Source organism: Battus philenor, unplaced genomic scaffold, assembly GCF_028537555.1.
Source record: "Battus philenor isolate CCGP_79_NKW_IND1 unplaced genomic scaffold, ilBatPhil1.0.hap1 SCAF_18, whole genome shotgun sequence".
Taxonomy (NCBI): Eukaryota; Metazoa; Arthropoda; class Insecta; order Lepidoptera; family Papilionidae; genus Battus; species Battus philenor.
The window spans coordinates 4,164,358-4,281,562 of record NW_027181680.1 but is presented as its reverse complement, the minus strand read 5'-3'; the positions used below and the strand labels follow the sequence as shown (position 1 = coordinate 4,281,562).

At 32.5% G+C, this 117,205-nt stretch overlaps 1 protein-coding gene across 1 annotated transcript; it reads left to right on the top strand.

Annotated features, from left to right (window-relative positions):
* Nucleotides 1-14,708: 14,708 nt before the first annotated feature.
* On the top strand, nt 14,709-85,564 carry Fbxl7 (F-box and leucine-rich repeat protein 7). The gene is made up of 8 exons (XM_068763648.1): nt 14,709-15,110; nt 71,085-71,309; nt 72,555-72,746; nt 77,786-77,930; nt 79,586-79,771; nt 82,243-82,388; nt 83,526-83,699; nt 85,167-85,564. Exons 2-8 carry the CDS (start codon nt 71,094-71,096, stop codon nt 85,377-85,379), a joined length of 1,272 nt encoding a protein of 423 aa, XP_068619749.1. The 5' UTR covers nt 14,709-15,110; nt 71,085-71,093; the 3' UTR covers nt 85,380-85,564.
* Nucleotides 85,565-117,205: the final 31,641 nt, after the last annotated feature.

The following is a 117,205-nucleotide window of genomic DNA, read 5'->3' as shown; positions in this document are numbered from 1 at the left end:
TAACGTATTCAATCGGATTTTTGACGGTCTTTTTTCGGACAGATATTTTTTATCATATAAATAAAATAAAATTTATTAGATTAATTGTATGATATCTCAGTAAACATTTGACAAGAAAATGTTAACAATTTCTATAAAGTCTATAATACGTTTCTAAGTATCTTTAACAGAAGAATAAGCCGCTATAAGGAACAATGAGAGTTATTTAATGGCAAGTGAATTAACTTCAATCACTAGGTCAATGTTTAGTGAGGAAAAATTCTCTTTTAGATTTCTCTACACACTGAGCTGTAGAGCATATATCCTTAAAATGTTCTGTTGAGCGCTATTAACCGTATCTATTGCCTATTGTTTGTTTAAAAGAATTTAAACCGTGAATTAACTGAAGTCTTTAATTTAATCAATGTGACAGTAATGGCTGTAGCATCTAAAGACACGTTCGAGACTGACTAGCTAAGATTTAGGTTTGAATCCAATACAGTAAATAACCGTAGATTTATTACTCCTGGCTATATGGAATGTAGAAAAAATGGATAAAAAAATGTTCAATGCAATTACAATAATGTACGAGAACCTTGTTAAAACGGATAGTTTGTCAATCCTGTGGATACATTAATTTAAATTTATCGTAGCCATTTAAATTCCTATTTTTTTTAAAACATCTCTATTGTCTATATTAGTTTTTTTATCTGTACCTAATCTTTATCTTTACTTAATCTTTCTGTATTGTCTATAATATAATAGTATAAAATGTTATATTATCAAATTCACTGTAAAAAATTGCCTGTGTTAAGTGTAATGTTTTTCATAAGCAATAAGGTTTATTTTTTTATAGCACCAGAATTACTAAATAGTGCAAATAAAAAAAAATAGAATTACAGTTTTTTTATTGTTGATATTATTAATTTACATTTATTTATTGCCATGATTTTATTTTTAATTGTTTAGTGTTGACATTTGACATGTCCCTGATTGCCATGGATTTGAATATAATTTAATTTTTAAAGTAATGATTCTGCTTCTATATGTATATCTGTCCATAAACAATTTAAGTGAATTAAAAAAAAGCAATAGTAAAAAATAAATAATATCTTTTTTTTATCGATGATAAATTTATTCCTCTTTACGTTAGTTAAGTAAGAGAGTTACCACGAGAGCTTCTGTTTTGGTTAATATCTGTCATAGATGCGTAGTATATTTCAATTCGTTGATGCCTGAGTCGAATGTATTATACGAAGAGCAGTTACTATATTAAATTATTAGCTGTTCCACACCTGTTTTGCGAACACAATTAACGTCCCTTAAACTTAACTTTTTTCGTAAAATCCTTCTCAGCTAACCTCCCTCGATGAAAACAATATTCCTACAAAATTTTAAGCCTCATAATTTTTCTTTTGGTTCCAGAGCTTCCCGATAAGATAGTTCACTGGTGAAAATCTCTTATTAATTCTTATCTTACAGGTTGATAAGCTATAAATGTAAAATATTTAAAGGGATGATTGAATAGCTATTTATCAGCAAAAAGTGTTAAATCTTTTACACTAACTTCTAATCATGTTGTAACGATACAACACTTTTAACTTCTATATCACACTGATATCCTTTCGGAATATTTTTTATATCCCCAATATATATCTGGTAGTATTATTAATTATCAACATTAAGTTACAGCGAATATTGTGTTTCAAAAAGTATGATAATCTACCATTAACTGTCATCGCAAGTAATTTAATCTGCACACTTCGATATTATTTATAATCTATGCAACAATGTAAAGCACACTTTATATTATCGAATTGCTCCTGTTCTAAGTTATCAGCGAGTAGCGACCGGGTGCATAGCTCCAACCTCCCAGACCGGTCCGGTTATGCAACGAGACAATTTCATAAGACAAAACTCGGCCCGGCCGCAATGATTTTTGTAATCCTATTGTCTCGGCGAAAGTAAAATCTAGCTAAGTTATTCACTAGCTAGTTCACTTTGTACTACGTTGTTGTATTTAAAGTTCATTTTGATAAATACACTGCTCAGTTTTTTTAACAGTTAAAAAAAACTAAACAATAATTGAGATAAAATCTCTTTTTTATCTATTGACAAATACACATTAGAAAAATAGAAACTGTGTATCTGCTATAGAATATGATAACATGAAATCGTATACAATAATAGCTTAATCTCTGTCAATTAATATGTGGTATGCCCCATCGAAAAATCATTGCTTTTAAAAATAAAGCACAACGTCATTGTAGTAATAAATAATTAAATTTATTAATGTTCACCATTGGTTTCTGTAGAATTTGTACTGCTAGAAGTTATGTCCGTCTGTCTAATAAAAAATATATTTTCCAGAGTGATCACTTTACACAGGATGACTATAAATAGGTGTAAATACTTTAAAGCTTTAGCTATTAATAATGTAATAAGCTATTTATTAACTTTTTTAAGGCCTTTATGCCTATAATTAATCACTCTGTACAATATACGGCGCTTTTTGTAGAGAATTTTTAATTATTGGAGAGGTACTTTGTATTTTTCCTTTTTATAAGAATTATCTCCCATAACTTTTTATTAATAAGTACGATCATTAGTAATATAATAAATGCTTATAAAGTCCAAACTATTCTCTATTTAAAACTTCGTAAGTTTTACTGATCACAAGACCAGACAAATCTCGTAAAATATTTTTCTCAGAAACAATTTTTTTGTTACTCTCTCGATATTAAAATTATTTATAATTCAATAAGATATTATTAGATTCTATTTAGCATGTTTGTAATTAAAGTGAGTTTCGGATTTCGGAGAATTCGGATAGGGTCGTTTTTGTAAAGCGTTTCCTTTGTCTATCGCTATTTCAAAGTGGAGCACTGTACGATAGAGACAACAATCCATCTATGCAATATGTCTTATTCTTCAGTACGATGTGCCAAATAAAATGCTTCGTATTATATTTTGCAATATATATATCTTATAATGTAAAGCTGTGTCAATACATATTGTAGCTAAAATACATAAATTCGCCTTATTTAAATCATAAATTAAAAGACGAATACAGCGAAAAGAGTATTTTAAGCATCAATAAATGTTCCAAAAAAAAAAAACAAATGAGGTAATATATTATGTAGTTGTTATAGTTGTAACTAAAACGATGTACCACGCTTTAGAAATGAGAGGTGAGTTCGTGCAAAAAAGAGCAGGAGTGCTGTCTCTTCAAGAGTTTAAGTGAGGAGCAGCCAAAACTCCCTCGTCTCTCCGCGCTCATACCTAAGGCAAGGTAGAGCGGTTCCCGTAGTACTACAGATAAATTATTTTATGTTTATTTTCTGTTGTTCTTGGAATTTGCTGCTCTCCTTAGCATGTACAAACTTTTATGTTAGGACAGGAAATCAAAATCCACTAATAAAATGCCTCATGCAGAAATGAATTAATAGAACTTTGAGTATTTATTTATTTAATAAAACTTTTTTGTACACCATAGACAGTAAATAGAGGATAAAAAGTAACAGTTCATATGGTATAAGAGGCGGTCTTATCGCTTGAGGTGATTTCTACCAGGAAACCTTTGGATAGAGATGAGAGACATGAAGGATAGGGCAGTTTAGCGTGTAGGTACATACAAATACATACATACAAGAACACTTGTATGAACATATATATATATTTTGAGAGATGCTACACAATATCCTATTTTAGAGGCCAAGGAAGTATAATTATTTTCTATCTGTGTTGTAGCATTGAATTGAACAAATAAGTGAAGTAATTTGCAAGTGATTTGCTTAAGACATTGTTCAGCCAGTACTTTAAACTAATGCATAGAAACACGACATAAATCTACCCAGTCATTGTAACGCGCGTTTGATACTAACTGGTTGTTAAATCGCGTCGCTTTGTTTCTGCTTCACAGACTATAAATAAACATGTGTTTGTTTAGGGCCTATGGTAATTATAGATAAGCAAACGGTGCCTTGTTAGGGCCGAAGTACACGGCGTGTTTTTTTTAAGTGGGTTCCTTTGGATAGTTTCGACGGGATCCGTGGAAAACTAACAAAAACACCGGTATTGTGAAATAATAGAGAATTTCTGTTAGTAAATATATTTTGTATTTCATACCTACAAAGGCTACATCTTTCAAAGTAATTTTTTTAGAAAAAATATTCTAATTCAAAATTTCAACAGACATGTTGTTGAATTTTTACAGTAATACGATAACGATTGAGGGCTATGGTGTAAGCTATCAAAGGATTTCGTCTGATGCAAATTTTGGCAAGAATCAAAATTCTTTAACACCTGGCTGACACTGCGAATTTTAATTGATAAAAATATATATATATTTATTTTTATTACTATAATAATGATATGTTTAATCCCTGTATCAAAGGCAATACGTATGTTTTAGTATATTTAGTACATAAGAATCAATGACTTGCATGAAGATAAGAAAATTTACATAGATTGATCAGCTCGCCATAATTTCCATTTCTTGATCATAGTTTGTATTACTTCGTATTGCAATATTTAAATATTAACCTAATATTTACTAAACCGATGGACGAACTCTGTATGACACCCGTCACGACCAGGGTCTCATAGTGACGGAAGCACTAAGCAAGGCAGGCTAAGGCAGGTAAGATACCTGTGGAGATTACTCGTTGAATCCACGAACTTCAGCAACGAGGATAAAGGATCATAAAGAAGAATAAATCAAAGACTACTTATTTACTGAACTTAAAAATATTTGCATTTAATATTAACATGCATATTTCTTTATTTTATTTTAATTTTTGAAAGACCTCCTAAAAAGATTAAACAGTAAATAGTTAAAGATTTAAATTATTTTTAATGTAATCAGGCGTTATTTTGCGGAAGTCCATCGTAAGTTAAAAAAGGACTGATATTTAGCCACTTCTCTGAGCCACTTCACAGAGTTTCTTTCTCTCTGTGTTTGGCACTAATCGGTGTAACATAACTCCTGAAGATGCCCCGTGGAGGGGTAATACACATGGTGAGTGATTTTGCGGTGGTAGTTGAGTAATTCGCATTGTTTGCCGCATGCGCATTCGTCAGCGGGCTAGCGGGCGGTGCACTTTGTTGCACGACTGCCACTGCATGTGCGGAAGTGGCTAAATATTGGTCCTTTTCTTACTTAGATTTAAATTAATAATACGGTACGAAAAAATCAATGTCTTAAACCTGGAAAGACAAGGCAGGCATTGCATAATAAAATCATTCGTCGGAAAATGAATCATGTTGAGTTATTACAAATCATGAAGCATTAAATAATTGAATACAAAGAAAATAACAATTCTTTGTCAAAAACTATACAAGACTAATACTACTCCCCAATCTTTTCTTATTCCCCGATACTTCCTATAACAAGTTTTAAGTTTTAGTAAAGAATTACTGAAGGTTATTGCCTTCCTATATATACAGGCTCATTGGTTATAGGTATATGTTTTAAAGTAGTAAAGAAACGTCCTTGTTAAGGTCGCTGGAGTAAGCCGGACGCAGGCCGCTTATCATTCTTTTCTTAAATCTCTTAGGAAGGCCTATTTCACGCAGTGGTAGTCTTATGGCTGAAATGATAATCATGATAATATCTTTGTTTATTTATATATGACCCAATCTTGTTATGTTGTAATTCTGAATTTATTCAAAGGTCATTATGATTTTATTTCATCGTATATATTTTAGTTTAGTAGGCGCGTCAGTATCCGTTACACATCATTTAATACCTCTTTATTAGTATTAGTAAAGACTCTATAGAATTCCAAATCTGTTCAATCTACTTAAAGGTTATCTGTAAGTAATCTAAGAGTCCGTCAAAACCCAATTTGAAAGTAAGTACGTTTGTAGCTTTGCTACCAAAAACCAGGTTTAGCAATAGTGAACGTCAGTCACAAAAAAGTTAGCTAATTGTACTTCTGCTATTGTATCTTATCTGTTATTATATCTTCTGTTATTATTATTTTCAATGTTACAGGGTTCAGATGGTTTAGCATGGTTATGAAGCCACCGATCAAGGCTTCGACTGCCATTCAAGACGCGTCTACCATTCTACGTCAAAGATAGCCAAAAGAACCGAACTGCGATTTGGTCGGTTGCTATTGTCTGACAAAGAATAGCATGACTTCGGAAATGTTTCTTTTTATGTTTATACGTTTATATAAAGGTACTATGAAGTATTTAACTTTTATATCTTATGATGCAATAACTTTTGATGGAATTTTTTAAATATATGTAGATAACAGAAATTTATATCTATGGTACCGACTATGTTAAGTTAAGAACTACGGGTTATTGATTAGCTATGAAAACTTTTAAATGGCCTACATAAATATATTATGTATTAAATATTTTTTTCTGTTGTTATTATTTAGTCTAGATGTGACTTTTTCGAAAATAGTAAATAAATAATTCAAAAGAATAAAACTTATGTTTTACTAAACATCAAAACAGCATATTTTGTAATTTGTACTGTATAGAACCGTAATGTAACATTGACGTGAAGTGTCGGCTCATCGATCCCGCTCATCGTTTCCCACTGCATTAATGACAAGGTGTAAACTTCCAACTTTTTGTAATTGCGCAAGCATTGGTCTTCACTGTTTAACTTGACCATGATTAGTCGTTTGTATAATTTCGAAATGTAAATATGCAACGGTATCTTAGTGTAAATAATGCTTTACACTTCGCTGTCGTCGTATACCGTTCGAGTTGGATCTTTGGTATTTGACATCTCTCTGACTGCACATTAATGAGCCCGCAATGTTTATCGACTAGTTACTTGAATAGCACCTGGCTCGTTCATTCATGAATACTTCGCCTTCGTCGCGTTGACGTGGCCGCACTCCTGTGACGAGTTTATTAACCACTTCGCAATTGCCTTTGAATATTTTACATTTGTTAATTGTTGCTTGATTGTTTACTATTTTGTTTTCAATTAACATGACATTGCATTGCTTTAGAGTTAATATGCATAGACATTGAAATGAATATTAAAGATTATCAAATTGGCACCTGAATAATATGTATAGACATTGAAATGAATATTAAAGATTGTGAAATTGTCACCTTAAACCTGTTATATTTTTTCTAGATTGATAATAAAATTGCAGTAATATCTTCCGTTTTATTTTTCTAGCCTTTACGCTTTCCGAAGTAGTATATTACTACCATAACTGTTGAACAAAAAAAATCATGTGCACTTACGCCGCGAACATTATTGGCGGAGATGTAACAAAGCACCCGATACTCCTTGGTATTGGAACAGATGTAAAAGTTCTGATAATCTGATAATAGCAACCGACAGAGCAGAGGTTGTAGCTTTAATTCAGAATGTTGAACGCATTTCGAGCGCCAGCTTAAACTGAGGTTTCTCCAAAGCTTTTGCGGTGAATTGAGTTACCAAAAGGAGCATCCTTATAAGCGACTAAAAATTTTTTATTGAAATTTTCAACTTTTATTTCTAAACCTTGACGAGTATATATAGAAATGTATATTTCTACTACATTTATTCTGGATGTTGCTTAAAGAATTTGCTTATTTTAGTCATATTCTGTTACTATCAAAGAGTAATGATCTAAGCTAGTCTTATTCATAAATTTAATGACTGTGCTATAGTTTGGGATAAGACATTTTACCACTCCACTCCAGCTCGGTAAAACTGAATGTCACTTGAAAAACTGCTTTTATCATGAACAAAAAGGTGATCTATTTGGAACACATAATAGCAAAAATTTATTTATTTAGTTTTTGCCTAATGGCTTATTCAGACCGCATAGATGATATTGAGACCTGGTACTAAAGGAAAACGTTGCTAGTTTTATGGACAGCATGCTGATGATAACGATGACGATTCCAATCTGATTTGGAATCATATATAAATTGCCTGCACCGAGTTTTTCGACCACATAGAAAAGACGAATGTAACTAATGGTAACTAGAAAAGTCGAGGGAAAATATCCAAGAGTGTATAATCTCAAATGAAAAAAAAATGTGTACAAAGTAAGTAATTTCTTTTCGAGATTAAGTAGTATATCTTACTTTAGTATCTTTAAAAAGTTAAATACACGTATGTAATGTATCGAATATCTGTAACATTAACCGGTAGAATACACAATTAAGTTAAATAAAATTACCATCACGAAATTTAATACAGATTAAGTATAATAGTCCTTTGTGATTCGTGGGAAAAGTCGTTTAGTATACGCCATATATTAGAGTTCAACGCGCGTGTAAGCCCCTTTGCGCTCCATGCAGTAAATTAGCGTTAAATGATGGCTCAATTTTACCACAAATTTTAATTTACTTTTTTTTTATTCCGAATCAATGTGTTAAATATTTATTTTATCATTTTCATACAGTCGTACATCTTATGAAGTCTCATCATCGTTACTGTTATCATCATTTTAGTTTTAAACAATAAAATTTCTAAAAAGCTCTCCAAAAAAATTTATCACAAAATTTGGTTTAATTTCGATCTTTGATAGAATAGTTTTTTTGTAGTTTATTTATTCTATTTATATACCAATTGGCAAACTTTTAACGCAAAAATAAAACGTCACTGTGTCTCTACATAACAATCTCGAGGAAAAGAGATTTTTATTTATCACAATAATTTTTTATTTGTTATACAATATCATACAATCGGTAGCCCAACTTCCTGCTCCCCCTTGCGTCGTATTTGTCACTACCGAGGAACGGGATCTTTTTCGGAAAGTTTGAGGCGTACTATTTTAAAAAATCTGTGCCGGTTTTAGGCAGTGTGATATGCTTTAGCTAATTTGGCAGCGAACATGGTTCGGACCTAATAGGACTGGTGCATGGGGCTGCGACCTAGTAGTTGTCATTTATCTAACTTTCCCACCTTCCACTTTATTTGATATATAATAATAGTGCGAGGATCAACGAAATAGTAAAAGGTCATGGGAAATCGTTGTATGCAGGCTGCTCAAGTTGACCGTCTTCTTCAGAGATGTTTCTGCGTTACAGTGAGTATCTATCGGCTGATATGATGATGAATATCACACATTAACCCTGGATTGAGAGATTGCAAGCATACTTTAACAAAGAGATCACTCCAAACCTGTGTACTCAGTCATCTATATTTCATAATTCAATGGCTTTGTTCAATGAATTTTATGACTAGCAGGTGTTACCCGTGCCAGGAGTAAAACACACCTAAGCTACGGCAAGCTTCGTGACCCCTTGCACCCTCACTGCCATTAAACGCATGCGCGGTGGGTTACCGCGAAATCATACTAAGAATATACATATATAATACAAATATGTGCTCAACTACTTCATTTTCTCCAAATGAATTTAGGTATCTGAATTAGAATCTATTTAAATTTATTTCGAGAAAAAGGAAACGTTCCATATATTTTTAAGTTACGATCTAAAATTGCTGCTGCATATCAGATAACGCAAGTTTGCTCCGATAAGATATTAATTAGAGACACTTTTAAATATAGAAACTGGTCCACTAGAGCAAAGCTCGTACAAAAAGCGCCAGCATACCGATAGCACATACAAATAGTCGAGTGTTCCGAGATAAAATCTCAATAACTAATTGAATTTAAACATATCTATCGGGCGAGTTATCTTCGTGCGCCGCGGAGTTATGTATCGACGTCGGATGCCGCCCGATAATCGAGGACGGGGGAATGTTTTAATTAGGTTAATGATTGAATCCCAACCCTCGCCGCGCTGCGATACGACACGTCCGACGCGGCCCGTGGGCGCCTTTACATCCTCACGACATCTTAACGGTATTCGTACGACTTTCCCGAGCTCTTATCGAACATAAATTACAGTCTTATCAATGAGCCCGGACTCAATCTTTTATTCATAAAGTGTTTTTATAAAAATGTTTTGACATGTCATATATACTACTGTACGTTGGTGCACCTGACGTGTAGCTATGATATTATAATGTTGTTTAATAAAGTTCTTATTTATTGAAACTGTAGAGTAATTTATAATATTTAAGTAATAATTTCAAGTAAACTCGATTTTTTATATTAGTATAGTTGGTATTTAGAATAAATAATTGTAAAATCTTTTCCAATTAATCGATTTATCTGTATCTATATATATAAATGTGTTTACAACTATGTACATATATATGTACATTTATATTATAATCTGTGCCTATTCCCGTTGGTCATCTTTTTATATATAGTTCATTACACGGTTTGTTGTGAACTTCGTGCGCTTGACAGTTTGCTTTGAACTTCACGCGTGTGCAAGTTAACGCGTTGCTAATTTGTCATTTAATAACTGAACAAAATTAATTAATCTATTTAATCTTTAATTATTTAATAAAGTGATCACTCTGAAATACGTAACATTATTTTAATGTTAATCTATGGAAAATACATACATAACATAACACCATAAAAGGTCAATAACGACAGTACAGTACAACTAGAAAACATTTGAAGTTTAAATACTTCTTATTAAGTAGCCAATGCATTGTTGATTTTTTACTTATATTACTAATGTTAATGACAGTGACAGACGATATAATCTCGTTGGTCCGGAAATAGTGTATGTATCGCCACATGCCATAACCGATCAAGAAAAACATGAGAGGGAGTCTAAAGTCCTATCTGTTATTTGAATTTGATGTTTGGTTATATTTTCAATTTGTTTTCATTTGATCCGTTTCGCCTTTATAATATTACGTTCAGTACGATACACTACAGTGTGCATTTTCGTGCACAATATAGTGTACGCGAAAGTGTTGGTCACTCATAAGGTGTGTAAGCGTTGAGACGCACACGAGATCTTTGAGAAATATTTCTACTTGTCGTCTCGTTTACCTCTCCTGTTCAACTCCTCACATATATCTGGAGGTAACTAGTACTTGGGTGCACATTATATTTATCTCCGTAGGCATGTCAACGGCAGGTAAGTAAGACAAACGTAAAGCTTGTTCTGAAATACCTCGTGTACGTCTTATCAATCGTATAGTCCCTGCTTCGCTGCTGACATAACTCAGCAGGTGACTAGTCAGGTAAGGAAGGTAGACAAATGTCTAGCGGCCTATTCTCAAATATTCCGTGTGCGTCTTAGCAATCGTACCTTCTCCGACTCGCCCCTTACCTCCCCAAGGGTTAACTAGCATTTCGCACACTAAAGATATCTTTTTAACGATTATTAATTTATTTACCTTTTACAATTTAGCCTTAATTGAATATCAAATTCTTGAATTTTCAAATTCAACAATTCTTTTAAATAAAACTTACTATGGATTTCATCTCTTGTTGATGTCAAGATAAGTCTACCAATCGTTAAAAAATTATATATTCAATAAACATTGAAATATCCTGGAAGCGAATAAGTTATTGCCAAGTTATGTTATCTTCTATGAAGATACAGTTTCGTAATGATTAGCATACAAACGTTTTTTGATATTTTTATAAAATCTAACAATTAAAAGTTTCTGAACACTTATAACAATTACTATAATTGGCGTGTTTGTGAATAACAGCAGCAAATGTCTTTATGAATTTCGATGCGTTTAGGTGTGGTAGAAGAACACTTTGAATTGCAGCCGGCGTACCTTGCCATCTCACGTTCATCGCGATAAATAAACATCCATCACGATCGTCAGTCGTCGGGCATTCCGTCATTATCGGTGTTGCATTCGCACGATTTCGTTTTACCTATCGATGGTGTGAGGTGTAATCTTGCCGCCACGTGAAACCCGTAAGCGACCCATATCGTGCACGTCCCGCGGCCGTTAACTTGTGTTGTAATGAGTAATCTCACTGGAGCGCTGTACGGCGGATGTTCTTTCGGCACCGGCTTCTTTGCAATTTTTATGGCTATTTGCGCCACTTTCGTAAGTGGCCGATAACCTTTAAAACCCGATCACGTTTAGTTTGAAATAAAAATAGCGATTAGGCGGTTTGAATTATTGGCTCCGTGGAATTTGCTTACAGGATTTTGTTGAGCAATTAAATTAAATCAGAAAAGGCTTTTAATTGTTGAAGAATTTCTACTGATAAAGTTTGGTTTATTCCTAATTAAAAAAATTGAAAATTCTTAATTTGTTACACGATTAATTAACAATCATCATCATTATCGTCATCATCAGCATATCGATCGATAGCTCTCTGCCGCAAAGCATAGGCCTCTCCTAATCATTGCCACAGCAGTCTTACTGAACGGAACGGAACGGAACGGAAGTTCACTATTGTCGGTACTAGTGGAGGGCTTATCCACGGCGTATTTATTGGCATGTGGTCACCATCGGAGAACTTTACGGCCGCAAATGCGGTCGCTAGCTCGACCAATATACCTTGCCCATTGCCACTCCAGACGAGCAATTCTTCGTGCCAAGTCCGTGCCAAGAGTGGTTTTTCTGCTGATTACCTCATTTTTGATTCGATCTAGCTGCGAAGGTTATAGCCCACTAGATAGCTCCCTGGGTAACCTTGAGCTATCACATATATAGGTCTATCGGCAACGACCACGTAAATAGATGAATATTTAAATTGAATATTACATAAAACTTAGATTTAGGAGCATTCGTAGCTAATTTTTATTCATTTATAGCGTCTCGTCGGCGTTGTGAATAAAAAGTCAAAGCTAATGACAAAACCACGACGTGAAGCATTAGTTCGGCTCACTTTTTGCATTCCGAACGTAAAATCCATCCACCATCACAGTCTATGGGAAAGTTATTCCTGGAATGAACGATAAGAGAGTACTTCCTCCGATAGCGCCATCTCTTGCTCTCCACGCGAACTTCGTGTTACAGAAAGAGATGCACTGATTTGAGGAATGTCCCATACCTTACCATTTTATTATTCATCGAAAGTTTAAACGAGGTCCATTGCGCTTTACTTTTTCTGAAATTATGTTATTCGTGAAAAATTACTGCAAATTACCGCTGACAAATATTTTACAAACATATGAATGTAGAGAATGTTGTTTTAGTAATGTCTCGTTTTTCTTTATGAACTTTACGAAGTATTTTTTTTTCGGGTTACTTTTGTAGGTAACCAGTTTGACTTTATAAATATTTGAATACATTATTAAAACATGTTCCGAATGGCCGGGCGCCGTGTTTTAATGGTTCGAATAAAAAAAGGTTTGACAATTATGTATATTGTTACGCTAGTGTTTTTATTTAAATCATCCGTTTAGTAAATTACAGTGTTTCTGTAGGACAAGCTCATACTGGTCAGATGTCCACTATTATATAACTCGGCTGGTTCAAGTTGATCGCCCCTGTTTTGTAACACTTGATAAAAACTAGTATGAATCTACTTTATTATGACATGCTCTAATTAAAAGTAAAAATGTTAAAAAAATTACATAAATAAAAATCTATTAATTATAATAATATGACTGCTAAATAAATATTGTAAAAAATAATAACTAAATTAACATTATCCCTTAAAAAATGTCTACATATTTTTTAAATATACATCTAATTCAGTGAAAACGTTGTTAACACATTTTACTGGGAAAAAATTCAGCAAAGGTTTTAATGAATTTAAATTTATAATAAACATTCAGTTATATATGTAATCATTTATTAGCAAAAAGCTTCAAAGTTTTTATATCTATAACTAATCATTCTTTATTATATATGTTCGGTTGGATATTTACCACGTGACTTCAGGTACATGAGATTCTGAATTCGGACTATAAAGAAACATTTCTGTTAAAAGTACATTAAAAAAATCGGCGATTTAAGAGGATTTCTTAAAGCTAAAAATGCTACTGTAAATAAATAATTTATGTGAGTGAATTGTAAATATTAAAAAATATGTTGAATAAAATAAATATAAAAATTATTATGAAAACAATTTGAACGTAAATCAATAAATAAACGTTCCAAATAAAAATGCTTCAATGTTGTTAGGTTGATATCTCTAATTGTTATAAATTTATTACCAGTATTATAGTTCATCCAATCATCCTATTATTCTTATATAACAAACGAAATGGTAACATCGTTAACCCGAACGCGAGAAAATGAACATTAGACTTCTACAGAAATTTTAGACGGCAAACTTCTTTTTAAATAAGTCGGTTTTTACGTATACGGCCGTAATTTTGATCGTTAATAATGTCTGAGTAAAGCCACTTCAAGTTCTGCAAATTCAAGAAGCGCTTATAAAAGTATATGCATCTCTTTTAACTGTACTATAAGAAATTTATTAGAGAAGGATGAAAGATACGCGTCTCGCTAGCGGGACATCGACCAGCAGCTTTCAGAAAAAACTTGGCTTTGAACCAAAAGCATTGCAGCTCGAAAAATAAATTAATAAATTTTTATAACACTTTGTCAAACTTACATAATTTTATTAAAACATTGTTAATGATGTTTTAAGAGTAAACACTAAATATTTAAACTATTTGAAATAAATATTCATATTAAAAGCTAATTATTTAGTAAATATTTAGATTATATCTCATGTCATTAGAATTAAGAACAAGTTTTTACGTGTATTTCATATGAACTTCAAAATAAGATACTGCCTTATTTAGATTTACGAGTTACAACACATCGGCACTGAGGTTACTTGCCCTGTGGACATCGACAAAAACCGTGCAGCCTGCGTCCTACTTTGTGTGTGTAAAGCTCGTAAGCTCCGACGCACACATGCGCACGTGCATACCGACCGCGCGGGCGCAAGAGAAACTGTGCGTTTTGCATTCAAGTTTCAGTTGTAAAGCAACTTTAAGGGTCATCAAACGCTTTATAGCGATACTCCATAACTTACGCGTCAAATACATATTGATTTGTGTATCAAAGTGTCTATACGGATTACTAAATAGTGTTCAAAAAGTGTTTACTTCAATATAACGGCGACTAAACAATTTCGAAGTGGTCCACCCGAGTTGTCACTGTGCCTACGTACTTTGTCATACATCGGTATTGACGTGTAAATTCTGGTTAAGTTATAAAAATAAGGTCTCATCGGGCTTGTGTTGATTTAAGTGAAACTATGGCTGGTCCGTGAGGTGTGGTTATTTTACCGGTTGATAATTCAGTGTTGGATATGGAAGAAATGTTTAGGAGGTGAAAAATGTGGAAAAATATCTTCTACGTGAAATCTGTTAGGAAAAAGCGGAGCGTCAAATAGGTAAGTTACTCGAATGTTATGTGGTTTGAAAGTAGAACCAATAAATTACTTCATTCGTAATTATAGGTTGCTATTGCATATTTATTGTAATTTTTTTTATTTCAAAATCGAAAGATTTGCATTTAATTGTATAGAGAGCAGACAAGTGAAATATCGAGTGGCCTGATCACGCCTATTAACCTAACCACTTGCCGATATCCACATTTCAAACCACCATGCCTTCATGGTAGCCTATATTGAATGATATAATCTAAATAGACATAACTAATTACGCATATATCTTTATTATTGTACATTAGATAAAAACTTTCATAAGTTAGCTATTTGTTACTTCAAATTCATAATATTTTTAATTTTCTCATATTTCCTAACTCATTTGTTACCGTTTCATAATATTTTTTGTCTAAGATCGTGCACTAGCAAATATTTTATAACATATATTTAGAAGTGAATAACGTGTCATAAATCAGGACAAATTTCTAAGTGAAAGCCCCTTACAATTGTAAATCTGAAATAACATTTAAAGTTGATAAAGCGATGTTCTGTCTATACTTAGTTTGATTATACAATAGGTATTTATGGTCGTACATGGTTGGAAGATGTTACCGGAGAGCCAATATAAATTGTATATCAATCGGTTTAACTATAAGAAGAATTACGACAATACATGATCGATGTATATACGAGTGATTTATTATAAGTGTAAATGAAATAGCTCGTTAATGACACACTACACAAACGTCAAAGGTTTTAGAAATTATAGATAGCGTTATTATAATACAGTTGCGATGGACCATATAAAAAGGTTCAATGTCACTCAAAGAGTAATGGAGAGAGCTATGCTCGGAGTTTCGTTGCGACATCGTATCAGATATGAGGAGATCTGCACAAGAATCAAGGTTACCGATATAGCTAGAAGAATTACTGGTTTAAAGTGACAGTAGGCGGGGTACATCACTCGTACAATCAATGGCCGTTGGGGTGGAAAGATTCTCGTGTGGCGACCACGAACAGGTACCAGCGGCGTGGGTAAGCCCCACTAGGTGTACAGATGACATGGTTAGGGACTTGGGAAGAAGCTGGATGAGTGACGAACTTTGGGGGAGACCTATGCTTCTCAGTTGCCGTGTATCATTTGAAAAAAAGAAGGAAGAAATATAGTAAGTAAAAGCCATTTCAAAATTGGGATTACTACATATTAAAATTAACTATTATTTACTATGTGTCTCTGCAGACTGTAATGGAAAAAGTTATCTTTTGCTTTATTTGCCTTTAGCGTTCCAAGAGAAAAAAATATTATACTTCAGAGTGATTATTTTAAAACTTTGATTGGAAATCGGTGAAAAAGCTTTAAAGTTTTTTTGCTGACAAACGAGCTCTACATTCACCTCTTTAAAGCAATACACATATACGAAATGACACCATATAAAACTGTCGATGTACAACAGGTTAGCAGAAATTAAAGATAACCTAAACTTTTTTCAGCCTTCATAAAATTAGTAACCCTTGTTGTGGTCTTTCTACGCCTTGCAATATGTATACTATCTCAGAGTCACTATGTATCAAATTTAAACGTTTTTAAAGCAAGAAACTTACATAGTTTCTTACTGATAGCATAGCAGTCAAGAATTGAGCAGTGGTAGTCCAAGGTAGAAAAGAATGACTTGCGATCGTAGGTCGCGGGTTCGATTCTCTGGAAACAATCTTACATATTATAATTCACACTTTGTCCGTTAATTAAATAGGATTGCCACTACTTACATACAAGTTTCCATAAGATGGGTAGCGGCGTCCTCTACCTACAATATCGTGAACTTGAATAAAAATCTAAATAAATATAGTATAGTTAAAACTGATGTGCCAAATCAATCGCCTGAGCTATATAACCTTTAGTATTGTACAAGGGCTAATACGCATTCAGAAACTTTCGCTTTCAAACATTTATGTAGATCGCTGGACCGCAAATATCATCTAACTTTACATAGATAGTATTTCCTTTTCACATTAATTTAAAATGCGCCCTGATATCTCTTATAGATAAAAACGTGGGTAAAGATTTATGAATGTTAACGAAGTGAAAGTTTGGGCGATAGAAATTACAAATTGGTATCATTAATTTATAAAATCTGTTAAAGAAGTAGCCGACTCACTTTCGTGGTCATTGTTATATATTTTAAAAATGCGCCGTTATATACACATATCGAGTTAGTTTTTCTTTTTATATTTAAAAAACCTTTCATTATTTTCACTTACAAGCGACCACGGTAACTATACGGCTGAGCTGATCTGAAACAGTCACATTACTAAAAATTAATCTGATTCTAGAAGTTAATTTCATATTGCCGAGAACATGATGAAAACAAGACTTGTTTAAACCGTTAAAAAGGTAAATATTAACAAATACATTGCATTTTAGACTTTTTGTTTACTTTTATTGAAATAACAAATTAATTATCTATATAAAGGAGCTAAAAAGCAGGTAACACAGTAATCAATACGAAAAAATTATATTTTCAAAGTTGATGCCACAAACACTCAACGACTGCCTGTGGATTGTTTTTTCCGACATTATAAATTTTCTATCACACGAACCTTCTGAAGAGTATTAGAATACATAAAAAATTAAATAATAATCGATATATAACATAAGCGATCGAAAAAAAAACTCGAAATCGGTATATAATATAATCGATATATAAATAATCGATAATCGTAATCAAATTATGGTGCGACTTAGATAAACAGCTATTTAAAATATATATGTTTCGTATAGCAACACAATATAGTTTTTAATGTATCTAAAGAGAAAATGTTCGAATACGATGTTGCGTCTTAAATCAGCCTCACCTGCGTTATGGCTCCCTGCTGCTCTATTGACCAGTCCCCCGCATTCTTGCTTCGGCTATCTATATAAATCTATCCCTAAATTTTAATGGCCGATGTACAGTTTTGTGAATGGTGTTCTTTATTTTGTCAGTATAACTCGATACAAAACATAGTTATATTTTTTAATTAATTTTAATTAGGCATGCCAACAGCAAAACCTAATATATGTTGACAAAAGTTATGTAAGACATTGTAAAAATATAAATATGTTTACATATTATAAGCGTACGCAGCTCTAGCAGTAGTTAATAAAAAAGATCAAAAGAAAAATAATATTGATATAGCTCTGAATAATAATGAAAAAAGTTAAAAATAATCGACGTGTAACCTATATAGGTTGCTTTCAACTGGTTCTATTGGAAATCGTCTCCCCCTGGAGATTATGTCCAGGTGTGGTCATTTTTTGGCTGAAATAATGATGATGTATATTGTATATATATTATGCATAAGAGCTTTCCGCTGTGTTGATTCATCACGATATCTTTAGAACCATAAGTTTAGAGACTTGAAACTTTGTAAAAATATTCTTTTTATCATACAACAATCCGCTAAGAATTTTTACAAAATTCCTTACGGAATAGGGTTGGGCACAGGTTCATATAAAATGTATATTTAAAACTCCTAAAAGTACAAAATTGGCCAGATATTTTATCATAAAAATGAACAAGAAAAGTTTTGTTAAAATTTTTTAAAGTTTTGTTAAAATTACATCCACATAGGGCAGTTAGGGCCACGCGAAGGGAAAGACAGACAATTAGTAATAAACAAGATCATGTAAGGTCATGTAAGGAGTGTTACAGTAAATCATAGGTTATTTGATTTGTGAAAAACATTTTGTCCTTGAAAACAAACTCTTGCGAAGTCTTCAGAGATGTCCAACTTGGACACAATATCGCATTATCCTAAAAATTTTCAGAGTTACATGGCGATATGAGCTTAATATTTATTTTGCTGCTAAACCAATTCATATAAAATTTGTAATCGAAGTAAAAATTCTCTAAAAATACACGATTTTTAGAATACACGATCCTAAATACTAAAAATCGAGAATTTAGTCGACGATTATCATTTTCGAGTTCATTGTTAAATCTTTCACATGCATGTTAAAAGATAACTATTGAAGAGATGTCGTACCTTGACTAAATTATGATTATAACAGGTATTTATTGGTAATTAGATAATAGGTATAGTATTTATTATGTATATATAGTTATAAGAATTTTATATGCTTTGTGGTTTTTTATACAACGACATTCACACCTGCCTACTTATTATCTCTCCAATAATCTAGATTGACTGGTAGAGAATGCCTATAAGGCATTATGTTCGCCATTACACAACGTGTAAAAAGTGTAAATAAATAAACATAAATAAATAAGTAACACTACAGAAGGGTACAGACGAGGAATAAGTACATATGTTAAATGTTAAAAACAATTTTTAACATCCGTTTACAATATGTGAGAATTCAATCATTAGTTGCATCATCATTAACATTATTTTATACACTTGAAGCGGAGGACTGCTTCATGATATTTTTAATAGAATTTTAATAATTGAGCTTTATTGTTTAATCGTATAGGCATCAAATACACGGTCTAATTTTATTCGTAAAATATGTTCAATATTCAATTCGTTTATTCCAGTAGGATAAGTGTTAAAGAAGTGTCAAAATATTGTTAATTTCAAAACAGATGATTGGATAATTTGTATAACGGTAATATAATATCTTTACGTAGATATTAAGGTTTTAATGGATGTCGATGTACATTAAATATTCGATGAGTAATAATAATCATAATCATTTATTTTTTAAAACATAGGTTTATTTTATTGATATTACTACTACTATTAATTGACAAAACTTTTTAAAACGCCCTAAAGAATTTATCACTATAATCAATTTTCTACGGAAATAAATAGTTGCGTATTCCACATGTACAAAGAAAAGAAATTAAGTCTCAGTATATTAGGGAAACCAAAAATTCAGTAAATTAGACAAACCTATAATTTAGTAAATTAGGGAAACTTATAATTCTAGGCCTATATTAAAATAAATTCGTTTTACTATTTGAATTGATTAATTATACTGTTGTTTTTCTTAATGATTTAAGAAAATTACCATAATCCCTTACTGTGGTTCCAACAAAATATTTCAAGACATGAAATATAAACAAGTATTACATAGTTAATTATAGAATAATAATTACCCAATAACTTTTTTAATTAGATTGAGGTTTGTAGGTAAATAAATTTAAAGTTGTGGAGTTATTTTTTTATTTTTTTTTATTTAGTGCATGTTGCCTGTTATTGTAATTGCGATCTGTCTTGTATTTTTATTGCTTTTTATATGCATATAATATTGTAAATTTCGTTAGCATAGTTAAAAAAGAAAGCTTTATATAAAGCTCCTTAATTGAACACGGTTTATGATTATATATGATAGGCGATTATAGGTATATCGGAATATCGGCTTATCTTAAGATATGTCGCATCTTGAAGAACACAAGCCTTCAAAGTGGACACTTATAAGGTGGTTGTTAATAACAGACAACTGTCCAAGCAATGCGCGTAGAGAATGCTATAAGAAATTGGCTTCACCTGTTACTTGAAAATAGTTCGTGTACACCAGAAACTGGTTAACAATAACCACTCTGAAATATCTTCACGCGATAGACGAAAGCCAACGCTTGTCGGGCGAGATTCCAAAGCTTCTGTAAAGAATCCCGCTGTTCGACTCCAGTCTCTTACCTTTGAGATACTGATAGTATGCATCTAAATAAGGTTAGATCATACGATCAACTATAAAATGGAGAGTTTTTAGAGTTCTATCTGATGTTAGATAGTGATAAAATATTCATTGGTTAAAACACATCAGTCTGTTAATAGAATATGTATTTTTCATTAAAAGGAACTAATGTCGTGAATCACTGAATTATCTGTTCTACTCCTTATCTGGAACTTGAAAAAATATCTCATTACAGTGTAAAGGATTTTTAAGCGATTATAAACCACGGGATAAATTGCAGTTGAATTTTAATTGTACCATTTGAAATGCATTTGCTTCTGTTTTTTCAAATAAATAAATAAATTACAAAAAAGTACACCTGTGTAGGCTCTTTTCAAATTAAGGCAAATTTTGGAACTTTAAGTTAATATATATATATGTATATAAGAGTTCAACTTAATTATAATTTAGGCATTATAAGAAGTCCCTATGCTAACAGGTCTATGCTTGTAGTTTCGCTGCGTGATCGAATACAAAATAAGGATATCCGCACAAAAACCAAGAACACCAATTTTGCTTAAAAAAACTTCTCGTCTCAAGTGGCCACGGGCGGGGTACACTGTTCGTGCAACGAATTGCCGAATCGAATTGGAGCCGAAAGGTTGTCGATGTTCTAGGTGGACTGATGACAAAGTTAAAGTCGTTTGATGCGAGCAGCGCAAGACTGGTTATTGTGGCGATGTTTGAGGCCTCTGCCTTGCAGTGGGCGTCTATCGGCTGAACAGATGAAGAAAAAGAATATTTGATATGTATATAGCGTAAAATATTATGTTTATTAACATACCCGAGTACTAGCTATATCTGCACCACCTTAGTTTGATTGATAGGTGCCAATAAGCTATGTGTTGTAAGCTATGTGTGTGCTATTATATAATGTGTATAAAGAATATATGAATAAATATAAGCATGTAGTACTCGTACGTATTGATTTTTAATTCTTTATTTACTTAATTCTAAAACAGTGTATTTAATAAGAGCAAAGTTAGTTGAGGAAATGAATTGTATAGCTTTACCTTTCTCATTATCGCCTATTTATTCCGTAATAAATGAGTGGCAAAACAATTGTAATGAGACAAGACAGCGGCTGGAACACTCGACAAACTGGTTCATATATGCAATGCGAGACCCGCATGGAAACAGCTTGCATAGGATTTTGTACAAACGGACGTTTTTAATACAGTGAATAGGATAGTTAGAGACGAATAATAGGGTATTAAATTATAAGTGACAAGTAGTTAAGATATATTTATAAAATTGAACTTCATCGTTATCATTTCAGTTAAAGCATGTTCACTGCTAGTCTGGGTTGGATGCAGCTTGTTGGATACAATGGCTTCTTCCAAAAATCTTAACAAGGTCGACTTTCCACCTTTTTGGCGATCGTCTTTTGCTATGCTCTTCGGTCTTAATTTCAAAACCTTTAGGCTTCAGCAGCCATCTGTTCTTCGCGTTATGTCCTGACCACTACTGCCTCAACTTACCGATTTGCTTAATTGTAATTTACCATGGACGATATTAATACCGAAAGCATTTTCTACCAGTTAACTATCCTGGGGCGCAAAAATAAAGTGATATACCCTATCGAAACATTTATGGTTTTGGTGATAACATATAACGTAATAGTAGTACCATCTTCTAAATACAAATTAGTATATATTATTATTATTTATATGTATATTTATTATTCCTGCAGGCTTTGTTCTGCCAGCACTTATCGGCCTCTTTCATTCTAATAGAATAAATTAGTGTAAAATATTTCAGAGTGATCACTTTATAGTGTTAATAAAGCTTTTCTTTTACTAATAAGTTATATCTAATTAGTTTAATTTTTAATTTGTAACTAATAACGCTACATGTATAATAAAATCAGTTTACAATTATTATCATATAATATAATTTATTGACACTACCGGTAAAAAATATGTACTCGCTTAAACAGAAACAACACGCTTGACTTATAATATTTTTTACATAACTTTTTTGTTCTATGAAATTGTCGACTATTACGGACATGTTTTAATTTGCAAGTTTTAAATGTACTACACGTGTAACATGATTTTTTTAATCTATGTACCTAGAAGGCATTAATATTACAACGTACAAGCTTTGGTTTTATGTAATACAAATAATAAATAACATAAATTATGTAATTATATTTAAAAATTTAAATTCCAACCGCGACATTTGTGTTTTAGATAAAAGCACAGGATATAAATAATGAAGAATATATATATTCAAAATAGATCTTAATTAATGTCAGTAGGAAAGTTATCTAACACAATGAGATAATACTGACAATATTATAGTTTTATATTATTTTAGAATTACCACTATGATTTATGAACTTTAAAATTAGCTTTTACGCTGATTTAGGCCGCTTACAACCGATTCTATTGTAAGGCTATGGGTTAAGCGTTTTCCTGCAGAAATCCTTTGGTTGATGCTGATGGATATTATTTAAAATCGTAATATTCTTAAGGTAAATATTATAACGATTTCAATGTAGTTCTTTATTAACGTGCACGGTTTTTTTCAAAGGCGTGAAATATTGATTCATTGATTAAAATGTTAGTTTGCAGTGTACTTTAATTTTCGTACTAATTTTTTTAGATTAAAATTCTTTTTCTTAAATATTTTGCATCTACAACATGTTTTATACTGCGGCGTGGTTAAGCCTCCCTGACCGACGACATACTTATGTTGGTGAAGAGTCCCAGGATGCAGGCAGGGCAGGACCGGCCATTGTTGTGATCTTTGTGGGAGGCCATGCCTTGCAGTTGCATCTACCTGATTATATGATGATAATGATACAATATGGTAACTGTAATTATTTAAGGATTTGTAAATATTGAAAGCAGTGCAAGTCCACATATCTTACGGATTTTCACACGGTACTCTAGGGAAAGTATTTAGCTTGTAAAAACAAGTTTGGTATACTTGAAACATGACATTCCGTTTAAAAATATCTGCCGCGGATAAGATATTGAAAACAGCTTTCTAATGCGGCCATTTACTTTTATCTTGTTTCTGAAACAATAAAATCTAAGTCCAGTCCCACTTCGTGTCTCCATTATAACGAAACAGCACTGGAGTGAATGCCTATTGCAGATTAAAATGAACTAGATTACATGTAAATGCACCGCACCTTTATCACGGCTTAGTATCTGAAACAGTTTCCTTCACGATACGGCCGGCAATTAAACATCACATTGATAGGTTACCGACATAAATTGCACTGTCTTAGATAGAAGATCGATACACTGGATCGTTGATAAGAAGCGATTACATATAATTAATAATATAATTTTTGTTGTTACTAGAAAATAACGAACCTATACCTTGGAGATTCGAGATTCGAGTTACCCTGCGAGGAATGCTTTGGCATAGTAGTAACATACGCATGTATTTTCAGTAAGAAGTCCAGGTGCCGCTGCTGTGTGATCAAATAATATGCTATTATTTTTCCTTTTACTAGGAAATGGGGTTTATTAAGGCAACGTGTTTCTCGTTTGAGTCGTAGCTGTCCGCTGAACATTCATGTCTTAGATTCCCATTAGGATCAGTAGGCAGTAGTGGCTGGCATCCACTGTCACCCGGCGCCCTTGACGTGAAACAAAGATATTAATGTTAAATGACAAACGCTTTTTAAACTTGAACGTAGTAATGTATTATATAAAAGAGATAAATTTCATTGTCTCTTGGTTGTTTTAAAGCGTTACTTGGTGCTTTCAATCTTAATGAATGTTAAAATATTTTGCGATGGTTATAAAAATAAACATTTTTTAAAGAATAAGCTTGTAAAAATTTTTGTAATATACCACTGATTATGTAAAAGAAATTGTGGAATCCGATAAAACCAATTGTACTTCTATGTTGCTATGGTATTGTTTCTATTTTATATTTATAAGATGATGTTTAAATATACAAAAGTATGTTATTACTGTTATCATCTGTACGACGAATATAATCGAATAATTTTATTTGTTTATTGTAAATAACGAGGTTCATTGTCTCGGAAAGTCGCTGTTTGCGGGCAGCGTAAGACTGATAGATATTTGAGGGAGACCTAAGCAGTGATTTCAGTGAGCTACTATCAATTGACATGAGAATGATGACAATGAAATGGTGGCAAACTACAATTACGTCTAGTAGAAATAATTTCATATTATTTAGCTATATAAACATAGAGAATATTAAATGGAAATTAAATCAGAAGATATTTCTATTTGAAAGTTAATTAGCAATAATTATTTCTACTCTACTTTCAGAACATATTTACTGTCTTATCTAAGAAGAACAACTCAACTACTATCTAACGACTTCTCTGCCAAGTGGTACGGAAAGTTAAGCTTATAATTACTAGGTATTGCTATAAGATATAACTATAAGTATTTAGCATCATTTTTCGATGAAGCGAGGTTATAAGCGGAGTTTACTTACATTAAACAAATTGTTCCCAAAGTGGCACAGGCTCCAGAGGTACACATGAGATTAACAGGGGTCTTTGTCGACGAAAAAATCAGGGGTTCGCAATTCGTAAGCCACGAAAATGTATCTCCTTATCATAGTGACGAACTTAAGTGTTAATTGCATTTCACCTATCAATACAGTCATATAATGTTTTAAGAAATTCTGTAACTGATACTTGGATATATGGTAGATGGAATCACTTTTTTGATGGTTCAACTTTACTTTTTTGATGTTCACTCATATTACTATCGATTATTTAATTAACGAATCAATTACACTTTTCTATTATTATTAAATTATCTAATCTTCACATTTTTTGTCGAATTTTGCAAAAATTGCACAAATTTAAATATATTGGAATCAAATTAATTCATCTTGAATCCATCTTTTTCCTTGTCTTTGACCTCTCGGAAAATTGCGACGATGTTAGTACAAAACCAAATTAGACAGTTCTGTATCCAGATCTCATACCGGCTTCAACTATATACTTGGAATACTGTCACGTATATGTTGTATACCAGGTTTTCGTTGTTAATCTTCTTCCAACTCTTCTTCCACTGTTACGCTTTTCGAAGTGCTGGTAATGATAGCTATAGATACAGAATGAGTAATATTGAGATTATTTTTGTTCATTAATGTTCGATAAATAAACTAGAACCTCAATATAATTATGCAGTTCGTGTATCGATTTAGTAATGATTTAAACAAAAACAAAACGTAACAAAAATAGATTATATATAAACTTGATATAACAAATAAATTAAAGCAGGTGTATTAGTAATTATTTTTTATAAAAAGTTTCGTTATAAAAATCTTCATAAAAGACACCTATTTCAAATATTGCGTCATAAAGTATAGTAAGAGATATAATTAATTGCCTTGATATTAAATATTTCTTTACAAATAAAATAATTTCCTCATAATCTTACTTAAAAAGGTACTCTTTTGAAAAAACAGCACGGCTTAAACAATTTAAAATTATAATCGGTTATTAAAAGCTATGTTGAAAATATATGTCATGATAATTTACTTCTAAATTAATCAACGTTACCATATTTGGTTAGAATATATGATCCCTTATTCGTTAAGAACAAATTGCACAATTCCTTATACTTTCACATGGTTATGTCACAGTGATTTGTACCGTGGGACCTTATAGATTGTTTTATTGCGTAACACTGAAATGCCAGCCATAAAACCTTCTCACAGGAAGGCTGCAGTCTGTCTAGGAAATACTACGTGAACTAAATATTTTATAGAAGGCAACTGTCCCTAATTCCAATATTTGTCTGTAATAATCAATATAAACAATCGAACAAGAGTTTGTTTAATAATAAATACGACGGAACTGAAGGATTAGTTTCATGCCCAACCTAGGTGTAATGTAATACCATATGTTTTTTTATTTTTAAATATGAAATTAAGCGTATAATTTTAGAATTAATAGAGAAATATTTCTCTATTTCCCTCCCCAAAATTAAAAACATCTTTATTCAAGTAGGCATTTGCATGTGCTTTTGTATTATCGATTATTTTAACATTATAAGAAGTAAGCTATCACGAGCACGGAACGCTGAACTGTTAAGAAGAGCCGGTCAAAATTATACGCTTAATTTCATATTTAAAAATAAAAAAAAGGAACGTACTTTGTACACAGATATACTCTTTGAAAATATATATAATAATTTGTATTATAAATTGAATAAAAAGATTTTATACAAACGTAATTGATCATTGCTCTGATCTTTGCGACACAGGTCTGCGAGTGTTGTGCAAAGAGAGAGAAATTCTGAGCAAAGTAAATAAAAGGATACATCGTAATCATACATCGAATATAGAATTACAAACACTTCGATGTATCTTGTAAACAAAAATATAAAGTAACCCCGTTAAATGACGCATATTGAGAATAAAATTAAAACAACGATGTTCATTCGATACAAGTTGTCAGGTGACGTCATCAAAAAAATATTTGTGCATTGTACTGGGAAGCATTCGAATGTAAAATTGGTGGAGCGAATTTTTTGAGGTTCGTAAAGTTTCATTGTTATATGAATACTCTGAAATATGTACGGGTAAAGAAGCTATACGAAATTCTTAGAAAATTTTCGATGCTCATTGTTTGAAAGTTATAAAAATATGTATGCAATTGTTTTTATTTTCGAGTGGTATATTTTTTTACAATTTATTTTTAATTAGAAACGACTAAAAAAATACTGGCAGTAAATTCCGATCATAGTCATTATCATATCAGACGTAGGATGACCACGACGGACATAGATCTCTTCTACAGATTTCGAATAGGACTGGTTGAAAGCGTACTGCGTCCTGTGTATTCCAATGCCCTTAACAAGGTCGTCTGTCGACCTTGTGGATGAATGTTTTGCACTGCATTTGGCGACCCATGGTCTCTACTCAAAAACCGTAAGGTCCCAACGGCCAGTGACGATTACGGCACGGCTGGGGAAGACGGTTTCGATTTCCAGGATACAATCGTAAATAATTCGCATTTGTGCATTAATTTTATAGGCTTGCCATTGCTCACAAATATCGCGTCTCTGCGTACCGTAATATTACACTGCGATCTCTAACTCAAGCTTGGCGATTATAGTATATTCCGCATAGATATCTTTGGGGAGGCTTTGCAGTGGGCATCTATGGTCTGAAATGACGATGTTTATTATTTATGTAGCCATTACAATTAAATTGCGCAAGTATATAAGCTTTAGAAAGATAAAATCCGTCACAATTATGTGCATGCTCTGTGTGTGTGCTCGTAATCATAGAGATTGATTGTTAATGTGTATACATAATCCAGTAGTTATGCTATTTTTAACTCTTTGAAAACTAACACAGAACACATTTATGTATATTCATTGGTTGGTCAAATTCCACCCATACATAATTACAGAAATGTATTTATTATTAAAATATAAATAGTGCATGAAAATGATTAATTTTGAATCTATTATTTTTTAATAATATGTAGTTTTTATTTAAAACTAACCATCTTAACCGGTTTCAAATAAATAAAATTTATTTATATTACTTCATTGATTTAATAAAATTAACTTTTCTGTTACGCATGGTCCGATTTCTCTCATACATTCTCATACGTCTTTGGTTTAGAAATATATATAAATATATTTGGAAATTTTTTTTAACTGTTTCTCTTGCAATTTTTCTGTTATATCTCTCCATAAGAGTGTTTCGCGTGGCACAACGTGAATAAGCCGCTGAATTGGTCCCGACGTTCTCCAGTTTGGGGCTTATCAACAGATTTGGCGATTTAATATTTAATAACATTTTAATATTTTTAAGCGTAAAAACTTTACCAAAAGATAAATTGTGATCATACTTAACATTCATTAAGATTACGAAGGCGTTTAATTTGATTGTCGTTACATTATGAACGCTCGCAAAAAACGCCTCACTTGATATAAACTTGAATGCAATAAATCCTTCAACACCCCAGTGTGTCCAGTAGTTACAGATGAATGTTCTTGTCAAGCTACCGTTCCTAATGCAGCTCACTTCTCCGTATGACCACAGCGTGCAGTCCCGACGCCGATGGGAATAAATTAAGCATACGGTATATCGCTATCTCCGCATATACATTATCGATTCAACTCGCGTGCCAAAACCCATCCTTCGTCTAACCTATTATTTCGCAACTCACGCCATTGTGTTCGATTTCGTGGGAACGGGAAACCGTCGGACCTCTGCATCGATACGAAACAGACGTTTCTTTCTACTCTACGTCGGATTTGAATCAGATATCCTCATTTGGATAGTTCACGGACGCTTCTTATTAGACTTTTGGATATGAATAATCTATTTTAGATCGACAAGAGATAAGATTGTATTATAAAATCTTTCTCATCGGATTTAAATACTAACAACCGCTGTTAGTCTATTTTTTGATTATATCCCTTTAATATCCATTCTTTTATACTGTTTTATTACGAATGATAAAATAGTTTTTAGGAATTTTCAAGATGGTCGAATTACGTTGGATGCGTGTATCTTCTTGTCGGTTCTATTGACAGTTTATAGGAAAGTCGTTTGTTCAGCTGTGGACGTATTAAGGCTGAATTGATATTATGGTGGTGACGAAATGTACAATAATATATAATCTTTTGTAAAAATACATAATCTAGTCGATCTTTTAATTAGAATGTTTTTAGGTTTTTTTTACCGGCTGACGATGATGAACTTTTGCCGAGGAATTTTAACTATTAATTAAAATCTGTATCGCTAAGTTGGCGGATATCCTAATTAAACTAATTAATTATAAAATATCAATATGTTTTTAGATCTTTACATCACTATCCATAAATTTACATCGTAAATAATTTGATAGTACAGCATGTTTCAGTGTCCATGCAAAAACACGTTTTCTAAATCCGCCACATTATACGTGGCATTATGGAGTCAGTAGAGACAGGATGGCTTCTAACATTTAGTTTATATCACAGTTATGTTCGGCCGTTCGCGGCTTCGGATCTCCGGAACAGGTAAATATGGAAATGAGGCAGCGAATACTCGATTTGTTAGCTTTTCGTGATTATATCTTCAGATTGGTCGCACATCCGCCGCCGGCGTTCTGCGGCCCTGGTACACTTCGATCGTTTGTATCGGAGCTGTAATATAATTCAAAGCTATTGCAAGATAACCAGTTTGTTCTAATATTCATAGACGGTTACATTGACTAAGCAACCTGTACATTGCCTGCTCGCTTATAAAAGAAGTCATGTTGAATTTTAAAAACGACCAATTAAATAATCGGAACGAATGTTTATGATTGTTATGTATTGTTACGTATGCTATCTTAGATTTATAGTGAAAAATAGACTGGATCGTAACGTCCGGTATATTTTAATTTAGAAGAATATTAGAAAAAAACTTACACTACCTCTACATTGAAAGTACCTACCAGTCCATTGTTTGACTAAGTAGTTATTTTTTTTATGTATATATTCAAATACGGAAACAGCCAGGAATTGGCGGTAAGAATAAATGTAAAATGTAAAAATGATAATAAATGAAACCTGCTATTTGGCGGCATTAACAAGTGGCTTCAATAATAGGAAACATAGAAATGAATGTATAAATTTTAAATCAGTGAAGATGTACTCAATTATGTATAGAGATAGTACGCAGTGTCCGATGTTATTACGTTTATTTTATCATAAAATAAATATGTAACTCCCATAGTGTAACTAAAAGTATAAATACCTTTCATTAAACAAAAAAAAAATATCTTTTTTATTTTCGTTTTCATAAAATTAGTGTTTTTATTCTGTGCACGTATTCTAAGGTTTCTGTTAAAAGCATTAAGAGACAAATTTATTTGCTAATAAGCTAAGCAGCTGACTCATCCTTGCATCTTGAGAGCACTTGCTCGCCTCAGTAGCTGCGGTGTCCATTTACCTCTGTGGTCAATGTGTAATTAGAGGTGTTGGATGTATGTGTTTCGCGTTAATATTTGCTTTAACCGCGGTGAGCTTAAATGGTTTCGCTGTTCAATGTACTTAACTATTATTTCTTGCATTATCAGACGTAGATGTGTTTATAAAGCGGATGTAGATTCAAAAAAGTTTTACATTTTTTAATCTATCCAAAATATTTTAGCCAACAGACAGAGACAGGTAGTCTCATAGTTAATCCTGTAAGAATTGCTTTTTGTAAGCACATGTAAAAAGGTGCTACAAATTTTATATTTATTATAACAAAAATTCATTAAAAGTTAATAATTAAGTACATATTTATGTATGTATGTATAAATAAAACAATCGTTTGGCCTATATTCTCTAGAGATTTTCATTATTTATTCTAATATAACAACTAACGCGGCCATTTTGTTCGTTCGGTTAGTTCTATCGAAACGTGCTTCCTTGACCTTCAAACCATTTAAAAACAAAGGCTATTTTAAATAATTTTATGGAAAGTATATGACAGCATCCGAAAAGAAAAATTCGAAAGTATTTGACTCCAGTGATATTTAATAAAATTTATTTCTTACGAAATGATGCCTAAGTGTTAAAACAAAAGAAAAACCTTAAGAGACCTTTTTATTACAACTTATTGTTTTTAAACAAATTAAAATTATTATTTATAATATAACAAAAATGTAGAGTAACACATAATTATATTTTACTTCTAATAATTATAGTTTATAAGAGTGTCAATTTTCGCTAACAAACTCTTTGTATAATTTGTCGATATTGTACTTATTTCTTGTCAAATGAAGATTTGGAAAAAATACATGAATTTTTTATTTCACATCTATTTATATGGTATTATAGTGCACGAGGTGCCATACAAAAATAGATATTCATTCAGAATTTTTAATATTTGTAGTGGTTTGTATTCATTAAATAAAATTAGAAATTAGTTTATGATTATTGATATATTGCCATAATTAAAACGTATTAATGTTTCACATTTTTAACTAACTAAATGATATACAGTTAATTGATAAATTCCAATTGTAATAGTGCATACTATTACGGTTCGTAAATCTAAATAATAAAATGACTCACGCACAGTTCAATTGCTTTCCTACAACGTGATTTATGAACGTACAATCAATGTAATTGTCCGTAAGGTCTCAACACTGTGTCGCCTACATGGAAATCTTGAGTAATAGTTGACCTTATCGTTAATTAATAGGCAGATTGGGTGTTTGATAGACGAGAAATACCTTTAACATGAGTAGTGTAATTGTGATATTCCCACGCATTAATTTTCGACATCTCAGATTACTAAAGCGTTTCGAAACCACCACAAACGTGGCTTTAAATTGTAGTCATGTACCGTCAACTCGGAATACAACATCACACTTATGTATTGAATATGCAAAACTGAGATTTAAATGTAAATTTATCATCGTTTTATACTATGAGCCAACTATGTAAGCTCCGAAATCAGGGTGTAAACCTCCTATGAAACGTTTAAACTGCTAACCCTTGTACATATTTTGCAATGAAACTTTCTCTTTATTAAAAGAAACAGTGGGGAATGACTCTTGTAAATCGAGTTCGATTCCCGGGATACAATGTTATATTTAATTTATATTTTGTATGTTAATTAGTTATATAGGATTGCTATTGCTCACAAACAAGTTTCCAGAGGATGAGCAGCTGCGTCCTCTGCGTATCATAATACCACACTGCGATCGTCAATTCGCCTGGTAAACGTGACGATTATGGTGTAACTTCATAGAAATGGCATTCTGTGGGCGTTTATACACTTTTATTTTTCCATCTCTCAAAATTATTCATTACACCGAGATTATAGAACCGCAAATTTTAATTTATTAAAAGTAAATTAGAGAGGTCATTTAATAAAAATATATAAGGGCGAAGACTAAGACAGAAACGCGAATATAGTACTCAATCTTTCGATTAGATACATAGGTAGACAGATTTATGTTGTTCGCTACCATAGAAGACCAGATGCGGAATTGCGTCAAACTTATCTAGAATGCGAATTTTCGAACTGTAAATCAAGCGAGAAACATAAAAGTGTCCACTCTAATACCGTTTACGGTTTGATAGGTGAAGGAACTTTTAACAGTGACGGCGAGCAAGAAACGTTCGCCTGGGAAACTTGTCGGAAAGTTTACGAGCGCGTTTGTTACCACATACTTTAAAACGACTTCCAAATTTTACGACAATGTCAATTTAATCGGCGTCTTTTACGTCCTTTCGATTATTGCTTTCGGATTGTGCTCATAAATAATGGAATTTGTGGTGTGGAAAGTATGTTCCGGCGTAAATCACTATTCCTGTTTCGGTCTGAGGCGAAAATAAAGCACGCCTCCATATAAATACAATTCACGTTCGCAACTTGGGCAATTGACAACAAGATGAATTACATCGAATGCTCTTTTGTTATTAATGTCATTTGTTTCTTCATTTTGACATTTTAAATTTGATGTTTAATTGCAATATATATTTCGGTGACGCTTTTTTAGGTTGAATAAAGGTTGATGTGAATTAAGAAAAGCGGACCAAGGAATGATTCTTATTGTACACATTCACCTTAAAACTGGAGGTGATATTTATTAGTTGAAATATTTTCTATTTTATTTAGGGTAATACAATAACAAATAGAAGGTTATTAAATTATCTTTGTTAATTTATACTAGATGTATATTACACCTTCTTCCGAATCTAACATAGTATATTCTTCTTTTCATGTCCAAAGCGTTCTATTTTAGAATAAACGTCCTCTCGGAATTAGAGAGTCTACAAACCGTTACATTTTTATAAATATGAGTCCGCCTACTGGTGGAAGAATCGATGTAATTTCTCTCTGTGTATTATATTATTGTATGATTTAGTATGTGTTTATTAGTAATTATATGATACATCATATATACACATTTACCTACTTGTTATCTTCTATCATCACTCCTAATTTGACGGTTTGATAATGCCTACAAAGTGTTAAGTTTGCACTGTGTAAAAATAGTAAATAAATAAATAATGGTATTTCTAACTTTGATTGTAGTTCCGATCTAGCTTCTGGCGCAGTTCGATAAGGGCCCAGGAGTGGATTAATTTACTGATACGACGTATAAGGCATACAACCGGTAAACCTTAGATACCAAATAGCTTCTCTATCTACCTTCGTAAATCGTTCTGCGAAATTTTAATCTCGGACGATCGTTGATGCATTGTATATGGACAGGATATTAGTTACCGTCGCCATTTTCTTCGGAATGTGACCCCATGGGTCGTGTACCAGGTCTTTCTTGTTAATTTAGTGCCCGACGTGTTCTTGGCTGGGACGCTCGTTCATACTCTCTTAACTCATTGTGTTCCCTAATATGGCAGGCTTGTGATGTAGCGGATTAATTACAGAACTTACTTTTTAAATTAAATTGACTTGATATTTCATATTTTTAATTAAGTTTCAATAATTAGTTTAGATAATTTAAACCATGATTTGATTCGATTTTTATAATAGAATAATAAGAATGCGGCGACGTTTTATTTCTGTAAAGGATATAATTTGATATAAAAATTTGCAATTATAAACATACGGATATAATTAATTATTTATTGAATTAAAAAAAATCGCTTATTAATGCAAGAATCTTTGTGCACCAAATTATTTTATAAAAGCTGGAAAGTTCTCGATGTATATCCCCAATACAGGTAGAATAGATGGCTGACAATGTAGACTGTCTCTTCTTATTAATACAAAAAATTTCTTCAGTTATCAATATTATTTCTGCCGCAGGATGCCCTCTGTTGAAAGTGGATCGCCAGCCAGTGGAGTTTATGCTTGCCGGTCAGAGGCTTCCCTTTTAGAATATTTAGGCGCTATCGGCTATTTGTTTTAAACGCTTTGTGACCTGCCCACTGACACCAATTATCCGCTGGGATTAGGTTGGTTACTTTTGTTGTGTACCGATTTCCTCATTTCTCACCCGATATCGTAGAGATCGACTGTCGGGGTCGTAAGATTCTCCAGTAGCGACCATGAACTGCGTCTACCAGATGTGGCTTGAGACTTTGACTATGACTATTTTGTCCCCTAACAGGTGGTCTGACGAAATAGTAGAAGTTTGAATATGGGCAACGCAAGGCTCGTGATCGTGGTGAACTTTGGGAGAGGCTCTTGATATGTAGTGGGCATCTATCAGCTGACATGACGATGAATATATTAGAGAAATTCCGAGCATAGCTTTCTCCATAGCTCGTTGAGCAACTTTCAGCTTACCAATGAAACCCGAAACATGATCGATTAATTATAACGGTAAAGTCAATTTTAAAAACTAAATGTTAAGAGCATTTTGGACAATTTTTTTTAACATTAACTTATGACAAACATGAACTATTAAAATATGGTTAATGGTTTTATAATTGCGTTTACATTAAACGTCCGGAACAACTATCAATTTTAACAGCGTACGTGTCAACAATATGACGTAAATGTTGATAATTTAATTACAGAGCCGCATGCTCGGTGCTCGGTCAAGCTAATTGCGCGTATTAAATCTCCGATACCACTCCGCTTCCATATCAATGGAACATCTCGCTAAATATGTTGGTGAGATGTATTAAGAATATCTTTATCGATATTTTCTGACTCCTATAGTACACATGAAGGCAAAGAAAAAAATTATAGGAGTATATATCTATAGTTAATACGCGTTAATTAAATAGCGACCCATAGTGGTCGTGTACAACTACGTTTCTTGACCAAGTAATAAATAAAAATGTAAATATATTTCAATACAGGCCCACTAAGTGAACTGGTGACAGTAAGAGTTGAGGGAAGTCGCTTGGTGCAGGACAGGTCATCGTAACGATCTTTGGGAAAGACCTATGCCTCATAGTGGTCGTCTATCGATCATCTGTTTGAACCGATGACGATGACACTGAAATATAAGAGACGCGTCACTACTCTCCGAAGGAAAAACTTTAGCTTTCTTTCGTCGTTTTCTAATTCACTATGACCTATTTTAAATTGGTTAATAGACGTGGCTTAGTTGACAACAATGAGTCATTGTATTTTTTACCAAAATGTGTTTAATTTTTACACTTTCCCAAAGATTGTGCCTAGAAAAATTGATCACCGAGAGAATTTAATTTGTAGAATTACATAACGGTGAAACACTCTAATGACAGTGAATCTTGTGTAGAGAAGATTCCTCCCAAAACCAACAACGATATATTTTAAAAAGACTACTTCGTGTAACCGCTCTGAAATATGTATATATGTACATAGAGCATTTCCAGAGTAGCCAAGCATTTAGTGCGCTTTCCTAAAAGCCTTGATATAGTATTGGGAGCTTTGACTTGAGCTTTTTCGCAGGATTGAGAGACCGCCATGTTCTAAGGATGCTTTAGTAGATCCTCAATGAAGTGATTGAATCCAAATGTCCCTAGAAGGAATCTCAGTTTGGGCTACATCAATACACATATTACATTCCTTTCCGGGAGTGTCCGAGTAGGTGGAACCAAGGTTTGATCGCTTGCTGTTATATATGCTAGTAATATCTGCAAAAGGAACACAGTAAAGCTTATATATTATAGTCTAGCGATAGAAATGGGAGTTTCAGTGAGACTTATTGTGTGACAAGAGACCGCCCACGTGTACAGTTTAATTAAAATTTCCAAATAGCTTCCGCATGGATTGTGAATTGACAGACAACAATTAGCATTCCTAGTTAGATAGCATCTACACCCATGTTCAATGCAATAGTTATTAAAAAGAAACATTAACACACACCAGCTACATCTCACTATACATCTGTTATGTATAGATAAATATATTAATAACCTTTTGTGTTATTTAAATGGTATTACTGAAAAAGTATTTAATTTTTAGAAACCTCCGTTGTCGAAATAGGTGTAATATGAACATTAATTTTGAATGGTTCTAAATAATAGACAATTTTACATATAATCTATACTAGCTAAATTCGAAAGCCATGTTCACATTGACCATTTGATGCATCTTTCTTATTTTCTGTGATTTAATTAGTCAATGGGCAAACCTGAACTATAATTATGAGTTACTATTTTTTAATACTCATTAAATATAGATATGATTTACCATTATATTAACATAAATATTATTGAAGTAATTTAAGAATAAAGTAGATATAAATGCTTTGGAAGTAACATTTCTTATGCCGCGCATTTAGATGATGTCATAACTTTAAAGGTGAGTGGGAAGAATCTGAGAATAAGCTACGGTTATTGAAACTCCACTCTATACGATAGGTAATGCTCGTACAGGCAGTGACCATAGATTAAAAATGAATGCCATATTTTTCATGTTTATGTTAACATAAATGATGATTGGTGTTAGGTCTAAAAGCTTTAAAATTGTGAATATGTTCATATGCGGTCAATTAAAAAAAATAATAATAAAAAATGACATAATTATTGTTTCATCTGTCCCTGGAGAATTTGTACTGCCAGAAGTTATTGGCCTGTCGAATTCTAACAGAAAAGTTTAATTAATGTAATATATTTGAGATTCATACACAGTGATGGTAAATAGACGTAAAAGATTTAAATCTTTTTGGCAGCGAAATGACCTATATATGACGAATATATATTTGTCTGAATATATACTGTATCTATAACTAATTATTCTGTGGTAATGAAAAGATAATAAATATTTTTCAAGGTGAAATGGTAAAGAATGCAATGAACTTGCATTTAATTAATGCTAATGTAATTCATCGTAAAATAATAAATATATTTTAACAAATATCGTTACTCTCACGCATGCACTGGCTGCTAGCGACGATGCGCCGTTGGACCCATATTATAAGACGTTAATTTTTTTTTTTTTTTGCACCCAGTTTCGCCGCGGGAAAATCGGAGACTGGGATAGTAGGAGCGATAAAATGTAACAGATCCCGCGTTAATATACAACCAACACAAAACTTTGTAAATAAAACTTCATCTGCTATAAATTTAACACTAAATCGATTTAAATAATTTGTATTTTTACGAATATATTTATTTCTTCAAATTTACGTGTTGAATATTTTATACATTCGAATACATTAAGATATTATTAAGAAACAAACTATAGCTAATTAGTCTCATTATTAATTCATATTCCAAAATAGCAGATTCGTATTTTTTACCAACGTTCAAGCTAAGCAAGCTTTAAATTTGTTATTATTATTCTATTGGCACTTTAAATTAAACAGATTAGTGTTGTATTACATAATAAATTTTGAATGATATATTTACGAAATTCTCATATTGACTAAACTGGTTCCTTTTTTAAAAAAAATATTCCAGCGAATGACTCATTCATTATAATTATGGTATAATAAATGGCACATTAGTTATGTGTAATATGATAACATTTTGGATAATATATTTAAGGAATGTAAGAACATTTGGTACATATATACATAGATACAGTCCTATATAATTCACACTTCGTGAATTAACTGTATAATATTGTCACTGCTTACAAACAAGTTTCCGAACGATGTGCAGCAGCGTCTTCTGTGTGACAATACCACACTGCGTGCGAAAACGCCCGTAAAGCGTGGCGAATTTAGTGGGAAACATTATAGTGGGAAAAGCCTATGCCTTTTAGTGGGCATGTAGATCGTAGAAGGTAAATAACAGATATAGCCTAATAGATTGGCAAGTTGATGTGGTAGTACACAGGCCACATAGTGAGCAGAATAGACACTCGTGAAACGCAGCGTATGAAGTATGACCGTTGTAGGTTGTCATAAGACGCTTGATGTGATTCTATCTAGCAGTTATCACCCTACAGCTGAAACGATAATGATGAAGAGTTATGTGTTTATTATTATACCCATAAGATTATTTTATTGACGTTCCTAATCCTGCAGAATAGGGTCAAGGTTTGTCTTTTAGTTCTCAATATGGTCTGGCCAAGAGAGTAATTTTACCTTAAAGACTTTGAAGTAAAAGATATAAATCTATGTCCTATCTCCCAGATTTATGTTAACAGTTGTCACTGAACAGCTGAAACGATGTTGATGACGAGTGACGTGTTTATTATTACACCCATAAGATTATTTTACTGACGTTCCTGCTCCTCCAGAATAAAGCCAAAGTTTGTCTTTCAGTTCTCAATACGGCCTGGCGAAGTCATTTTATCTTAAAGTCACTAAAGTAAGCGAGGTAGAAGAAAAAACATTTCGTTTCGATTGGCTATCTTTATGCACATTTTAGCGCTCCCGCGGTATGTAGATACATCGGTTCGGACGATTAAGGACGACCACGATTTTCCTTTTTTGCGTAGCAGCCGATACTACAGCATGTTTATTGCGGATCGTTCTACGAATATTATTACTAACCCTCGCTCACCTACTGCAGCGATGCGAGCGTCTTCTTTTATTTTTGACTTTGGAATATGAAGTTATGTCGACGACATTGTAGATGTTCGAACAAAACGTTTTACGGCTATGCATTGAGCTGTTATATTGATAAATGTTATAGCACATATCGGTGGAGTGAATATGTGCTTCGTCACAGCTTATAAATTACTATATATTTCAATTAAGTAGTGAGAAAAAAACGCGATAATTCTAACTTTTTTTAAATAATATCTAACTTTTTCCTCACAACTTCACATAAGGGCAAAACCGGCAACTACTTTGCCTTTGTGTAGTCAAAAAAGAATACCAATAAATAGATAATCGTAAATACTTATTATGGATGTGTTATATAATTTTAATTTTAATTTTATTTAATTAAATTTTATTTATTTTAAATTGTGTATCTATTCTTATATAAAAAACTTAAATATCATGTTTTGAAAAAATACAGCGTTCCGAAATGTATTAAATTTATCATGCTTTGTTTATTAATATTTTCAAACATGGTAAAATCATAATCCGCGTCAAAGTTTCAACTTAATAGGTTATTAGCTTTAAGATTAAGCACGATTTGAACCACACCAGCTTAATGAATGACGTAATGTTATCGTATTCTTAAGAAAGTCAATCCACTTATTTTTACAAAAAGTGGAACATATAATTGTTGTCACTACTTAATTTTGCTATCAAACCTATTATAAATATTAATAGTTGAATTGTATGGCTCACGGATTGTAACGGATGAAGAAGTAAAAACAAAAGACAAAGAATTTCCATAGGACAGCATATGATACATTTAAAATAAATTATACTAAGAAACTACGTCCGTAATTCGCAAGGTGGACGAACGACTTTGTTAAGCTTGTTGGAACACGTTGGGTGTTAGCCGCTTCTCACTGCTTCTATTGGAAATCTCATGAGGAGGTTTGCGCCCAGTAGTGGAAGTCGTATGGGTGTGTAATGATAATGATGACGATAAAGATATTAGAGCTTCTAATTAAGAATTACTTTTTAATTTATTTGTATTAAGATTACAGACAAATACTAGATGTTAATGTTCTTCTTCCCAGACATGCATTCTTATTAGAGTGGTTGCAGTTTGTTCCGATGCCCCCGCTGCACTTGCTGCCCCATCATACAGCTCAGTAATTGGTGGAGTGAGAATATTCATTAATTGAGTTTTTAGTGGCATATTTAACAAGACTTGTCCATCTTGTACATTTTGGTACAGTAGATATAAAAATATATTAGTATTAAAGTTACAAAATTTATAATAATTTTTTTTATTACTGTTGTTTTGGATGTGAAAGAGTAAACGTTTATACGCTTCTCTTATTTTTGATGGGATAAAAAAAATAGCAAAAGGCATGGTGATAAAAATAACATGTCATTTCTTTGATGCAATTCAAACAACTTTGTAAAATTTTAATAAGCAAATCGTTGCGTTCCTAAGCAACTTCTACATGATAAACATAAGTTTTTATTGTCTTATGAAGAGATAAAGTCAGTTATTTCCCATTCCCAACACCAGGGGACTAAATTCTATTATAAAAAGCAAACAGGTACAGGTGAGCGTTGATATGGAAATGGCGCATGGTGGCCGTCGACACGGATTGTGAAGTTATTAAAATGGAAATTGAATGGAATAGCTTCTCTATACGATGTTTTCTAACGTTGGCATTCATATTTTGCATTATAACGTTGGCATCTTGACGGTTTTAATATTACGGTTAAATACACGTTATATGGAAATTAAATCCCGCGGTATGAGTTCCCTTATACAGGTTTATTGGTCTTAAGTATAAATGGAGTGAATGTTTAGGTCATTTGCTATCAATTAGTGTATAGTACATACTATCAATAAAGAAATGTTTTCAGAAATAATAAATTATGTAAGTAAGAAAAATTTTTACTCTATTGCATTCCAAAAAAAATATATATTACTTTGGTTTGATTTACAGGGTGATTGATAAGATTGATTACAGGGTGATTGGCTCCCTTTTATAACTATAAACAATCAACCCTGTATTGGACATAAACAACTACTGTTTTAATATTGTAGCGATATGACGATAAAGATCTCTACTTGAAAATTAGTGAATATAGTGTTTGATTTGTTACGGCGGAAACTAGATCCAGATATTGGGATAGATTCGTTTTTGTAAAGTAATATCTTAATCTGACGTAATCAACAAGCTGTCGGAGTTTGCGATAAAGAAAATGCTCTCTGAAACTGAATTCATTCAATATGTGCCATAAGTCTTACTTTTCTTTGAAAAATTAATTGCCGGGTAGCAAATATTAAAACGTGGATAGAGGGTTTTCAACTTACAAAATCATCGCCATAAAATGTGAGATGGAAAATCTAAAGCATTAATATTAGTTACAGTAATGCTCTTTATATATCTTTTAATTTATATTCGAACACACGTATAAGGAAATATGAATTAATAGTGTTTCATTGAGTCCAATTAAATACAATATACCACAGCGAACATTCTCACACATGAACGCACCGTTTCATATGAACCGCAAAATCAAACCAGCCTCTTGTAATTGGGGCAAGAATGTCACGTCATGCGTCACGTTCCTTTTACAGCTTATATTGCTCGTAAATTTAAAGGTACATACTCTTACAGTCGTAATTCCTAACGGCTTATGTCAAGAGGCCTTATAGTGCTGTAAAATCAATCCACGTTTGGATATAAAAATTTACTTAAACACACCAAGCTTTGCTTGACTAATTAATAGAAAACGAGTTAGAAAAATTAGAATTCGTGTCATAAGCACTTTTATCGTACAAAGTGAACACTATGAAAACATAGTACTCCAATAATAAAAGAGTTATAACAAATGAAAGTTTTTAAAATTTGTTACTGGTTTATATCGCTAGTTTAATGTTTTTTTGTAACTTTTATGTTATTTCGACTGTAGAGTCAACATTATATCATCGTTAGCGGCGCATCAAAAGGGGAATTTCACTAAAATAGAATTCTTTATTTACGTCGATTTAAATTCTGGCGAAGCTCAAACGATACGTAATAAATAGGATTGTAAAAGGGTGCATACAGAAATACATTCATTTCAATACATATATTATGTATTACAACAAAATTCTTAACCAGTAATTCTAAGTTAAATATGAGATTATTCTTTATGCCAAATGCCCTCTATGATAAACACATAGAATGCGCACACACGTTCAGTAAGTGGTCTAAGGTAAATTAATTAAATTAATAATAAAAATAAATTAATTAATGAAAACAACGTTTGAGTTCCGCCACCAATTATTATAATAGTTGGCCATCGCAAGGAATAAAATAATTAAAAAAAAAAAACAATTATCCTCCTTAACACCACTAGGTTAGTCAACGTTGACTTAATAAAGTAATATATAAGTAGGCTAATAATACTGTTACACTTTAATAAGGTTAACAACAGTTTATAGTATAAACAAAAAAGAAAATGTCTGTCGAAAATAAAAAAAAGAGATATAACATTAGGTTGACTAGTATTGAATGCCTAAAGGCATTAAGTCCGCTTTTGTAAAAAGGGTAAATAAATAAATAACAGGTTTTTGTCGATTATTAGCCGGAGTTTTCAGGTCGGTGAAAAAGAAGGTTATAAACACTCGAACCCAAACACAGATGCACGCGTACAATCTAAACACTCTATATAACTAGTAGTAACTGATTGGATCTGCCTCCATAACTTCAGTCAAACTCTTAAGTTTAATATACATTTGAATCAGGTCTCTAGTTATTGACTAACAGTTAGAACGGATAGCATAATTTGCTAAATTTCAGGACTTTCCGGGGATTAGCGATTATATGGTTACCATAACATAGCGTAGGTCAGTCCAGTAGCCATTTGGAATAGGTGTTATTAAGATAATAAGTGGGTTGTTCAAATTGGCAATCGGAGTGTCTATAGAATGGAAGTCGGTATTTTATACCCATATTTAAGTCTTTTACAGGTGTATTATTTATTAAGACTCGTGTTTGTAGATGCAATCAATTTATTATTAATTTTTATTAGAAACTTTAATTTTTTACATACAGATATTTTTGGGGAAGGTCTATGCTTTGCAGTTGGGGTTTAAGGGCGTCAAATGCACAAAATTTTAAACATTTTATTTTTAGAAAATTTAAGGTACTGTTTGTGTAATTTAAACTCTTAAAACAGAGCATTTAATAAGTTATTAGAAACCTTATAAAAAACTGGTTGAAGTATACTTAGTTTCATCTTTGATTTTCTCGTACTTCTTTATTTAATTTGCTTCTAATAGTATGTCTCAGTTCTATTGGGTCAATTACCTATAAACATATAATGAAGAACTACGAATAAACAATTGATTTGGAATTAGGTATTATTAAATATACAGAGTGTTTAATTAATATATGGTGCACCCCCTCCGTAAATGGTTTCAGAAATAATGAATAACGTAATGATAGCATAGTAAGAAAAAGATATTCCAAAATTAATATCACTGATTTGTTTCCTATCTATGGTAGTAAAGTTATTGACTCGCATTACAATATAGTAAGCAAGCAAGCAAATAAGATATAAATTCACTCCTTCAAAGCTTTTACACTTATTTTCAATCAATGAAATGTTTCAATAACAAACCTCTGCACCTATCAATTACGCACTTTTCAATTGATTTTGATTTTATTTCATACGTCAAGCGATACAAGTGCTCGGAGCGGGATGCTATCTAAGCTCCGAATGAGGCCATAAAACAGGCGTGTTAACTGACAGTCCGAAGGAATAATGCATTCTCGTTATGCTAAAGCCACGTCGTTATGTTCGTTTCTTTAAAACAGAGTGCCATTGTTACGTTTGATAAAGTTTGAATTAATCTAGTTAGACTTACTAGTTTTAACCTATAAGTTAAGGGTAATGTATCGTTTATGATTAAGTATTTACATTAAATTATGTTTCTAAGAATGCTCGAGATTTCTCTACGTGATCGAATTAGATATGATATTCGTTGATAAACGAAAGTTACAGAGATAGTCCAGCGGATCGGTAGGTTGTAGTAGCATTTGGCAGGTCACTTAGAGGGCAGAACAGATGGCCTTAAGGTTTCTGGATAGAGATCACGAATTGGTAAGCGCAGCGTATGATGGTCCGCCTATAAGCAGGATAGGTGACCGCTGGATGCAAGCGATTCCAGCTGTTCTTTTTTAAATCTATGGGTAAGATCTATGCCTACTAATTGATTTCCTCCGGCGGAAATGATGATTATGATGATGAAAATATGAATAACAAGATCAGCAATATAAATAATAACGCTTTCTAAAGCAAACAATTCCTTACATTATGATAATTGAGGTACAATGTTTATCTGCATTCCTTATTAAGATCTCTTTGTAACGACAAAATGATTAATTGTATTCTTTCAATGAACTAACGGTGACAAATGAGTACGATGCATTAGCTATCTGTTTCGAACTGATCTGGGCAGTTCAATGGTATTTTTTTTATTTTGTAATATGTCAGACCGTTTGTAACCAGTAATTAATCCTTCAATTCTATTTACTTACAATTTTTACTTCAACAATGATAAACTTTCGTTACCAATAGTCATTGGTATCTTGGTATCATTGGTCTATTTTTTGATCATGGAATTTTTTGTTAACTTTATTTCGTTAGTATATTTTTTTTATTACGAACGCAGTAGCTAATAAGACTACTGAGATAATGAAACGTTTTATACAATATGTCAAGACGATCAGCGCTTACTAAGCGGTTTGCAGAAGTTAAAATTTTAATAATTTACAAACCATGACACTATTAGGTGTTTCTAATCGCCTGTCGCTAATAGGACTACGAGTGTAATATAGAGTTCTCTGCTATATAGTTATAATGGAGGAAGATCAGTAGTGCATGTCACACTAAGTGAGTATGTGTTAGAAAAGAACACACTTATGATTGTGATTTGCAGCCCCTAACTACTATTTTACCACTGTTTAGTTACAGTTGATTATTTCAGAATTTGTAATGTTAATGTTATTTTTTTTTCGCCACTTGAACCCTTTATTACCTAGTGACACAGTATTTTATATTCGGATTATTTTTTTAAGAAACTAGTTATATTTATTCTATTAGGGAGACCGGACAGTAATGTTGTTTCTGCGCATGTCGATATTTGATAGTCATTTGGTAGCTCATTAAGTACTTTAAATGGTTCTTTCTTAGGGACCCCTGCGCCGCATCATTTAATGGTTAAGCGATTTAAATCTCGACGGCTTCTTATTTCGGTTATTTTGAATGTGTTGAAACCGAGCCGAGATACTTAAAGAAGCCTTCGAGCTAAGTTACGTAAAGGACGGTCTAAGTTACGCGCGCGAAATCTATAAATGCCAATAAGGCTATAGTGTTGATCCAGAAAAAAAATAACAAAGCTCTGTCAATTCAAGACCGATGAAGCCATGACTGACAATGGCTCAATCGGGTAGGGAGGTGAATAATATTGCACATGACGTAAGGACTCGCGTTTAGATTCCCGAGGGAGCCTTCGAGCTTTGTTAAGTAAACGAGATTCAGGAAAAGCGCCTCCTATAGTCTACTTGTCTAAAACATTAAAAATGTTACAGTTTAGATCCAGACCTTAAACAAAAGTGTGTAAAATAAACAAAAGCAAAGTTAATTTCATGCCAATAAATTAAAGTTCAAATAAATTGAGAGTGATCGCTGTTTTAATGGCCGCCAGCAATTTCGCAAGTAAATTCTTACGTGAAACAAGCGCCATGGTGCTTGTATGATGAATTTGAACAATCGATCCTTGTCTCTACGTGTTGCCAACGCAATGCTTTTATGTCAAACATGTAATGTTCGGTGCTTATGGTGGTATTTGACGAATAATTATCATAATGTATTGTTGACGAAATATGTTCATTAATTTTAGAGTATGTTTGGTTTTATCAGTTATAAAGATCAGTAAAAGAGCTATCAGATTTACTTACTCTGAAATATGTTACATTAATTTCTTATTTTTATTGGAATATGATAGCGTGACTTAAACATATGCAGTCCATAATGCAACAAACTTATTCATTACAAAATGACAGCCATTATTGACTAGTCAAGTTCTACGACAATTTCTTCATTAGTCAGTTTTAGAAATGATACATTTCGATTGATTTCATGCCACTAATGTGAAGTGAAGTCAATTAATTCTACTTTACTTTTCTTTTCTGGCAATAAATATACAGGATGATTTGTTATAGATGTACAAACTTTAAAGGTATGAATGCATATCTCATTTGTTAGAAAGAAGCTTAAATGATTTTCCTCTTTTCAGCCCATATACTCATTCTGTAAGGTATAGGTCTCCCTAAAGATATCTATGTTAGGATGATATACCTTAATTGTCACGCAGGCAAGCGGGTTGGCGATCAGGCGTAAATCAAATTAACGCTTTTACACTAACATATTTCTAATCATCCCATATAAGGTGATCACTTTGAAATATGTAGCATTATTTTTTATTAAATTGGAATATGACAAGTCAGTTACTTCTGGCACTACATAGTCTGTAGGAATAGATAGTTTAAAATAATTAATTTTAACATATTAAATCGAGTTTCGAAAACGTTCTATTTACCGTATTATAATTACGTTATTCGTTATTTCTAAAACTATAGATTTTTGGATAAGGTACCATGCAAGCTTCAAAGTTTTACGTATTACTTCTTCGATGAACGTGAAATAGAAAGTCATATCAGACTGATAGCATTTTTGCGATGAAAGTTGTTGTAGGTTATTGCTATGAACAAAAGTCAATGCTGCTAATGGCGTGCTCGTGAAAGTACTTCGTAGGTACGAACCGGCCATTCGATACGTGTCGTAAACCATTTCTTGCCTAAGCAAGTCGCTTTACAAGATTTCCAAGAACCTAACAAGACGTAATGTGACCTGGCTGGATTTTTATAACGTTTTTCACCATATATGATTCGTAATGTAGTTACACTGAGTTACTAGTTGCCCTAAGATATCTTGTATTTACAAAAATATTCGCCCTCGCAATGTATTAGAAAAAAAAATGAAGTGAACTGTAGAGAGATCGATTCATTTATTCATTTAATGTCTTAATATAAAATAACGACTAACATACTTAAGTATAGTTATAAATGTAAATATATATATACACACACACACACATACACATATATACACAATATATAATTGTTATGCATTATTTACAAGGTACACGATATTTTTTGCTTTGTTGACTTTAAATGTGGATAGTTAAGGACAAGTATTTCATTTTTCTATGGTTATTACAAAAAGAAAAATGCTGTTTTTGCAATATCTCTGGACGGTATTCTACAGTTTAATAGTAGAATAATTTATGGTTATGTTTTAGTTACTAAAAGTATATAACTTTCAGACCAATTTAAAATCTAATGGCAATCTTGTGTAAAAGCGACACTTAATCTAGACTCAGGTCTGTCACCATACAGAGTAGAACCAGTTCACGAATTAGACATAAATTTGCTTGTCTGAATTTGTGCTGCTTTTCATGCAAACGTTGATATGTCTGCGACCCATTAATGGCTGACCTCTCGGGTCATTATTTCGCTCGCTCGGGTCGCTAGTTCGTTTAATTGGATTAATTCCGAAATGTTCTAAAGGATGTCTTCTGTGAAGATTAACATGAAATTCCTTAAAAATCTAATTTATATTAACTCTACTATCAACATCATACTAACGGCAAAATTACATAATTTTGTAATATTAAAAAAAAAACTCTTTTCAAAATTATTTAATTATGTTATATTTAAGCTAAGAAAATATTATCAAATATAAAACTGTGTTCACATTGACCAGTTAAAGAAAGTCTTGCATGGTGCGAAGAAACTGTCTAAAGTGATAAAGGTTGTTAAAATTCCATTCGCGTCCCCATTCCGATCTGAATTAAGGTTTTTAAAGCAGCCTTCAAACTTTTCTTCTCAAAAACGTGGTTTGGTCTAAGCGCCATCTGCACCCTGCACGCCTAAGCTCGGGAAAACTGTGAAAGCCAATAGTCAAAGTAACCACCCGTAAAAAAATTACATTACGTTTCTATTTTTCATGTTTGCGATATCTATATGTTGATTGGTTACCTCTAACCAAAAGAAAATACATTAAAGGGATGAATGTATAGCTTATTTGTTAGCAAAAAGCTTTCAATCTATTACATCTATTTCCTATCATCCCGTATAAAATGATCACTCTTAAATAAGTAACACTTATTGGTGACTTCTAAAAAGTCTACAGGGGCAGATAATTACCTATAATTAATTTTAAAAGGTAATAATTCGAATTTTGAAATAAGCTTTTCTTAGCATATTATCACTATGTTATTTATTATAATTTTTTTGTAATAAGCTTCACCCCTTTAAAACTTTTACACATAAAACCAATCACCCTGTAGATAAAGACTAGACAGTGTCAGCAGAACTTCATTCTCAATTTCACACTATCTCAATAATATATCGAAGAATCTCCCAACTAGCGGTCCCGTTCGAGCCTTCCAAGTTAATTAAGGTTGAAGAATCAACACGCTACCTGTCCGATCGCTTTCATGTCGGATCCTCTTGGTCCGTTTTTATCTTTTGCTTAGTTAATAAATCCTTCGATTTCGCTGCTACTTGATTATGTTTAATCTATATAACTAGAAGGTACGTTTGAAAACCATTTAAGCATTAGAATTGAATATTATGATTATAAAATACATGTTTCACTTAAAATGATAATTTAATATTTTTTGTCAATGCACATTGGGTTTGTTTACCATTGATTTATTTATTATATTTATTGTTAAAAGTACAGTTCATACAAGTCAATTTTAGATTTAATTACTTGTTTATTAGTGAATTTGATAATTTTTTAAATATCTCGTGTAATTTTTACATGGCGAAGCATTGATTTTGATAGATTCTGTAATAAAAATAAATTAAGACCGTACAAATAAATATTTTGTGACGATTTAAAGTTTATCAAAAAAAATATGATCCTTTTGAAGCCTTACACCTTAACCAATCATCCAATATTAATTTTTAGTGATGACTTTTTGGTGTCGTTTATAAACTAAGCCAGTAGAAACATTACACTTATTTATTGAACATAATTAAAACACCAATACATTCACAGTATCATAAAACGAAGCTATGAGTTTTTAGGACAATGTTGACGGGAGAATTCAATAGATGGCGCTATTATTGGCGCTATATTTTTTGTGTACACAGACTAAAACATACACAAATCAATTAATTTTTAACATAATTACGAATGTATTTTTATAATAAGGATCCTGCATATATCGTTTTTAAACGACCTTGAAAATCATCAATCTGTCCACATTGTAAGCCGGTTTTATTTTAAATCTATGGCGGAGGCCTATATATAGTAGCAGGAGTTTCCGGCTGAAATGTTAATGATCATTGTTGGAACGTATAAGTACGTGGTACTTATTAAATTATACGTGAGTATTAATGATTAAAGAAAATAATTTTTATATTGTACCATTCTCACATGCCTACTTCTTTTAACTATAAATTACAGGTTTACGTACGAGGCGTTATGTGACAAAGCGATTTACTGAGTAACAGTATGGCCGAAGAAACCGTTTTGTTTCGTCGCCACAAACGTTCATAAATAGCATTGCGTCGATCGCGTGTGACTTTGGTCGTATAGATTTACGTTTAACGTCTTTACTTAGTGCTTTTGTCCCATACATATTACACTAGAACTTGTGGTACTGTTACGAAATTTCATGTAAGACTTAGTAGATATTGGTTTATGTATACAGGTCGATAGGTTATATTTAAAGAGAAGCGCGTATAAGTCGTTTGTTAAAAAACTCTTTAAAACTATTACAGCTATTTCCTATCAATTAACCATTCAGGAACTTTATTCGAATGCGACAAACCAATAAATTCTGGCGGAACATAGTCTATACATACAGATAGCTATTAATATTTAATTTTAATACATTGTTATCTGACTTTTAAAAATCCTTTTACTAACTATAAATCATTACGATATTTATCATTTCTGAAACAATTGATTTTTTGGATAGAGTGTACCATAAATTAAATGATGGAAAATAAACTTTTTATTCACCTCTTTATAGCATGTATACCTATTATCAATCATCTTGTATATTATTAGCGGTTTATAAAAAAAAATATTAAACATATCTGGTAAATTACTCAAATCCAAATTTTAGGAAGAGTATTTGAATTTTTCCGAGGAAAATTACCCGGAACTACATTAAATAAAATGATTTTTTTTTCAATAAATGGAACTCAGTTTGTTGACTCATTTACATGGATGATATTATAGTATTTCAGTTTGTATTAGTGAAAAATTGTTAAATTTTATTTATAAGAGAATCTGTTTAGTTTCTGGCCAGCTCTTCTCAGCAGATCAGCTGTGGCAGCCTGTGGTAACTTACTACTTATAATCTTAAAATAATCGGGGATACCAAAGCGCATGTGCTTGCTTGAATAAATTTATTTTGAATTATGAATTTTTTAACTCGAATTATTCTTTCAGTTTTTCTTTATACTATAAATTTTAATATATATTAAGTATAAAAGACATACATTTTCTCCCCAGCTTGGATCATGACCTTTTCTATACCAATGGTCACTACTCGGGCAGACTCATGAATCAGAAATCTTTTTTCTTTTCGAATACGAACGGCCTTTTTTTGAAGCCTAACACTCTATGGCCGATTTGTGTCTTTGCTCTCAAATCTTAGTCACTAGTTTATTAACATTAAAAATTAACTATGAAAAAATTAACTAATTAATTTTCTATCTTCGCTTTTGACAGTTGGATTATAGGATTTTTAATCTGGCCAAGTGGTATAAAATCACGAAATTGCGCAAAAATGTCTTTATGCCTTTGTATTACACATACATTGACCTTATTTTTCGAATTGACAAACTTATTACACCGTATACGGTTGTGACTCAGACACAATTGAGAGATGTAACTGTTTGCTATCTCTTGAGGCTTTCTTTGAAATGAGCTGTCACTGAAGCCGTTTAGTTAAGATGGAGGGAGGGCCGAGAGATATGCCGTTGTATTGTCATTGTACTCTTAACGGAACACCACACCTTTTAACTTATTTGTCGATAAACGTGCAGATCGAAAGATGTTTTTTTTTTGAGAATTAATCTACCTGGGTACAACCATGGCATTTGATTCTGCTATATTGGCTTTAGATCAACTAATATTTTTTATTTTTATTTTGGAGGAGAAACCATAGGGATGTTCATGGTATATGTATATAGATAGTGGTAAACCCCGCACTGGCAATACTGGTAACTATAAAAAAAGTTTTTGCTGTAGACTTTCGCGCCGTACCATTTTTACTAGCCTGGCCAAAAGTAAGCTCCCATTGAAATTCTTGTTTTGCTATCACGATACTTCAATACTACGTCAAAACTATCCGTCTAAAAGTTACTGAAGCTTTCACTAGCTTTTGTTCAGTTCAGGGATCTTACTTTAAGGATCTGCAACTTCGTAAATAATCTGAGATCGATCTAAAGAGAGAATGTCAAGGTTCCCTTTCTGTAATTAAAGTACAAAGTGTGTATTATACAAGATTGCATCACGGGATTCGAACCGAACACTTATGTGAATGTAAAGAAGGAAAAATGAAAGGAATTGTGAAGAATGAGAAAGAGTGAAAATAATAAAAAAAAAATTAAAATATTATTGTAAAATATATTACTGTCCCAAAACAAAATACGGTAACGAACTTACCCGTTATTGGTACCAGGCACCATTAAATAAAAAAAAACCCGCGACCTGTGATCGCCAGTCTCAGTTCTCTACCGCTGGTCTATCGCTGCACATAAAATACAACAGTACGTGTTGAAATACATCAGTTTTGTTGTATGTCAGTAATAAAACGGAATTTTTTATAATCAGCTTTATAGAATATATAGCTTTATAGTTTATATGAGTGATATTTAAAAAAAAAAGAATATGTGAACATTTTTCTCAAACGCGTTTTCTTACATGGGGAATGTATTTCAACGACAGCCTTTATTAGATTTTTTTGCAAAGAATTCTTGATATTTTCATTGAAGTAACTGTACATTGAGTTTTTATTTCTCCAAGAAAGGTTAGCGTTATTCTGGTTATTAAAATTCTTTACTATTTACAATGAGCTCGTTAGGTTGTAGTGTATTTTTTATCGAAATAAATTATACTTAGAAGGTTATTGCAATGAAAATAAAGATGTGGTTGCTTAAGTGGTAGCTAGCGTGTTTTTCTGTGCTATTTGAAACATTAATGTTCGTAATTATTTATAATAATTTATATAACTTGTTAAAAAAATTATGGTGAAGTTTTTATAAGTATTGTGATAATGGTAGTAATTGTTTCCGAACCTTTTGTAATCGAATTAAATCATGTATAACTATAATAGTAACTATCTTCGCGATAATAAAGGGAATAATAATATATCTGAAGTTTCTCTACATACTATTTCACAAAGATTTTTAAACAGATATTTAAAATTAATTTAACTTTAACTTGATTACTTTAAAATTAAATTTAATTACACCTCTTGTCATTCAACTTTATTATTCGGTGGCATAAGATACAGAAATAACACCGAATGTTCCACTTGTTGCCATATTTTATAACACCTATGCTAAAAACCAAATTGGCAGATTTTTTTATCTAATAGAATCAGGCGTTACCTCGCGGAAGTCCATCCTATCTAAGAAAGGAACTAATATATACAGCTACTTCCGCTATGCAGCAGTATTCATGCAATGACTATAATGATATATCAGTATCATTTTTAGATTTTTATTTATATATCAACAGGCCGCAGCAGTGGTAGTTCAGCGGTAGAGGACCGAGACTTAGACCGCGATCGTAAGTCATGAGTACGATGCATCTTATGCGATTCTTCACACTTTATGAATTAATTATACATGATCTCCATTATTCAACAACAAATAAGTTTCTAGGGGATGAAGTAGCAGCGTCTTCTGCTTATCACACTGCGACCACCAATCCACCTGTCAAGCGTGCGAGTATTGTATATCCCTCCTTAAATGTCTTTACGAGATGCCTATGCCTTGCAGAAATGACGCCGATCAATAAGTCACATAAAATATCCTAAAATCTTTAATAGCATAACGATAGTAACATCGTAATTCGAAATGTGGACATATAGACGCATGCTGTCCATAAGCTGGACTCAACTCTGTGACCAACGTCGAAGTTCTGAAACGAATCGGCCATATACGCGCACTAATGCTCACAGTAAAACGAAGGAAAATCGCTTACTTGGGACGCGTTCTTCGACACCAACGATACAATCTCCTTCAACTTATCATGATGGGAAAGGTCGCTGGTAAAAGGAAAGAAGTCGTGGCTTCGTAACATTAGAGAGTGGACCGGAATCGCCAGCGCTGCTGAGCTGTTACGCAGAACCAAAAATAAGGAAGAGAGCAGGAAGCTGATAGCCAACCTCCACTAGTTGGAGAGGCACTTCAAGAAAGAAGAAGAAGTGACATCGCCTACTGCAAGGCATAAATCTTGTTCAAAGATTGATACGAGTACTGGTCTTCGTCTGCCCGCATCCAGAGACTGCCTTTGACTATGTCATCGATTCATATAGAGGGAGGCCTTTCCATGCCGCGTCTACCAGATCCAGAATTTTTCTCCCTAACGGCCTTTGGTTGCATGAACCATGTTCTTCACCCACTGCCACTTCAAACGAGTAATTCTTCGAACTATATCTGTTACCTTGGGTCTGATGCACGTTGTAAACGGGCTTAGTAAATATATTGCATAATAATTCAAGAAGATTATTAATAAAGTATACATAATTGCCTACAAATCTACAGACATAGCTATATTATATAGCTGTTATAACTAACTAGTTAAGACTTATAAAATATTATCTCAACTAGCAACAATGCGAAAACGTTGTTAGTTTTAAAAAAATTAAATTCAATTCACGAACGTATTTACTTTTACTTTATACCAGTATATTTCGTTATGCATAGTTATGTAATTATGTTTTAGTATCTGTTAAAAGCATTTATAAAATTGTCGTAAAGGTAAACACTTCAGTTATTAATGTCCATATATATTTATATGACCGTATTAGCTCATCATATCTCTTAAAAGACATTAAAGCATTTTATCGTCATTTATAACGGTACTCAAATCGATATTTGACCGATGAAAAGATCGTAGTGTGATACTATGATGACATCTTAAGGTATTAATAATAAAATTCATGTATTCTTTAAGGTTCTTGTTAACATAACTTTGGAGCCTCCTTTTAATTATAAGTCTAAGACACTTCGCTCTTATATATCTAATATATTGCTTTTGATTCCACATAAAAGATGAATACTCAAATAAATTATTAAATAAAATATAACAGTATATGTACAGTATACAGGCGATAGGTAGTGGTTTATCTTTTGTAACATTAGTAATATAATAAAATATATAATTAAAAATTTCAATTTTTAATAATTATAATTTTAAAAAGAAATTTAACCTATCATGTAAACAAATGTTTTAAAATTGGAAAATTGGTTTGTCTTCTTTTACCAAAAAGTCACATAATCATAAATAATTGTATGAATGAGTTATGTACAAATAAATTTACATAAGTTTATAAATTATCTCATATAAATTACTCATACGTAATGGAATGTTTATGGCGTAATTTTCAAGATTCGTAAATGTTCTTTATCTTAATGCTAATGGATAAGCAACGCGGAAGGTATCGCGTATTATTTATGATTATTTACACTTAACGGAAAGTTAGGTCTATGTAGTAAACTTGCTTATTGAACTTATATCATATGCTTTAAATATTCTTTGAGTTTACTCCGAATTTGTTGTATTAATGACTAATATATAATATAAACTTAGATTGACGAATGATAACAAAAATCTTAGATATAATGTCTACACATAGATACGCAATGCAAGATTACTTGGAGTTTAATTAGATATGTTATTACTATTATTATACTCTCGTCAGTGAAATGTGGTCGCTGAACGAGCCTCGAAGTTATGCTCTAGAAATCTTTACGAAATCGAATCAAGAATGATAATATACGTAGACGAAAGAAAATAATATAGAATAGTAGTAGTAATATAAACAGGAAACTTAACGCGCAGAACAGATGGCCACTGAATCCTCAAGGTTCTGGAGTTAAGACTACGGATGATCAAACAGAACATAGTACGTCGAACTACGGGGTGGAAAGTCAGTTCATCAGACGAGCCAAGTCATCGAAAAACGCTCGGTACTTACATCCGTTTCCTACCTGTTTTATTGGTAATAAAAAGGATGACTTATGTTTAGCAATACACATGTTACGGCTGTAATTATTATGCTGATTGGCTGACTGGATTTTTATTGTGTTATTTACATTTGGTCAGTTCGATTCCTTACGCCTGGGCATCGTATATGCATACAATTTTTATAACATGTTGAAATGTATATTACATTAATACTTAAAGACGTTTTACTGTTTAGATGATAGAAAACTATTTTCAAAGATTTTATAATAGATATATAATTATGTATCTAAATATTTTAGTATACATTTACCCATAAATGATTTTATTTGTACTTTTAAAAATATATATCCTGCAGATAAGTACACTATAGTGCAGGGAAAAATAGAATATATATATATACACATGTATAATATTTTTCATACTTATTAATTAAAAAACCTTATGTTGCAGATAAACAACACTATGCATTTACTTTTAAGTGTAGTACTCATTTTACGTTTAAGTGGTTTTCAAATTTCAGTTTACTTAATATTAAAATTGATTATTATTTACTATCTGTCACTGTAAATTGGCTAGTCACATTCCAATAGAGTTTCAGAGTGATGTTTTATACAAGCTGATTGAAAATACGTGTAAAGGCTTGAAAGCGTTTTGCTAAAAATATACAATACATTTACCATTTTAAACCCTTTACACCTAAAACCAATAAACTGTGTACAAATATACGTCTCTTTACTTATATATTTCTTGTACAACAGAAACATCTTGGACTTATCATTAAATAGATTGCTTCGAAGGTTTAATTTATATGCCCCTCCCATAATGTAAGGAACACCTACGATCCTGATAAAACAGTAGAGGGAAGAAAGGGAACGTGGGTGTCACGAGATCCGCCCAGTCCATACGATTGATTGTTTGAAGAAGTGCACTCAATTTCTTGTCGAGTACAGGGTTTTATTATTATTCATGTAACTCATAAATTATTTTATTAAAGAATTGACATTATACTTTTATACATATTTTTTTCGTAATGTCGTTTCGAGCATATATTATGATGTAATCTTTTCACTTACGCTTAAACTGAATTTAATTGAAACAGAAAAAAAAAATTAAAAATGTTTTGCAACACTCAATATTAATATTCAACCCGTAACCTAAACCTATATTTACCTAATACAAAGGGTATATATTAAATATAGGCTTAGGTAACTTATAAACTGGATATACTACTTTATTTATTTAATACATAATAACCATAGCCAAGATCATCGACGTAGCTAAAAGAATTGCTCGTTGGAAGTTACGGTGGGCGGGGCACATCGTTTGTTTGTTGACCAAGAGTCGGTGGACTCGGCGCGGATAGGTCTCCCACTAGGTGGACCAACGATTTACTTAGGGTAGCAGGAAGTCGCTGAATACGGGCAGCGCAGGACCTGTCATCGTGACGAGCTATGAAGTAGACCTATGCCTTGCACTGTACGTCATCGTCTCAAAAGAAGTAGAAGAATTAATAACATAGAATATTAGAGTTAAAAAAGAGAACCTCAGAATTTGTTAAATCCATTAATATGTTACATTGTTTTTTAAATCTAGTAAAATATAGAAAGTATAGTATTCAAGTATAGTATGACATATACAGGAGCTACTTCGTGCACACGGTTGGTTAATAAATATTAACAATCGAAATTTGTAAGTACTCGAGTATAAACTAAGTGTTTTATTGCATCAAATCATTGCATCGGTCTAGCTTTGTGCAAGGGAATGATTTATTAAAAGGCACTGCAGAACTATTGTCACATTCCGATTGAAATGAAGTATTGATGTGGTTGCGAAGGTTTTTTGTAGGGTGACTATGATTGTAGAACTTCTAGGTATTTCACATTAAACTTAATATCTTTGATATGGTTATATTTCATATCTGTTTTTTTTTACATGTATTGCTCAAGAAATATTGAAAAATTCTACAAAAAAAACTTCCAATTTTAAAGTTTATGGGATGAAAAAGTAAAAAAGTAAAAAGTAAAAAAGCTTCTAAAACTTCCAATTTTAAAGTTTATGGGATGAAAAAGTAAGGTGAAAGAGTTAGAAGGTTTAATATACTCATATGTGATATTCTAGATAACTAAGCAAAGATTAACAACATCCATAACGACAAATTGAAATGTAATCCATAATTTATCCTGAGAATTTTATAAATGTGGTCACAGTAGGCGGGTTGGCCAAGGGCGATGCGTAGGTTCAGTGAATGTTGGCGCCGTCGAACATCTTAAGGTATTACATTAACCTAAATATTCGACCGCGTGACAGAATAGTTACTCGGATCGATGTGAAATTATTATTGACTGAATGTAAGAATCATTTATCAAGTATGGACATCTGTATTGGATTCAACCATAGATTCTTAAATCATATTTTATGACTTAAATTACCATAGACGAACGCCGATAGTGGTTTAATTTTTTATTATCTATAAATAGTGCTTCGTTTCTCAGTTATATTTATATACATATATATTACATATATATTTATATATATGTATATATACACATAATATCTTTCACCTGATCATCATCACCACGTCAGCCGATAAACGCCCATTGCAAGACACAGCCTTCCCACTGTAATCGCTACAATGACTGGTCAGGTGCTGCCATCTTGCCGCGACTTTGATATTGTCTAATGGAATCAGGCGTTACCTCGTGGAAGTCTATCCTAAGTAAGAAAAGGACCAATATTTAGCCACTTCCGCACATGCAGTGGTAGTCATGCAATAAAATGCACCGCCCGCCAGCCCGCTGATAAATGCGTATGCGGCAAACAATGCGAATCACACAACCGCCACCGCCAAATTACTCAACACGTGTTTCACCCCTCCACGGGGCATCTTCAGGAGTTATATTACACCGATTAGTGCCAAATACAGAGTCTGACTGTGAGACTCTGCTCTACCACTGCATCTGCGGAAGTGGCTAAATATTGGTCGTTTTCTTACTTTTGATAATGTTATGTTATGTTATGATATGATCCACCAAGTTGTGATAGTAACAAGTAAAGATAGGCTAGCCGTATCCCGCCCACTTTCCGTGCATTGCTTTTTGTGTGTGTAATTTCATAAAATCCAGTCTTGGTAATTTCAAAACCAAAAAAATATTCTTGCCAACTTTTATTCCTATAAATTCAAACAAAAAAGGTTTGAAAATACGCATTTTTATAATGAATGCGAATAAATTTCGTAAAAAGGAATATTCTTTCTAAATTTCAAGTCTCTAAGCTTCATGGTACCAGAGATACCGTGATGAGTCAGTACTTATATGGAAATATCTAATAGATACATCTATATATACTACTGTGATTAAAAAGTGACGTGATATTGAAACTCTTAAGCATTAGAAAACCATTGTTTTTTTAGGTTGGTAGAAATGTCTATATTCGCCAAGAGTCTGTTTGTCAAAAGTTGAAATATCATTCATTAATATTATTTTTAATGGCGGAAGGCGTTCTTAATTATTGACTTAATTCGATTACCCAATTCAAGTAATAAAGCTTACTTTGCCTACCATTTTTCTTACAATATAGTTCATTCACTGCAAATTTATTTACGTTACACACTTCTAAAAAATCAATGGTTTCAGGAATGATAAACTGCGTAATGACTTTCCTTGCAGACTCGTTGGAAGTTATTGGCCTATCGCATTCTAATAGAATAAATAATGTAATATATTTCAGAGCGATAGCTTTTTACATGCTGATTGGAAGTCGATGTAATAGTTTTTAAGCATTTTGTTGATAAAAGTGCAAAAGAATTAACCCTTACGAAACTATTACACCAACAACCAATCACCTGTATATTGTCCGTACCTTTTTTCTTTGGCCTCGAAAAAGATTGTATCCGTAAGCATATAACCTAGGTGTTGATAAACCGGATTAGAGTAATCACCATGTTAAGAATTTAAAGACAGTTTAATTGCATGTAAGTCTTTTATCAAAGCAAAACAGCTATATTAAAATTAGAATAAAATCATAAATTTCGGTCGGCGAAACCAAAGAATGTTTAACATCTTTGACTTGGAAATATTTTCAAAGCTATTAAGCGTTATAAATAGCTGTAACTCAGGCGTGGGCGGACAGCGATCTGTAACGACTAAACGAATTATGACAGTTCACGTCTAATTTTTTAATGATCGGAAATTCAAAATGAAAAAAGCGGCACGTATCAACTACAAAAGTTTAATAGAGTTTTCAAATTTAAATTTATAGTGTGGTACTTAAAACAGTTGATGTGACAATTATCAAATAATATAAGTTCCAATATGTATTTTTATATGATAAAGAGTAAAAAAATAAATAGCTTTATAATATAGCATATATAGCATTTATAGCTTTAGCAACTAAAATAATTGTCCTCTACTATGTGAACACAACTAGCGTATTATTTTGCTTCTTTTATAGTACTTAAGAAGCACAGAAATAGCTTAATTTTACATTAAAATGAGTTCGTACATTTGAATTCGAACTTTTTTAATAATCGATTGATTTTATCGAACATTTAATTATTTATTAAACCTTAAAATAAATATGGACAAGATGAAGTTGATGTCTCACGTCTATGTCGTGCTTACGCACCTGCTACGCTTAAAGTTATATACGATTACATATACCTGGGACAAACCATTCAACTTGGGGAACTCAACTTCGCGATAAAGATTTCTCACTGACTCCAATGCGAATAGGCAGCGTTCGGATAGCTCTGAAAAATCTCATCCGAAATATCATAATGGCTGAAGATGAAGGTTTTTGACCAGAGTGTGTTACCGGTGATGACTTACGGATCCGTGACGTGTTTCCTGTTTGCTGTGTGTTTGCTTACGGTGGCCCTTAAAAAGGCACAAAGTCGCCCAAAGAACAATGGAGAGAACTATGCTCGAAGTTTCGCTGCGAGATTGAATCAGAAATGAAGGGATCTGCAGAAAAATCATAGTACTGATATATGCTCGAAGAATTGCATATCTAAAGTGGCAGTAGGCAAGGCACAAGGATCTTGTTCATTTTCGAGTAACAACCATGAGCCAGTAGATGCGGCGTGGGTAGGCCACCCTCTAGGAGGACCAATACTTGGGGTCTTGAGAAGTCGCTGGGTGCGGGCAGGGGACCACCGGCTATTGTTGCGATTTTCATGTTTATGATTTATATATTTTTTTATTTTGCACACCTCTAATAGGCAAACATATTTAATTTAGTACTTCATTACGTGAAAATTTTGCTGTTGTCATGCAAATGTAGAATATATGAATATATAAATAAAAATAAATAAATTGACAAGATTGCGAGCGATACAAGTAGTGAGTTTAGTAAGCATCCTAGTTAGTTATAGTACTATGATTATTATTAGAAACACAGTAGAGTCTATGAAGTTCGTCAGTTTTTATAATTATTTTTTACCGTAACTTATGTAAGTTACGGTAAAAAATAAAATAAAATAAAATAAAATACGGTAAAAATACGGTAAAAAATTACATTCGACTATATCTCTGTAGTCGAATGTAAAAGCCAAACCAGGCATACGCATCCTAGCCAAGTTGTATTATCACTAAAAAATAACGCTAAAAGACTATTGTCTTGACAGTTTGTCAGTTTGTACAATTATTCTAAATGTAGCTTACAAAATATAACATTTGAATATCTGTCCAAGTTGAACGTAAAGGTGTTTCACGTAACCTGCACTAATCTGGGTGACTTCCGTATTAATAAACCATAATAATTAATACAAACGTGTCGGTTTCCGCTTTACAAAATTAACTAGTTTGTTTAATTGGTCCGCGCAAGCTCGCTCTGTTGATTAGATTAACACACGGGCACGGCTTTAACGGACGATAATGTCTATTGAACGTCCGCCATATAATGTAAGTTTTATTGCTTTCACTTGCCACAGTTAGTTTGAAGAGATTGTACATTTTCTTGGAAGAATTATTTGTAACGTGAGAAAAACTGTCTGTTTCGTTCACATTCCTTCGTGTTGATGTTTGACAATCTCTTTTTTAGTAACTTTCCTCTTAATTAACTTTTATTTATATTTCAAGAGAACAGGTAGTTACTCTACCTTCCAAAGTTTTAGGCGTTATGATAAATTGTAAGTAAATGGAAATGTCGCTTAATAGCCAAAGTAAAATGAACCAATAGCTTCGAGTTCACGTACTTAATGACCTGAATTTGAAATGAGATCCGTAGACGAATGAAAGTTAACGACATAGCTCAGCGGATTGGAAAGTTGAAGTAATAGTAGGCAGGCCATTTAGCGGAACAGATGATCGATGAAACTTTAAGGTGGTGTCGAGACAGACCGACAAGCGCAGCTTAAGACATACATCCTCCAGATGGATAAACTACCTTATTAAGGTTGTCAGAAGTCGCCGGATATAGGCCGTTTTCTACCGGTTCTTTAGTAAATCAATGGGTTACATTAAGACCAGCAATGAAAGTCTAACAGCTGAAATTATGGTGATTGTAGCCCATAACTTCTCCAAAAAGGCCCATTCGGTAACAAAAAGCATTAAAAAGTTATATATAACACGTAAATGGTGTGATTTTTAACGAAGAAAATTTTTAGTCAGTAAAAGTTTTCGAGGCTACTACATTTTTATTTGTTTATTGATTTATTTAATATAACATTTAAATACATTATAAAATAAAAGTAACAGTTATAATAATCTATGTGTGCCAACAAGATTACTGTTGCTCCCTACATTAACAAGGCCTGTACCGCAGGGGCAGTAGCGGTGAGATTCACAGATCGGATTGCATGGGAACATACAAAATAAGGTTATGAATACATTGAAAGTTATTGGAGTACGTAGTACAATGTGTATCTAACACACAAGAAAAAAAATATACTTAATATTATTTATAATTAATTTTGTTTGGAAAATAAGGAAACAAACGCAACTATTATTTTGTTGCTTTTAAAGTGTTTTCAGTCTCATCATATGATAGTGATAATAACCACTTAAGTGTTTTGTATTTCGCTTCACGTACAGAGCAGTGTTTAATATTTTGACAAAACCTGACTTTAACCTGATCTTGACATTAAGGATCATATTTTCCTAGTCTCTTAACTTAAGAAGTTAAAGAATTTTGACCAGTGATTGCGAATCTTTAGAACTATAATCGATAACGAGACTTGCCCATGTTACGGCTTCACAGCACAGAGTTTTCACCATTTATTCAGACACTGTTCCCGAATCAAATCCAAAAGACAACCACGTGACCTTATGTGAAATGTTTAATATACCTCCGTACAACTTACCGGACCTTCTCAAGAAAAAATCACAGTATACAGTAAAATCTTTTGATAAGTTGGCTCGGAACATTGTCCTAAACCTCAAGGCATTTAAAAGTCTGTAGTGCTTGGGCAGCGTCTTGAAATAAAATAATGTATAATTGAGTAAAACTTTCAAATTGTATTGTTAATATGTATAAATTTTAGTGTATTCACATGGGTGTGTTCACTCTTATGGAAGAGAAAATTGTGTAAGAAATATTGTAAATAATTATCAAACTCTGTCGTGCCTGGCAGCTGGGAGAAAAAAGGTCCGTATCAAATAGCGGCAACCCTCTCCCAACTGTTTGCGTTTAGTAAAAGCGAAAAAGAATATTGTACAAAAACAATAGCGATACAAATTAGAATTAATAAAAAGAAGTGTCAAAATTTGCAAAATTATTTGTTTTTATGACATGTTGCATATCATTAAAGTAAAAAATAAAAAATTATGAAAATTATTAATATATACACATTTTAATTGTTTAATAAATGGTACAAATAATTTAATAACATAAAAAGTTAATTATTTGTTTAATAGCATTTTAAATACAAAAACGAAAATTATGTAATCAGGATTTACATTTAAAGATGTTTTACATATTTCATTGGCACTTAATACAGAAAATCAAATAATACGTACAAAAAAATATTGAGTGAACTCTGCAGTAGTGAAATCTTATATTTCGGGTTTATATTTGATTTGTTTGAAGGCCATACAAACATCGATGGCTTCATCTGTTATTCGTTTGTGTTTATTTAAATATAATTAATGCTGACAAAAATATCTTAAAAAAATTATGTGGATTAAAAATAACCCATTGTTAAATTTTTCAACTTGTAATATTATTTTTATAACGATCTCTGGTGGTTATGAGAGACAGATGTTTGAACAAAATTTTTTTTATTGAATCGCGTCTCAAAAAAATGAGGTCGCGTTTTAGCAATGATACGCGTGTCATAGGTTCACAGTATGTAACCTAGACGAAAATAGATTAACAGAACACCTACGACAAAAATGATATCTTTACTATCTAGACAACTTATTGAACCATTTCAAAGTAATGGGATAGAAAAAAAGGAAGATAAGGAAGCCACCGCGTGCCATTTCAACTTACGAGACTAGAAAAAACCGTCGTTTGAAAAAAAGTTTTCTTTAAATGAACTATTATATAATATTTTTATGATAAAATGAAATAAAAAAAGAGTATACATGAACAGTATATCTACTGCGTGTGTATGATAAACTTAGGTTAGTGATTGACTAACTCAGATTTACGATAAACTAACCTATATTAGCAATAGACTGAAAGTGATTGAGTGTGCGTTTAAATATTATGAAAGGTGGCGACGCAGGATGTAGGTGTGGCGGGGAAGTAATATAAGTGCGCATGCAGGCTTACTAGATAGGGTTATAACAGTAAGAAGGAACAAAAATGTTGTTGTTGGGGCCAATGGTAGTATAATTTTTTTTAACTGCGTAATTTAATTTTACGTCGATAAAAATGATATCTAATAGATTTAGGCGATACTTTGCGGAAGTCCATCTTAAGCAAGAAAGGGACTAATGTATAGCTACTTCCGCTATGTAGCAGTAGCCGCTATGTGAAGTAGTCGTGTAATGAAGTGCTCTGCCTGCCAGCCCGCTGATAAATGCATCATCACACCAAACACTCGGTGTTTGGTACTGGACGGTGTAACATTACTCCTGAGAATGCCCCGTGGAGGGTTGAGTGAATTAACGGTGGTAGTTGTTTTTCGCATTGTTTACCGCACGCGCATTTATCAGCGAGGTAGCGGGCTGCATAGCGGAAGTAGCTATATAGTCCCTGTCTTACTTAAAATAAAAACGATATTCAATAAAATTGTATATTTCGAAATTGATAAAATTTCTGTATCTTCAAAGAAAAGGAAAATAATTCTTTTTTAAATATTATTCGTGATCATTATCGTTATGACAGCTGATAGATGCCCACTGCAAGGCCCACCAAAGATCGCCACTGTGACTTGTCTTGCGCTGCACGCATTCAACGAATTCTCGCTACCTTAACTATGCCATCGGCCCACTTAATGCTTCTTCTACCTACGCTGCGTTTACCGGCTCGTGGCTGCCACACGAGAACCTTTTTATCTCTGCCGCCGGTTGCATAAGCTATGTAACCTGCCCACTGTCATTCCAGATGACCAATTATTCGAGTTACGTTAGTGATCTTGGTTCTTCAGTGGATCTCTTTATTTCTAGTTGAATTGAAAAGCAGTAAATTATATACCAAATTTTAATAATATAGTTAGCATATATCTCTTATCTAATAACAGTGGTTATCTGATCCAACAAATACACTATTATTCATGAAGTTAAGAATATCACAACGCGTAACCATGTTCATATGCAAGTTATTCAATTGTTAATAACTAAGAAGATTGTGTGCACAAGTTTGTCTTATCTAGATGCATTTGATTCAGCCAACGTTGCATCTTGTTCGTAGTCTCTGGTGGCCTCAATCCCATTTGCTGCAACTAAACCGAAATGTAATTTTGAAGCCAATTTCGCATTGAAATTAGTTTTCTTGTCAGAGTTTATGATGGTTTATTGTTGCATATATTTTTTATAATTTCTGCGTCTTGTCATCTGATGTGCAGGTTTTAAACCTTAAAAAACTGTAAAATAAAACGTTACAAATATAAAAACTTAATTTTATATTCAGATTACTAGAGGAAATTCTCAGAACTTCTTTATTAAGAAAAAATAAACTTGACACACACATAATTAAAAAAAACCCTTAAAACATGAACTTTAATGAAATATCTATGAAATACATATTGATTGATAATGTATTATATATTACTCTATGTTTAATTATAGAATTTGTTAATTCTGTATTATACAAAATTTGCAGTTTTTTTTTTCTAATATTATAATCGGTCTGTGATAAAGTACCACAAATTACATTTCATTTAAAAATAACTTTTTAGAAACTACCGAAAATCGTATCTATCACAAGTTCTATTTAAACTTTTGTACTTTGTTTTCTAGGATAAATAAACTCACGTTATTATTAATTTAAGTTAATATTATTACCACAATTATTGAAATATTTCGGCTTCACTGCTCAAAGGCATAACGGTAACTTCGAATGCCAGATAGTGACTCGAAAAGTAAGACAAAAATATCAAATGACGCACATGGTGATTAGACCAGAAATGGTTTACCAATTAATGATTTATTAAATCAAGTGAAGGCGCCACCAATGGACACAGCAGTTTGACGCAGTCATAAAGAACCAAGATTTTCAGAAGTGTGCGATAAAAAGAAACGACTAGGAGATTCGTAGTTTAACTACTTTTAATTTGAAATTTCCCCGGATAGATTATATTTCTGATAGTACATATTTAGTAGTAGAAATATATAGGGGAGGTCTATGTCCAGTAGTGAATGTTCTGAAGTTATGATGACTTATTTTGTAACTTAGAATAATCAATGTTATTAATACTATCCAAGCGCCACGAGGAATCCTCGCTCAACATAAATATTGCAGAGCTTTTCATTTAAATCCGGAGATCTGAACGGTAAAGGCGATGAAAACACTTCACCATCCACCCTTCTGCCTTAGCGATGTACTAAGGGGTAATCCACCAAGCGTGTCAAGTTCACGCAGTCGTACCCGATTTCTTTCTGATGACATTATATCATGTGGCGAGTATCTAAATTGTTGAGGCATAAAGCCCGCGCTCTTGAAACTATGGTTGGTAATGTGTGAAATTGGTCCTGTATTCGTTAGAACCAGCTTCAAAATAAGACCAGGACGGGTCCGATAAAATTCGTTGTCCGCGCTAGGACATGTTGTATTTCTTCTAAGTGGTTCCCTTTATTTCTGAAGATCGTATCTACTTTGGAACGCCTTGCTGGTATCGATGATAAACTCTTTCTATACTATCATATCATCTGAGTGATGATGAGTCCTTTTATTGATAAGTTATAGTTGATAAGTTATTCTGTGAAATGAATTTTCTCGTTACATTTATTATAAAACCTGAAAAAAAAACAGCTAATTATAGAAAATAATTAGTTTCCTTGCTCAGTCAACGTCTAAACCACAATATGCAAGTAGAATGCAACCTCCGTAATTTATGCAGTTAGCGCTGGAAACCGGAAAATCTGTTATAGCATGTATACTGAGATCAAAATATCCTATTTCCTGGCGGATGTGGTCTTCAATCGATAATGAGATTTTTAAATATTCTTAAAGATTATTTTTTTTAATATCGTCAAAATAAAATAATGACTTTGTAAATCAACGGTTAACCGATATTTATTTTCACAAGTGTTTATAATACGTAGTAGTTCAATGCATTTAAATAAATACTTAAAAAAACTTTTTGATTTATTATTTATGCCGGTGGTTGTCAACAACCAACAATATTTGCTCCTGAAAATCAATGACGATGTTAACATTACTGATGGCGTACGAATTCAAATCTTCGTTCGAAATTTATTTGCGAAAGAATGATTGAAGTTGAAGTATTTTGTTCGCAGTGGTCAGCAGCATGATGCGTTTATAGATGAATATTACTCGTCACCCGTTTGACAGAATGCTGATATGTTTATATGTGCAATACAACATTGTAAAAAAAATAAAAAAGTAAAGATAAAAGTAGTATTGGGAGTGTCAAAGAGTAAGTTAATTGTAAAAAACCTTTCAATTCATTAAAGTTTTTTACAAGAATTCTTAAAATGACTTATAATTAAATGTAATGTCGTCCGAGTTAGTTTTTTTATTTTTTTAAACGCCTTACTTACTCTTTCTTACTCAAGTTTCAGCTAGTGCTTTGTAAGATCATATAGACCTTAAGAGAACATTTTTTTCATTGCGACGTGCGGTCATATTTGTCCACAGATACTGCCGGTTTAAATGAACTGTTAATCAATAACGCATTGAAATATCATTGCTTTTAATACATAAACAAAGTTGAATATTGGATGTAGCTATATGTAACTGCATTTTTAAATTGGAGGAACAGTATAGGTATAAATAAATTCGTGAGTACAATTTAACAGAGAAGTTACTGCTGCAGTGAGGGAGAGAACGATAATTTTCTCTACGCACATTATGCAAGGTATACGTAGATCAATATGACCGCGTGCAGCAGTAACCGTGTTAATTAAATTTACAATAATATGTATAATAATTATTCATTGTTTATTTTACGGTATCACGCATCAGAAATACTGACAATTTAAAAAGAAGAAAGAAGTAGAACTGACGTTCTTGTGTCGCTATAATTGTACGTTTTGTTTCATTAATAATTAATAACATACAATTATTATATTAGAAATAACCAAAAAAAAGACAAATTAAAAGTTATTAAAAAAAAATATTTTAAATTTATCTTTGGCTTTACATCATTTATTTACATAATTATTGTCTTTTATGCTTGCGAATCTTGGAGAATAATGCAAGAAGAGCACAATATAGTAGAAACAAGTACATTTGCATTAACATATTTTAAAAAACGTGTCTGTGAGAAAATTAAACGCATCTTGATCTAAAAGAAGCCACAAAAAATTTGGTCTTGTTTTTTTTTCTGTGATCTCTTTCACAATACAGTATTTGTGATCACATTCAGTGACAATTCTTTTAATACAGTAATTAGAATAGTGTTTCCCAACCTAGGGCCCACGATCCACAGCGGGGCAATTTTATTGGTAAGGGAGACAACTCTAAAGTGAATTCGACAGGAGTTTAACTATTTTGCTTTAATATAAATATTATATATCTTACACAGGGGTGCGCGAGAATTTTAGAAAGGCTAAGGTGGGGAATGACACACAAAAGGTTGGAAAATACTGATTTGAGCAATTCATTCCCAAGTGTAAAAGGTTATTTTTATTATATTTTAAATAATAAAAATTTAAAAAAAATTACACGGGATTTTATTACTAAAGCTTACAGTTACGTACATATCGGAAGCCTATCAATGTTTTCTGTTAATAAATCTCATCGAAAAATGATGGTGTAGATTATATCAGTGCGTTGGTATAAAACACGGCTTAACCGCAAACATGCGGGTCTGATTTATACTTCCATTGTATAAGTTTAATTGCAAAATAAGGTCAACATGAATCCGCCGCGATGCTACGAACAATCAATTGTTTCTGCCTCCATCCCACAGCACATCAGTCGGAATGATAATTGAACTGTAAATTAGATATGCAACGCTCTTGACAGCTTTATAATCATCCAGCATTGAAAACGGGGCTGCCTTTCTGAATCGTGAGTGTTCTGGCAATGTTTGTTTTATATTAAGGCGTATTCACACCGCTGATTCAGTTGTTAAGCCAATTTTCCTTTCAAATATATTCAATAAATATTTTCTGTTTATTTAGGTGTCAATGTGACGGCGGTGTAAAAATACTTATGTGGAATTTTGGAAATTTAATTATTGTAACCTAGACCTTATATGTTAACGCGCGATTCATAAAAAGTAATCATTGTTGATATAGTTATCTTTATATTCATTTGAGTATTTGTTGAATATGCTTTCTAATATTTATATTACTTATATTTTCATTAAAAAGTAAAAATACGTAAAGTATAGATTCTAGTATGATAAGGATTCGGAATCAATGTCAATGGCGTACTTTCGGTTTGCTGATGGCTTCAATGTCTTGCACGCTGTTCAAGGATTTAAATTTCGCAACTAGTAGGTCTTAAAATAAAAGTAGATAAGATAAAAACTAAGACAAAAGCCTATGTCGCCCTCACTTTAATTTCAACTGCAGGTCTGGACTGTTATATAACATTGTCATCGAACTAGAAGGCCGCCGAGCTCTCATGTGGCTTGAGTAAAAGAACCTGGATTTGGTCTTTGGGCATTCAATAAACCGTCAACGTACTAGTAACGGGACTGCTTAAATAGCTGTGACCTTGTTCGTTTGTTATATCTAGTATAAAGTGTTTGATAACAAGCACATATAAAAGATTCAAAGAACAACCTCCACCTCATTAGCCGGGAATAAGCTTTTAAATTTAAGCACCTAATTCCAATCAATTGATTTATTTAAAATATGTTACATACTTTTTATTTCTTCTATTGGAATACAAAAGGTCAATGACATCTGGCAGTGTTGACTCCGCAACGACAGATATTAAACAATAATTAATTATAATATGTAAAACGTTTCACAATAAACTACTATAGAAATATTTTTTTGGTAGTTAGCTACGACGATTACTATGTTCAAAACTAATTTATTATGACAGCTATTACAATTAATGACAATTTAAACATTATACCGATCGTCTGTTAATGCCTTTATATCGGCAAAGGTAACAAACACTCCGTTTGAATATTATTTCATAGTGCAATAGCAACGTAATTAAATTCATGGTTTTATTAGCATTGCCTTTTGATCGTTTATATTCGGTATAGGATATAATTATATTATTATAAACATTGAATTAAATTTGGTGTCATATTTTAACAGTGTAGTAAATAGGCTCACATTTAATGTAATACAACGAGTAAAGGATTAGTTCTCAACTGTTGTGCTAGAGGATTTCAGAGATATATTAACTTTTCTTACGTATCTCTCTGTCTAAATTTCATTTAAAACATTAATAGACGTGTTACACCTACATTATTTTAAGCAAAGTAAAATAGTTGATAAAAATATATATCTTTACGATAGTATGTTACATCCCCATACATGAGGAAATCCGTAGACGATCAAGAGTACGTGACATAGTCAAGCGGATTGACAAGTTGAAGTCGAATAGCGTGAATAAGGACCACCGCTAGGGGCGTAAGGTTCCATAGACTGGCAAGCGCAGGGTAGTACGTCTACCCACAAGGCAGATAAACGACCTTTTTAAGATCCTTGAAAGACGCTGAATGCATGCCGCTTCCAACCGGTACTATTGGAAACCAAAAATGAAATGGCGAGGCCCATATCCGGCAGTAGATGCCGTTCGGCTGAAATGATACAGGTGATGAGATAAATAGATGAACAAAAAGCTTATCATTTCTTATCATCATCATTATCATAATTTTATCCGCAAGGCGTCTATTGCTGGAGATACGATTACCTCTGAGATTTCCAATAGGAACGGTAGGAATTGCCATGTATTCACATACTTCTTTATGACTTAAGAAATAACTTAAAAAATATTTTATATTAGTTTGACTATGCATCGCTTTATATATGTTCATGGACCCTTCTGCTCAGTTCCGATGAAGCTGTAAAAGTCCCCGGGCTAACAGCATCAACTTCAATCGAAACCAAGTAGTACCTATTTATAGTATCTACGTAATTTCAATTTCTACTGAGGTAGTAAAGTTTGGATTTTTTTGTTGCAGGTTGACATAATGTCAAGCGGGAGCTGCTCCGGCCCCGGGGTCTGTGGAGGGGCACGGAGACGCCCTCCACCACCTCCTGAGCCTGCTCTGTCCCTTGCCGCGGACCTTAGCGAGCTGAGCTTAGATCAAGGATACCACACGTTAGCAGATTGCGGCCCACCAAGAAGAAGGAGGGATAATACCCTCAGTGACGCATTGTGGTTGAAGATACTTTCATATTTAGAGGTAAGCTGTTCGAAAGCTGTGTGAAAGATTTTCCATGCGATCTTTGGGGATCATGCGATCTATGCTTTGCAGCGCGCGCCTATCGGCTGAGATTGTTGAAAACCCAAAAGTACTCAAAAAACACAGAAGTAATACAACACATGACGTGTTTTTTCTGTAATTAGACATGCAATTAAAATTTAACGATTACGTATTGTAATTTTATATTGCACGTGTTTCATTATCTAAGAAAATTAATTTCTTATAATGTCACCTCTTGAAATCTCGTGTGCGTTTTATCTGATGCATCTCCTACCTCATTTTACTGCTTAACTTAGTAACATACTGTGAAATTCAGCCAATGCTTTTTTTACCTTCGTATTCGACAGTGATAGGTGGCTTTGAGGGTGAAACAAGTATCAGAAAAACTCCAATCATCATAGCCCAGTAAATACTTTTATTTCACTTTTAATACTCTTAAAGGCCAACTAGCATAGTCTCCACTAGACAACTTACCACTTCGATGGTTATCGAACGCGTGACCGAGCTCCCGACTCAATAATCAAAACGCTGTTTCAACCCCACCACTCAATCCTTTTACTGGAAGTTGTCACAAAAGAGTGTTGTGTGTTACAAGCTGTAAAATAATGTAATTATGTATATAAAATTTGACCCAGAATCTAGTTATAGAAGTTAATATCCGTATAGGAAAAGTATCTAGTGTTACTGGCAGTATTTATTACTGGTATTTAGAAACTATTCCAAGGTTTACCAATCGTTTGAATGTGACGTGTTATAAGATATGATCTCAGCGCACCTTTTAAATTAATTGCGACAAAGTTATTGCAATATTAACAAAATAAATTTATACTCTTAACTTACGAGTGTTAGCGATTATATCGATAGTCTAGAGTGGACTTCCTAAAGAATCTGATTGAAGATGCTGGCATCCAATGTTTTCTGATAACATTTAAGTTATGTATATATATAAATATATATATATTTAAATAAACAAGAACAAATCACTTTTTACTTTGTTTCGCGTCATATCTTGAGTACAATTTTATCGGTTTCATTAATTCCTTTTTAATATGTTTTCTTATACTTATAGATTCTTGAACTTAACTTGATTCTTATATTTTACGCCTATTTTCAATTACTACTATTACTACTACACTACAACTACAGTTTACATTTTTAGTTATAAGCTATGTAGCAATAATTAGATGCCTAATTTAAATAAATAAATAAGTAACTTTCTTACAGGTGTCGGACTTATGTCGAATGTCCCGCGTGTGTCGGCGCTGGGCGCGGTTTGTGTCGCGACTGGCGGCCCGGGCGGAGCCCTGGCGGCGCGTGCGAGCTGCAGGTCCACTGGAAGTAGCTGCACGCTGCGCAGGCGCACGCGCCGGGCCTTGCGTCACCGCTGTCAGGGAGTGGCGGATCAAGAACTGCGTGGTAATTTATCAATTTATATTTACTTAGTTTATTTCTCCTTGTAACATAACTGTTTATTTGTAATTAGCTATTTACTTCGTTATTGAAAACTGCCAGTTGCATTTCAATAGAGTGAAAAAAAAATTAAAACTTTTATATTAACGCCAATATTATACATAAATAACGCTACTTTTAAATGAATTATTTCGCAATTTTGTTTAAATTTTAATGCACACGACGTTGATTTAACTGATACTATCCGACTTGGTGTAAAGTTTGGTTCCGGTATTGCCTGTTGCTGAGAAATGCTCACTAAAGCGTACTAATATAATAAATAATATAATATAATGGTGCTTTAACTAATGAAGATTTCTGTTATAATTAGATTCTCGTCGTTATCACTTACAAATTAGTGCTTACTAGAGCCTACTTACTACTTGGATCTTCACACTCGTGATTGTTTTCTTTTTTAAACATCTTTTAATTTTTGTCTCAGTTTTTGAGGTAATATGTATACTTTAAGTAATATATAAGACGAGTAAGTTGAATATATTATTACAAAATGAAAAAATACATTAACGACGTTACATGAACAATCATTCTCATCATTTATAACCTTTGAAATTTTAACAAGACTAAATATGTAAGTCCGTGTATATTGTATCAGAAAATATTCCCTTTGTTAGAATAACGGTCCGGAGTCACGTTGTCTTCGCGGAAAGCGCGATTCTGAAGCCGTTGATGCTAATGGGCCGGGTATATTCAAAATGTCCACTTGTGATATAAAGACAGTCGCGTGGAAAAGTTTTTACTCGTGTATAAACTTTTACTACTATTTTTGGATATCATAATCTTTGGGATTTTAGAGCGGTGGTAGCTCAGCGGTAGACTAGCGATCATGGGCCACAGGTTCAATTACCGGGAAACTATCTTACATAGTTTACACTTTTTATAATGAATGCACATTATAACATAGGATTCCCACTGCTTATAAACAAGTTTCCATAGGTTTGGCAGCAGAGTTTTCTGCGTATCATAATAGCAGACTGCAATCGCCAACCCGCCTGGGAAGTATGGCGATTGTGGCATATCCCCACATAGATATATTTGGGGGAGAACTATACGTTACAGTGGGCAGTGGAAAGGGTAATTCGTTTTATTATCTTACTACGTCATTTAAGTGATCGTGAAGATGGAATACAACGGATGGAATACAAATATATAAAAATGCGATCATCATTACAGCTATGTACAGTGGTGATCACTCAGAAATATGATTACATTAATTCATTGTTTCTATTGGAATGCGACAGGGTAATAATTTCTGGCAGTACAAATACTGCAGGGTTATACAGTAAACAATAATTTATTTTAATACAAAAAGATCCGAATTCATAAAACATATTTGTAGGAGTGGTCGTGGTACGGTAGCTTCTTGTTCTTCGGTAGCTTCTTGTGCTTCGGTAGCTTCTTGTGCTTCGGTAGTTCGTCGGTTGTATCTTGTTCGTCGATTGCTTCTTGTTCGTCGGTCGCTTCTTGATCTTCAGTTGCTTCTTCCTCCGTTGACCGCACCTCCGCTAGCCCTTATAATGAGCGCGGAGACTCTCAACAGCGCGATGCAGATTTTCGTTGTGTCTACTGTGGCGCCATCTGTCATGTATCTATTTCACTGCCGCCGCCGCCATGCGATTGACGGTCACGTGGGTAAGAGCTTGGTGTTTGAGTGGCGCGCGATATGCACGCCACATATTTATTAGTATATTATTAGCCTTACGTTATTTAATATTTCTGTAAACTTTTTGGTAAGGGTATATTATATAGTAATTGACAGGAAATGCGCTACATATTCACACTTTTAAAACTTTTATACATATAAACAATCGTCCTGTATATAAAAACCTGTTACTTAAAAAAGTCGATATTATGAACCATACGTGAATATCTCTCATTCGTAATTCGTCCTTAATATGTGATTGTACGCTACTGTACCAGGAATTTATTAACCTGTCATTGGTTTAAAATATATGATTTGTTATGTCGTTGAATGGTTATCAATAGAAATCGCATGTATGCGATATTTTTGTACTCTCTGACGATAAGTATCTATTGCAGTTAATGAAGAATTTCAAGAATCCTTGCATTTTAACACAGGTTTTTTTCTACATTGCTACCTTCAATCGGAGCATTACTTTAAATAAATTTTAAAAAATTATATCTATTTATGTTAAATGTCTTAATGAGAGAATACATTATTTATTCATTAATTTATTCAAAAGTATGCCATTTTAAATGTAAAAAAACTGTGTCTGGAACGACAAGGAATAAAACGAGTCAGGATTGTTAACATCTGTCGACGAAATAAAGTATCCGATGTAGCTTAGTATTGACTAATCGAAGAGGCAGTGGCTAGACTATTTAGCGCGCAGCACTTATGGACCCCGGGACCTTTAAGGAAAGACCTCAAGTATAATTACGTAAATTGGAGATGGAATTCATAGCACAGCGTAGTACAAATTTTTTGAAGGTCACAAACAACCTTGTTCAGGTCGGAAGACTCAGGATGCAGACCGCTTCCAATCACAATTGGATATCAATGGTATAGCATGGTATAGCAGTAATGATGATGATATACGAATATTTGAAAATTGAATAGAAATTGGAATTTGTTAGTAATTTTAAGCACATGTTATTTCTTATACTTACAAATTTTTACTTGTTAATTTTATGTAACCGTGAATACGTCAACGTCAACAGTCTTCTCATAACTTTATTTAAATTATTAATTTTTATTTAGATCTAATAGACTTATTGAAAAAGAGGTCTTGACACAATTTTTCTTTCCCTAATTTTTTACTTCCCTTTATTGTCACGTGGTAAAATCATACATTGGTTACCTTTCCATTGCGAGGACAACCAAAGGGCTAAGCCGAATTTTCTGTGACACCTTACAGTACTTTAACCACAACTGGCTTAGTACCTCAACGTATTGGGATAGAGCTGCAGCCCAGCCCGCCAATATCTTAAAGCAACGACAATTAGTTCGCAAACTTCCGCGGAATGGCCAGACGCGCGAAACATTATCTTGGATCCGCCACCAATGCTTTGTTACGGGGGTGTAAGGAGGGAGAGGTATAACCTTTCTCGAAGTTTAGATCTTGGGCTGCGGATGAGGAGTTGCGATGTTTTTTCTCTTTCGACCGATAGCCTCCTTTTGTAACACTAATTAGAAATTTACCTACGTACCCTGTCATCCGAATTCGGCTTGACACTGATGTATGGAACATGTGGTATATACTTAAATCTATTGTGATGAATTAAACGTTCTAGTTATTCAATGAAAAATAAAAAAAGTTGTTTTAATATATTCTCAAACCGTCCGCAGTCATGGATAAGATTGATAAGTACCGATAACGTGTAACTGGATTCATATAAAACATTGCGTCGGTAATTTCATCACGTATCGATCAATGAGCAAAAGATTTACTGTAATTGATATTTTATTTATTAGTTTTGGTGACGATTATTTAAAAAAAAACGTCAGTACGTATACCATAAAGCTATGCAATTGTATTTACAGTAATATTACTATTGCGTATGTAGTACCGCTATGGTGATCTTATAGAGTTATAAAATTAATTCAACTTTAATGAACACATAAAATTATATTAAGTATCAGTGTATTTCTTAATCAATCACACACCCGCGCTTTCACACTTATACACACACAACAAACATATTTATTTATATTAATAACGTTTTAAGTTATAAAACCACTTAATGTTGTAAATTGACGATTGTCAAAAAGTAATTATTAAAGGCAGATGAATATTTGTTAAGCACAGTAGATTTGCAAGATGAAGCAACAGTGGAACTTTAAGTTTCTAGAGTGGAGACCAAACACCAACAAGTGCAACATAGAACGTTCACCGTTCACAAGGTGGAACTTTCTATACTGCAACTGAACTGAACTTTCTTTCGAATGCCGTTGAAAACAGATCGCTTCCGACTGGTTTTTATTAGAAATCTACAAGGGAGGTTTAACAAAGTATATAACAGTAAACTTCTTACGTTTGTAATAATGATGAGTATTTTTTAGTTTTGTTAGTCGGCATAAATAACGACGCATTGATGTCACAAAGATATTTGCGTAAACCGTCAGTCTTCAGATCTCTCAATACACTGTTACGTTTTAAATATAATATAAGAAGATTCTCCGAAACTGTCTGGTATTTGAAGTTTGTTGTAATAGTCAAAATTATGTTACTTATATCATTTTGGCGAGCGTACGAATGTCGATTGGCCATCGCAGGTTTATAAACTTCACTGATGCTTCTCCTACACTTAAAACAAAGTTTTTCCATTGTTTTCTATTGTTCTTGTTATTGCTATAAAACTCTTATTTTTAACAATAACAACAAATTTCTATAAAAGGTCTACACCGCAAATAAGTCCAGTCAAGAGAGAATATATTGGTATTAATAAATGATAAATAGGAAATACAGATTGTTAACGTTTGTTAAAGATCTTTTTTAATAAAAAAAACAAAGGAAAAAAGCGCTTGATTAATGCAGTATAAAATTTTTAATGTAAGCCTTTTTATATTGTACTTACTTGTTTATTTTTCACAATATGTCATTCCACATTCAAAAGTTACTCTTTTTTTTCTTCTAATTATTTAGATGACACCACACCAAAAAGTTTTATAACTTTTAATGGAATTGATATTATGATAATTATTGAATCCTTTGTTATTATCATTACAATTTCAGCTGCAGGACATCTACTGCTGGATATAGTCCTCCCCGAAAGATTTCAAATAGAATCGCTTGTTAGCGTATAAAAGTCGTTTGTTCACCTTATGGGCGGAAGTTCTTCTCTACTCTGGTCCGTTTGTGGTCTCCACTCCAGAACCTCATGGCCTAAATCTCATGAATAATAAAAAAATGACACAATATTTTTATTCGGTTAACCATGTAAAATATTGGACAAGGTTTCGTCAGAATTCGTAGAATTTTAGCTAAGTTAGTTGGAAAATTAAAAGTAAAAATTCTTGTTTCAAGGTGACAGTTGCCGGAGCCCAGTTACTAGCTGCGACGTTTCGGAACCTCACACATTTGGCGGTTACGGGATCTAACAGCATGGACTCAAGATCACTCGCGCCGATAGTGACGGACCTCGTCGATCTGAGGCATATCGATCTAACCGGTAATTTTTTATTATTATTTTAATAATATGGAATATGGAAAGGAAAATATCAGATGGAGCTTTTTCTTTACGTCATATAGTTTATTGTTCCCTGGTTCCAATAGGATTATACAGGTTTATGTATTTACATAGACTAGATTTGCTAACTGTGTAGTTGGGCAGAAAGCCTTAAATCATTTTAGACGACTTTAATATAAAAACAGAGGTATAGTCTGCATATAAAATAAAAAAGAATAGAATGATAAAAGAAGCTAAGCGAACAAAAATAATGGCTAACGACATCCTCGGAAACTAACATTTTAATCATTCATTATCTCTGGGAATGTCCCACGATCTGCGGTTGCTTGGTTACATGAGTCATCTCTTAAATACTGCATGAAAATTTTCATACTATTTACGATTTTATTTATAAGCTTTAATGCATAGTACATAAATAAATATACCATTGTATTTACGGCTACATACTGATAAATTAGACCATTGTATTCTTTATTTGAATTACAAATTATTCTTTGTTATCATTGACAATCAAATAAATATTACTGTTACAGCCCAATAAATACTTATATGCTTTTATTTGTACTGTATGTCGAAGTTCAGTCCGAAATTAAAAAGAATCATATCAAATTAAATCACATGAAATGAAGCAATAGAAAAACGATAATTGTACTATTTTTTTTAAATATGAAAACCTCAATTCCATTTTACATGAACGTTAATACCACTAGTAACTAATTTAAAAATGTGCGCACAATATTTTCAAACCTTAGATCCTTTATTAAAGAGTGTGCTTAGTAAGATATAGTAACCTTTCACGTTCATTAATTATTAATCGTTTCATTGGCCAAATATGGCAACACTCGTGCAAATATTGGTTCAAACAATCGGGTATCGTTTAAGAAGTTGGCAATCTCAATATATTTAGTTCGTTATGGTTTAGATACCGTTGTAGCCGGTCTATTCCATTTTTGGTATGAACATAAATTTATCGAACCAACTCGCATTTATGAAGTTTGCAACCGAATACGGAAAGCTATTTTTTGTAATAATATACAATAGCTTTGAAACTATTTAGCTTTTTATTACTATACTAATCAGATGTTTTATTTTATCTTATAATTACAAGAAAAACTTTACAGACTAATAACTTAATATATCATTTTAAAACTACATTCTGAATCGTAGATAAATTATTAATTTCTGGTCAGGTGTGTAAGAAGAATTGCGCATTTCTTAATCTACACGAGAAGTTGTAAAGATTCTACCTTATGACGTTTTTTGAGTGAATTGTTTTTTTGGCGCCTGTTGTGGTCGAAGATATAGAACGTCCAATGCTGGACATAGACCACTTTAATAAATTTGTTATAAGAATTTCTGGATGCAGCATTCAACCAGTGTCATTTGATAAACTTAATAAGGTCGACAAAGTGGACTTTCTAGTATTTACAATAAAAACTTTTCAGTATGTAATGAAAGTTCATTACCATCTTTTTATCTACAGGACGTGTACTGTTGGACACAGGCCTTGCCCATAAATTTCTAATAGGTTCGTTGGTCTGTAACCAGCGTGTTCTAATGACATTAATAAGATCGTCGGTCACCATTTAGGACAGTCGAAAGTTATAAGGTCAAAAATTTAAACGTTTACATGACAGGTTGCCCGAGCGTGGATTGGCCGGAGTGGGCATGGCTCGAGGGTCGACTGGCGACTCGGAGACCACCGCTGGAGTACATCGACCTGACAGACTGCGGCTCCGTCACCGACGCCGGCTTGTGTGCCTTGCTACACACATGCCCATCGTTACAGTACCTCTACCTTCGACGGTGTTCTCTAGTCACGGGTAAGTTTTACTTTTGTATTATGCTATCCGTATTCGAATGGAAGTAACCACGCGTAGAAGAAATGGCTACCGGAGCTACTAAGTAGCTTTGTTGGCAAGGTGGCAGTCGCTCAATAAACTGACGAGAGGGTTACCCTTTGGACTTCTCTATAAGTTTGAATTAGGAATAAGGAGATTTGTACATGACCGAAAGGGACTGAAGTAGTCTTGAAGATTAGCAAGTTGAAATGGGAGTGAACAGGCTTTACACATATAAATTACTACTCTGGCTTTAAGGTTCTGAAGACATAGGAAGTCCGTGCACAAGGAGGACCAAGGGCTTTTGTTACGGTCATTGGAATATGATGGATTTAGGCTTCTTCTAATCAGTTCTACTGAAAATCTTTGGATAAGACTCATGTTTAGTAGTGGACGTCTTATAGTTGAAATGTTGATAACTATATTCGCTTTTTAGAAAATATGGTTGGAAAATATAAATAAGATTTGTCCTGGGCTTGTTTTGTATTCCTTGCAAAAAAGATATTTATTGACAAACGCGTTGTTGTACAGCGTTGTGTGATCCAAAAGTTTGAGCAACACGAAATTGTTACCAGTGTATTATTTGTGAATCCGCTATAGGTCTAGTCAACACCTTTTAGATGTCCGATGGACAGAAATATCACGTCGTCGTGTAAAGTTCACGGTGCCATAAATCATCAGCTGTAATGCCCAGTGTCAGTTAATAAATCACAGTTATTATATTTGCATCCCGCCGACGAGCGGGTCCGTTCTTAGTAATTTCACCATTAAATATCAATATGAACCCGTCATTACCGCGTATTGCTGACACCGCTCAGTGATTGCCTCGCCTTAATATTGCAACAACTTTATTAGATTATCCTTGTGGCAATTCTCGCGGCGGAGTAACGCTTTGAGCTGAATGCGTTCGCCGGTGGCCTGTTTTCACTTTTTATTGGAATATGCAATCATAATGTTATTTGCAGATGAATGTTTCGAACTACTTTGTTCTGGACTTCTATGGAAGGAATTCCTTTCGCGGGAATCGATTTATAAAACCTTTTCTTTTATTTATTCTACACAGTGATTTGTTAAAGGTATAAAAGATTTGAAAGGATTAATCAATAGCTCATCTATTGTAAATTAATGTATGGTACACATTGTACAAAAATTAAAAAGTTTTAGAAACAATAAATGACGTAATGATGGAAAAAGCAAATCTCGTTTTTCAAATTCTGATTTCAATATATTAAAATTAATAATTATTTACTATCTATCTTTGCAGATATTGTATTACCACAAGTGATATTCCAATAGAAAAAAATATATTTCAGGGTGGTAACTTTATATGGGTGATTAAAAATGGGAATAAAAACTTTACAGCTTTTTGCTGTCAAATGAGCTATGTGTTCACTTATTTAAAACTTTAATTCTATGTATGAAAATCTTGTCGTAACAAGTTCGTTTTGAAAATTAAATTATTTTCTATTGATCTTGAAAATCTTCTAACCTATTTGGTGCGGCGTTATGTAATATAATTAAAATAAAAAAGTTGGTAAAAACTTTTAAAATTGGAATGACATTATTTATAAAATAGTAAGACACATTGATTAAAAATCATTTACATGTTAACTAGGAATGATTACATTATTCTATTATCATTGTATTCGAATTGTTCACTTAAAATTTATATGAGATCGCTTTTAAATTTTAGTATATTTATGATATCATTATCTATTGCGGTAGACTTTATTCTGTCAAAAGTTATTGGTAAATTATTAAAAAATCCATTATTTATTTATAAAAACCTTTATCTATTTAGCACACTGCACTATCATAGTAATTTGATTATATTTTCATTTTAATTCTTAAAGGTATGCGATATTTTTGTTCGGTCTTATTCTAAGACCACTTTTTAGTTCCAAATTTTGTTTATTTTAATTTACTCTTTCATCGTAGGTTACGTAAGGACCCCTATTACCGTCGCTATTTTTCCATCTTTTCTCTGCATGAGAACCTTCTTCGTGAGTTATCAAAATAATAAAAAACACCTATTGGCGAAGCCCATCTTGAGTATTGCGATAAGCAATACAATTGGATGTCATTTTCATTTATACAGTATGATTTTATATATTATAGCTTTAAAGGGGTGAATGTATAGCTCATTTCCTGTCAGTTAATTTAAACTACACTCAATTTAAAAATAAATGGTTCCGGAAATGATATAACGTAATTAATTTACTAAAAAGCGTAATAACAATAATAAGCGTACATATACGATGGATCACTTTATATAGAGTGAATTAGAAAACGATTAATAATATTTAAAGATATTTGATGACAAAGTCACCCTTATAAGGCTTTTACATGTGCTACCTATTAACCCTGTATAGATCTGTTCAAAATTCAGACAATTCTACTTAATACAATATTATTAAATATAATAATAAAATGTTTTTTTTTTTAATTTTCAGACGCGGGCGTGAGATGGATACCTTCTTACTGCTTGTTGAAAGAGTTGAGCGTGTCCGACTGTACGGGCGTCACGGACTTCGGACTGTACGAGCTGGCTAAACTAGGTCCCGCGTTGCGGTACCTCTCCGTTGCCAAATGTTCACAGGTAAATGTTAAAACTTTTAATGAGCCTTCCATTTATATATAATCCATTTAAATCTGGAACGTTTCTATCCACGTTACAATTTTAATTGCACACGTTAGGATTTTTACTTATGTTTGTAAGATTTTTGTATTAACGAAGGACGGATCGAGCGAGGACCATTATTGAATCAACTGTAAATCGATTCCCGATCAGGAGGCTATAAAAATATTTGTCCAACTGAATTATGACCTATGATATATGATATGATAATATGACAAAAAACGTCTTCGATATATAATTCTAAAAAAGAATTATTTAGTGCCTCGATAGGTTTTTAAATAAAACAAGTTTTTTTTATTTGTGAGTATTGGATCTTGATATTTATAGAATTGCACCCAGCTGTCCAAAAACTTATATTTGAAAAATTCAGCCTGTTACTTTTTCGCGATCATTTTTATGAATATCTTTATCATCAAGGTTTCTTATCATTTGAGAGTCCTTTTCATTATCATAATTTTTTACGAGCTTTTTTAGATACATTTTTTTAAACTTATTGAAATTTATTTCGTAACAATTCAAAGGCATTACATACTGGCTTAGGAGAAAGATTATCTATCCTAATTGAGAAATAAAAAAAATGAAGCACTGTTGTATGAAGTAAACCCGTTCCATAAGAAATACTTTTACGGTTTGCTTGTATTGACAAAATTACATAGCATTGAGAAATAATATAATAAAAGGGTTCCGATCGTCGCGTTGCTTATGAATGGCATGTTGTAGCGAAGTTTGGCAGCGTGGTGTCTTGTTTTTTTTAAAATACTCTCTCTGCAATCTTATTTACGGGATATACACCCTACTTTCACCTTCCCTCTCTTATCCTTCACAGTTTCTCTCTTTGTTCCCTCTTTCATTCTTCATACTTTTTATCATACCGCATACATTCGACATATAACATTCACCCACATTACATTTACGTGGTTTCCTATTGCGGCGGTGTTCTTGAAGGCGCTTCGTATGACGAGCAAAACGGTTGTTCTCTTTTCGCTAGCTTATTGTCTAGTGTGCCATTGTATGTAGTTAAAGTAAAGCAAAAGTTGTAGTTTGCTGTTAATCCTTTCAAAAATGCCCACAAGTTAATAATTAATAATTAATGTCAAGGTTTCAGACTCCGGTATTCGAACATTAACCCGGCGGTGCTATAAGCTGAGATACCTGAACGCTAGAGGATGTGGGGCAGTGGGAGACGACGGGGTGGAGGCCATCGCTAGAGGTTGTTCACGACTCAGGGCCCTAGACCTAGGAGCTACTGATGTCTCCGAAGCAGGTTTACAGGTAAATACTTTATTTATTAAGAAGGTATACGTACAGGTGTTATTGTTTAGCGTTATACGTATATATATATATATATATATATATATATATTGTGTTTATGAAATTCAAAAATTCTTCATTAATATTGGATGTCTGACATCTCTTATTAATTTCAAAATTCGGTCATAGACGTATGGAACTTTAGGAGAATTATGCGATTTGATAAAATAGAACTCCCTACCAAGAGTCTACAGGAACAGATAGTAAACTACAATTAATTTTAAAATATAGTTTTGAAAATACTTTGTCTTACTACATAATTATTAATTTATTTATAATTCTGCATCCACCGATTTCAGTTAGGGTATACCATACATAAATTGAGAGCAAACATAAGCAATCACTGTTTAAATTATAAATATTAAAATTCGTTTTGTTATTAAAGCATATGTTATTGTCGTGCCAAATCAAATGCCAGATCTTAAATAGGGTAGTCAAATTAATTATGTATATCTCGACTTTGAACGATGAACTGAAATAAATTAAATAATTCAATAACATCGTACGAGTCAAAAGGACAAGACTGCTCTCAGCTGCACCCTCGTTTATTGCACGTTGATTTTGTTAACTCAAGGCACTCGTCTGCACGTGTATCTAATTCTATAATACGAATAAAACTGTGAAATCCTTATAAAACACAAATAGCTATATAGGTTAACTTTATCTCCCATTTTTTAACATTAAAATCTATTTATGCTGTAAATATCGATAGCGCAAAAAAGAATACACACAATAAGAAGTATAAATGTACAGAATTAAAAATATTAACATTGTTAATGCTAAATTATGACAATAATTTTTTTACCTATTGTTATTATTAGTATAGATTAGGATTGTTAGCTTTTTGACATTTATAGCGACTTAATGGCAGAGCATTGAAGTATATTTTAGACCTCTTAATATTAACTAAGTTCGCGGGTTTCCCCGCGGGGACCTCACCTTCAGCCCTAACTTTATTTATGATACCGCAGCACATGTTTATTATCGATATTATTTTTATTTGTATTTTAGGAACAGAATAAATGGATTATGTAAAACTGCTTGATTGTTTCATACGGAACGCTATTACGGAATGCTTGTATTGATAAACTTACATGGGTTTTTTACTTGTGGGAATTAAATGATATGGTTTTGAATCAAATGCAAATGAGTCATAGTCTTGTAGCATTTTAGTCGTTATAAGAAGTCTGTCGTCTGTCATTGTTTCTTCATTCTCTCTTTGCTTGAATTGTAACGTCAGCTGTGTTTCTCGGATTATCTATTGTCGATAACATATGTAAGTTCAAATGTAGTAGTGTTATTATTGTAACAGAGTATTAAATATAGAAGTGTAGACTGTCTAGTAACTTTGAATGTCAATTGAGTTATATCTTTAGACTTTAAAATAACTAAATCTCATATAATAAAAAAATAACCTTCATTTTACAGATTCTAGCACGATGCTGTCCGAATCTAAAGAAACTGGCTCTCCGCGGCTGTGAGCTGATAGGCGACGACGGCTTGGAGGCGGTGGCTTATTACTGCAGAGGTTTAACCCAGCTTAACATACAAGACACGCCGGTAACACTTCGCGGATATCGAGCTGTGAAGAAGTACTGTAAGAGATGCGTCATAGAGCATACGAATCCTGGATTTTGTTGATTGAATATAGAACCATGTTTACGAAGGACTTTTATACGTAACCAAAGGCTGTTCCAATTCCAATAGCACTAGTGTATTGCTTTACGTATATAGTCAAGTGATAATCACCAATTTGGTTTTGTAAACAATATAAAAATTGTCAAGAAGTCTGGTTTTAAAATTTTGAATTTATTTTGTATTTTTACTCGAATCGAAACAGAGAGGTGTCGCGATTTTATTTTATGCGGTTCAATAACGTGTTTACTACATAACATAGCAATTGAAGTGGCTATATTATATATAAACCAATTTAAACAGGATTAAAAAATATGTTTTTTCAATAAAGTTTGCTCCAATTAATGTAGGATAAATATGGCATAATTAGTTAAAAAAAGAATTATGTCACTTCTTATAAACTGATATAGACTCCGATACATTACTCACTCTTTTGTGTTAATGTTTTAAATTTTAATTAAAACGGTACACGGTATATTTTGGTACATCTTGCTTTTAACCTAACACGCCTTTTATGTTACGATTGACATCGTTGACAGCTAGGAACTGACGTTTTAATTTACTCTGTGGTTTGTTAACAAGTAGAAAATTGTTGTTTTTATTGCATTATTCGTATTTTTTCCTGTTTGTCGCTTGAACATTTCTCAATGAAAAAGTTTAAAAAATAGATGATTTACAAAATTTGCCGACTCATTTTTGTTAATTTATGAGCATATATATGTAATGTTTTTTTATTGGACGGTTGGTCACTCAAAAAAGGTCTAGCAAGCAAAGTCATCAGTAATGTTAATGCAGTGAAAAAGTACTGAGATTTAAGAATGTAAGTGGATTCAGTAATTTACCGCAATGCTAATAAATGACGGAATATATCGGAAGGAAATTAAATTACCTGTATAATGAAAATCAAATTAAATGCACGTGGTATATTATGTCCGATTTAAGACCTGAACCCAACAGTGCGAATACAGGTGAGACGAAAACAAGTCTTCGATTGTTCACCGTTTACATAACTATTTATCAGGATCTTATATAGGCATAAAATGTGAGTTAGAGTTCTTAAAGCCTCTTACGATGCACTAGTAGGTGATGTCGTTAGTGTGCTACTATAAAATGTGCAAGCAAAAAGAAAAGACAGTAGAACAGGAGTATAAGGGATACGTCCAATTTCTTATTTGACAGTTCTTATTAGACCAAATATAGGAGTCCTTTGGCTGGCTAAAAGTCATAATTTTCAATAATATTTAGTCACAATAGTCAAAAATTTGGAATATCGTCGATTTAACACTACAATTATTACAATTTAATTAATTATTTAATTAATATTTGTTTCAAGTGTCAAATATCATTTTAATAAAATTTTCACAATTTGAATTAATAGCGAATTAATCAACTAAGTAGAAAGGTTAACAACGTTAGCAAAGTATTTTAGTTGAAAGAATTTTAAAAATAAAGCTTGTGTTTTTGACGTGACTGAAATTAATTTTTTGGTTGAATTTAATATAATATAAAAGCGTAATAATTTGTCGAATGACGGAGACATTAATGACTGTTTAAAATATGTTTCATGTTTTAGCTACGAATAATCTGTGCGAACCGTATTGAAAAAACGGTTATTTCAAAAACGTATTGTTTTTAGCATTATTTCTTTTTTTAACGAGCGACACAGCGGGTCATCCAAAAAACATGAATTGGAAGTTTAATGTCACAAGCACGACGACTATTCAAATCACCTACAAAGTTGAATGAAAAATACACCTTGTATAAGAAAAACGAATCAAATTGGTAAATTCGTTATCAAGTTATAGTGTGACCAAGGGAAACAGGGAATGATTTGATACAGATAGATAAATGAACAATTTAAATATAGAAGAGTAATTTTTTAATATCACATTTACGAAACAATAAAAATTACGCAATTGTATTTAAAATATTTTTATTGCAATAAATACAATTATATAAAGTTTGAAATTTAAATAATTATACGACTAAATCAAATTGTATTTTAGATAATATTTGTCTCATTTTTTTGGAAGGTGAAGATTTTAAGAATTAATGTAGAAATTGTGTAATATAATTTGGTATGCGTAGTGAGAATATAATTATTAATGAAAGCAATAAATACGCATGGTGCTATATTACTGTGGAAAAGATTTATATTTAGGACATGTTTATCAAAGATAGAGGTTTAAGAATATGATCCTTACATTTCGTTTGTACTATACGTCATATTGGAATTATTTCAAATAATATTACACGTCCACTTCTTACTCCATAGGTTTAAAATCAGAAATCGAACAATCAGATGTCAACTTTGCTAAAATAATTTATTGACTGTGAAAGTGTGGAGGTATAATTAAATAACCGTAAATAGGACACTGAGACAGTTTTTAGCACATTATTGTTAATATTTGTTTATAAAATACCTACCGGGATTTCGGAATCAATATATAAATGTTTACATTCCGGAATCGTAATAAAGGTCGCGTTCAGAAGGCTAGTAGCTTTAAGTTGAAGGTTGCCATACTAGGGAAGCTCAATCTAGTTCTAATTTCTATTAAATTGTGATTTTCTGATATTCGTACGTATCCAAATACATAATGAGATCACTGTACATGATCCTGCTTGGATTATTATACAAATGAATGAATCTAATGGATTCAGGCGTTACTTTGCAGAAGTCTATCCTAAGGAAGAAAAGTACTAATATATAGCTACTTCCGTTATGTCATGTATGCCAAACACCGAGTACCGAGTTGAGTCGCACTAATCGGTGTAACAATACTCTTGAGGATGCCCTGTGGAGGGATGAAATACGTGTCGAGTGATTTAACGGTGGTAGTTGTGTAATTCGCATTGTTTGCCACATGCGCATTTATCAGCGGGCTGGTGGGCGGTGCACTTCATAGCGGAAGTAGCTATATATTAGTCCTTTTCTTACTTAGGATGGAATTCCGCAAAGTAACGCCTGAATCCATTAGATATCAATGATAAGTTTTTTGATACAAAAGTGCTATCCATATTAAGCTAACACTTAAAGTTTAGGTGCTGATGAATGTTCGATTTCTGTTTTTAACATTAATCAGGTACTCTTTGAAAGTATTTTGCATATATTCGCTGCCTGTAAACTTTGTAACTAAGGATAGGTTCCTAATAACAGAGCTTTAAGAGTTGCTACTATCATGGGTTCTTCGGTATGGTCTTGCCTTTTCTACGTGCGAAAAATACAAAACAAAATTATATTAAAAATTAGATGGTTCTAAATTTAAAAATATGTTCTTTATTTTTTTATGTTTATGTAAATAACGAACGTTAATAGATTTCCCTGTATTATAAATGCTTTAAATTGCTATTTATATAAATAACTTTACTATTTTAATTTTTTTTAGCTTAAATTTTTTTAATATGTAAATATTAATTATTATAAATTTTTAAGATATTTCCTTCGCATTGGTGTGCTCAAATCGATTGAAATTACATTGAATTTTATTGCAATAATGAAAGTAATTATATACGTGCCATAGTATTATAAATTGAAAAAAAAATGACGAAATTTCTTAATTATTTAAGTGAAAATTGTAAATATTCTACTGTCGATTTAGTTTATTATTTAGATAGTAATTGTAAAATAAATATCTTCAAAAGATATTGTTTATATTGTATAATGACATTTTTTTTAATTTCATTAACTCAATTGCCATTGTTGTTTCAGTTTATCATTAAATTATGATTAATAATATTTATGTCTTTTATTTGACTTATTACGACTACTTATTTGAATTGTAACATTTATTTATCTTTATTTTGAGTTTCTTTTATGTCAAAGATTCTTTAAACACATTATACGGCAATCTTGATAGTACAATTGCGGAAATATGTTGTTTTGTTTGTTATGTTCTAATACTAGTAGAAGTAGACAAAAGGCCTTATACTCTCAGGCCTATTCTGAAGCTAACTTCAGTTTTTTGTCTACGGCAATTTTACGGCATCGCTACTGGTTGCAATAAAGTGCAAGTGCAGTTCATTTGACATTTTTCTAAGCTCATCTACAGACGTGCTCACCCTCTCCTTACAAAAAATTATCGTCCTTGCTTATTATGTATAAAGAAAACAAAAATTAAGACGAAAAGTCCATCCAGGGATAGGCACTCAGGACACGCAGCGGCGCCATCATATAATTTTGACACCGTTTATGTCAACAAGCATCTATAGTAATTCATGCATCATTAGTAACCGTGCCTATATAGCGAATGAACCCTCGATTTTCATGGCGTAATATCGTGCGTGTACAACAAGTCTTACACTTTGCATAGGCATGTTTCAAAAATAAAGTACTCGGGCTGTAATTAATACTACATTAAAGTAGTATTATGTGTACGTTATTTTCAGGAGCTTATAGTGCTAAAGTATTGGTTTTAATTGAACACATATGCCAAGATTACAGTTGCATGGAAAGGTGTGGAAGTCGGTCCAGAAATAATATATTTGCTTTTGAGGCCTAAATCTTTAGGCAGGTTATATAGTGATATACTATGAATTTATTTCTAGGTATTAGTTTACTAGGTCTTAGAACATGTTCACCTTAATACTGTGAACTTATGAACAGTTATTTCTGTAAAACAGCGAGTATATATTTATAAAAATGTACATTTTTGACGTATAAATATGAAATATGAAAGCAAAGGAAATAGTAGATATATTTAATGAATTCAGTCTGAAGATATGAAATTCTCGAATCTTTTATTTAAATAGGACTGCTTTGTTAGATTCTTTTCGCATAAGAGACGGCATGGAATTATAAATTATTCTGAATAGAGATGATAAGAACCTTTTGCTTAGTATAATTGCTAATACTGCACGACTGCTTTGGATAATTTACAATGATATACATATTTGTCCCAAACCATCTTCTATAACGAGCCTCCAAAGGGCAACTCAATTACTTTAGTGATTTATTTAAAGCATTGCACAAGAGATGGGATTCCACAATAGTGCGCTGTCAGAGAAAATTACACTTGGAGCGATGCGTGAAGATAAATTGCCCGGTGCCAACCGCGTCTTCTGAATAGAGCCACTTTTTTATTCTATTAAATTTGAGAGCTTGTGCTTGACTGACTGTGACATCACTTTGTAACCCTCACAATGGGCCGTGATGAGGGTGACTGACCCCCGGCGTACAATTCAAAAATGGACGGGTTAATGCAATCCAAGACGATATTTACGCTCTTCGCGTCTTTTGAATTGTACTTATTTTCGTTTGTTTTATAATTGAAGAAATAATTCATTAAAATTGAAGATTTTCGAATACAACAAAATCAACGTCGTCGCATATAAGTAAAACACGTAGTTATTGTAGAATGTTACATAGATAGAATACCAAATTTCTTTATTTACCAAATATTCGATATAAGGCTTGATTGGGTTTCTTCTACCAGTTCTCGCAGTGCTGTACGTTAAAGTCGAGGTTCGTCTCTCTACTTTTTTTAGCAGACCAAATGACTGCCAGGGTCTTGAGACTCTGGAGTGGAGATCACGGACCGGCAAGCGCCATGTAGGACATATGACTTTAATATTTAATGGAATCAGGCGATATTTCGCGGAAGTCCATCCTAAGTAAGAAAAGGACCAATATCTATCCACTTCCGCACATGCAGTGGTAGTCGTGGTAGTGGTGGTTGGTAGTGGTAGAAGTGCACCGCCCGCCAGCCCGCTGATAAATGCGTATGCGGCAAACAATGCGAATCACACAACCGCCATCGCCAAATTACTCAACACGTGTTTCACCCCTCCACGGGGCATCTTCAGGAGTTATGTTACACCGATTAGTGCCAGACTCTGTGTTTGGCATTAATTTGTGACATATGAGTTTGTTAAGATCGTCGGAAGGCGCTGGATGCAGGCTGCTTCCAGCCACATAAATAATAGTACTTGGTGAAATAATATAATTAAAGGTCTTACACAAACTAAGCTCGTTACAAAAGTAAATATCTTGATTTGGATTACACTTATTAATTTTAAATTGGTTTAAAATTAATATGTAATATTTATAATGTCCGCTGACAAGGTGGATTACAAAAATTACGCCGGTTCCAGCGACTATCTGTTCTGCGTAATACGTTGCTTGTTCACTGCCGATTCGACTAGACTATGTTGGTTATTTTCCTTTCGTTTGATTATTCGATAGACGCCCACTTCAAGATATAGACTTCCCCTAAACATCACCACGTTGACCGGCTTTGCGCTGCCCACGGCTAAAACGTAATGTTTTTATTTTCTTTGACTGCTAGGCCCATAACCAATTAAAATGCTATAGACGGTTTGCTATCAACTAACTACTTTTATTACAGATTACACATACATCGTTAGTTCACAACAAAGACACTAGATGTCGCTAGTGGTAAATAAATGTTATTTTGTTATATTTATTTAATAATATTTCCCGCGGCCTTGATTATGTCGTCAGTCTTTAAAAAGGGGTACCTACCTTCGCTATGTCTACCGGCTTGTGGTGGTGGACCTTTTGACCCTAACGGCCTGCGGTTGCATGAGCAATGTGTATCACATTCGTAATAATATTAGTACACTCATTATAAACCATGCAATAAATACGTACAAATTGTACAGTACCTTATATTGTACCTTATATATCTGTAGTGGACCAAGGCAATTAACCCGTTGGGTTATCTTCATCAGGATGAGGTTGGCAGAGAAGACACTGAAAGCACTCTATTAATTGGGACTAGACTAGACACTTGCAGACATTCCAGACAATGATTGTGCACAAAGGTATTCTAGAAGGGACCTCGTCTTGATTTGTCACTCCATACGTGTTTAGCATTTCCTTTGTTCAGTGACCGAGAGAACTGAACCACAGTACGATCGATTGTTATTATTGGGTTATATATCTATGTTAAACATTGGATAAGTTGTTGTCGAAAGCTAAAAACACAGCAGTGAACTACGAGGGTGAATCAAAAAATTCTTGGAATCAATATTAAAAAATGCAAAGATTTAAATAATAATTTAGAATAACGCGTTTCTAACTTCCTTATTCCTTGTGAAAAAAAAATTATTTTCTTGACTCTCGAAATAGTCCTCTACGGCAGCTATAACCGCGTCATTATCGTGAAATTTTGTTCCAAGAATTTCCTCTTTTAATTTTGGAAATAAGTGAAAATCACTTGGGGCTAAGTCCGGAGAATATGGTGGGTGGTCAAGGAGATTGAAGCCAGCACAGCGGATTGCGTGGAGCGCAACTTACGATCGATGAGCAGGAGCGTTATCTTGAAGGAACAACACGCCCAACGACAGTTTTCCACGACGTTTTTCTTTAATCGCTTCACGCACTTTCGGGATTAAATTTGCATAATAGGGTCCAGTAATCGTCTGGCCTTTTGGCATGTAATCAATAAAAAGGATTCCTTCACTATCCCAGAACACAGAGGCCATAACTTTGCCAGCGATAGGAGCAACTCGAAATTTCTTAATGGATGGAGAGGATGGTCGTTTCCAAGACATGCTTTGTCTTTTAGTTTCAGGATCAAAATGGTGGACCCACGTTTCATCCATGGTGACAAGACGACGGCAAAAATTATCCGAATTACGCTGGAATATTTCGAGATTAAGCTTGGAAATTTACAAACGTCGCTTTTTGTTTTCGTCGGTTAACATTCATCTTGCAGACACTTTTTTGAACCCCAGTGAATCAATTAAAATGGATTGAACGCTACCAAAAGTTATCTTGAGGATCTCAGCTATATGTTTTATAGTCATTCTTCTGTCTTCCAAAACCAGATTCTCAACCTTTTTGACATTTTCTTCTGTAACGGAGGTTGAAGGCCGCCCAGAACGCGGGTCATCTTTACAGCTTGATCTACCTCTTTTAAATTCAGCCACCCAGTACGCAACCGTAGTATAGGGTACAGCATCACCCCCTAATGTCTGCTGAATGTCCAAAAAAATTTCCTTCGTAGACATTTTTTTCAAACTGAGATATTTTATCACCGCACGTAACTCACTTTAATCCATAATTTTGACTTTTTAGCAACTCGTTGCACAAAAAAATTTATTACATGCGAATGAACTGACAAAAACAAGTGACAGTCTGCATAAATATAGTGTGATAGACACTCTTTAATTTGAATATCGAACTTGATCCAAAAAGGTTTCATATATATGCACTTTTAAGAACTTTTTGATTCACCCTGGTATTTTTTTGCTTTACAATGACTTCTAATTTATGATACATAATTAAATGTTATAAAGATTACATGTACATGTATATGTGTTATTTTTGGGTACGTCATAAAGTATCTGAATATAATTAATTAGATTATGTATATAATATTAATGATGTATATATTGTGTATAGTATTGTAAATATTATTTTTAACACATTTAGACACCTAATAATGGTAAGGAATGCCTATGAGTCATTTAATCCATCATTGCATTGTATTTAAAAGGATAATTAAATAATGTTCATAACATTATTAAAAGTAGAGAGTAAATCATGATAGACTATATTGCTTATTAAAACAAGCAATATATTGCTAATCTTAAATAAAGTTTATATTATACACCGCTTGAAAAATTTAAATAATTTTACCGTAAATAAGAAAATGCTTCTGTAAACTCCCAGAGTTCACCACTATATTTTAGAAAGTGCAAAATACGACAATATCCAGGAGCAATATATATATATATATATAAATATATATAATAAATATCAAGGTACAGTCAGTGTGTTCGTGCAAGTTAGGAAAAAAATATTTTGGTTCATTGTTATAATAATGGAAATTAAATAAATAAATAAATAAAACACTTAGTCACGCTTATGTGAAGTATGTTTAGTTTTAAGGGTCTGGGTCTCCCTTTAAGACTGCGAAGATAGTCGACTTTCCTCGAATTTGACTATGTCATCGGTCCACCCAGCGGGAGGCTTACTCACGACGCATCAACAGGCTGTAAGATGCGCCGCCTACTGCTACTTCGGATGAGGAATTCTTTGAGCTACACCAGTGACCTTAGTTCTTCTGCGGATATCCTCATTTATAAATGGATGTCATAGTTCACCGTTTCGAATATAGTCCCTTCTATTACTCTCTGGGTGACCATGAACGTTTTTTTAAAACTCATCGCAAATGCCCACGTCGCAGATCCTAAATAAGTCTTCAGGCATTGCGGTATTTACGTCAAACCATTGCTTTTTTTGCTTTTAATAAAAGGTTAATTATAGTACAATGACAATTGATAAGGTTTTTGGTTTGTAATTGATAGGGTTTCATTTTCATCTACGTTTCTTATTGATAGGTTTTTGAGAGGTTTCTCAAAGAGTACGATGCACTCAAGTTACGAAATAGAATATACTAAAACGCATACTTGATGTTTACTTAACAAATTGTAACTTAAATACAGATACATAATTATAATTAATATGTTAATTATGCGGTCTTAAATATTAACGATATTTTTTTTTCAATTTTCAATAGGTCAGCATTCATCGTAACGCATCGACCGTAAGTGGTATAATACGCAACAATATTTTCCGTATATGGAAGAATATGAGTTGGCTGTGATGCAGATATCAGGGAAAATATAACCAACGGCAATATAGAATCCTTCTTGGGAGACGATAGGAACCGTCACATTTTACTGCAGTTCTGCATAATAGTGGTGGAAAATGTAATGAAACGGAGTAAAACTTAGGTCGAATTAGATATTATACTAGTCGAAACAATTGTGACTAGTATAATAAGGAATAATTTTAACTTTACAAAGCTTGTAAAATGTAAAAAAGGTTTTATATAATGAAAATTTGAATAAATAAAATAATTAAAATAATAATATAAAAATGAAAAATGGAAAATTGCGGAAAGTGTGACGAAGGATGTAAGGATGAAGCATGTTTGTAAAACTGAAAATACGTCGCGAGTGTGAAAAATAATGTGAGGAATGTAAGAAGAAAAAAATGAAAGAAATTGAGAAAGAAAGAATGTTAATAAATAAGGAAATAAAATAAAAAGATGGGAAACCAGAGGCCTCAAAACGGCGGCTCTTAGAATAAAATGTAACAGTAAAATTTTTCGCCGATTTTTAAATTACAATATCTTTCTCAGTGGTGCGTTTACGGAACCCGGGCTTCTAATCAGTAGCAAAGGGATCGTTAGAATTTAACTCGTGGTGTCATAATACTGCGAATAATACAAATCTTAGTGTACATACAATCATTTGAACGATTTTTTTATTTTTAAGTTCGTTGGATCTGAGATTGTTCGATAAACGACAAACTTCATTTTTTTAAACTTGGTTAACAATTTTTTTTAAATTTAATTTTATTAAGAAAGTTATGTTATACTCAAGAGATGAAATTAGTTTTGTTCTTGTATAAACTAAAGCTGCAAAAATGCCTAATTTTTTTGTTTCATACAAGCAATTGACTGAATCTTACATATATTCTTGTACGTCAGAACTTAGCCTATTCGTCAAATGACAAACATAATTTTATACTTGGAAAGCAAATATTTGCTTTAAACTTAAAAGTTATTGATACCCGAGAGCTGAAATTACTTATTATTCATTATGTGCGTTATACATGTGCGTTGAATAACGAAGTAAAAGAAAAAAAAATATCGCCAAGTTTTAATGACAAAAGCAATTGTAATGGTATACTCTTGTTGCTCCTGAATAATAACTCGGAGAACAAAAGCGAATGATCAAAAATGTTATCTAGTTCACGGTGGGAGAGAGAGACATATTATCCGGCAAGTTAATTTGCTAAATGGTCGTGACATTTGCTAAATGTGCTGTAAATGAGAGCTTTTGTTTTTGTTAAATATTAGGAGGTTAAGTACATTTGTCGTAGCCCTCTGCGTCATAGGTAGTTTTTAAATGTTCGTTGTCCTCTTTACTGAGGGTCGTGACCAGGAAACGGAGTAATCTTCGTTCTCATTATGCCGCGCCACCCGTCCCTTTCTTTGTCATCGTGAAATGTAGCATGTCTGGAGTGACTAGCGTATTTGGGAGACTGCGTTCTTTCGGGTTTTTGTTATTGACTTTTCAAGACATCATTAGTAGTTTGAATTTTTGACCGTCTTTAGGTCAGAAAGCGTTGTTTTAATTTTGAGATCACGCAGGATGGCCTTGTTGGTGCGGAATGAAGTGCACGGAATTCGCGGTGCCTTTCTCAAGCGATGTCCACGTTTTTGACATGTTACTAAATACGAATTTTGGAAGATCTACGTAATAATAATCTGAAGGTATCTCTAGATTTACAACCTTTGCATTTAGTTTCAGGGAAATTCTCCTTGATGTTTAAGAAACTCTGCCATTTGGGAAGAGGACAGGTTATGAATCCAAATTCTTCCCCGCTAAACCTGCTGGGTCGAAGTGCTATACGAGGTGATATGAGGTGCCATGTTCCTCGTTCCTCATGATGCGGAATTTAGGTTAATTATTTAAAAAATATAATCTTAATGGTTTACACTCATACTGCAGTGTGTAAGGCATTAAAAGGCCTGATTTCCAAAGCAAACATAAAGGCCTTCTTTACAATTTCGCACAAAAAGTGTGTCTCAACTTTCTGTAGAGTGCGGGCTACTCCCAATTGAATCCCAAAAGATGTTTTGTGCCATTTCTGACCTCACCTCTTTTGTGCCATCGTGTGTAAGCTGTACGTCTTCAACAAGTTTAACAATAGTAAATTCATGTATAAAGTTGTTTAAAAACTAACTTTAAATCGTGTAAAGTGCTAAGCTGTTATACATATAAACTTGAAATTATAGTGCAAGATGTATCTAAAAAATAAACCGAGAATCGAACCCGCGAGCTACGGTCGCAAGCCTGAGTCTTCTACCGCTGGGCTACCACTTGTAGAGCTACCACTTGTAGCACTGCGCTTGCAGAGATTTTAATATTTAAAAGAGTGATCTTTGCGCTTTTAATATTTTTTTCGCTATGTAATAAATCATAAGAAATAAATGAAATATATTATTCACTAATCGCAACAGTTCCTAATCCAACATAATTTCTAAAAATGTCAATACTACATTTTCATCTTACGTGATAATGTTGTCGAGTAAAGTTAGTTAATCAAGATTTATGATCCGTAAGCTAGGCCCTGGCTGACCCATCTCCAAGTTTTAAGGTTAACTAGTATTGAGGACGGTATGAGAAACTCTTATTGGTTTGTGTTGTAAAACTTTTCCTTTATTCCTTTTACATATATAAGATGATTTCTTTTGAAGGTCAATCGATAAAATTAAATATCAATATAATGTTCCGTGAACAAAAAAACAACGTTCAGAGAGAAGTGTTTTAAAGTCTGATTTCCTTTCTAATATATTTCTATATTTATGTATAAGGATATATCTAAATAAAATATAAATAAGTTTGTTTTAAAATGAACGTATCAGGGAGTCTATGAGTTCGACCAGAAATTAGGAGACCCGTAGACGAAAGTATCCAATATAACCAAGCGAATAGGCAAGTTAATGTAGGCAGTCACATAGCTTCAGAACAGATGGCCGCTGGGATCTTAAGGTTGTAGAGTGGAGATCACTGAACGGCAAGCGCAGAGTTTGGCGAACGGTAGTATTCTAATACTGTCCTTCGCTAAACTTTTTAATAAGCTCAGAGTTCAAAAGGTTTATTTTTTACACAAATTGTTCATACTTCATCGTCTCTTGATTATATTATTAAAAAGTATACCATATTTAAATATACGGGACAAAATGGTTATCAGGGTAAAAGCTTTAAAGAGTGTTATATATATGTATAAATAGGTCATTTGCTGTCAATTAATGTATGGTTCCCTTTAAAAAATCTATGGGTTCAAAAATAATAAATTATTATTAGGTTATTATGTCTGTAACGCAGAGTAAGAAAAAGCGTATACAAAACTCGGGATTGTTATATATATTATTAAAACCAATTTATTGTTTCTTTACTTTATGTCCCTGCAGACTTTGCCACATTCCTATAAAAAATAAATTAAAATAACATATTTCAGATTGATCACTATATACACGGTGATTGGAAAAGTGTGTAATGATTTTAAAGCTTTTTTTTTTTGCAATAAACGGTACCCTAAGCCCTTTAAATCTTTTAGATATAAACAATCAGTCCGTGTATGAATTATCTATATATATTAATGTACATATTTAGTTAAAGACTCGTTTTCAGAAAGTTTGTAAACGAAAAGTCCTTAATTAGAAATTCAGGTGATACAGTGGCCAGTTATTAATTTAACTTATTTATTAATCAAAACCCCTGCATTGATTAAAAATAATTATTATCAATAGTTACGATTAAAGGCAACTGTTGTCACCAATATCAAAGGTATGCCATATTAAATTCATTTTTTAAATAATATGAAAAACGTTGGCTTTGACAGATGTAAATTTTTATTAAACGAAGAAAGGAATTGAAATAACTATTTGAAAATTATTTCGACGAGGTGTACTTTAAGGAGCATTCTTCTAAACAACATTAAAGGTTTTAAAAAGCACCTATGCCTGTGTAAAAAAGTTCCAGAAGACTTAACTCTTGAGATATCCCTGTAAAAAATCACAAGATCACAAACTTGGAGTTGGTGATGGTCACTCAATGTTACTTCTCTTCGATATGACTTTTATCAGATACATTTTTTGTATAACCTCTACGTGACTTTAGATGTGTGGCAAATGGCCCTGTTCTGCTGATACCAAGTCATAAAGTTGTACTTATTAACCTCTTAAAGCTTCGTTTACAAGAAGTTATTTGAAAAACATTTGAGCAGTTGTGCCCAGGCGGTAGAGGACTGAGATTTGCGATCGCGGATAGTTTGCTACAATCTTATATAATTTATACTTTGTTCATTATTTATATAAGATTGCTACTACTCACAGACAAGTTTCAGTCCAGAGGATGAGCAGTAGCATCTCCCGTGTATCCTAATATCTCGCTGTGATCGCGAACCCGACTATCAAGCGTAGCGTAGCGATATCTATGAGGAAGACCTATGTCTAGATGCCTAGCAGAAGGAGTTTATGGATTAACACGACGATTTTAAAAACAAAATTGAACTACTATTGTTTTTTTTAAGGAGTCACATGCTAGAATTTCGGCTAGAGTAAAGTCGTACAGAGTCGTGATAATAGCTTAGGATACCGACATAACCTTATTAACAAGAAACAAAATTTTAAGGGTTGTCATATTTCCTGTTGACAGGATATTATATAATGTTCACTTGAATTGAATAGCTAAAGAGTGTGACTCATCGCTAAATTTATTTAGTTTTATGTTACCAAGATGCAGAAATGAATAAATATAGAAGAAAAAGTGTCGTGTTATCAGTTTAAAGAGGATAGTGTGACGAATTCATCTATATAGATAAGTTGATAAGGTGTTGAGGATTCATTGACGCCTTTTATCGGACCCAACAACTAACGGAGTTGGGCTAAAAACTCTTATCAACACAGTGATAAGCCGCCGGTATGTTTCCAGCAGGTAACACGCCTTTGAATTCCATATCTTAATCTTGCTGACACTGCTACTGTGTGCATGATAAAATGCATTGAAAAATTACAATTCGTATGCAGATAATTAATTGATGCTAAGAATAACAAGGAATCGTATAGTTCTTTTTTTAATATTAACGCTCATTTTTAAATATAAACAAGTCATCGTCATTGCAGTCGTGTACACAGGTTATCATAATTTCAGCGATATACATAGGTGATCAACATTTCAGCAGTATCTACAGTTCATCATCATTTCAGCAGTCTCTACAGGTTATCATCATTTCAGCGGTATATACAGGTCGTCATCATTTCAGCGGTATATTCAGGTAATTATCATTTCAGCGGTGTATACAGGTCATCATCATTTCAGCGGTATATTCAGGTAATTATCATTTCAGCGGTGTATATAGGTCATCATTTCAGTGGTATATTCAAGTAATTATCATTTCAGCGGTGTATACATGTCATCATCATTTCAGCGGTAAGTACAGGTTATTATCATTTCAGCGGTGAATACAGGTCATCATCATTTCAGCGGTATATTCAGGTAATTATCATTTCAGCGGTGTATACAGGTCATCAGCATTTCAGCGATTTATACAGGTCATCATTACTTAAGCTGTATACAGGTCATTATTATTCCAGAAGTATAAATAAGACATCTTCATTTCTACAGTATATATAGGTTTTCATAATTTCAGCGGTATATTCAGGTTATTATCATTTCAGCGGTATATACAGGTCATCATCATTTCAGCGGTTTATACAGGTCATCATTATTTCAGCGATTTATCCAGGTCATCATCATTTAAGCTGTATACAGGTCAGATATCAGATATTTTTTTTTACATTTTTTTCTTTTTCTTGGTCTAGTGCTCTACGCGTGTTGTTGAAAGACTATGAGAGTTAGTTCTTGCTTTTTGACTCTTCCATTAAAAAAAAAAAAAATAAATGGTCAAATTTATGCAATAGTTTTTGCTAGCTTTATGTCACGGGCCTTTAAATAAGACAGAAAGTTTTGGCATGAAACAATGCAATTTTAGATTTTTTTGTAGTAATTTACTATATATTTTTTTAGGTATAAAGTAACGAAGAAAGATGTCGCTTTGGAGCTACTTATTGTGCAGTGGTAGAAGAGTTTAAATCCGCCCAGTTTTCCGATACAAGGATCAAATGAGACCTCACGGAGGCACTAAATCTGTATGTGAAGTGCCTGGTGATATAGCGGGTGTCTTTAACAAGGGCTGTATGGTAACTTCCATGACATTGTCAAGCAATCTTATAAAAAGAAAATTTCGTTCTTAACGAAAAATAACGAATATTTAAATTTTATTTATTTAACAACATCAACACATCGGTCTTTATATTTTCTATTAAAATAGCTATTACATAATAATAAAGTTTGAATTTAATTCAATAGGTACCCTTAATTGTTGTGAATTCGTATCTGGTTAATTAGTTATAATTTTATGTAATAACATATCCCATGTTCGAGTAATGGAGAGTTTCGATATAAACTACCTTCAGTTTAAGAAGGATACAGAAGTAATCAAACTAACTTCATATACTTCAAACTTATATTATAATGGTTTAAATTTAATCCAGAGTTAACAACATCTTAGGTCTATTATCAAAATTAGTTGGATTTCTACAGATTGATTGAAAAAGCACCTCATTGGTTATCAATTAATATATGGTACGCAATATGCAAAATTTAATTGTTTCAGTAATAAAAAATAAAATAACGATAACAAAGTAAGAATAAACATTGACAGAATTTGGATTTAGTAATCGATATTAAAATTAAATATTGTACTATAGTCCCAGCAGATTTTTGAGTCAGAAATTTTAGACTTGTCATATCAAAGAAACGATCGGCTCAGATTTTAAGTTGTCATTAACTGTTGTAAATTGAATGTTAATTATATTGAGAATTTTCCGACAAGATTTTTGGCAGTTACTCTTAAACGAAGTATTTCAGGCATGTTCTGTCTACTATATATTAAAATTATAACACACTTTATTGAAAAAATTTTTCCTTAAAAAAAGATTTGAATTTTTTACATAAAACCACTTAAGAGATTTTATAATAAAAGCGATTAAATATTATTTGAAAAAAGAAGCAGCTCTTAAATTCTAAATTTGTGAAGTCGAACGAAATGGATGACGTTTGGTTATGGAGGTAAGACCTTGTTTAAGTCGTCGGAAGATAGTCAAGGCAGTCAGCTTCCTACTTGTCTTATTGGAAATCTGTGAAGAAGACCTAAATCTAGCAGTTGTTGTCCTAGGGCTGAAATAATGATAGATACTATATTTATTACAGTGCTAATTCATTACAACATAATATTGTTACTAGCTATTTGGATGTTAAGTCATTATGTTTGTGTAAACTAGCTTGTATTTTGTAATGAAAAATATAATATAAAGGATTAAAAAAGTTTTATATCAAGATGTCTATTCCAGTTATTTCTTACACCGGTGTCAGTGTAGACGAATCTGTTTATCGAGTCTCCGAATAAAATGAGCTTTCGTCATCTCGTTACTGTTGATTATACGATGAATAAAAAATGTGTGGTAGAATAACCCTTAGTAATTCGGAAGTATATATCAGACACATTATTGCTTCTTGTTAGTGTCTTTGAAAAAAAAAAACCGCTTGATTATATTTAAGCTTGTTTTCTAAATTTAGACTCGCCTGTTCGCATCGGAGTTATATGATATTGCTAAGCATATTATATATTTTTAGACGAGATCTGCTGCAACCAAAATAATCTGTCCTCTGGAAAAACAGCAAGCTATACCTACTTCTAAAATACTAGGGGTCAACCAGGTCCTCTGTATCATGAAAGGGTTCAACTATCTCGTACCAAATTCATCGAAACGGTCTAATACAAATTTTGAAATAGTTATAGTATGTAGTGTAAAATTTAAAACGGAGGTGTTACTGGCCACTATGACCACGTTATTTTTAGTGTAATTTAATTCTAGAGAAACGAATTGGAATTCGAATTTGAATTGAAAAATCGATTTGAGTTCGGACTCCCTCAGGGAGAAAGTCGCTATCATTATGTTAGAATCAAAATTGTACGCAGTACACGATTTTAAGCAGTCTGTATTCATAAAATATGCTCTATACAGAACACATTTGGCTTTCAATTTTCTCGCAATCAAGAAGGAACAAATGGTCGGCTGGGGTATCGCCGCCACCCGCATACTTCGTATGTTGTAAATCTCATACCCCTTAAATTCAAAATGATAAAAGTGTAATATCCTAATAAATCAAAAAGTTTCGTGCAAAAAGGTTTTATACACGTGTCGTTGAATCGACCATTTAAAAGCAAGACTGTAGATGTTAACAATTCTAATTTCTCTACAATTTCTTTTAACAGTACTTTTATATATTTTATTTTTGGTAGAAAAATATATATACGAATATTTTCGTGTAATATTTCTCACGAAAGAACCAAGACATCGCAAAACTTGAGAACGGCTCAACCAATTCGGCAATATTTTTATGTTTTTTCACAGTAATGCTACTGATAATTGGAAGAGGCAGAGAAAAAATATATAAAGAAACGGTAAAGCAACATTTTTCTTATCACATGTAAATCACTGAGTCAGTGATAGCATCTGTTCTTTGGCGACCAATATGTTGGTAAATAAAACCAAAAGAGACGGGTTACCATAATGCGTTGGAGTTACAATCCACGCGTATCTTTATTAGTCTTGCAGTGTACAAAATTGATAATTTATTTATGTCACTATTGTTTGTTATTGATATTAATTTAATATTAACAAATAAGGTGGTTTTTTAATACGTGAAGAATAATATTTGTCAAATAAATAAATAAATAAAAATATACACACACATATAAAACAAATATTGTAAAAATTTAAATGAATGATAAATATTCTAAAATAGTGGTAAAATTAAAATTTAACTGTTAACATGCAATGTAATTAGTGTGCTAGAAACATTGTCACAGTTTTTTATTAGTGTAGTATAAAGGTGCATTTTTATTATTAATGCAATAAATTAGTTTAGATTATTCTAACTGGTTTCTTTAAAAGTAGTCTCTCTGAAATTATGCGTCTTATATTTTTATTCTTTCTATTGGATTGTGATAACGAAATAGGTTAATAGCTTTTGATAGCTTTTGAAGTGAAGCAGATAGTATTATAATAATAATAAATTGTATAAAGTATTCTGCTTTGTGTATCAGGCCACTCGAATTACTTAAAAGAAATTAAGAACGCTGGCGGTTTATAATTTATTTTGAAAATTGGAATATTGAAAAGCAAAAACGTATTTGTTTAAAATCTAACAGTTTTTATAGTTAAAGAAACGTTGCGTGTTATCGAAAAAAGCAAAACGTTTTCAAACATTGATTTTTAAAGACTTAGAAATTAAAAATCCGAATTAAAAAAGAAGTTTAAACAACGGAAACTTTTTTGAAGTTTAAAAAAGTTTAAATGTCATTTGGAGTTTTTTTTAACTGTACTAGAAATAAACACTGGCCAAAAAAAAAACATTACCGATGAGAGAAGAACATTACAACGCCACGATAAAATCAAAATGAACGTCACACTAAAAATAAGTTTAGGCAGCCCTGATATGGTATAAAATTTTCATTTACTTGTCCCTCTGCGTAGATACAATATGGCGATGATATTTTTCTAATCGGACATTCTCCTATTTTTAAGATCATTGGAACATGTAGGACTTACGGAAGTTATTATACCCTGGAATACTTACATAAAGACTACATATGTAATGTACAACACCACAACTAGGATTAAATTTTTAGTGAATGTGGATGTAAAAAGAGCTAGAGGTATGACAGCAAAATATATCTACAGCCTACTGAAGAATTTAGGCCTGCAAAGGGCCAACAGCTCTTTAATGGAACTGGCTTCCAAAGCAGAATCAACAGGATCATTTATAATTTGGTCAGGGAGGAAGGAGTCTGGTAGGTAATGGTGACAGGCGAAATTGTTGAAGCGATGCCTTCTTAAATCTGCAACGAGTGTTCTTGGGTTCCTGGTTAGCTCCCAGCATCATAATGGCTTCTTTCTCTACAATGCGGTTGATCCCACCCCTGCATAATAAAGGAATGCCGAGGATTTTTTTTATTTATATGAACACTTTTTAAACAGTTTGTACGACAGCGAACTTAATGCCAAAAGAATTTTCTAGAGATTAATCGTTTGGGCGGTTCAAAGATAAATTAATGAAGGCAGGAGAAATAGTAAATATTTTAAACTGAAATAAAATAGGATTATCACAACAGTATTCGTACTTTCGCTTTGAATTCGCAACAACTCCTGAGCACCCTTAATATCGAATGGGTATACGTTCTAGAAAAGAATAGATTCTATTTACGAAGTACGAAGAACGGAGTACGAGTGAGTAAAATATATGGGGGGGGGGGATGGGAATATTTATGTGGAATATTGTTCCTTAACCGAAGTGGTTTTTGTGGGTACTAACTACGAAATAAATTTGACATAATAAGTAGAAAGTTGAAGTGGGAGAAAAGTGTAAAGAGAAAAGCGTATTTAGTGAACGCAAGGAAAGATACTGTCAATTAGGCACCGATTTTAGGCCAAAACAGTAGGAAGATATAAGCAGTTATTCAGAAGGCGGACAAGTTTGTTGAGTAGGTCTAGATTCAGGTCAAAATAGTTAGTACATTACATCGTACTGATATTAAATGCGTACTAAATTTTTGAATAAATAATCATATCTTAAGAAATCATGGCATAGATAATTCAAAGAGTAGCAATAGTGGTGAAGAAATATTATCAACTAATGTAACTGTAAAAACGTATTCGATGAACGAAAACAGGATTTTTGTGTGGATGACACAAACTTCTCCTTCTTAAAGTGTCATCTTTTCACGAAGGTCGGCGACCATCAGAGCGATCTCAATATTTTGTGGTCGCGACTCTAAAGATCGAAAGAATGCTCTTTCCAAACCTCGGCGTAAATTTTTCGGCCATAATACTGCCTTCTACCAACACTTCGCTTTCCGTGAATCTTTCTCTGTACGATAAGTTTATTAATTGCGATGGTGAATATGGTAATGAAAAAAAAATTAAAATTGCTATTGATTTCCAGAAATACACTCGATGCCCGCGTAGTGGAGTAGTCGGCAAATGGCTTTGTGACTGGCTTCGTCTCTTCTATGAAAGTTTATGCACAAAACATGATTTTTCTTGAAAAGTGTACTTGCAGAGCATTTAAGACCATCTTGTGTATTTGAAACCTTTGACATTAATTAAAAATGTGAACAAAGTAGAATAATAATTATATTTAATAAAGTGTTAATAAAACTGAAACATTAGAGTTACATGTATATTTATATTATTAATAACAATTAAGTTGCATATCTAAAATTAAAAAAAAAACTTAATTTTGTTTTTGTTAAAAATAATAAATAAAATCGGAGTGTCTGTTTGTAATATATAATTACTGTTTTTTACTACATGCATATTTTTGGATCCTTTTTAATATATGCGGTGCTTATACTAAAATTACATTTTTATGAATTTTTATATGTCTGCCTGTCTGTTTGTTAATCTTTGAAATTATTGAATAGATTTTAACGGGACTTATACTCGCCGGTAGCAGATGTGATAGGGAGTAACTTGGCTTTTTTATTATACAATAATTCTTATAATATAATAACATTATGACATCTACAAAAATCAGCGTGAGCCGCGTGACGCGGGCGTGGGACTGCAAATCTTGAATAATAATAAGATATGGCTTCACACAATACGGAATTTTATAGGAATCTAACTACAGGGTTCCTTGTACATTCATTACATTGTCATTTTATGTTATTCATTTTTGGTTTTATAAATATAGTTCGCCGACCATTGGTGTGGTATAATAACTTCTTTGCGCCATCAGAGGGGAAGAAAAATGAATGTCTACTTCTTATCACAACACTAATATTACCGTAATTTGTAAAATTATTGATTTACCTTTGTAATTAAAAAATCTCTATAGTAGCATTCCAATTAGACGTATAAACATTAAAACCGCTCGACCAGGTGGTCACAGTATCGGCCCTGATATATTTAAACTTAGTATTTTGATCGAAAGAAATTCTAATCAATCAAAAATATAATCAATCTCTTATGTTTTATGGTTCACATCTGTCTGTGCTGGTTTCAATCAATAATGGCATGGATTTCAATCAAACAAACGCCATTAATTCGCTTTCCCGGCGTATTCGGATTTTGAACGACGTAAAATATTTTTCCAACGAACCAACCGAAATGTTGAATTATGCGAAAGCTCGATTTAAAATTCACGATTTGTGAGTAAACTGTATTGCGCTGTCGCCGCCTGGATTGAACAGTTTTAGATTTACTGAACAACACGTGCTCGACCTTGAAAGAATAGTTTCGCATTGAAATATGCCGGAGAGAATTACAAATTTTCATCATATGTACATAGTAAAATGATATGTACTTTATGATGTGTGATGATATGTGTTTTATACATATAATAAATAATATTGACATTCATATGACATATGAATAAGTTCTATAATAGCGATAAAGACATCTCTAATAATGTAATTATTAATAAAAATCTAGCCATACTTACAAATTTGTAAAAAATTATTTTATAGGAACACATAGGGCTTAAAAATACAAAATACTTTTAATACCGATTTTGCGTCTTTCATAAGTCATGTGTAATGTTTCATCCACTCAACGTATACAAGCGTGAAAACATCACCGCAGTGTCCAAAATCGGCATTAATTCAAGACGTATTCAATATTTTTGTACTTATATGTAGTAATATTTTTTTTCCAAATATATGCCGTCTAGCTAACCAGTATCTTCCATTAAACCATCTGAGGTTAGGTGCTATAAACAATGCTGTAAATATTAGATACATCAATAATTAAAGCTGATTTTGAATACCACAGTACAGTTTTTACCTTCGTCGTCATTGTTTCAGCACATAGGCGTCGACTGCAAGGCATTGGTCTCCCAAAGATATTTCTGGTGGGATATACTATAATCATGACTCTAAGCGATTGTAATATAATTTATATAAATTTATTAAATTGTAATTGGCGATTGTAGTCTGCTATCATGGTACGGAGAGGAATGCTGTTCGTCCTCTTGAAAATTGTTTGTTAGCTGTGGCAATCCTTTGTAGTTAATGCATGAAGTGTGTATTATATAAGATTATAAGTGTGTATTATATTTCTATGTACGATGAGAATTAAAAAATAAATCTACTTATGATGTGAATCAGTTTACGAGTTCATTTATTGGAATTTATAACTTTCCTAATACGTTTTTGATAGTTATTGAGGAATAAAAACATAAAATGAGGCAAAAACCTGGAAAACTCCAAGAATCGAAATGAGAATTAAAACTATTTGCATATAATCATGAGTTTGCTTTGTACGCGAGCTTAAGTGTTCAAGCGCGGTAATTTTTTGTGTCACTTAATTAATTAGCTAATTTCAAATTAAATCAAAAAAAAATTCTATTGGAATGCGTGTGGCCAATAACTTCTGGCAGTAGGCAAGTCTATGAGAACAGCTAGTACGTTCAGATAAATTGAAAAGATCTTCCATTATTAACCTTACATGATGGTTTTTAAAAGTCGGACCATTTAACTATGGCTGACAAAAGTTTTGCAGATTTAAAAATCATCCGTGGCATGTACATTGTAAATATTGACAAGTCGAAATGATCCATAACTTCCGGACACGAGGAGAGGTCACGGGGTAGTATCTTGTGACAAATCACTCCCAAGTCCCCACTTGTCCGCAATACACGGCCGCGATAAAAGGGCTTAAATTAAACGGGCTTATCACTCGGATAAATTAATTTACTTAAATATATTAATTGAGTGACGACTTTATCTTATCATGTTCGATATGCGCCATTCGTATCTGACCAAATTTCGCCTCGCGAGTTTTCATACAACAATTCGTTCGGTGAATTGTACTGTGAAAACGTTGGGTGTTTAATAAATATTGTGAATTTGCGCTTTTAAGTTTTCATTTGCCTCGCTCGAGTTCAGTTTGTGACGGTGTTGCGGCTTGAACGGCTGTGTCGGTTGTGGCCGATCTTCGTTTTCCGAATAAGACGAAAACTTGTGCGAATTTCGTTAAGAAAAATCTTATTGTGTTACACTTGAATACAGTTTTGTGTGATTGATTTAGTACTTCATTAAGTGCCGTTTTATTGCGTAAGTAACATATTCTAAATTATATTTATTAATGTTAAAAATTATTATTTTTTTTATTATGAAACGCTTTGATTTTACCATGTATATAAAATCTATTATATAAAGTTATTTTTATAATTTAATGAATAGTTGAATATTTATAAAAATTTATCTGTCGCCTGTAAAAAAATATTTTTATCACATTGATACGAGAGGAATTTAGTCTATCTAATAACACTAAAACACTATAAAAACGTAGAAGTGTATCTTTAGCGTTTAAACAAATGTTTTATTTTTATAAATACTGTTACATAAACATTAGCGAATATATAACATGTAGTTTATAATTTTAGATGCTTGTTTTGACATCTGATATCAATTAGGTGGTGTGATCATCTTATAGTAATTAATAATGATAATATATTTAATAATCTTTATTAGATAATAAAAATACTAAAGAGGGACCCAATTGTGAAAGACTAATAAAATATTGTTAAAAAAAAACATAGTGAAATAATGGCAGGAACAAATATGGTTTTAATATCGTTAATTCAGTGCATACATAAGAGTGCTTTAAAAGCATTTTATAGATATAAAATATGATTTGGTACTTTTAAGTGGATTCGTTTATTGCATATGTTATATTATAATATAATAAATATTAACATTTTATTTTGGTCACATTGCAAAATTCTAATCGTCGACATAAATAATGTGAGTCCATTTTAACATTTTAGAGATAAAAACTTATATCTGTCTTTGGTACATTTTCTCGGACTTTATTACGAAAGCAATATAATAACGAACTTTTTACTAATATCGTGTGATTACATTGAAAAAAAAATTAAACACATTTTATACTTTTTTTTTTTTCTAACATGAGATCCATAACAAAGACTTAGAAACATTAATTAAGATTTGTTATTTTACTTTTTCGGTTCAATCAATATTTACGTTGTGTTATCCTCAAATACAAAAATTAATAAAAAAAATACTTTTTGATTTTCTTTCTTTTATAATAGTTTTATTACAGAATTTTAAAGATGCAAATGGTTTTGTAACAATAAAACCTCCTTTGTACCTCGTCCATATAGTGCAATTAAAATCATTTACAATAACAATTAAAAAGTTGCGATAGCTTTTTGGCGTTTTCCCGAGTGGCGTGGGTAGTTCCCACCAGGTGGGCCGACGACATAGGTAAGGTCGCGGGGAAGTCGGTGGATACGGGCAATACAAGATCTTAAGGTGATAGTTAAGGCTTGGCTTGGTTTCGGTTAAAGTTAACGCTATTAGTCCGGGGGCTTTTACAGATTCGTCGGAACTGAGCTCATGGAGAAGAACGGTCCGTGAACTTAAAAAATTTTTCAGGGTGGTCTATGCCTTCCGTGTCCATCGGCTGAAAGTAAGAAAAAGAAGTAAAACGTAGTCTTTATTCAGTTATTACATTAGCTTACCGAGTACTGCATCATCCTATAAGAATACGTGAGCTATATTTATATATCTTTCGCTAGCAGACTCAACATCGCCGTGGAATCCAACTTAAAGGCTTGTTGTATAGACCTACCACACATACTAAAAATTAGTCTTTAATTACAAGGCTTTATCTGAAGTTTGTAACCTACATCGTTCGTTCCTTTTCGTAGTTTTTAATCTAAAATTAAAAGTACAATTTTATTATAGCATTCGAGAGATTTTAGTCCATTGAAATATGCGAAACTTCATTTATTGACTCATTAACATGGTTGGTACTATGTGTTTTAATTTTGTATAAATTAAGTATTGTTCATTTTTATTTAAAAAGTCGTTAAGTTTCTGACCGGGATTTCTCAGCAGATCGAGCTTTCGTGCCGGTATTAGCTTACTAGGTAAAATGATAAAATAATTGACGAATAAAATATAAAGTAAATAGAAAGAACATTCTGTGCTAGAATATATACATACATATGAAAAGTTTAATAATTTTGCTCTGGTATAAAATTTGTAAATTTCTCGCTATAGCGATATAAGTCTTATTCAGAGTGTATTATCCGTAATAAGCCAACATGGTTATCGTGCGGATTCTTGAACAATAATAAAAAAAATTCTTTTTTATAGAAACACACAGTGGTAGAATAACACCAAAAATAGAAAAACTATATACAAAATACTTATATAATAATAATATACAGCATATACTAGCTGATCCGACACATGCATTGCTATTCGAGCTATCGCAAGTGAGATTTTTATAGCTAACTAATAAATAGGAAACGTTTCTTTAGTTATTTGATATTGTAACATTTATACATTTTTTGTGCGACTGTATGTTTATTTTATTTAATAACTTTCTTTAAAGTAATAGAGAATTTTTAAAAATGCTATAAAATTATTCAAAAAAAAATAAAAAAAAAATAACGAAACGTACTCGAGATACGACGTGACCAAAGGTAATAGAGATTATTTTTTTTTGTAGATATAGATAGATATAAATCAAAAGCATAATCCAATAGATTAAAACACAATATATCACTGTCTAACAACTTGAAATCTAATACCTTATATCTTCTTAAAAATAACTCGAAATAAAATTGAAAGGCGTCCTACAATGAAAGAAATTCCCGTTGGAATTAGAGAATCAAAATTGCCGTAATTATCATTATTAATATGTTACATAATACATATGTATTTGAGAAATTTACGTATATATTTGTTGAGTAATATTAATCGATTAATCAGTGGTAGTCCAGCGGTAAGTACTGAGACTTAAAATAGAAGGTCACGTGTTCGATTCCCGGGATACAATCTTATATATATTTTTGCATTAATAACGCGATATTGCCACTGTTCACAAAAAACTTTATATAGGATAGGCAGCCAACATGTCTGCAAAGCATAGCAATTGTGGTATATTCTTCATCGTTTCGACCCGCTCATTCTAAATAGGAAATCAAATTTGTTTTTATTAATAGATAATGTGTATATAACATATGCTTTATTCCTAATACATTTATCTTCAATATTTACACACCTTCCTACTGGTTATTTATACACCACTGGGAATAGTAGAAAATTCTTATTAAGTCCGCTATTCCGCAATGTCTGCATAAAGTGTAAAAATAAATAATAATGTAAGTAACCTCAGTACTTTATTACAGCGTTTAGCAATTTTGGGGCTCTGATGACGAATGCTATGCTCTTTATAACTAGACGTGCTTTCAAGAATAAGTTACAATATTGGTTATTTAACGATCCTTTTTTAAAATTTCAATTTGATTTTTAGCGTAAACCTTTTTTATATTGAAATTAATCCTAAAAATAGTTAAATCAGACTACAGTATTTTAAGGTATAAAATACTCGTTCAGCACTAGTGAGTTGCGACGTACAATGAGTAACAAATGCTAGAATCTGATCATTGACGATTGCAGATGGGCGAGTAAAATAAAACAAAAATGTTTTTTTTATTAATATTTTATTTTTACAGTTATACAATGATTACTTTACAAAAATGACAAAAATAGCTATGTGTTACCGTTAATGACTTACGCTGTTGAAACTTAGTCTCTATGAGCTTCGATGGCAAGCTCAGATTCAATCTGAAATGAGGCAATACGCCAAAGAAACTACATCACCTATATAGGTCTAATTACTCCTCTGAAGTCGCAGTCGCCGGAGCACATCGAATGACTGTTGAGGTCGAAAGGTTCTCCAGTGACGACCTCAAGCCTGTAAATGGCGTATCAGCTGAAGAAGGTATATGATTACATATCTTTCATTAATTGGAGCTCATTCTGAACCGCTTCCTTAGTTATCATTTAATTTATCAAGAGTACTTTAATGACTGCCTCAACTAATTCGGCAGAATGTAATGTTTTGATAAATTTACACATTTAAAGAATTAATGTTGTAAAAACCATGTAAAATATATAAAATAAATAAATAGCTATAGCCATTATTTATTTGACTTCGTTTTTAGTTTGGCCTGTTTTAAAGTGTTTGTTATATATGCCTTCGTTATATACGAGCTACTTGTAGCATGACCATTTTTATTTTTCCTGTAAACTCTACTGTTTCAATGAATTAAAGATGTGCTTGTCTTTTTGAACCATGACTGTAGTACACGGACCCTTAGAAAAGAAGCAAAAATTAAAAAAAAAAAGAAAAACGAATATATCTATAAAAAGAGCGTGTTTTCATAATTAGTATATATTGATCAATAAACAGAGATTCCATAAAATGATTGCAATTAATTGAAATTCAATTATAACTTGCGGCTGGATTCATTAATTTGCTGCGCTTAAATAGGCATTGTCACTTACTATATTAATGGAAAAAAGGATACATTCAGTTCATTATACGAGTATATACTGTAATTATTAGGATGCCCTCTATGCATAGAGTCTTTAACAGTTTTTGTTACTCTTTTTTATTTTAATGAAATAAAATCAATCATCTTCCTCTTTTAATATCACACGAAGACGTATTTTTAATTACAAAATATAATGAGTTTTCCGTACCTAGAGATATTCTTACAATCGCTAAGCTTTTTCAATTTCTTTTCGATCCTTTGTCTACTCTACATCGCAGACATTCATGTATCGAATAATCACGACTGGGATTTTCGTGGACGATACTGGTGGACTTGACAACGTAGCAATTTGGTTAAAAAATAGGGCGGATCAATGCTAATGAAGGCAAATCTGGTGATCTCACATTCACGTTTAGACGAGAATCATTCTCCAGTTACATTCTGTAACATAGCGTAATTAAACATAAGTTCATAATTAAAACGGGTCAGTGATGGAGTTCCTATTTAAAACCTAACACAACCTTATTTAAACGTCATTTCATGTATTTAAGAGGCGAGAGATCGCTGTATACATTAAAAAAATCTTTTTACTTGTAGTCTTCCACAAATAACTTAACTGTAAGCGACAGCCAAATAATTATACTTTTTATTAAATCTCGTAAACAAAATTATTGTTTCATCAAAACTTTGAGTAACTGTTTTTTAAACTCAATTTTATAGGCTGCCTGGCCCATCTTGACGTTGATTTATAGGACAGCGTGTATAATGTGGTACGAAGCGCTGTGATACCAAGATATGTTATTTTATATTTATTATGATTTACAGATGAGTAAGTAGAATCAGATAGTAGCTTGTATATAAACTACACACGTCAGGAGTTAAATGTATACATTCCTGTTGGTTGGAAGTACATATTTAAAAGTTTTCGTAACGAAGGTCATTAATATTTTTAAATATAAGCCTTTACACCAACTCCTGTTAAAGATAAGTCGTAATCCTTTATAATAGACTACTAAATTATTTTAATAATCAAGGTGAGAATATTATTATGAATAGATTGTTACAAAGGAACAATAAAAGTTTAGTGACATTACGTTCGCTGTTGTAACCGCATTGTCAGTAGAAAATGTCAGTGATGCGCTTATGTCAAAACAATCACGAGCAGACTGCAGATTGCGGTCCAGCTTCAAGCAGGGTATTTTTTATTTTGCTAAGTTAAATGTTATTTTTACTTTTATTATATATTATTTTCCTTTGCCCTTTACTTTTCAGTAATTGCTTTAATCAAATCCAACAGTTTCTTTTTCTGCTTTCTCGTTTATCATCATTGCTGAAGGTCCCGTTTTTCGTGTTGTTCGCGATTTTTAATAAAATTCTGCAAATCATTATTGGACTACCATTTACAAAATTCAAAACCTATATTCAATGTAAAAGCAGGGAAATATGCATATTATTGAATGAGCGAATATTTAAATGACAAGAATCCTTGCCAATGATTCTTAATTTTTTGTTTTCATGTAGGCAATATGTGCATAAATTCTAATGTATGAAACATGTTGTTAAAATTTTTTAAGGGACGTGTTGTAGTGGTGTTCCTACCTGCTTCTTCTTCACAACTATAACACCATGCGAAGTAGAGTAGAAAAAGTTGACGATCAATAAGAATCCTGTTACAAGTTCCAATGTTGAATAATTGAATTTTATCCCTATTAACTTTTCTTACGATTAACTGCCCATCGAGACTGTCTACCTATAGTTGCCTATGAGTTTTGTGGCCGAAGTAACTCAGAATCCTCAGTTAGAATATGGTGTAGAGTTTGATCTTTATAAGGTGTAACGAAGAACAGATCCTTTGTTTTTTGTCCTGTCCACAGGTAAACATAACATCCTTCGCTAGCATCACACTTAAAAAGCGTTCAAGAAGTATTTAAGAAGATTGAGAATATTAGTATTGTCAATTTTAAAACAGTTTGGTTTCACTACTAGAATTAATAATATTTTTATTTAAAGTTTCACAAAAGGGATTTAATTTATCGGGCCTTCAATCAAATTTTTGGTTGAAGATTATTCGCCCGTTCCTTGATTTTCATGAATATAAATTATGCAAGATCCATTTGTAAGAAAACCATTAATTTACGCATTTATGTATTTTATTTTATTGTTATATTTACAGTTTATGCTTCAGCCTATAGAAGCCCAATGCAAGGTATAGGTCTTACCTAAAGATATCCATGGAGGATATATCATAATCACCAAGCTTGGCAGGCGAGCCGGCGATCGCAGTGTGGGGTATTATGGTACGAAGAGGACTTTACTGCTCATCCTCTGAAAATTTGCTAGTGAGCAATCGCAATTCTATATTCCAATGCACAAATTATATATGACTTTATTCCAGAAACCGAATCCGCGACCTACAATAGCAAATATTCAATTACTAGGCTATTACTGCTTCGTCAGTACGTACGGACAATTAAAAGGCATGTAAATTTTGTAGTTTTATCACATTCGCTAACTTTTTGCAGACAACTTTAGATATGTTATATAAAGATACTGGATCTTTAAATATACAATTAAAAATGGAAATAAACAAATACCGATATTTTGATAGTAGTAAAGGGAAATAGCAATTTACAAAGTTTTAGACGAAATTAAATGGTTAAACAATAAATTTATGGAGGCAAGAATTTAATCAAAACTAAAACTTATTGGTGGAGATCCAATGTTATTTGAAGTTACGACCGCTCGATAAATATCTCACGTTCGATGATTCCCTATTAATCTATTAGCGGAATAGTTCACAAAATACCTTTTCTCGAATAAAATATTAGACACGAAACAGATATTCATCCGACGGCGATTATTCTGAACTCGTGCGATATTTTAGACGGAATATTGTTAGTGTGTGTACTGTTCGGACTAAAAAAATAAATTCAGAGCTTCTCAGTGATCGGACTTATTTCGCATGCGCTTTGAATAGTAAACAATTTAATGCTGTATGTTCAAGAAAATCATTAGAGTCGTTGTTACCTCGTCCAAGACATAAATATTAAAAATAACATTTAAATAAAGCAGATTTTTAGCTGTCCTAAGCAATGGCCAAATTATGCTTATTTCAATATTCTTCGATTTCGTAGCAAAAAAATATTTATTTTTTAACAGTTTATTCTTTGGCATATACAACTGCTACATATTAACTAACTTATAAATGAAACCTAAAATCGAATGTTTATTATGTGGTGTGTCGTCTTTTAGTTTTTAACATTACCATGATTAAAACAAGCATATTTTTAGCGGTCGTTCGGTTGTTCGCTTGAGTCCGTTGACGGCTACTGTAAGGCACGTGCCTTTCCCAACGGTATCATTGGTGGGATATGCCATAAAAGTCATGCTTCGCAGGTGGGTTGGCGATCGAAGTCTGGTATTATGATATGCAGAGGACGCTGCTACCGTTCCTCTGGAAACTCGTTTATATGCAGTGGCAACCCCATAATACTCAAAGAGGCAACAGTATAAAATTGTATTCCAGGAATTGGACCCCCGTCCTATCATCCTAAGTCAGTCCTTTACCACTCGGCTAGCACTGCCTTTACGATTTTAATTATAAAAAACGGATTTTTGTAATTAAAAAAATAGTCCTGCATCTAAAATTTTTGTAGTATATATCACGTACATATAGTAAATAATTAAAAAATAAAAAGTAAAATAGATAAAATAATAAGTAGTAAAAAGTAAATAAAAGGTAAAATTATTTTTCTATAGCATTTATACTCGAAAATGTCCAGTAAGTATCACTGCACCTCCTTAGTTTGACTGGAAGAGATTGGCTAGAAGGT

Coding starts and splice junctions, on each gene's coding strand:
- Fbxl7 (XM_068763648.1), top strand. CDS start 71,094: ATGTCAAGCGGGAGCTGCTCCGGCCCCGGGGTCTGTGGAGGGGCACGG. Junction 71,310..72,554: donor AGATACTTTCATATTTAGAG/GTAAGCTGTTCG, acceptor ACTTTCTTACAG/GTGTCGGACTTATGTCGAAT. Junction 77,931..79,585: donor GAGGCATATCGATCTAACCG/GTAATTTTTTAT, acceptor TTTACATGACAG/GTTGCCCGAGCGTGGATTGG.